Genomic DNA, 144,179 nt, shown 5'->3' with positions numbered 1-144,179 from the left:
CTTGCATTGGTGTGAGAAAATCAAGACAATACACAGGTGCTCAACAAGACGATATACATGCACTCGCAGGCCAACGTGCACTCGCAGGCCAACGTGCACTCGCTGGTGCTGGATGAAAACCTGAACCAACCGCAGGGAAAAAACACAGAGAAAAGATGAGCGGCCCGCGCGCCACTGAAGACGAACGGCCAACTGGGCGCCACTGTGTGTCTGTGTGGCTGATCGTTTGTCACTGAGGTGTGTTTGCAAGTTTAGTTTGTATTCGGGTTTGCACGTAGGTGCCTGCCGCAAAGTGTTTTATACTACTGCAGACAATATTGTGCGGTTGCAAGGGTGTCAGTGAGTGTCAGGTTGCTGGGACGATATTGTGTGGTTGCAGGGGCCTTGAGTATGAAGGTTTGTTTTGAGACGGCATTGCGTGGTTGCAAGGGTCTCAGTCTGGTTTGCTGAGATGATATTGCATGGTTGCAAGGGTCTCAGTCTGGTTTGCTGAGACGATATTGCGTGGTTGCAAAAGGTCTCGATGAGTGTGGCGCTGCTGAGACGGTATTGCATTTGCAAGGGTCTGAACTACGGTGTGAGGCTGCTGAGACGGTATTGCGTGGTTGCAAGGGTCTCGATGAGTGTGGGGCTGCTGAGACGGTATTGCGTTTGCAAGGGTCTCAACAATGGTGTGAGGCTGCTGAGACGGTATTGCGTGGTTGTAAGAGTCTTGATGAGTGTGGGGCTGCTGAGACGGTATTGCATTTGCAAGGGTCTGAACTATGGTGTGAGGCTGCTGAGACGGTATTGCGTGGTTGCAAGGGTCTCGATGAGTGTGGGGCTGCTGAGACGGTATTGCGTTCGCAAGGGTCTCAACAATGGTGTGAGGCTGCTGAGACGGTATTGTGTGGTTGCAAGGGTCTTGATGAGTGTAGGGCTGCTGAGATGGTATTGCGTTTGCATGGGTCTCAACAATGGTGTGAGGCTACTGAGATGGTATTGCGTGGTTGCAAGAGTCTTGATGAGTGTAGGGCTGCTGAGACAGTATTGCGTTCGCAAGGGTCTCAACATGTCAGAGCCTGTACTCACCGAGACCGAGATGCTGAGGGCGGCTCACCTTTGCGACCCTGTGCAGACCACTCCCTGGAGTTGGGACAGAGGAGGGACGGCACAAGGAGGCACCGGTGCCGGGAGCTGGCAGGCAGACTTGGTGCAGCTGACAGAAGCAGGGCAGGTGCAGAAGACTGGAGACAAGCGTTGGTCAGGCAGGAACTGGTAGGTAAGTCTGGTAGGGTCCACAGGAGATGAAGGCAAATCCGAGTCACAGGCCGAGGGTCAAGGGCAGGAGAGTTCAGAGGGAGTCCATGAGAGCAAGCCAAGGTCAAGGGGCAGGAGACAACAGCAATCCAGGTAACATTAGCCAAAGGGTCAGAGATTCCAGGTGAGAGGAGAGTCGTCAGGAATTCCGGGTCAAAACAGGCAGGCACGGCAACAGGTAAACACATAGGAGCTGAAGACAAACCAGCAACCTGTTCAGGGAAGGCTGCTGGTTTAAATAGGAGTGTCCGGCCTCTGATTGGCCCCAGGGTTGCCGCATACCTGCACGTGCGCGCTTCCACGCACACGGCGCGCTGCCGTACCGCGCATGCGCGGGAGCTCAATGGAGCCGGGAATGGAGCCCTGACACAACAATGGTGTGAGGCTGCTGAGACGATTTTGCATGGTTGCAATGGTCTCAACAGGTGTCAGGTTGCTGGGCCGAGATTGTGTGGTGACAATTTTCTTTTTTTTTTGCACTTTTTATATTTCTTTTTGCTTTTTTTTTTGCGTTTTGTAAGGGTCATGTGTTGCAAGGGTCTTAACAAGGGTGTCAGGCTGCTGAGACAATTTTGTGTGCTTGCAAGAGTCTCCATGAGTGTGGGGCTGCTGAGACGGTATTGCGTTTGCAAGGGTCTTAACAAGGGTGTCAGGCTGCTGAGACAATTGTGTGCTTGCAAGAGTCTCCATGAGTGTGGGGCTGCTGAGACGGTATTGCGTTTGCAAGGGTCTTAACAAGGGTGTCAGGCTGCTGAGACAATTTTGTGTGCTTGCAAGAGTCTCCATGAGTGTGGGGCTGCTAAAACGGTATTGCGTTTGCAAGGGTCTCAACAAGGGTGTCAGGCTGCGGAGACGAATTTTGCGTCATTGCAACGGTCTCAACAGGTGTCAGGTTGTGGGGCTGAGATTGTGTGGTGGCAATTTTTTTTTTTTTTTGCACTTTTATATTTCTTTTTGCGTTTTTTTTTTTTCTTTGCTATATATTTTTTTATTTATTTATTTATTTATTTATTTGTAAGGGTCATGTGTTGCAAGGGTCTTAACAAGGGTGTCAGGCTGCTGAGACGATTTTGTGTGGTTGCAAGAGTCTCGATGAGTGTGGGGCTGCTGAGACGGTATTGCGTTTGCAAGGGTCTCAACAAGGGTGTCAGGCTGTGGAGACAAATTTTGCGTAGTTGCAACGGTCTCAACAGGTGTCAGGTTGCTGGGCTGAGATTACGTGGCGGCAATTGTTTTTTTTTTTTGTTTGTTTTTTTTATATATTTTTTTTCCTTTTTGCGTTTTTTTTTTTATTTTTGCATTTTGTAAGGGTCATGTGTTGCAAGGGTCTCAGCAAGGGTATCAGACTGCTGAGATGATTTGCATGGTTGTAAGGTCTCAATCAATAAGAATTGGGTTACTGAGAAAGGATAGAAACACCTGGTTTGTTTGTACCTTAAGCAAGCAGTATAAGGTAGAAGGACAACACCTGTTTGAATCGTAGGTACCGCAGGGGCCACTAATGAACGATATGGGAGAGAACGAATGGTAGCAAATTGATAAGACATAAAGCATGTGTAAATCTTACTTGCGACAGTGGGCCATGGGAGTGAGTTTGCGGCGGACTGTGGCTGGAGTGAAACATGTTGGGAACGTGTAGCGTGCTGCCGTGCATGGGGCAAAACAACGAGGTTTGGTGTAGAAAATAGAACACGAGAAGTACGTATCAATGCTTTGTAAGCTCCACTGCGGGAACCAAACATATGGTACAGGTGACACCATGAGTGGCCACGAATTTGACATGACAAACAAGCTAACGAATCCTACCTGGGACAGTAAAGTGCGACTGGGTTTGCTTTGGACTGGAGTGGATGTGCAACACATCCCAAGAGTGTGGTGTGGCGCCATGCATGACGCACAGGCAATAACTTTGGTAAATAAATGAGAGAGAAGAGCCGTGTACAAGCAATTCGTAAGTTCCGCTGTGGGAACTAAAACACACGACATGGGGGAAACAATGAATGACAACGGTAGAAAGTATGCAATGTATGTGATACAAAATGGTTGTAAAATGCATGAAATGAATCCGATACGAATTGATAGTAAGGAGTATTGAACGAATCCGATACAAATTGGTTGTAGAGTGTATGCTACCCCTTGCTTTGAAACCGAACACCTACCAACCACCCATCCCCCCAGGCTAATCAAGTGCAGACAAGGCACCATGTGAGTCCAATTACCACCTCAATCTGCCAAAGAACCCATACAAACACATGTCAATCTCCAAATGGATTTACAAATGAATCGTATGTTTGGCAGAAGGAAGTTACAAATGTACTACGCCTGAGCCAAATGATGTTGAAACATGAGCAAAAGTAACTCAGAGGCAGTTTTTTTCCAAAAGGGATGCAGGATAGGAAGCATAACGAATTGCAAGACTGCACAAGATACGAAAAGGTTTGAATCCTACCTGCGACAGTAAGCGGGAACCGCCGGCGAAGACCATGAAGGGTGAAGCCGCAAAGCGCTTGCGATGTCGAATGCTGAATGCGCAGACTCACGGACATGAGGTGAGCTGGAAAGAGTCGGCCCAGTGACGTGTAGTACCGCACACTGAACCGACAAAGAGCATGTGTGAGTGGGCTGCTTAAATACCCTCCGGGCTCCTCCCATAAACTCAGGCCACCATACTGGCCTTCTTATATATATACATCCCAGCTTTGTGCAGCTACATCTCACTACAGGCCATTCCTTGTGTACCTATTCCAATACATCAAATACAGTATGGCATCAGTGCTGGTCGTGGACATGGTGCATCCTCATCAGCACGGGTGCAGTAGTATTGGTGGTTGTTCCACCACCACGCCTCCAAAATAGTTGTGATTCTGCCACACCTCTCTCCTCCACCCCCTCCTCTTCTTCTTCTTCCTCCATGGCCTCTTCCTCTGGTGATTTGTCCTCGGAAACAGCTGTGCTCTGTAGGTGTTCAAGGGGCTACGCAATCAGGCAAAGAGATGCCATGCGGTGCTTGAGCTGGTGTGCTTGGGGGACAGGAGCCACACTGGGGCAAAGGTTCTGTCAGCTCTACAGGGGCAGGCTCAGAGGTGGTTGACGCCACACCAGCTTCAGCCAGGAATGGTGGTTTGCGACAATGGCACCAACCTCCACTCCGCCTTCCGACAGGGACACCTGACCTATGTACCCTGTTTGGCTCACGTCCTTAACTTGGTGGTTCAGCAGTTCTTGGGCAGGTACCCGGGCTTACAGGATCTCCTGAGGCAGGCCAGGAAAGTCTGTGCATTTCAGCCGGTCATATAATGCCAGTGCTCGGCTGGCTGATCTCCAAAAGGAATTTAACCTGCCCAAAAACGGCCTAATCTGTGACATGCCCACCAGATGGAACTCAACAGTTGGCCATGCTGCAGCGGCTGCACACACACAGAGGGCCATCAATGAGTACCTGTGCGACTATGGCACCAGGACAGGGTCAGGGGAGCTTGTTTTTTTTTTCGCCATGCCAGTGGGTCATGATCAGGGATGCATGCACTGTCCTGTCACCATTTGAAGGGGCCACGAGGATGGTGAGCAGTGACAGTGCATGCATTAGTGACACTGTCCCTCTTGTCCACCTGTTGGAGCATGCGCTGCGTGGAATAATGGACAGGGCACTTTAGGCAGAACAGAGGGAAGAAGAGGAGGACTTCCTTACCTCTCAAGGCCCCCTTTATCCATACAGTGTTCCTGCGGGCCCGCCGATCACACAGGAAGAGGACGAGGAGGATTGTGTCAGCATGAAGGTGGAGCCTAGCACTCAGCATCAGCAGCAGTCTTCAAGGGATCATTTACAGTCCCCAGAAACCAATGGACTTGTACGTGACTGGGAGGAGGTGGCTGCATCCTTAGTGACCCAGAGGACTCCGGACCGAATGCCTACGCTGCATGCCCTCCCTGATCCTGCAAAGCCTGCGAAAGGATTCTCAGATTCGTGGTATCAAGGAGAAGGATCATCACTGGCTGGCAACCCTCCTTGATCCACGTTACAAGGGTAAGGTTGCGGACCTTATCCAGTCGTCACAGAGGGAGCAGAGGATGAAACATCTTCGGGAGGCCTTGAAGAGGTTTGTGCAACGCGTTTCCATAGCCCTGGAGGTTACAAATTCCTGGTCCTGGACAACGTGTTGCTGAGGCTTCGGTCAGTCACAGAAGGAGCGGTGGAGAAGGTGGCCGTCTGACCCATGCGTTCAGACAGTTTTTTAGTCCGCAGCCCCAAGTTAACCATCGCCAGCAACCATCGCCAGCGTCTAATTTACATGGTGCAGGAATACCTAGGGGCAAGATCAGACTTGGACACCTTTCCCACCGAAAATCCTCTGGGTTACTGGGTCTTGAGGATGGGTCACTGACCAGAGCTTGCACAGTATGCAATTGAGCTACTGGCCTGTCCTGCATCCAGCGTTCTTTCGGAATGCACATTCAGTACTCCCGGAGGCTTTGTAATCGATCACAGCAGGCGCCTGTCGATCGGCTGACCTTCACAAAAATTAATCAGTCTTGGATCACCAAGCACCTGATGCTGATGTAACCGAATAATTTTTTATGAATGCGAGATCCCTTCAAGACTGCCTATGCTGATGCTGAGTGACTATCATGTTATGCTGAGTGACTATCCTCTTTCTCCTCAATGTTCATGTTGATAGCTTGTAAGAACATTTTTAGTTCTGGTCACCGCCACCAGTGACTAAGGCCCAATTTTTCTGCCCCTGTTTAACAAGGGCATGTAATAACAATTTTTGCTGTAATACTTTGCAGCAGGGCTCATTCCTGTTTTCCAACTAGAGTATCTGTGAGGGGTTGCAGTGTTGTTGCACCTGCACAAGTGCCTAAGGCTCAGTTTTTCTGCCCCAGTTTAACAGGGTGTGACATTGGGGGTTGTTAGCTCTTGTGGTAGATGCATTTTCTTGTGGTGAGTCCACACCAAACAGGCATATATCATTAATGGCGTGGTAGCCCACGTTTATTGAATGAGAAAAACAATAAAAGTCCACTCAGGAATCCCACGCAGGGGTTTAAATGACATTAAGCCCTGGTTCACACTGGGTACGATTTGGAACGATTTGAGATGCGATTTGACATGTCAAATCGCATCTCAAATCGGCGGCAATTGTTGGCAATGGCACTGTCCTAATCAGTGCGACGCCGTATCTGCGATTTCAAAAAGTAGTTCCTGTACTACTTTTTGCGATTTCGGGCCGCGATTTACATTAAATTGCGGCCGAAATCGCGGCAAACCGCGGTAAAATCGCGCATTTTACCGCGATTTTGAATTCGCAGCAGTGTGAACCTAGTCTCAAAGATAAATGAAAATACCAGCCCACTGGCTACTCTTCAACAGCACTGCTGCTATAGTTACTGGTATCCTAAACCACCAGATCTTCCACTCTCAGTTTTGGACGCACACAGCTTTGGGCTTCTTAAAAAGGCACACAGCTTGAAGTCCCTTAATGCACACAGCTTTGAACTTCTTGATGCACACAGCATCTATCTACACACAGAGACACTCAGTAGCAGCTACTGCTCCAAGTCCACCTTCCTCTCCCTTCTGCTCTGACCAGTCCCTCATTATATGAGCTGTGTGCACCTGGGCACACACCCTGCAGGCTGTCTATAAGATCTGGAGAAAACTGCCAGAGCAGTTTTCTCTGTTTCAAATCTATACTCTGCAGCTCTGCAATCTGGCTATATGCAGACCCTGGCCCAGATTCACAAAGACTTATCTCTCCAGATACGCCGTCGTAAGTCCGAATGGCCGCCGTCGTATCTATGCACCTGATTCATAGAATCAGTTACTCATAGATTTGGCCAAGATACGAGCGGCGTAAGTCTCCTACGCCGTCGTATCTTGGGGTGCATATTTACGCTGGCCGCTAGGTGGCGCTTTCGTTGATTTCCACGTTGAATATGTAAATGAGCAAGATACGCCGATTCACAAACGTACGTACGCCAGTCGCAATTAGTTACGCCGTTTACGTAAGACATACGCCGGCGTAAAGATAAAGCAGGTCTCTAGGTGGCGCAGCCCATGCAAAGTATGGGCGTCGGAACAAGCGTATCTTTTTACGTCGTTTGCGTAAGTCGTACGCGAATAGGGCTGTGCGTAAGTTACATTCACGTCGTAGGCAGTGTTCGGCATATCTTAGCCATTCTATCCGACGCATGCGCACTGGGATACGTCCACGGACGGCGCATGTGCCGTTCGTTCCAAACGTCATTTACGTGGGGTCATGCTTTATTTACATAAAACACGCCCACCTCTTCAAAATTTGAATTAGGCGTGCTTACGCCGGCACATTTACGCTACGCCGCCGTAACTTAGGAGGCAAGTGCTTTGTGAATACAGCACTTGCCTCTCTAAGTTGCGGCGGCGTAGCGTAAATACGATACGCTACGCCCGCCCACACTTACGCCGCCCTACATGAATCTATGCCCCTGTGTCTATTTCAACAACATTTCCATAGGGACAGAGCCTCGCTCTGCCACAAGGGGTATGTAATTACAATTTTTGATGCAATACTTTGCAGCAGGGCTCATTCCTGCGCTCCAACTAGAGTATCTGTGAGGGGTTGCAGTATTGTGGCACCAGCATCAGTGCCTAAGGCCTAATTTTTCTGCCCCTGTTCAACAGGGGCATGTGATTACAATTTTTAATCTAATATTTCACAGCAGGGCCCGTTCCTGCGCCCACCAAGAGCAAATGTGAGGGCTTACAGTGTTGTGACAACACCAACATCTAAGGCCCAAATTTCTTCAGCGTATATAGGGCAGGCCCCTACTTTCAAACATCCGACTTACAAACAACATCCGACTTACAAACAGGGGGGAAACAGGAAGTCGGAGGAAATCTACCCCTAGGAAGGGAAATTCTCCCCTGTAAGAGTTAATATGGGAAAAACGTGTCTCATCTCCACTGATGCTTTATCACCAATCCTTGTTTCCCTAAAAACCCCAAATTTTCAAAATCCAATTGTCATTGGGACAGAAAGTGACGTGAAATCCTCTGAACAGGTGCACAGACAGCAAAACAAATGTTACAAGGGTGATAACCCTTCCCTATGTTTTCCAAAAAGCTTAACATTTTTTTTTTTGCTGGAGCTACACTTAAAAAATGTACCTGTTCCGAATTACAAACAGATTCTACTTAAAGGGGTTTTCCACCCATTTTGTAAGTTTATTAAAAGTCAGCAGCTACAGCAGCTGCAGTAAACCGACACTTACCTGCTCCACGGCTCCAGCGACGCGCCGGACGGGGCTCCGCTCCTCGCCCCCCCTCGCCGGCCGGCGTCTTCATGCTCAGTGTGGGCACCCGGCCGTGACAGCTTTCGGCTTCACGGCCGGGCACCCACTGCGCATGCGCGAGCGGCACTGCGCATGCTGCGCGAGCGGCGCGGCCCGGCGAGGCGCCGTCTGATTGGACAGGCGATCGCCGAGGATCTGTCACGTGTCCTGGGTGATCGCCTACAGCAGCCCCTTCCTGTAGGTGATTAAGCTTAATCGCCTAGGCGATTAGGCTTAATCGTCTACCCGGAAGGAGGAAGTGGGACAGGAAGTCCCACTCCTCCTGAAGCCCCCACTCCCCCCCAAAAAAAATTACATGCCAAATGTGGCATGTAAGGGGGAGAGGAGTGGGTTAAGAGGAAGTTCCAAATTTGGGTGGAACTCCTCTTTAAGAACAAACCTACAGTCCCTGTCTTGTTTGCATGGCCTGTATACTGCTGTTCAGAGTATATAGGGCCTTTCCTTTTCTTAATTTGGGTGCGGGGTTCCCCTTAATATCCATACAAGACCCAAAGGGGCTGGTAATGGGCTTGGGGGGGGGGGTAACCATGCCGTTTTTCTCAATGATTTTCTTCTACAAAAAGTTTTATTGTCATATAAACCAACAGTACAGGTTTAAGATAGGGCATAGCATACATTATACAAAGCAAATCCGGGCCTGCAAGCCCTAACCGTTCCTACTCCTCCCTCTTGCTTTCGTCCGGTTTAACCCTATCCAAATAAAAAATTTCTAAGGGGAGAAGGGAAAATATTTCTACATATTCCCCTTTCCAGATCTTTTCACGCACCTCCTGTTTAAGATGTGCGCCGAGCGGTCCTTTAAGGCAGACGTACACCTCACACTTCGCCAAATCTAATCTCACCTTATCCGCCGTCTTGTCCATATCCTTCTCTGTCACCGAAATTGGTCCAAGCTCGGCATCCTCCGTTCGCGTGGCAGCCGCCGACCCAACCTGCACAACCAGTGGGGGGTGGCCCCTGCGCAGCCACCCCCTACCTCCCGGCGTCACCTGAGCCACATCCCTCGCTGGGCCTTCTAACCTGCCCAGCAATTCCCGTACACAGTCTCTAACACCTCACTCCCGCTCACCCCTGGAGTTCATATACCCCCTGACCCCTACAGAACAGAGGGAGAAAGTAAAGAGATAAGGCTGCAGGGCTGCACCAGGCTGCACAGGGCCGCGAGCCCCCCAGCCGCAGATCCGGATTCCCTGGACGCAGCATGGCTCTCCTCCTCCAGCTCTCCATCCTTCTTACTGCTCACTTCTTTATCAAACCGCCGCTCTGCTTCTCTCCTCCACCACAACAGGTGATCCCTGCTGTGTGAGCCGGCCATGGCTCCGAGGTGTCCCCTGAGCCATGCTGGAGCTTCCCCTCTCGCTGCTGTCATCTCAGCTCACCGCCGCTCCATCCTCTCTCCCAGAACCCAGCTGGGACCCAGAGGTACTCACTGCCGACTTCATGGCACCACGGGCAGACGTGCCCAACCTCCCCTGATGCAAGTCACATCCACGTGGATTAAAGTTCAAGTGGATGTGTGTAGTTCCCCTTAAAATCTATGCATTGGGGGGACCTCATGCTTTTTTCTGAATTTTCTATTGCCGGCATTCTTTTGTTTACATTTCAGGTCTCAGCGGGAAAGCCCAGTGACAGCTGATGAGTCATTCGTTGTTAAGGACGTGGCAGCTGGCTTCCCGACCCGCTCCATAACAACCAAATAATTTTTCAACCGATCTGAACTTGAATTGTTCTGAAAATTAGGAATTCGTTCAAAAACAAATATATGAAACTAAATTAAAGGAATTTCAACAAAATTTGTTACTATTTCATAAAAAAAATTTGTCGGAATTTATATTGAGACCAAAACGAATTGCACATGTCTAACTAATCTGTGATGGACAACATCCGTGATGGTCCAGCTCCCCTCTCCGATTCCAATCCTGCCTTCCTCTCCATCATATAGTCTATTTTATTGCTTATCTTCTTCACTCTCTTCTATTGCTCCCCCAATGCAGCTCAGTGGTTGATTAAGGTGCTCTAAGTCAGCTGTAATGCCGCGTACACACGGTCGTTTTTCAGCATGAAAAAAAAAACAACGTTTTTAAAAATGTCATTTAAAATGATCGTGTGTGGGCTTCACATGGTTTTTAGGCTTCTGAAAAACGACAAAAAAAAAAATTCGAACATGCTGCATTTTTTAACGTAGTTTTTTAAAATGTCGTTTTTCGGGTTGTAAAAAATGATCGTGTGTGGGCTAAAACTACGTTTTAAGCCCGCGCATGCCCAAAAGTGAGTTATGAGACGGGAGCGCTCGTTCTGGTAAAACTACCATTCATAATGGAGTAAGCACATTCATCACGCTGTAACAGACAAAAAAGCGCAAATCGTCTTTTACTAACAAGGAATCAGCTAAAAGCAGCCCAAAGGCGAATAGAACTTCCCCTTCAGAGTGCCGTTGTACGTGTTGTTCGTCACCGCGCTTTGTTCATCATTTTTCAAAAACAAAGGTGTGTGGGCAACATCGTTTTTAATGATGAAGTTGGAAATGCTGGAAAACTTTGTTTTTTTTTCATGCCGAAAAATTACCGTGTGTACGCGGCATTAGTGAACCCCAAATATGGTTTGGGGTGCAATGCAACTCTTATTAGTGTATAGTAAGAAGGCTTGCCTATGGATGCCTTGTATGTTAACCCAATGCACTGAGTTTGCCTATTATTTCCATGGGCCAGATCCACAGACAGAGTACGCCGGCGTATCTACTGATACGCCGGCGTACTTTCAAATTACCTGCGTCGTATCTTTAGTTTGAATCCTCAAACCAAGATACGACGGCATCTGGGTTCGATCCGACAGGCGTACGGCTTCGTACGCCTTCGGATCGTAGATGCAATACTTCGGCGCCCGCTGGGTGGAGTTCTCGTCGTTTTCCGCGTCAGGTATGCAAATTAGCTATTTCCGTCGATCCACGAACGTACGCACGGCCGTCGCATTTTCTAACGTCGTCTGTAGTCGGCTTTTTCCGGCGTATAGGTAGACTGGTATTTTGCGGCGTATAGGTAGACTTGCCATGTTAAGTATGGCCGTCGTTCCCGCTTTTAATTTGAATTTTTTTTATTCTTTTTTTTTTGGCGTAAGTCGTCCGTGAATCGGGATGGACGTAACTCACGTCTAAGTTAAAAAAATGACCTCCTAGCGACGTCATTTAGCACAATGCACGGCGGGAAATTTTGGAACGACGCATGCGCAGTTCATTCTGCGCGGGGACGCGCTTCATTTAAATGAAACCCGCCCAATTTGAAATTCGCCGCCAGAAATACACTACGCCGCCGTAACTTACGGTGCAAAGTCGTTGAGGATTCGAAATTACGCCAGGTAAGGTACGGCGGCGTAGTGTATCTCTGATACACTGCGCCGATCTATTTGTATGTGGATCTGGCCCCATATCTTTAAAGTTATCCTGTTCTTCTGTGTATTGTTTATGAACACATTTTTAATAAAAAAAAATGATTGCAACTAATAAGTGCCCCCACTGCTTGTCTGTTATGCCTATTGAATAGAAGATTTTCTTTTTCTAACTTTAGTTAATTCTGTAAGTCCCCAAGCTTGGAGCTGTTTGACAGACGTCATCTTTTAATCTGAAGTTTTATTCCAGTTTTGCTTCTCATGACCAGGTAGTTTTTTCATTTCTTTCTATGACGTTGGCTCAGGCTGTGGTGCTGTATGAATCATATATGACAAGCGTCTAGCTGGGATACTGGATTGCGTATATTTTCTGACTAAGGTTATAGGCACTTCAGATTCTTTCTTTTGAGAGGATAAATCACCAATGCCGATTTCGATTTCATTGATGTTCTGTTCCTTCAGAACTGGTGGGGCTCAGGTTGTTGTTCAGATGGTGCTGACTGTGTCAGTTTATCAAGTTTTTAACACAAAGGTGTCTATTTAATTTCTTCCATACCAGGTACTTTCACCCTCTTTCTGCCCAGGCCAATTTTCATCTTTCAGCGCTGTCACACTTTGAATGACAATTGCGTGGTTATATAACACTGTACCCACATTAAATTGTTACCATTAGGTTCACGCGAATTGAACTTTCTTTTGTTGTTATTTATGCACCACTGCCAATACCTAAAATTCGAAAAATATAAACTTTTCTTGTTTTTTGTTATAAACATTTTGCAAATAAATAATCTTTCTTCATAAATTTAGGCCAAAATTTAATCTACTACATTTCTTTGGTAAAACTATTTAGTAAGAGGCACCATGAGTTTTTTTAATGTAATTTTGTTTTTCCAAAGTTTTCTTTTTTTTTCTTAGATGCTGTCACCAGTGCAGTACAGCATCATAATATAACTGGTGTGGCAGTGGATATTTTTTTTAATATATATATATATATATATATATATATATATATATATATATATATATACACTGTATTTATTGGCGTATAACACTCACTTGTTTACCCTCAAAATAGAATGTAAACTGTGCCTGCGTGTTATACGCAGGGGGCTGTGGAAAGTTTTTTTCCTGAAACTTCCCTTTTGAAGTTAGGGTGCGTGTTATACGCCGATAAATACGGTATACATATATATTTTTTTAGGACATTTTTCCTTTTTATTTGTATTTTTTTACTTTTTTTAGATACTGTGACCAGAACAAGACAGTGCTACCATAGTACGATTGTAATACTCTGGGAAGGTGACCAGGATTTTTTTTTTTTTTTTTTACACATTATGATCTGTTATAAACCATCAATTTCTGAATGAAATTGAACCTTATAATTTGTACTGTTGTGATTAACTGTGATTGGCCACAGCGATTCACATGGTTCAAATGGGTTGTGATTGGCCCTGTCTGTGCCTTGTGATCACACTGAGCGACACAATAGAACACAATGAATGGCATGAATAGAAGCCATCCATTGTGTACAATTGTCGTGTGATCTGCTGTAATTAGTACCGGTGGCACCGGTACAGTTATCTGTCTTTGGTTGTGTCCAGTGGACACAGCAGATGACAGTTCGCGCCACACACAAGGTGAGTTCTGGGGAGGACATCATTTGTCTATAGGCCAGGCAGGAACAGATTAAAAAAAAAAAAAACTATTCTGCTGATTGTTACCTTATTGGTGTTTGGATACATAATTCCGTAACCCTTTTTGAGACTCACTGTAGCTAACAAATATACCTTCCTTTGCACAGGGTACCAATTTCCATACTTGTTTAAGGAAATTGACTGGAATAATGGCAATGCTGGGACAGTTAAAGGACAAAAATTTAAAAACCTATTGCAGGACAATTTTATGGTGCAGTTTATTGAGGCCCCAACTAGGAATGATGCTCTGTTGGACCTGGTAATCTCAAACCATGCAGAGCTTATTACTAATAATCAGATAAAGGAACACCTGGGCAGCAGTGATCATAACATGATTTCATTTGATGTGAACTGTAAGCAAGAAATACATACAGGAAAAATAAAAACACTTACCGTATTTATCGTGGTATAACACGCTCCCGCTTATACCGCGCACCCCTAAAGTTGCCCTCAAACCTGTGGAAAAAAAGTTTTTTTTGTACTTACAGTTTTGGTGTCTTGCGCGGCGTCCATTGGCGGCCTCATTGGGTCCGGCGTCCTTCTGCGGCTTCGGGTGTCCTCTTTGTCGGGTCCGGTGTCCTTCTGCGGCTTCGGGTGTCCTCTCCGCTGAGTTTGAATACTGCGCCGACATATACAGAGCGCAGTACACTCGTCTATTGTCGGCAATGCTCGGCAACTTTCGCGCTGATGTCCTGTACGTCCAGGACGTGAGCGTGGAAGGAGCCGAGACTGCCCGACTATACCCGAGTGTACTGCGCTCGGTATATGTCGGCGCAGTATTCAAAACTCGGCGCGGGTATTGGCGTATACCGCGCACCCACGATTTTGCCCTGATTTTCAGGGCAAAAAAGTGCGCGGTATACACCGATAAATCCGGTAATTTCAAGAGAGCAAATTTTCCAAGGATGAGGGCTGCTCTCCAGGACTTGGACTGGGAGGGAATATTGGCACCGATGAACACAGAACAGAAATGGGAATTCTTCAAAAAGACTGTGTGGAACCTCACTGCAAAGTATGTTCCCATGGGCAATAAGTTAAAAAAGGCTAAAAATAAAACCTATGTGGCTCACGGTCAAAGTTAAAAAAGCTATAAACAAAAAGAAAATAGCCTTTAAAAAATATAAAAATGAAGGAACACTAGTGTCGTTTAAATGTTACAAAGAATATAACAGGATATGTAAAAAGGAAATCAAGGATGCAAAAATTCAAAACGAACGACAGATTGCAAAAGATAGTAGGACAAACCCCAAAAAATTATTTAAATATATTAATAGTAAAAAGGTCAGGTCTGAGCATTTAGGCCCCTTACAAGATAATCTAGAGTGGGTGACTGGGGACAAAGAGAAGGCTTATTTATTAAATGCTTTATTCAGCTCTGTGTATACAATGGAGCATGGGGGAGCTCATGTCCATAATGGGGGTGGGAGTGACACAGCCCCAAATGATACACAATGGCTCAAAAGTGATACGGTCCAGAAATATTTAGACAGAATAAAGGTGGATAAAGCACCTGTACCTGATGGCATCCACCCACGGATCCTAAAAGAATTGAGCTCTGTAATTTCAAAGCCACTGTATCTAATATTTAGGGACTCATTAATGACAGGAATAGTACCACTGGATTGGCGCAGGGCCAATGTGGTGCCTATATTTAAAAAGGGATCAAAGTCTTTACCAAGTAACTATATACCTGTTAGTCTAACTTCTATAGTTGGGAAGATACTGGAACGTTTAATAAAAGACCACATAGATGAGTTCTTGCTGGAAACAAACTATTTAAGCAGCAGACCGCATGGATTCATGAAAGACAGAAGTTGTCAGACAAACCTGATTTCCTTTTATGAAGAGGTAAGTAAAACCCTGGACAGAGGCGTGGCAGTGGACGTGGTATATTTGGATTTTGAAAAAGCGTTTGATCCAGTTCCGCACACACGGCTTATATGTAAGGTAAAGTCTACAGGATTGGATATATCAGTTTGTAAATGGATAGAAAACTGGCTGAAAGACAGAATTCAGAGAGTCGTGGTTAATGATTCTTACTCTGAATGGTCCAATGTTATCAGTGGTGTACCCCAAGGTTCAGTGCTGGGACCCTTACTTTTTAATATCTTTATAAATGATAATGGGTCTGAGATCAAAAGTAACATTTCTGTCTTTGCAGATGACACCAAGCTATGCAGTGGAATAACGTCTTTACAGGATATCGCCAATTTACAAGCCAACCTCAATGCTCTGTCCAATTGGGCGACTATGTGGCAGGTGAGGTTTAATGTTGATAAATGTAAAGTTATGCACTTAGGGACTAAGAATATGCATGCATCATACATGCTAGGGGGAGTACAACTGGGGGGATCTGTAGTGGAGAAGGATCTGGGGGTTTTAGTTGATCATAAGCTCAATAATGGCATGCAATGCCAAGCTGCGGTTTCCAAAGCGAGCAAAGTCCTTTCTTGTATTAAGAGAGGTATGGACTTCAGAGAAAGAGATATCATTTTGCCCCTGATCAAATCATTAGTAAGACCTCATCTGAAATATGCAGTTCAGTTTTGGGCTCCAGTTCTCAAAAAGGATATCGGAGAACTGGAGAAAGTGCAGAGAAGGGCAACCAAACTGATAAGAGGCATGGAGGAGCTCATATACAATAGGAGAGGTAACTGTCAGCGCAGTTACAAAGTACATGTATGGGTAGGAGTATGGTGATTAGTCCATTGTAAATAGTAGTAACAGGCAGTTCAATGGTTAAAAATGCAGGTGATGTGGCTGGTCAATGGCGGCTGCTGTCCTCAGAGAGCTGACTCTGTGGTAAACAAAAAAGGGGTAGAGAAAAGAAAGCGCCACCTAAGTGCAGTATTAAAGAGGTTCTTTTAATGACACATTGTACAAAACACACTTACAAGAAGGTAAGGAAAGAAGGCTCATCTGTAACATCCTGTAGTCCTCGTCCCGGATCCATGGGCTGCTTTAGAAGTGAAGAAAGCAGAATGTGTGGAGTCTTCAGGCCTGTCCTGTGGCCTTCAGGATGAAGTCTGTTCCAGCCTCACAGGTCACGTGACAGGTCACGTGATTACTTCCAAGGAACACTTCCGGGAGGAGGGTCAGACAGGGAGAACAAAGGCTGATTGGGCTACGCGCTCGGAGCCACTGCTCCTTCTATTGGCCTGAGCGCGTTCTCCCTGTCTGACCCTCCTCCCGGAAGTGTTCCTTGGAAGTAATCATGTGACCTGTCACGTGACCTGTGAGGCTGGAACAGACTTCATCCTGAAGGCCACAGGACAGGCCTGAAGACTCCACACATTCTGCTTTCTTCACTTCTAAAGCAGCCCATGGATCCAGGACGAGGACTACAGGATGTTACAGATGAGCCTTCTTTCCTTACCTTCTTGTAAGTGTGTTTTGTACAATGAGTCATTAAAAGAACCTCTTTCATACTGCACTTAGGTGGCGCTTCCTTTCTCTACCCCTTTTTTATGGAGGAGCTCAGCTATGAGGAAAGATTAGAAGAACTGAATTTATTCACTCTTGAGAAGAGGAGATATGATCAACATGTACAAATATATAAGAGGTCCATACAGTGAACTTGGTGTTGAGTTATTCACTTTACGGTCAACACTGAGGACAAGGGGGCACTCTTTACGTCTAGAGGAAAAGAGATTTCACCTCCAAATATGGAAAGGTTTTTTCACAGTAAGAGCTGTGAAAATGTGAAACAGACTCCCTCCAGACGTGGTTCTGGCCAGCTCAGTAGATTGCTTTAAGAAAGGCCTGGATACTTTCCTAAATGTACATAAAATAACTGAGTACTAACATTTATAGGTAAAGTTGATCCAGGGTAAATCCGATTGCCTCTTGCCGGGGGATCAGGAAGGATTTTTTTTCCCCTACTGTAGCAAATTGGATCATGCTCTGCTAGGGTTTTTGCCTTCCTCTGGATTAACTGTGGGTATGGAGTTGGGTGTATGGGATTGTACTGTGTTTTTTATTTTGTTTGTTTATTTTTTTTGTGGTCGAACTGGATGGACTTGTGTCTTTTTTCAACCTGACTAACTATGTAACTATGTAACATGTACAGATGATTTTCTTCCAAAGATTTTGATGAGTATCCAGTCAGTTCCTTTCTAATTCATATTTCATAGCTCATATTTTTTCGTTGCCTTCCAGGTAAGTGATGTTGGAGACAACAGGTTCTAATAATTACCTCACCCCACTATGTTGTTGGCAAATCTGCATCAAAAAGTAAGCTCAAATAAGGTGTTGTTCATTCACTCTGCAACACTGTTTTGTTCTGGATTGTTTGCTACAATAGTCTGGAACATAATTCTAAGCTTCCTCCAAATAGCTTTTATTTTATCACATGTGTACTTTGTGCCATTATCTGAATGAAGCATTTTAGGAAAAGTTTGACTAATTTGTTGCTTTGTTGTTCAAGTTTATCTGGAACTTCATCTTTGTTGTGAAATAGGTAGAGCACAGTATACCTTCAATACCTTTAATTATCAATGAATGTAAGAAAATATTTTGAGGGATTAGCCTAGCATTATGGTGTATGTGACTCCCTAGAATCACAACACATTGAACAGGCACAGAAAAAATAAATAACAATTTTGGTTAAATACCAGGGCTATTTTTTCAGCCGAACGTGACAGAACTCTGTAGCGCCATCTCTGGCACTGGCCCTGTGCTCACTGCTTGTTGCTTTAACTTAACAGCACTGCGCCCGAACCCACCCACTTGTGACATTAGCATATCAATATTCGCTATTGTTTTTTATTTTAACCTCCCAGCCAATCGACACAGAAGGCGGATCTTAAGACTGGATTAGCTGGGAGGAGAAGCCAGGGAAGCTGCAAACTGGATGGGGTAAGTGCAGACCTGGCGGGGAGAGGGGGGGGGGGGGAATTAGCCACAACTGAAGTGTACAATCTGAGTGGCTATGTCCCATGGGAAACACATCACAAATGCACAGGGCCCCCGGTACAGTGGAAAGAAATGAAAACAGAAGGAAAAAAAGCATCTGGAATGCATCCGAAAACACAACAAAAATGCACCGGAACGTGTCGAAATGCATTTAAAACACGCATGCAGAAACGCATTCGGAATGGATCTGGAGTGCGCTTTTGTGTTGTGAACCAGCCCTTAAGGCTGACTTGACACCTATGTATGTTTTATTGCTTTTTACGTTTTGCAGAAACACACTACAATCCATTTAACATGATTTCCTATGTTCACATCTATGCTTTTTTCAACTGCTGCATTTTTGGAAAGGGTCAGGGACTTTTTGAAAAGCAAAATGGTGCATTTTTGGTTCAATAAACTTCAATGGAGAGGCTGCAGAAAAGCACGTTGTGTGTTTTTGCTGCAATTTGCGTTTTTTAATCCACCCAACAACAAATTGGCCAAAAAAAAGCATAACAAATTGCAAAACGGCAAAAGTATCTAGAAATGTATGCAAACATGTGCCAGAAACTCGTGTGCAAAAATGCACCACAGAAACGGATCAAAAGCAAACTGCATAGGTGTGAACGCGACATTAGATCTGGCTATATTAATATTTTGGTAACAATCCTCTTCAAGGACCAGAAATAATTGCTGCATCTTCAGTTCAGCACCTCTTGATACCATCAAAACTATGTGAAATGCTGAGGCATTCATTAGAGTAGATGATTTAAATTAATCAAACTGGACATACTCTGCAGCGGATTGGACACTGCACGAAACCAAAGACCAGATTAAATTTGTTAGGTACTTTTTTTTTTCTTAGCAAATTCTTTATTTATGGTATTTAGCACCCAAAGGGCAACAGAAATGCAATGACACAGATCAGAAGTAAATATACAAAAGCCACTAACAGTGAGAGACACCTCCAAATATCCAAACAGTGCCAACAAATAAATAAAAAATAAACAAATCTGAGTAGCCATTTAATTTGTATATGATAGCTTGAGCCTTTCTGTCTATGTCTATCAACTGTTCAACTGAGAGTCATCAGCTGTTGGTGGTCATATCCAAAAGGGTGATTAGGACACTGGATTTTCTATTTTATCCTACAAGGTGGGCAGATTTAAAAGGATAATAAACTGGGCAATTGGTAAGGGAAGAAAGAAGAGAAAGAGTAGAAAAAAAGGGGGGGATGGGGGAAATTTTAGATCACCGAAAGGACAGGGCAGAGCAAAAAGTTAGGTACTTTTCACTTTTAATCTTGTTTATTTAACTGTTGCTTATTGTCAGTGGCGGACATAAAAAAACAAAACAAAACGCAATTGAAATCCATGCGGAGAGCCCTAATCTGCATGCAGGGCCCAGGATGCATATATTTCAACGTTTTTTTTTTAAGCACATGATTAGAGCCTGATGCTTTAATTGGCTTAAAAAAAGGGTGGGCTTGGGGCGCAATACACTGCACCCCAAGCCCTCCCACTAGTGTGATGTGTGCGGCGGTGATTGGAGCAAAGAGGAGAAGCGGAAGAAGGAGGCGGTGGAGCAGTCTCCACTGTTCTACCAAAACATTGACGTACAGAGGCAGAGGTGAAGCAGGGAAGAAAGTTGGCAATTTCTGTCAGGAGTGTGGCATGGCCTGGCTCTGTCCACCTGGCTACTCTCATACTGCTTGTGCCGAGCAGGAGGGGAAGTGATCATGGATGGAGTAAGTGCGGACCCGGTGGCGGGGCAGGCGGGGGATTTGTTTGCTGCCTCCCTCAAAAAATGGAGCACTAGCTGCCACTCCTTGTATATTTTGTAATATATTTTCTGTAATTATTGTCAGGCCCCATACACACGATAGAATCCATCCGCAGATAAATCCCAGCAAATGGGTTTCTGCGGATAGATCCTATGGTGTGTACACGCCAGCGGATCTGTTTCCGCGGAGAAATCTCCTCTGGGATGGATTCCAGCAGATCGGATATTTGCTGACATGCACAACAAATCCATCTGCTGGAATCCATGCCAACAGATGGATCCGCTCGTCTGTACAGACTCACCGGATCCATCCGTCCAAAGGGATTCCCCGCACGCGTCGTAATGATTTGACGCATGCGTGGAATTCCTTATATGACAGCGTCGCGCCCGTCGCAGCGTCATAATCGCGGCGACGGCGCGACACGTCATCGCCAGAGGATTTCCGCGCGGATTTCAATGCGATGGTGTGTACACTCCATCGCATAGAAATCTGCGGAAATCTTTGAGAGGATTTATCCGTGGAAACGGTCCGCTGGACCGTATCCGCGGATAAATTCTCTCGTGTGTATGGGGCCTTAAGGTGCATCTCTGAATGTTCTAATCAGAATTTAAAAAACTTAAATTAAACTTAGCATATACAATTAATAAACAAGCCATATTGCAGTTTAACCACTTAAAGCAGAGGTTCACCGGTAAAATCCTGTTTTTACCCTTAGATGTATGCTCATTTAGTCTAGAGGAATCGGCTAGTTGTTTTCAAATCCGAGCATTACTTACCGTTGTAGAGGGCGATCTTCTCCGCCACTTCCGGGTATGGGTCTTCGGGACTGGGCGTTCCTTCTTGATTGACAGTCTTCCGAAAGGCTTCCGACGGTCGCATCCATCGCGTCACGATTTTCCGAAAGAAGCCGAACGTCGGTGCGCAGGCGCAGTATAGAGCCACACCGACGTTCGGCTTCTTTCGGCTACTCGTGACGCGATGGATGCGACCGTCGGAAGCCTGTCGGAAGACTGTCAATCAAGAAGGAATGCCCAGTCCCGAAGACCCATACCCGGAAGTGGCGGAGAAGATCGCCCTCTACAACGGTAAGTAATGCTCGGATTTTAAAACAACTAGCCGATTCCCCTAGACTAAATGAGCATCAATCTACGGGTAAAAGAGCAAAAAACATCATTTATCGGTGAACTCCCGCTTTAAGTGATAATCAGATGTGATAAATATATCACTATAGTAGTATTCATTTTTCTACCACCCAGTATATTAGCGCAGTTGCTCTCCCATTTTTTCCCGCTTTAAGACCCGGACCATTATGCAGGTAAAGGACCTGGCCAGTTTTTGCGATTCGGCACTGCGTCGCTTTAACTGACAATTGCGCGGTCGTGCGATGTGGCTCCCAAACAAAATTGGTGTCTTTTTTTCCCCACAAATAGAGCTTTATTTTGGTAGTGTTTGATCACCTCTGCGGTTTTTATTTTTTGCGCTATAAACAAAAATAGAGCTACAAATTTGAAAAAAAATCGATATTTTTAACTTTTTGCTATAATAAATAGCCCCAAAAAATATATATAAAAAAAATTTCTCAGTTTAGTCCGATACGTATTTTTCTACATATTTTTGGTAAATAAAACGCAATAAGCGTTTAACGATTGGTTTGCGCAAAATGTATAGCGTTTACAAAATAGGGGATACTTTTATGGCATTTTTATTAATATATATTTTTTTACTACTAATGGCGGCGATCATCGATTTTTTCCGTGATTGCGGCATTATGGCGGACACATCGGACAATTTTGACACATTTTTGGGACCATTGTCATTTTCACAGCAAAAAATGCTATAAAAATGCATTGTTTACTGTGAAAATGACAATTGCAGTTTAGGAGTTAACCACTAGGGGGCGCTGTAGGGGTTATGTGTGACCTCATATGTGTTTCTAACTGTAGGGGGCGGGGCTGGACGTGTGACATCACTGATCGCCTTTCCCTATATCAGGGAACAGACGATCAGTGACAGCGCCACTGTGAAGAACGGGGAAGGTGTGTTTACACACACCTCTCCCCCCGTTCTTCAGCTCCTGTGACCGATCGCGGGACACTGGTGGCGATCGGGTCTGCAGGTCCCACGGCCACGGAGCTTCAGACCGGGTCGTGCTCCCGCGACCCATGGCTGGGCACTTAAAGGGGACGTACAGGTACGTGCCTGAGCCCAGCCGTGCCATTCTGCCGACGTAAATGTGCAGGAGGCGGTCCTTAAGTGGTTAATGTTGTTAAAAATGTCCTTTCCTTAATAATAATACCTTAATTTCCTTAATCTGCAGAGCTGTAATTTTCTGTATAATTCAATGCAATATGGCAACCTGGAAGCCTTCTGTACACAGTGTACAGAACTTCCCCAGAAATGCGATTTGTAGACATGTTTACTGCTGAAAAAGTGTTTTCTCTTTGTTTATGATCGGCATCTGTTACTTTGGATGCATTCGTATTCGTTTCGATCCATCAATTTAGATGCGGCATTCGTTACTTCGAATTCAGACGGACATTGGTTGTATTTCTAACCATCGTTAGTTCGGATTTTTTCATTTTATTCCAGAGTCAGCGTGCGGCACTGATATTAATTTAGTAGGCCTCAGACAGCAACTAGCACATTTATTTAAAGAACCAAAATGCATTCATTATTTCTTTATATTCAGTGATAATGAATAGTCAGAAAAAACAAAAATATGAAAAAACAAAATTATCCGAATGTAATCGCTTAGTTAAAGCGGAGTTCCGGCCACAATTTCACTTTTTATATATAAATACCCCTGTAATACACAAGCTTAATGTATTCTAGTAAAGTTAGTCTGTAAACTAAGGTCCGTTTTGTTAGGTTGTTACAGCATTTAGACACTTTATATAATATAAATTGACTGGGGCCATCTTGAAGTGTGGGCATCATGAAGCCAGACTGTATGACTTCCTGGATTTCAGCCTTGCAGACCTCGCACATGCTCAGTGCTGCACAAGCAGTGTCAGATCAGGTTTCAGCACCTGTGCTGTCCAAGTCACATGATTCTTTGAGACTGGGTAGTGCACAGACTCCTGGTAAGTTAAACGCACTACATTCCCAGGAGTCTGTGCGGTGTAGGTTAGGAAGCATTAAGCACCTAGGTGCAGGAAGTGGGAAGATTAACTATTCTGCCTAGCAACAACACTTTGAAGGCATCTAAAAAAAATAAATAAATTTGTAAAGGACTAATGACATTTTTTTAAAACTACTGATGTAATGTTATATTTATGGGTGGAACTCCACTTTAAACTCGTTGGTTGAATCGTTTTTCATTCTTTCGGATTTTCTTTCTTTCTGACAATTAATTTTCGAACGCATTTGTCAAAGAGTCTTTCGTTCAATCGGGAGTTTCTGAATGAACTAATACATAACAAAACGAATTGCGCATGTCTAGCAATTTGCTTGTGAGATTGGCTCGCTGATTTCCCAGAAGTGTGCACTAAGATACAAGTAAAACTTTTAGACATCCTCTCCAAAATAAATTTCATTTTTGGTGAGATGCTCCCAAATAGTTGCATCTAAAGAGATGCAGACCCTGCGAATTTTCTAATTAAAACATTGGAAGTGCATTAGCTGATGAATAATGAAAAAGACACTCCCATTCAGATTTACTGTGCACATTGATGTAATCAAACAGACCAGTTTTTTCTTTAGAGCAGAATCAGGTAGGAATCTGCAACAAAATTTGTTAAAAGTTTGTTAAAACCCTTGCAATGTACATTAATCACTCAGAGGGAGTTAAGCTGGCCATACATGGTTCGAAAATCTTAAAAAAAAAAAAATGGTCAGGTTTCTAAAGATCTGCGCATGCGATAACGCCATCATTGTATCAATAGATGTCACCCAATTATCAAAATATTATTGGTTGATAACAACATAAACATTAGATTTTTTGTTGATTGATTACATGATCCAGGGTTGCATTTTAACAAAAATCTTACATGTTGGTTTAATTTTTGACATAAAAATTTGCATTTCAAGAATTGAAAAAGCCCACTAACATTTCCAAAGATGAACGATCAAGCGTATCAAAACACTTTACTCTTTAAAGTGATAATAAAGCCTTACATATACCCACTTGTGGCTTCACAGCTGGTTCCCTGCTGCGCTTTGTGAATAGCCCAGTGACGGGGAAAGGGGGGCAGAGCTTCCGGCAGTGAACTCACCCAGAAGTGGCAGCGGGTACCTGTCAAAACCAGGTACCTGTCCCCCCTCCCCTACCGGAAAGGTGCCAAATGTGGCAGGGGGAGGCAGACAAGCAGAGCTTCCCCTTTTAGGTGGAGCTCCGTTTTAAAGGCTCTATTGATATGTGGAACTTGTGTGGTATGATTTGTTTTTTTGAGAATTTCCAAAAAGTAAAGAAATCTTTATCTTAGACCAAAGATTATATTTATTATTGGAGCATAGCACTAATACTGTTTATCGCAATACACCAGGTGCTGTATCTAATATGATAATATTAGTTGCCCATATCAACAAATCAGCTGCTTACTTAAAGAGATTGTAAAGGTACAATTTTGTTTCCCTAAATAGCTTATTTTATCTTCACTTACCTCATCCTTCAATTTTGCTTTTAAATGTCCTTATTTCTTCTGAGAAATCCTCACTTCCTGGTCTTCTGTCTGTAACTCCACACAGTAATGCAAGGCTTTCTCCCTGGTGTGGAGTGTCGTGCTCGCCCCCTCCCTTGGACTACATGAGAGTCAGTACGCCCACTAACACACAGCTCCTTTCTCTATCTGCAACGTAGAGAGCGTCCTGACTCTCCTGTAGTCCAAGGGAGGGGGCGAGCATGACACTCCACACCAGGGAGAAAGCCTTGCATTACTGTGTGGAGTTACCGACAGAAGAACAGGAAGTGAGGATTTCTCAGAAGAAATAAGGACATTTAAAAGCAAAATCGAAGGATAAGGTAAGTGAAGGAAGACTGCACTAAGGTAAAGAAAGGTATTTAGGAAAAAAAATTGTACCTTTACAACCCCTTTAAGTTTTGTGAACAATGTTGCTTGTGCCAATAGTTCAACTGCTTTTTTTCTCTGCTAGTTATATATGAAGTCAGTGGGCAACAAATGACCATAACAAATGTTGGAAGTTATTGATCATGAATTTATGTTATCACAAAAACATTAATATATATACTGTGGTGGTGGGACTCTGTGCGATCTTAAAGTTTGCTGGTTTACGCCATATTTTGGAGAGAAAAACGCACTAATTGCACAGCTGTGTGTTCAGCTATTTACTTTTGACCTGACTATGGCTCAGAGCCTCACCCCGCAGGGCTGTGGAGTCGGTAGATAAATGTTCCGACTCCGACTCCTCAGTTTTATGTACTTCCGACTCTGTCTCCGACTCCTCTGTATTAATATGCGAATGTATTTTATACATTCCTTGAGGGAAAGAAACGCAACCTACCACAGGACTACTGGCTGGGAATCCAACAGTCTACTGTATTGCACAGTTTAAGCAAAAGACAAACACAATGAAAACAAAGTTTTATTATTATTTTTTTATTAAAGCGGGGGTTCACCCGTACATAACACTTTTTACCCTTAGATGGATGCTCGTTTTGTCTAGGGGAATCGGCTAGTTGTTTTAAAATATGAGCTGTACTTACCGTTTACGAGATGCATCTTCTCCGCCGCTTCCGGGTATGGGCTGCGGGACTGGGCGTTCCTATTTTGATTGACAGTCTTCTGAGAGGCTTCCGACGGTCGCATCCATAGCGTCACGATTTTCCGAAAGAAGCCGAACGTCGGTGCGCAGGCGCAGTATAGAGCCGCACCGACGTTCGGCTTCTTTCGGCTACTAGTGACGTGATGGATGTGACCGTCGGAAGCCTCTCGGAAGACTGTCAATCAAGAAGGAACGCCCGCTCCCGAAGACCCATACCCGGAAGTGACGGAGAAGATGCATCTCGAAAACGGTAAGTACAGCTCATATTTTAAAACAACTAGCCGATTCCCCTAGACAAAACGAGCATCCATCTAAGGGGAAAAATTGTTTTATGGGTGAACTCCCGCTTTAATCAATCAAGTGGCTGGATAGTAGCAGCAGGCATAAACATCAGGAACAGGATCTTTACCAGTTCAAAAATACAAACCACATTATTTGGTTGTTTTAGAACAAAAACAAAACATAGGGCAGTGGGAGGATCCAGGAAGGGGCATTTATTCTAAAACATGATTTTCCTAGGAGAATCCCATAGTCATGTTTAAAGTTTAAGCTAACGATCGGAGTTTACAAGTTTTTATAGCCTTAGCTAAATGACAGCAGTTTTTCCAATGGTTTACAGCTTCAGTCTTGAACTATTGGCCCTCCATTCCCTTCACTTATACAAGTGTCTCACTCTCTAGTCCTGCAAAAAACATATTTATTTAATCCCTTATCAGTGGGAGGCTAGGTTACACATGGACGCTGCGTTCCCTGTAAAAGCAGAACACAACACTATGGAAAGTATAAGTATTGCAGCTCCTAATTGTGCGTTGCGTGCCATATAGTGAAGCAAATGAAAAGCATGCTTCTTCACGGTCACTTAACCTGTTCGTTTTGCGGTTACGTGAGGCACTGCATGCATTGGTCTTTATTCTTACAGTAGAGAAGTCATTAATTATAACTTTTTGTGAATTGGGACATTTAAACTTGCTTTTTTTTTTTTTATTCCAATCTAAATTTAGTAGGAATCGGAGTCGGAGTCGGTGCATTGTTTGCCGACTCCGACTCCAGGTAACCAAAATTTCCCCCGACTCCGACTCCTCGACTCCGACTCCACAGCCCTGTGCAGGAGGCAGATGTCTTTGGTGATTAAGCAGCAAGGCGCTGGCCAGGAGTAAGCGAGGAGCGAGCTTATCTCTAGGAAACTCTGTTTGCTCTGAGGAACAGAACTTAGGCCTAGGCTACAGGCCTGAAACAGCCAGATGGCAAGAATAAAAGCCAGGAGGCTAAAGTGTTGAATATGCAAGATACAGTAATGGTGGAACCCCCTGCGAGGGCTACTGATGTATTTGTGAACTTTTTGTGCTTTTAACTAAAAGTGGGCTACTAGACCCTTAAAAACTCAGTTCTGGACTGGCGTACTCACTAAAAACGCACCTGGAGTCTGATCACCCCAATCTTACAATACATATATACATAAAGTAGAAATTACAATTTCTTCTCTATGGCCCTTTTCACATTGGTGTGGGGGGCGGCAGTAAAATGCAGCTACTTTTAGGGACGCTTTACTGTCAATTTCGCAGAGCTTTTACCCCCAGCTAGCAGCCGAGAAAGGGTTAAAAACCACCACAAAGCGCCTCTGCAGTGACACTTTGCCGGCGGTATAGCCGCGGTGCCCCATTAATTTCAATGGGCAGCAGCAGTGGCGGAGCGGTATACACACTGCTCCTTCACCGCTCCAAAGGTGCTAATAGCAGGACTTTTTTTTACCGTCCTGCTAGTGCACGCGCCAGTGTGAAAGCCCTCTGGCTTTCACACTGGAGAGACAGCAGTGGCTGTTTCAGGTCACTTTGAAAGCGCTATTTTTAGCGTATAGCGCCTGCAAAGCGACCCAGTGTGAAAGGGGTCATAATGCCACAATATTTTGTAAAGGACATAATTCTTCAGCATATGAGAGGCTCTATTTTCAAGCTGGGTGGTTGAAAATAGAGGGTGTGGCGCATGCACGGAGTCTAGCGGTGCGGTAATGCACTGCTAGAGCTCCGTATCATTCAGAAGGAGAGACGGTATTTAACCGAAACCCGCAAGAATTTTGACATATCCTCGGGGTGGAACTAGTACCCGGGATCTAGCTGACCAATTTGTGGGCAAAATTATGGCACAGGGAGGCGGCCGTGCCAAGATAAAGAATTTCCTCATGAAGGCTTCAAAGGGGAAAGCTTTGACTAAAATGGCACCGCCCCCCTCTTCATTCACAGCCTTTATGCGCTCCCACAGGCAAAGCCTGACACAACCTGTGTCCCCAGCTGATTCTGACAGTGATTTATTCATCTCACAAGACTCTCCTCAAGTAGCCCCAGACATTTTAAAACAATTTGAACATATGCTCCATAAAGCACTAAAACAAACATCTGATCAAATCACTTCAAACCTCACAAGAGAGATAAGAGATCTTGGAAAACGCACTGCAGCTTTAGAGGTTAAAGCAGATGATTTAGAAAATATTCCTCTGAAACAAACTATGGAAATAGAAAACCTCAAAGAGGAAAAACCTATTGCTCCATACTAAAATTGAGGACCATGAGAACAGAGACAGGAGGTCCAACTTACGTATTTGGCCTTGTACTCACGACCGGATCTGTGCGCTGAAAACTGTCTGCCGGACAGTTTCCGGCGTACAAGGCTGATTTTTGTTTGGTTCCGCTGGCTTGTACACACCAGCGGACCAAATTACCGTCGTACCGGAACGCGTGCACGTAAACTACGTACGACGTCACTATAAAGGGGAAGACCAAACTTAATGGCGCCGCCCTCTGTTCCTCTTTTGCTAGTTACGGGTTTGCTCGTGTTAGTGAAGGTTTGGTAAGAGCTGATTCGCGCTTCTCGGTCTCCAGGCTTTGACAGCGTGTATTCACGGGTTCAGTGCGTGTGCTTGCGGTAACGTAGTTGTCATTCGGCTATAGGCTAGCAGGTTGTTTCTGCTTTAGCAGTTGCATCCTGTGCGCTCGTATCTGTTTGTCACGCGTTTGTCGCAGGTAGTGCTGGATTTGCGAGTGCTTTCTGTTTGAGTGTGTTCTTGACTGACCAGCCGGCCGGTTTGAAGCCATGATGGAGCAGCAGCGTCAATTTTCGCGAGTTGGTGCTGTTTATGGGATGGCTGCTGGATATGTTCATTTTTCCAGTACTTTGGCCAGAAACAGGGGGCGGAGGCGTTTCTGGACCAAGAATTGGTTGCGCCAGCGTGACCAGTTCTCACATATGCCTCTGCTTAGGGAACTCCAGGAGAATAATCCTAATGACTTTAGGAATTTTCTCCGCATGACGGACCCCGTATTCAACAGTCTGCTGGATCTTCTGTCCCCCTATATCACGAGGCAGGACACTGTGATGCGCCAAGCCATCACGGCCGAGCAGAGGCTTATTGCCACGTTGCGGTACCTGGCGACTGGGAGGAGCCTGCAGGACCTCAAGTTCTCGACAGGCATCTCTCCGCAGGCGCTTGGGGTCATCATACCGGACACGTGTGCTGCCATCATCAAAGTTCTGCATGAGGAGTATATTAAGGTAAGTTTCCTCATTTTAACCTCACAATGTGTCTTTAATAATGTGGGCAACTAACTTTTTATTTTATTTCCCAGATATGCTGTGTGTTTAACTAACGTTCCCTTTTCTCCCTATGCATGTTGATATAAGCTTTACATGTTTTATTCTTGACCTACCTGCATATTTGTCCCTTACCCAATATTAACCTGTCCAGCATGCTATCCTAGGGACAAACCCACCTTGCCATTTTTTCAAACACGACTTTTTGGTTTTTGTGTCCCCCCCCCCCCCTTCAAACTTTTTTAGTCCCCATCAGAGGGCTGTGGAGTCTCTTAATTAAGTGGCCCTATATATTTCATTCCCCAAATTCTCCATGCACATTTTTCAAATGCAATTTTAATACTGTGAATTTTCACAAGGATGCTTGTAGGATGTTTTTGTGCCAAAGTACTAAATCTCTTTTTTTGTTTGTCCCCACAGCTACCCTCCACACCACAGGAATGGCAGTCTGTGGCTTCCCAATTTGCCCAGCGGTGGGATTTTCCAAACTGCGGTGGAGCAATAGATGGGAAACACGTCCGCATTGTGCCCCCACCCCACTCGGGGTCCTACTATTATAATTACAAGGGTTATCATAGTATTGTGTTGATGGCGGTGGTGTCGGCACAGTATGAGTTTCTATATGTGGACGTGGGGAAGAATGGCCGGATGTCTGATGGGGGAGTGTTCGCACGGACTGATTTCTATGATCGTCTCCAAGCTGGTGGTCTGGCATTGCCACCAGATGAAGATAATGTGGAAGGACTTCCGTTTGTGTTCCTAGCGGACGAGGCTTTCGGGCTTGGTCCTCACCTCATGTGGCCTTTTCCCCAGAGGACCCTCACCTCAGAGAGGAGTGTGTTTAATTTTCGGTTGGCCAGGGCTCGGAGGGTAGTCGAGAATGCCTTTGGGATACTCACCAACCGGTTCCGCCTGTTCAGGACATCGATACATCTGGCGGAATATAAATTGGACACCGTTGTATTTGCCTGCTGCATTTTGCACAACTTTTTACGCAGGCACTCCCAGACGTACCTACCCGACATCGGTTCTGAGGCAAGACTACCCTCAGATCCCCTTCCCGGGCTGGACACTGGTCGCGCTGGCTTGGCCCCCCAATCAGCTCGTGAGGTACGCGACAAATATGTTGAGTACTTCATGGGTCGGGGGGCCATTGCTATGCCAGATCATATTTCTTTCTAATTCGGCCCCCAAAGAAAGGAATATTCTCACAAATAATAAATAATTAGACCATTGGACTTTATACAGTTGTTTGTCATTAATGCTTTTTCTCTTTTTATCTGTCTTCCTGGTTCTCTAACTAACTTCTTCAATTTTACTGCATAATTGATTTCTCCACTTTTAGTAAATAACCACATTTTGCACAGTATTCACTCATCTACAAACAGGGTATTGAGTCTAGAAATAAGAAGCAACTCCATTAGAAAATTTTGAGGTCAAGTTTTTTAATTTTTGCTTGTTCATGACCACAAAAATGTTTTTATTTTTTTTTCATTACTCCCTGCTTTTGTACTTAGGAGTCTACAATATTTTTAGGATTTTTTTTTTTTTTTTATTCAGGTAATTCAACAAAAAATATTATGAAGATTATACATTTTTTAACAAGTTCACAGTTTTGTTTATCAAATATAGTTAGATTTATTGTTTACATATATATATATATATATATATATATATATAGAATATTTTTGGTGGGGTGTTTACCGCCTTTGTATTTTTTCTTCTCGGCATATTTTTTATGCCCAAAAACCTATATGTTTTTTATTATATATTTTTTTTTTTTCAATTTTTTTGTGTGTTTTTAAATACGAATATTTGTTGTGGAGATTTAGGAGTCAAATCTCGACTTCACTAAATTCAGTGATTAGAGAGATTTATAATTCTATATATATATCATTTTTATTTTTTTGGTTGTTTATTCTTTATGGTCTAAACTTTATAGTATCCAAAAATGTACAACATGGACAAAAACTAAAAAAAAATATATTATAAAAATATAAAAATTCACAACAGCAGTCAGTCATGGTGTGCTTTCACACTGGAACACGCCAAAATTTGAAGATACACACATTCAGTGCAAACTCGCCAAATGTCATTGGTTCAACAGACAAATGGCCACATGTGCTATCTGACATCATGGGTGATTAATGTCTGTGTTTTGTGGGAGCAAACCCTTCCTCTCAACTACTTGAGGATGGAGGAGGGGGTTGGACCCACAAAGCACAGACACTAGATATTCTGTGATGGCAGATAGCACATGTTGGCACACTGTGTGTGTATCTTCAAATTTTGGCGTATTCATTATTAAAACAGTAAAAATGTTTGTGGGGGCGGGGGATGGGCGGGGGGTGTTTCAGTCTTTGACACGGCCCATCATGTCAATAATATTTTTAAAATTAGATTCGATGACCATCATTCTTAGCCGCATATTGTCCATTTCCGTGCTGCATTCCAAAAGGACATTTGTTACATTCTGTTCCATGACAACCATCCTTTCACGCATATTGTGCATTTCAGTGCTGCACTCCATTACCTGCTGAATAATTATAGCAGCACTTGCACGTGAAAATATTGACACACCATCCTCCTCCCCTAAAAAAAAAAAAATTGTAATTTCAAAAATTATTTTTTGATGAGGCCTATCTACATATGTTTTTTTTTATCAAGCTAGGGTGACACTGACCTGATGGGCTTCTCCTTTCCACCTCTTCGACATCTTCTATCACTCCTCCTTCTTCCACCACCTCCCCATCATCTTCTATCACTCCTCCTTCTTCCACCACTTCCCCATCATCTTCGACTCCTCCTTCATCCATCAATCCACCTTCTTTCAATTCGCCAAATTGTTCTTCCGCCACTTGCCCTTCATCTGCTATAAATTCTAAGTCCAAAATTACTTCTTCCTCCTCTCTTCCTTCCTCCTTTCTTCCTTCCTCCTCTCCTTCCACATCCTCTTCTCCTTCCACATCCTCTTCTCCTTCCACATCCTCTTCTCCTTCCACATCCTCTTCTCCTTCCACATCCTCTTCTCCTTCCACATCCTTTTCTCCTTCCACATCCTTTTCTCCTTTCACATGTTGAGATGGAAGATTTTGGCCTTGTCTGGCCCTCTCTGCCTCCTCCAAATGCTGGCGACTTCTTTCCCCTTAAATAACAACAAAAAAAATGTATACTCATCAGCACACAGATATTGGAGAGCATAAATCGCACACATTGCTTAGAAGAGGCTTTCATTTAGTTACTTTTATCTTTCACCAAACCTACATTTTGGAATTACTTCTATGGCAAGCTCTGATCCTGCCCCTTTTTAGCAAAGTGACACACATGGATGTCCCCCCTAAACTGTATTTCTGGGAGACCCTACCAAAACCCATTTTTGATTTGTGGAGACACAGGTGCTCTGCATTGCAGATGTGAAAACATCTGCTTTATTACCACTGTTTTTAGAATGAATCCTGTTTGCCTTTCCCATTCTCCTAATTCTATTTTGTAGAACTAGCTTTTACACAATGTTTACAAACAAAGTTTTTGGCCAGTGAGCCATGTCCAGGTGTGTTGTTCCTGGAATAACCGAGCCTTTCTGAGAAACTATGTGATGTTACGTGGTTTACTAAGAACACTATTTGTAAATATGTAGTTATTTATGTCATAAAAAATAAATGACAACATGTCTTTTAAATTACAAGCAGGCCAAGGAGGCAGATGGTGAAATATACATGGCAACACATTCTTGCAGACTATCAACCCCCCCCCCCCCCCAACCCCAAAATATATTTACTTACTTTTACGCAGAATTTTAAGGATCTTCTTCATCTGATGTGGCTCCCTCAATTTTAAGTCTGACCAGCGTTTCCTCAGCTGTTCCTTGGACCTGGTGATCCCAAACATCCTCTGCATTCTCCTCGCCACCTTGTCCATAATATGTGCCTTTCGGCGGTTAGGGGTCTTGTATGGCCCTAATTCACCATCATAGTCCTTCCTCCGCATGATGGAAACTAACTCCACCATTTCCTGGAACCGCATATTAGTGGCTTTGTATCTTCTTTGCCTTGATCGGGACGTCCCTGCCTCTGTCCCTTCACTTGTGGCATGAGAGCATCGTGCCCGCTCGTGTGACATCGCCATCTTTCCTTTCCCACAGAGATTATGGGCGGGGAAAAGATGAATTGTTACGCCATGGGCGGAGAAGAGGGCGGCGTTTAATACATACGCGGAGTGTAGAGAATGCAAACAACGTGTTTACGTAGGTTACGCGGAGAATCTTCGAGCGCATCCAGAACATACACAGTTAACGCCATATTTCCTAAACACATTGATTAGGGGCCTAGCAAAGGTGACGAGGGCGGGGTTTAATAAATACGCGGAGTGTTTAAAAGGTGCACGCCGTGATTACGCATCTTACGCGGTAATTAGGCGAGCGTGAGAAACGAGGAGCGAGAGACAGGAAGGTAAGGAAATTAAAAATGGGATCAGCAGAGGCCTAGAAAATGTAGACACATGGGATGGGGGTTTGGGCTGTTGGGTGCACCCTTTTTAAGCTCTTCTGTCTATGGGGTACCACAATGTTATTTTGGTATCCAAATGCTTTTGGACACCTCACAAAATAGAGATGTGAACAATGCTGTACCTCATTGACAAGTTTTTGAATGGTGTATTCAGATCAGGCAAAGTATTGTTCAAGTGTTGGTTGTACAGAGGTCATTAGGAAGTGTCTTTTATGTCATCCATTGTCAGGGGCATGAGATTTACACATGAAAGAGTGCGTAGATGAATACTGTCATTTGTAATCATTGTTTATTTTTCTATATTAAAAATAGTTACTGCAATGTTAACAATGGCTCTGCATCTAGCAAATCAATGTTTGGTACAACCAATGCGGCCGAGCTGCCAATCATTGTTTAAACAAGAGAGACTGTGTTTGTAATTAGATATAGGTAATAAATTTGAAGACACATATTATATCAAGGTCAACGCTGATCCTTTTGAATATTTATTTTTCTTTGGTTTATGTTTTGCGAATCTAGACTCAAAAAGAAATATCATATTTCATAACGGGAAATGGACCAACTACAAACCAAGGAAGCTATAGAGGCCTTACTCCAAAAATATCAGGACACGCCCATCCTGTGGAATTCCAAACACGCGTTATATTGTAATAAAGATGTACGAGCGGCAGCACTAGAAGAGCTAGCAAACTATATGCAAACATGGGTGCCAGGATGCACTGCCAACATGGTGAAGGATAAACTTGCCAACCTGAGAAGCACATACAGAAGAGCATATAAAGCTAATAAAAGCAAAAAATCGGGAGCAGCAGCAACACAAGCAAAGGAACCCAAACTGTGGTATTACAAACAGATGGCTTTTTTGCGGGACGAAATGGAAGGCAGGAAAACGATGTCGAGTCTTTCTTCCAACCTTTCCTCCATGCTACCTTCCAGCGGACATTCCCCAGATGACCACAGCCCTGCAGAGTCGGAGGAAGAGGGCCTGGCTGACAGAGATGCAGATCTGCCACCCTTCGATGAGGAGGTATAGTAGTTTCCTCTATATTTCTGGCGTAAATAATTATTGGTGGATTAATGAGTTGATATTGTAAAAGAAAAGCCAAGCTGGGAAAAAGCACAAAAAAAGGTGTACAGACAAATAGGTGTCAGGGATGACAACTGCAGGGGTCAGAAGTAGAGTGTATTCAAGTAATAATGAACAGAAAATACTAAACGAAAAACATGAAAATGAGTGTGGTTTTATTTAGCGAAATTGTAAAAAATGTCCTTTTTTTTCCACACAGGAAGAAGAGATCAGCCAGGAGGTGGCAGATCCTCACGTGTCTGTCAGCCAGGAGGAGGCCGGGGTCAGTGGCAGCCAGGAGGAGGCCGGGGTCAGTGGCAGCCAGGAGGAGGCCGGGGTCAGTGGCAGCCAGGAGGAGGCTGGGCCCAGTGGCCTGCAGCAGGTCCCCCCGGCCAGGAGAACCACCACCAGCCAGTCTTCTCCCCCCCAGGTGAGGCCATCAGGCCGAAGGAGGCAGTTGAGGCCTGTGGAGGAGGCAAGCCTCCGCATGATACAGGAGGCAAGCGCCATCATGAGGGCCCCCCTCAACCCCACAGAGGCCTTCAGTGCCTCATTGGCCCACGATTTGAATGAAGGGGAGGAGGACCAGAGAAGACTGGCAAAGGCCCTGATGAACCAGGTCCTTTGGTGGATGCAGAAGGGCCTGCTGACCCCAGACACTGGGCTATGTGACCCGGCCCGGCTTGCGGAACACCATCCTCCTGCTGCCACATCGACCCCACCTGCAAGAGACATTTCAGTATGGGACAAATCTATTGAAATTGCATCAGCAAGAGAACGGGGTTATTCTAGCAAGAGAAGAATTAATAAAACGAGGCAAGAAACTGTGGTTTAGTGCGCCTTTTTAAGACATTGTTCTCTTGCTAGAATAAAAGGTTTCTAATGACGAATGTGCCATATCCCAAACAAACGCGAGTTTTACCTGAACGAGCGCTCCCGTCTCCTCATTTGGACTGAGCATGCGCGGGGTTTTTGTACGCTGCTTTTGTGTACAGACGACCGAACATGTCTGACGGACACGATTCCAGCAGACTGTTTTAAAGCAAGACCAGGAAACAGTTGTTTGTTGGAAAACGGTCTGGCCGACGAATGTTTGCTGGAATCCTGTCCGTTACTGCCTACACACGACCGAACATGTCCGCTGAAACTGGTCCGCGGACCAGTTTCAGCAGACATGTTTGGTCGTGAGTATGGGGCCTTAGAGGTATTCCTGAAACAATCATTGACCTGCAATCCACCATAACTGCTCTGTTTCACTAATTGCAACCAGCCATTTCCATTGAAAGATTGGAATTCGACAGAATCCATCGAGCCCTTGCTGCAAAAAAAACCTGATGGTCCTCCACGCAATATCATAGTGAAATTACACTACTATCGTACAAATAAGCAGCTTCTGTCATCAGCCAGGGACAAAAAGCAGCTGAATTTCCAAGGAAATGACTACCAATTGTTTGCTAATTTGTCCCAAATAACAATTGCTAAAATAAGAGCATTAAAACTCCTTCTTCTAGAATCACAACGCCATGACATCACCTACCAATGGGGGTTCCCATTTTCCCTACGTTTTGCTTACAAAGGGAAAAGATATACTTGCAGAGCTTTTGATGAACTTCAACAAACACTCATAGACTTAAATTTAATGGAACCAAATCCACAAAATACGCCATCGCGCAGTAGATGAACACCTCTCTCATCCAAAGTAAATCATTCTCAATCCAACCTGAGAAATGGAAACCATCCATCCCACAAGAGAGATCGCTACGCATGACCTCCTCAGGAAAGAGGATTCAATGGATTGAAAGAAATTCTAAAACTGAACATTTGGCTCATTCCTTACCCTGCTATTAGTCTTTTTAAAGACTTGTTGGGCAATACACTGCACCCACTAGTGCTCTGATACATAATAATAAGTTCTGTTATATAAACAGTTTCCTTTTTCTTTCCAGAATTGCATGCTCAATATTTGCTTAATTTTTCTTTATTTCAGCTAAAATTCCAGGATTGTTTACTATTTCTACAGTGAGTATTCTAGTGCTAATTATTATAACCTTCCTTGACCTACATAAGGGGCATATGTACAAGGCCTCTTGGCATTCATAAGAATTGTTAAGGACATAGGTCCTACTTGTTCTATTTGTTCTAATTGTTAAAACTCGGCTGACCCTAGACCGTCAATAAGAAGTTTTATATAGCAACAGACAGTATTATACTTTTTTAGCATTACCTCTCCCTGTTAGAACTTTAGTTATACCCTCAATATTAACATTGGGGGTTTTCCCGACCCTGCTCTACCCTTATGCCTTCTTACCACTCCTTTAGTTTATGTTGCCTCCCCACCAGGGTATCTTGGGGCAATCAGATGCTAGCTCTTTATCTCATTATTTCCCGTACCGTCCCTCCCCTAATATAGTTAACTCTAACACTTATAGTTCTTGTTATATATTGCAAAGTTTACAGTATTACACATCAATGTGATGTTTTTTTCAGATGGCTCTCCCCCCTTGAACGGGAGATCCATGTGTCCTGCTCTGCCTCCCTCATTTGGCCACAAATAATATGTGGAAGTCTGACGGAAGCACCTTTTCCCCAGTGGGTGATCTTTGCTCCCTCTCGCGGGAAACACTTAAATGTGTCTTTATGTTGATCTATACATTATTTTCTCTAACCATTAGTATTCTGTTCCTTTTTCTTACTCTAGTACTCATCTCCATTCCTCTCTCTTCTTCTCTCTCTGAGACCACTTGGATCGTATCGATTGACCTGAATAACTTGGTAATGGGTAAGTCCCCTTTGTCTATTCAGCTACCATGGCACCATTAAACATTCTGGGCCAAATCATCAAAAGAGATACGACAGGGTTGAACTGCTGTTACTCCGTCGTATCCCTGGTCCTAACTATGGAACTGATCCACAGAATCAGTTTTCCATAGTTAGGACGTAGATCCGACATGTGTAATTGAATTACACTGTCGGATCTTAGGATGCAGTACCGCATCCGCCGCTGGGGGCATTTTGCGTCGAAATGCCGCCTCGGGTATGAAAATTAGGACTTACGGAGATCCACGAAGCTTTTCAGCTTCGTTTTTTCTCCGTAAGTTTTATTTTGCAAACGCAAAATTAGGGCTGCTTTTACAAGGTGTAAACTGTTTACACCTTGTAAAAACAGACCTTTCTTGCTCACGACGCGATTTTTTTAAAATTTTTTTTTTTTTTTGGGCGCCGTATCTTTTTTTTTACCCGACGCAACTTTATTGTCCCGTCGCAATCCACAAAGCCTGACGTAACGTAATTTCGCGCTATGCACGTCGGGAAAATGACGTCACGAGCATGCGCAGTACGGCCGGCGCGGGAGAAGAGGAACGCCTTGCGCCAGCCGGATTTAAGTTACACCGCTCAAAATTTCTAGGTAAGTGCTTTGTGGATCGGGCACTTAGTTAGAGATTTTGCGGCGGTGTAACTTATATGGAAAAAGTTACGTTGCGCCAGGTTTTTGAGGATTAGGCCTTCTGTCCCTGACTAAACATTCCCCAGAAATGTACCTAGGCCTTCCGTGCAATTCATGCCAGAAAGTTTGCCTGCAAGAGACCCACTTCACGAGTACTTCCACGCCCAAATTTATGTCCCATTTTTATCCGCAAACCTACACGGCTTCGGCTACCTCCAAGCATCGGGGGACACTCATAGCCTTTCATCGTTCTACCCCATTTACTCTCCAATCCCAAATAAAAGATCCTGAAGGACGCTACTTGATTCTCACAGGCCATATTATGGACATTGCAATAACTGTAGTTTCATACTATGCACCAAATAAGCAACCAAATTCATTTGTCACATTTACTACAAGTCGTGAATGACCATAAAACAGGTACAGTTATACTGTGTGGAGATTCTAACCAGGTCCTCCTCCTCCCATTTCTGGATAAATCCCCGTACACACCATCTCAATATATTTAAATGTATTTTAAATTTATTTTTTACAACTTTTATTCAAATATAATTTGGTAGATTCATGGAGAGAAGGTAATCCCACTAAATGTAGATATACATACTATTCCCACCCTCATAAAACATATTCAAGGATTGATCACATATTCCTAACTATAGGTAAGCTCCCTGAAATTATTACAGCAGATATAATCTTTATCCCATGGTCCGACCATAATACAGTAATCACGTTTATTAAATCAGCATTACCCAAAGGCCACGACCCTACATGGAACCTCCCAGACATCCTACTCAAACACCCATCTTATCGCCAAAACATTGAACAAGCCATTAAAGATGATATCTCACTCAATACTATTCCAGAAATGAATATATTAACTCTTTGGGAAGCCCACAAACCAGTTATACGTAATACAATTAAGAAACAATCAGCCATATTCAAACACGAACGGAAAACCCTTGCGCGTTAACTGGAAATGGAGTTTAATACTGCCTTTATATCCCATCAGGACAACCCATCACCATTAACAAAACCCTGTTTAGACAAAACTTGTGTTGCATATGACTTATTTCTAACTGAAGCAGTGGAAAAATCCTACAAACGATCAAGACATAACTATTTAATGAAATCCAATAAATTGGGTACCTACCTTGCATGTACGCTTAATTCCTTGAACAAACCCTTTAAACCAATCCAATTAAAACTGGCAAAAGGTGTTTACACGAGCAACCCTACCAAAATAGTTCAGAAATGTCATTCCCATCTGACCTCATTATATACATCATCTAATAATTTCAACCCGAAAACAGCAGATACATTTTTCTCCGATATAAACTTACCAGAACTTTCCCTTGACCAAAAGAATTTATTAGAAGGTAACATTACACCTGATGATGTCTCAGAGGCTATCAAAGACCTAAAATTAAATAAGAGACCAGGCCCAGATGGCTGCTACTCCTTATATTACAGAACTTATACAGACACGTTATCACCAATCTTAGCGGAAGGTTTTAATGTCTAAATCCTTTAGACAAGAAACTTTGACGGCCATCGTTTGCATGATCCCTAAACCTCTCACTGACGATACCTTATGTACGAATTTCCATCCAATCTCACTCCTGAACTTAGATATCAAAATTTTTGCCAAAATATTAGCCAAAAGACTAAATAATGTAATAGATAAGCTTATCAACAAAGACCAGGTAGGTTTCATGCCAATGCGCCAGGCGGGTGACAATGTCCGTAGGGCAGTATTGCTAGCTCAAATAGCTAAAACCCATCAAATACCCTCTTGTTTCCTATCCCTTGATATAAAAAAGGCTTTCGACTCCATATCATGGCCTTACCTTCACTACACATTGCAAAGATGGGGTTTTGGCCCCCACTTCTTAACATGGATCGAAGCGCTTTATAACAAACCTATTGCATACATTAAATATGCAGGCTATAAATCAAATCCATTTAGAATAGAAAGAGGAACTCACCAGGGATGCCCACTCTCCCCCGTCCTATTCGCCCTCCTAGTAGAACCTTTAGCCCAACAAATTCACACAGACCCGACAATCACAGGTATTGAAACTGCTGGATACCATCATAAATTATGTCTATTTGTAGATGACATACTCCTATTTCTGTCATCCCCACAAGTTTCCGGACCTAGCCTCCTGTCCATTCTAGACAAATTTGCGATGATTTCAGGACTTACAATAAATCCCCAAAAATCCAGAACCCTAGATCTATCCCTCTCCGAAATAGAATCAGACTCTTGGCCAAAAATGCACTCCCTTTTATATGGACTGAGAGGTCAATCCCCTATTTAGGGGTTCACCTAACAGCCTCATATTCAGATCTTTTTGTAGCAAACTATCCCCCACTCCTCAACAAATTACAAAACTTTTACAACAATGGACACATCTCCCGATCTCATGGATAGGTAAAATTAATGCAATCAGAATGACAATTCTCTAACTTCTTCAACATCCTTTCACACATTTCCTACCCTTTGTGACACCTATAACTTACCAAATTCTGAACTTTTTAGATACCTCCAAATCAAACATTTTTACACACCTTTGTTAAACACTGATATCTCTCTATCCCAAATTACGATTTTTGAATCAGCATGCGTGAAAGACGCTCATTTAAGAGGTATAATATCTTCTATATATTCCCACATTTCTATTTACCCTGGTTTAGATAAACCACCTTATGCACGTAAATGGGATGAGGACCTGGAAAGAACATTTGATATGGCTGATTGGTCCAAAATCTGGTCTGCAACAAAATCCTCCTCACCAAATATCCTGGTGGTAGAAACTAGGGTTGTCCCGATACCGATACTAGTATCGGTATCGGGACCGATTCCGAGTATTTGCGGGAGTACTCGTACTCCCGCAAATACCCCCGATACCAGAATAGAATACTCCCCCCCCGCCGCCGCCGCCGCCGCCACCGCCGCCGCCGCCAATGCCGTTACGCCGCATCCCCGCTACCGCCGACTGACTGTGTAATACGCGCGCCGTTCCATTACAGCTTTGAATAGCTGTAATGATTGGCGCCGCGTATAGACACTCCCCCTTGCTCGGGTGAACTGTCCAATCCCGAGCGAGGGGGAGTGTCTATATGCAGCGCCAATCGTTACAGCTATTCAAAGCTGTAATGGAACGGCGCGCGTATTACACTGACTGTCGGCGGTAGCGGGGACATGGCTACATGGGGGAGACATGCTGCATGGGGGAGAGACATGGCTACATGGGGGAGACATGCTGCATGGGGGGAGACATGGCTACATGGGGGAGAGACATGGCTACATGGGGGAGACATGGCTACATGGGGGGAGACATGGCTACATGGGGGAGAGACATGGCTACATGGGGGAGACATGCTGCATGGGGGAGACATGCTGCATGGGGGGGAGACATGGCCAATCATTACAGCTATTCAAAGCTGTAATGGAACGGCACGCGTATTACACTGACTGTCGGCGGTAGCGGGGATGCAGGACAGGTAAGCGGGACATGGCTGGCTACATGGGGGGAGACATGGCTGGCTACATGGGGGAGACATGCTGCATGGGGGAGAGACATGGCTACATGGGGGAGACATGCTGCATGGGGGGGAGACATGGCTACATGGGGGAGAGACATGGCTACATGGGGGAGACATGGCTACATGGGGGGAGACATGGCTACATGGGGGAGAGACATGGCTACATGGGGGAGACATGCTGCATGGGGGGGAGACATGGCCAATCATTACAGCTATTCAAAGCTGTAATGGAACGGCGCGCGTATTACACTGACTGTCGACGGTAGCGGGGATGCAGGACAGGTAAGCGGGACATGGCTGGCTACATGGGGGGAGACATGACTGGCTACATGGGGGGAGACATGGCTGGCTACATGGGGGGAGACATGGCTGGCTACATGGGGGAGAAATGCTGCAGGGGGGGAGACATGCTGCATGGGGGGGAGACATGGCTACATGGGGGAGACATGCTGCATGGGGGGGAGACATGGCTACATGGGGGAGACATGCTGCATGGGGGAGAGACATGGCTTCATGGGGGAGACATGCTGCATGGGGGGGAGACATGGCTACATGGGGGAGAGACATGGCTACATGGGGGAGACATGGCTACATGGGGGGAGACATGGCTACATGGGGGAGAGACATGGCTACATGGGGGAGAGACATGGCTACATGGGGGAGACATGCTGCATGGGGGGGAGACATGGCTACATGGGGGAGACATGCTGCATGGGGGGGAGACATGGCTACATGGGGGAGACATGCTGCATGGGGGGAGACATGGCTACATGGGGGAGACATGCTGCATGGGGGAGAGACATGGCTACATGGGGGAGACATGCTGCATGGGGGGGAGACATGGCTACATGGGGGAGACATGCTGCATGGGGGAGAGACATGGCTACATGGGGGAGACATGCTGCATGGGGGAGAGACATGGCTGCATGGGGGGGGGATACATGCTGCATGGGGGGGAGACATGGCTACATGGGGGAGACATGCTGCATGGGGGGGGAGACATGGCTACATGGGGGAGACATGCTGCATGGGGGGGAGACATGCTGCATGGGGGGGAGACATGGCTACATGGGGGGAGACATGGCTGCATGGGGGGAGACATGGCTGCATGGGGGGAGACATGGCTGCATGGGGGGGAGACATGCTGCCTGGATATGGGGGGGACATGGCTGCATATGGGGGGGACATGGCTGCATATGGGGGGGACATGGCTGCATTTGTGGGGAGACATGGCTGCATTTGTGGGCAACATGGCTGCATTTGGGGACACATTTAAAAAAAAGTATCGGTATTCAGTATCGGCGACTACTTGAAAAAAAGTATCGGTACTTGTACTCAGTCCTAAAAAAGTGGTATCGGGACAACCCTAGTAGAAACCAACTACAAAATTTTAACTAGTTGGTACCTTGTTCCCTCCAGGTTGGCCAAATTTACGCCAAACCAAACAGACCAATGCTTCCGGGGCTGTCCTGATCCAGGCACCCACTTACATATTTGGTGGTTCTGCCCGTTAGTACAAATATATTGGGAAAAGGTATTTGAAACCGCTTCCAGAATATTAGGTCTCACTGTGCAACCAGACCCAGCCACAGCCTTGCTCAACCTAAAACCGGATCTCATTACACATAAGCAATTCAAACTTCTCACTCAACTTCTTATGGCAGCTAAGCAAACAATAGCAAGGGCATGGAGGACTCCTAACCTGGAGATATCCGAGAACATACGTAGAGTAAATGACTTCATGTCTCACACCAAAATGCTAGCTATAGAAAGGGATCAAATTCCAGTCTTTGAAAAAATCTGGAACCCTTGGATTAATTATCACCTTCCATCATTCCGCGACAACTCAATTCTTATGCCATGGTAGCTAAAAGATTCATTTGGTAATAAATGACTTGCAAAACCAAATTTCTAGAGCTTGGGTGTTACCCTACTCATTATTGTGAACATTATAGTGTTCTGTTCAAACCCTCAGACTGTAGGCCAACTTACTCGAACCATCTCAGTGGACTTCTACACTTCCTTCTCTATTTTCCTACTATCCTATCCTATCCTTTCTTATTTAGTTTTTTTTGTCTATCCTTTTATTTTTATTTATTTTTATTTTATAACTCATTTTATTTAAACAGCAATAAAGTACTGCTTTACATAATTATACTTCAATATTCCAGGTCCAAGTAAAACAATTTATATGATAAATAGTATTTCCAACTACAGTCATGAATATCTTGATGTAATGATTCATTTACTTTTCTATTTTCTGTTGAGTTTATATAATTTACTTATCGGTACATATATAGTGGACCATGAAGTTTTTTTTTTTTCAAACCTGTTGTAAGTTGGATAACTTATTACAACTTGTATAACACAAGATTTGTACGTGATTATCATATTAATTCAATAAAATACTTTGGCAAGGAAAATGAAGGGTGGTGCTTATAGGTTATAGCTGGTCCTGGCTAGGGAGCACCTGTGCTTTGCAAGTTTGAAGCACTGTTGAATTCCATGTATCTTGACGGCAATGTACCAGTCACATTGAGCTGCAAATAAATTCATCCCTGGGTGGCAGAGTGTACCCACATGAGCAGAAATATTTGAAGCTTTCATCAATAACAGAATATTGCATCACTCAGATAGCAAGCAATTGTGCTGCAAGTTTGAAAATGACTTGCTAAGCTATTGCTAGTCTTGCCAGGCTTCACAAGTTTTTTGCGCAATTGCAGCAAGTCTGCATTGCATGACTCCAGATCAATTTTCTTTTCAAACATTCTGAAAATCTGCTACAAATTCTTGTTCAATTATGTTGTGAAATAGTCATCCCACCAGAGAGCTCACTGTGGCTGAATTTTCATGCTGTAAACTTGCAGAGCTCTTGCTGTGTACTCACCACTGCAACTTTGCTCTTGCCAGAGACTCGCCACGCAAATTTGCTACAAAGTGTCAACTAGAACTTGTGCTTCAAGTGTTGTGCAAGTATACAACTTGCCAGTGAGAATGTGAAGCAAGTTAAAGTGGAGGTTCACCCTAAAACAATTATCTAACATTACATCCAGCATACTAACGACATGTACAGTATGCAGGTATTTTTTTTTCCGCCGTACATACCGTTATATTGTTATTTCCCCCCCCGGCTTCCGGGTTCTGATTCCCGCGGGACTCGGCGTTCCTATTGAGAGGTTAGATGATTGACATCTGGTCAAAAACTTCCCATGGCGCACAAGGCTTGTCACCAGTTTTTCGTAAATAGCCAACCTGCGAGTCGGCTCTATTCGGCTCTATACGGCGCCTGCGCCCGCCGTGTAGAGCTGACTGCGCAGGCGCCATATAGAGCCGACTCGCAGGTCAGCTATTTACGGAAAACTGGTGACGCGCCTTGTGCGCCATGGGAAGTTTTTCACCAGACGTCAATCATCTAACCTCTCAATAGGAACGCCCAGTCTCGTGGGAATCAGAACGCGGAAGCCGGGGGGAAAATAACAATATAACGGTATGTACGGCGGGACAAAAAACATACAGTACTTGCATACTTTACTTGTCGTTAGTATGCTGGATGTAATGTTAGATAATTGTTTTAGGGTGAACCTCCACTTTAACAGGCTTACAATTGAACACTGCCACACATTTGTGGAAAGTTATTTTTGCTATCTGGGTCAACCAGTTAATGAAAACCACTGTCAAGCAATATGTGGAACTGGTATTATTTTATTTTAGTTGACTTCACAGTTTCTAGGATTGTACTGTTTGAACAAGGCCTCTGAGGAGCAGGGGCGTACCTAGAGCATTTGGCATCCGGGGCAGATCCTATATCTGGCACCCCCCCCCCCCCCACCTTAAATTGTAAAAACACCCCACTGTGCCCCCTATATCCTTCAATATCTTTTTGTCAATTCTGTGTACCCCCTCTCCACAACTGCACCTCTGGGCCCCTTCACATTACACAGCCATTTTACCTCTGGACCCCTTTACATTACACAGCACCCTGCACCTATGGACTCCTTCACATTATACAGCCCTTGTACCTCTGGACCAATTTACATTACACAGCACCCTGCACCTCTGGACCCCTTCACACACATTATACAGCCCTTGTACCTCTGGACCCCTTTACATTACACAGCACCCTGCACCTCTGTACCACTTTACATTACACAGCATGCTGCACCTCTGGACCCCTTTACATTACACTGCACCTTGCACCTCTGGACCCCTTTACATTACACTGCACCTTGCACCTCTGGACCCCTTTACATTACACAGCACCCTGCACCTCTGGGCCCCTTTACATTACACAGCCCTTGTACCTCTGGATCCTTTACATTACACAGCACCATGCACCCCTTTACATTACACAGCCCTTGTACCTCTGGACCCCTTTACATTACACAGCACCCTGCACCTCTGGAGCCCTTTACATTACACAGCACCCTGCACCTCTGGACCCCTTTACATTACACTGCACCTTTTGACCCCTTTACATTACACAACACCCTGCACCTCTGGACCCCTTTACATTACACAGCACTTGATAGAAACTTCAAAATGATGGACAGCAGCACTCCAAAAAAACTCTTGAGTTGTCTTTATTTGTAAAATCAATAGAAAATGCACCACAGAAAAGCAGCAAAAAATGGAAAAAGAATAGCCTACACGTTTCACACTGTCTGAGTGCTTATTCATGGCCATGAATAAGCACTGTGGCAGTGTGAAACGCGTAGGTTGTTCTGCTTTTCTGTGGTGCATTTTCTATTGATTTTACAAATAAAGGCAACTCAAGAGTTTTTTTGGAGAGCGGCTGTCCATTCTTTTGAAGTTTCTATCATTTGCCTAGTGCATTGCCAGCACCCTCGGTTTCCTGAGAGGTTCTTGATTGCGTAGCATATCCACCTGGAGCGGTGACTTCCTTTCCCTACATTACACTGCAACCTTTACCTCTGGACCCCTTTACATTATACAGCACCCTGCACCTCTGGACCCCTTTACATTACACTGCACCTTTGGACCCCTTTACATTACACAGCACCCTGCACCTCTGGACCCCTTTACATTACACTGCACCCTTTACATTACACAGCCCTTGTACCTCTGGACCCCTTTACATTACACAGCCATTGTACCTCTGGACCCCTTTACATTACACTGCACCCTGCACCTCTGGACCCCTTTACATTACACAGCCCTTGTACCTCTGGACCCCTTTACATTCCACAGCACCCTGCACCCCTTTACATTACACAGCCCTTGCACCTCTGGATAAAAAAGTGGTGTGTGTTTCCGCACCAATAAATTAAGCAATATTAATGAATAATTACATAAAATAAAAATACTTAATATGCAAAGCTGTTCCTCTGAGAACACATTATATAAATATATACTGTGCAGTGGATAAAAAATGTGAAAGAGGGCACTAGTAAGGTGAATCGCCTATGTGAAACCTCCTAGCAATTGGGACACCTCAGCTAAGGATGATCCCAAATGGAGGGTGATATTGCTAAATTAAACACTCAATAGGATAGGAATAGCAATCAATCTCTGGTAATGATATCTACAGTGAGTATAATAAACCACCAGTAAAAAGTCCTTGAAAAAATGCAAAAGTGATAAAGAATTGTGGAAATGATGTGAGGAATTTGTGTTGCTTGATTGACACAATGAGGTGAGCACAGTTCATAAGAGATTAACTTCACAGAAAACTTCAATAGGTGATAATGCAATCAGTCCTGATGATAAATGCAGCCTCCACCATTAAGTTTCACCCGATGTGCTCTACTGAGGGAATGCGCTTACCAGATATTGTTAACCACTTTAATGAAAAAATAGGTCTGAAGGGCAGAGCAGGTTTTCAGTGCAGACCCCCCTACAGTACAGGCCCCCGCTACAGTACAGGCCCCCTACAGTACAGACCCCTGCTACAGTACAGACCCCCTTACAGTGCAGAACCCCGCTACAGTGCAGACCCCCGCTACAGTGAAGACCCCCCCTACAGTACAGACCCCCCCTTGCTACAATACAGACCCCCCTTCCTACAATACAGACCCCCTTTCTACAATACAGACTCCCCCCTTCCTACAATACAGACCCCCCCCTTCCTACAATACAGACCCTCCCCCTTCCTACAATACAGACCCCCCCTTCAGACCCATAATGTACCAGGCTCAGTCTCAGAACACACACCACAGAGAGCCCGAGGTAGTGGCTTGGCGGGGGGGGGGGGGTGCGAGCTACACCCGAGCAAGTCACACATCTGGGACCGGAGCAACGATCCCCTTCTCTCACGGCTCTGATCAGTCTCGGGCAGCGGCTGTCAGCCGAGTAGAGAAGCCGCCTCCCCCTCCTGGATGCAGAGCACAGTAAACACATAAACACATAAAACACAGTAAAAACATAACACATAAAGGAGGAGGCGGCTTCTCTGCTCGGCTGACAGCCGCTGCCCGAGACTGATCAGAGCCGTGAGAGAAGGGGATCGTTGCACCGGTCCCAGATGTGCCGACTGGCTTGGGTGCAGCTCAAACTCCCCCCTCCCTCCCCCTGCCAAGCCACTACCTGCTCCGCACTTCATGTATTTTCTATCAACATGACCACGCAATGTTAAACCCATGGAGGGGCTGTCTCTACTTTCATTTACGGAGGGGGGGGGGCCAGCTTGACACCCCCTCCCAGTGTGTGGCACCTGGTGCGGCACGCCCCCCCCTTAGTACGCCACTGCTGAGGAGAATCTTTTGTCACATATTTGCAAGGCAACTAAGTTTCTCTCTAAATCAACATTAACCATTTTTAATCCTTATGCTGCTAGCATTAGTAAATAGATAGGAAGGTACATAATATTTCTCTTTCGTTCATTGACGGACACAGCACTTTAAATCTTGACCTTATGGTTATATCGCTACCTTCAGGAGAGGACTAGGCAGAACATGTAAAAACAGCAAAACTGCACAGTACCACCCAGGGGGCGGTCCTACTGGCTATAACCCCTCAAACTGCATCCAGCAGCTCAGTTTTTTTCTGCCTAGTGTAGGAGAAGGACCTGGCTCCCGGTGGAGACCATTGGTCCTGGAGATTTTTTGTCTCTTTCTTTTCTTTTGATTCCTGTGATCTAAAATCAACAGCCGGGCTGGTTGACAGGCTGGATAATATAGATCCTGGTAGTCTACCCAGCCTGGCCATCGAGTGTGAGCGGGTCCTAGCTATGCGCTGGGTCGGCCATGACATGCCCCTTCTGATCCAGGGATGGCTGGCAAGCTATATGCTCCGGGGCACACATATGACCGGGCTACTGCTGTCCGAGTCACATTGTGCCGTGGCCGACAGCCACCCCGTACTGCTCGGGTTATGGGTCTGTCCGTGGAATGCGTCCAGCAGTCCCCACAGGAGGGGTAAGTATGGTCCTACCTGTCTCGGCAAGATGGAGCAGCTGGGCATTCCCTGGGAGGTTCGAATAGGGGATCTCTCACTCTCCCCTTCTTCTCTCCCCATCTTTCCCTCCTCCCCATGCTTGGGTCTGCTGTGTGACTGACCGGGGATCCTCCAAGGGGGGCTCCGAGTCTGGACAGGGGGCTGTGCTGTGGGGTCCACTTGTCTCTTCCCTATATTTGGGCCTTGGGGGTGTTTGAGGTACAATTGTGGGAGACCGCCATGCGGAAGGGGTGCGTGGTCGCGGCCATTTTTCTTTACCTCAGTTCAAAGTTCAGTGGCCATTTTGCCAGAGCCCTCAAGCGTGCTGAGGCGGCTGGCGGCCATTTTCTAGTAGTCTCAGCTTGTTTTTTCCTCTAGCGCTGGGGGATTTCCTTCTGGAATGGCGCAAATCACACAGAGCACCTTGTAAGGGAGAGCGGACGGCAGCACAGCACATTACCTCGGTCTGGGTGGTGAGTCCTACGGGGGCCCCTTAGTCTGTGGCAGCTAGGAGGGTGGACTTTTTAGTGGCGTGCGGGCACAAGGGGGGTAAAAAATGTCCCCTCCCCCCCCACGTCTTCTGGGGAAAGCTCTGATTCAGACTCAGATCTTGCTGTGGCAACCGGCCCCTGTTCAGAGGATGCGGACCAGGACCGTTCGGGCAGTGAGGATGATTTTGTGTCCGGGTCAGCGCAGGAAAGGGCGCTTTAGGAGCGCTTATAACAGCAGTGCGGGATACCCTAAAAATGGAGGATACGGCGGGGGCATCTACAGAGGTCTCGGCTCCTTTTGGGTTTCACAAGCTGGCCCGCATGGCTAAGGTCTTTCCCTACATGACCTATTTTGATAAATGTATCTACAAAGAATGGGAATGCCCGCAGCGGGCCTTTTCGGTCCCAAAACGCATGGCGGTGCGTTACCCCTTTGAGGAGAATTTCCTGAAAAAATGGACATCTCCCCTGATTGTGGACCCACCGGTATCCAGGTTAAATAAGGTAACCACGTTTTCAGTGGAGGGGACCCCTGCTTTTAAGGACCCTGCCGATAGGAGGGCCGAGGCAGTTGCCCGGTCCGTGTTTACGGTGGTGGGGTCAGCATTGCGGCCAGTGTTGGCTACGGCCCTGGTGACCCAGACGCTTACTGAATGGTCAAAATTGTTGCACCGTGAGTTGGAAAAGCAACAGGCCTCCCTGGCAGCCCAGTTGGTGCATGGCCTTAAGTATGTCTGTGATGCGGCCTTAGATATGGCCCCCTTGCTTTCTAGAGCCTCAGTATCTGCTGTGGTGCTACGTCGCCTGATTTTCCAGGGAGAGAGGCTCTTTGGAGCCTCGCTGGATGACATTATTAAAAATATTACTGGGGGTAAGAGTACATTCCTCCCACAATCCAAAAAAGGTAAGGAGCCACGCCATAGGCCAGGGCCCTCCTTTTCCGCTCAGAAGCGTTTTTTTTTCGTCTGCCTGGATCGGCAGGTAAGCGTTCCCAGACTGACAAGGTGTCCGCTGAGGAACAAAAGCTTCCCTGGTTTTGCAAGTCGAAAAAATCTAGGACAACATGAAGGTTTGCCCCCTGCTTTCAGACCAGTAGGTCTGCAAAGTGGTTTCATCAGGATACAAGATAGAGTTTCTTTCTTGTCCACCAAACAGGTTTTTTTCCCTCCAACCTTCATCTTCTTCCGGCTCGTCAGGAAGCCTTGTTTGGGGCAGTGCAGGACCTGCTGCTGCACGGAGTGATAGTGCCGGTGCCGTCGCAGGAACAGTTTCAGGGCTTCTACTCCAATTTGTCTGTAGTCCCAAAGAAGGAAGGGGTCCGTCCGATCCTGGACCTCAAGGCCCTCAACAGCTTTGTGAAGGTGCAAATGTTCAGGATGGAATCAGTTTGCTCAGTGGTCGCTGCACTCCATCCGGGGGATTTTCTGGCGTCCCTGGACATCAAGGATGCATACTTACATGTTCCCATATGCATCAGGCATCAGAGGTTTCTGCGGTTTGCTGTCTGGGACGACCACTACCAATTTTGTAGCTCTACCTAGGGTTTTCACCAATATGCTTGCCCCGATTCTGGCTTTGCTGAGACAGCGAGGAATCACAATCGTGGGCTACCTGGACGACCTCCTTCTGAGAGCAGCTTCCACCTCAGAATTAGAGGAGGATGTGGCGATCGTCAGTCAGACTCTTCGGCAGTTCGTTGGGTTCTGGACTCCTCGGAGGCAAGAGTTTTTCTCCCTTCGGACAAACTACAGACTCTTCAGGCTGCAAAGCTGTTGGCGTCCCGCAAGTGGTCGTCGCTGCGTTTCTGCATGCAAGTCCTGGGTCTCATGGTAGCCACTTTCGAGGCTATACCGTGTACTCAATTCCACACTCGAGTCTTGCAAAAGAAGACCCTGTCCAAATGGGACAAATCTCCATTGTCTCTGGATTGTCAAATTCGGTTGAGCCAGCAAGTCAGGGATTCCCTGATCTGGTGGCGGAGGTCTCCGGCCCTTTGGTCTGGGAAGTCGTTCCTTCCTTTTTCATTGGACGCTAGTCACGACGGACGCAAGCCTGACCGGTTGGGGGGGAGTTTGGGGAATACAGTCAGCACAGGGTCGCTGGACGGCAGAAGGATCCCGCCTGCCGATCAATGTGCTGGAACTTCGGGCGATCAGGCGGTGCCTCTCAGGATCCAATCGGACAATTCCACGGCGGTGGTGTATGTCAACCATCAAGGAGGAACAAGGAGGTCAGCTGCAGCATTGGAGGTCGCTCACATCCTGAGGTGGGCATAGCGGCACGTGCCGGCTCTATCGGCCGTGTACATTCCAGGCGTAGAAAATTGGCAGGCCAATTACCTAAGTCGTCAGATGCTGAACCAAGGGGAATGTTCGCTACATCCGGAGGTTTTTCAACTCTTTTGCCTGAGATGGGGCATGCTTGATGTGGATCTCCTGGCTTCTCAACTCAATCGGAAGGTACCGAGGTTTGTGGCCAGGTCCAAAGATCCCTGGGCGGCATTATGAGCTGATTTATGCCTTTCCCCCGATAAAACTTCTACCTCCTCTGCTTCGAGTAGAGACCGAGGGGATTCCGGTGATTCTGATTGCCCCAGATTGGCCTCGGCGCCCCTGGTATGCCGACATAGTACGAATAGTGGCGGATTTTCCTTGGTGACTGCCAATGCGAGAGGACCTTCTGTCGCAAGGCCCTATACTTCATCCTGTGTTACAGTCGCTGGCTTTAACGGCGTGGCTGTTGAAAGTCAGGTGCTAAGGGACCAAGGTTTGTCGGATTCGATAATCTTCACTATGATGATGAGGGCGCGGAAGTCATCTTCTCGGAAGATTTATTATTGCACATGGAAGGCCTACATCTCTGTGTGTGTCCACGTACGTTTCCGAGTTCCAGGGTTCTGCTGTTTTTGAAACTTTTTTTCAGCGTCCCTTGGCGTCTCATTCATTTGTGAGTACGTTTGTGCAGGGTGCTACGCCCGCAACCTTTGTTTCTTCCTAAGGTTGTTTCAGCGTTTCATCTAAATGAGGACATTGTGCTTCCATCATTTGTGTCCTCAGCCGTCGCATTCCAAAAGAGGTTGCTTTGCATTCCTTGGTCATGGCTAGGGCTCTGCGGGTGTATCTGTCAGTTTCGGAGGTCGGATTCACTGTTTGTGTCAGTAACTGGTCCAAAGAAGGGCCTGGCGGTCTCGTCGGCCACCATTTCTCAGTGGATTAGACAGATCGTGATCCAGGCTTATATGCCTTAAAGGAGCAGGCACCTCCCTTTCCTGTCACGGCACATTCGACCAGGGCAATTGGTGCCTCCTGGGCTTTCCAACATCAAGCGTCCGTTTCTCAGGTGTGTAAGGCAGCGATCTGGCCGTTCATTCACACTTTCACTACATTTTACAAGGTTGATGTGGGTGCATCTGCGGATGCTTCCTTCGGCCGCAAGGTTTTGCAGGCGGCTGTTTAAGGTTGCAACTCCTCCGTTAAGGAGCTCTGGTTGTTGAGTGGAGTTTTTTGCTTGTTGTTCCAACCCCTCGTTTTTTGACACTGCTTGGGGATGTCCCTAAGGTCAAGATTTAAAGTGCTGTGTCCGTCAAGAAATGAAAGAGAAAATAGGATTTTTGTACTCACTGTTAACTCCTTTTCTCTGAAGTTCATTGACGGACATAGCACCCACCCCTCCTTTTCTGTTTGTACTGCTTTTTGATGAACTGAGCTGCTGGATGCAGTGTGAGGGGTTATAGCCAGTAGGACCGCGCCCTGGGTGGCACTGTGCAGTTTTGCTGTTTTTACATGTTCTGCCTAGTCCTCTCCTGAAGGTAGCGATATAACCATAAGTTCAAGATTTAAAGTGCTGTGTCCGTCAATGAACTTCAGAGAAAAGGATTTTACGGTGAGTAAAAATGTTTTATTTTTCATGATTTAAAACTTTTTTTTATGACAATTTGGTTGCTTTCATGATTTCTGGCCGTCCTTTCGTGGGGAGGAGAGGCTTTCTTAGCTAAGCACATCTTCCTGCCTACATGCCAGAGCTAAGGGCATATAGATTCCAGCAAGTAATCTTTATATGAATCATCTGCCCTTATTCAAGATGGCTGCAGCTAGAAATGCTAGGAGAGTGTTTTTTAAAGTTCTGAACAAAATAAAACATGGAGTCATGGATGGATAGATGAGTTTGCTTTGAATATTAAAATGAATTAAATAGAATTTTTCGGTTTACATAGTTACATAGTTAGTCAGGTTGAAAAAAGACACAAGTCCATCCAGTTCAACCACAAAAAACAAAATAAAAAAACACAGTAAAATCCTATACACCCAACTCCATACCCACAGTTGATCCAGAGGAAGGCAAAAAACCCCAGCGGAGCATGATCCAATTTGCTACAGCAGGGGAAAAAATTCCTTCCTGATCCCCCGAGAGGCAATCGGATTTACCCTGGATCAACTATACCTACAAATCTTAGTACTCAGTTATATTCTGTACATTTAGGAAAGAATCCAGACCTTTCTTAAAGCAATCTACTGAGCTGGCCAGAACCACCTCTGGAGGGAGTCTGTTCCACATTTTCACAGCTCTTACTGTAAAAAAACCTTTCCGTATTTGGAGGTGAAATCTCTTTTCCTCTAGACGTAAAGAGTGCCCCCTTGTCCTCAGTGATGACCGTAAAGTGAATAACTCAACACCAAGTTCACTGTATGGACCTCTTATATATTTGTACATGTTGATCATATCCCCCCTTATTCTCCTCTTCTCAAGAGTTAATAAATTTAGTTCCTCTAATCTTTCCTCATAGCTGAGCTCCTCCATGCCTCTTATCAGTTTGGTTGCTCTTCTCTGCACTTTCTCCAGTTCTCCTATATCCTTTTTGAGAACTGGGGCCCAAAACTGAACTGCATATTCCAGATGAGGTCTTACTAATGATTTGTACAGGGGCAAAATTATATCTCTGTCTCTGGAGTCCATACCTCTCTTAATACAAGAAAGGACTTTGCTCGCTTTGGAAACCGCAGCTTGGCATTGCATGCCATTATTGAGCTTATGATCAACTAAAACCCCCAGATCCTTCTCCACTACAGATCCCCCCAGTTGTACTCCCCCTAGTATGTATGATGCATGCATATTCTTAGCCCCCAAGTGCATAACTTTACATTTATCTACATTAAACCTCATCTGCCACTTAGTCGCCCAATCAGACAGAGCATTGAGGTCGGCTTGTAAATTGGAGACATCCTGTAAGGACGTTATTCCACTGCATAGCTTGGTGTCATCTGCAAAGACAGAAATGTTACTTTTGATCTCAGACCCAATATCATTTATAAATATATTGAAAAGTAAGGGTCCCAGCACTGAACCTTGGGGTACACCACTCATAACATTGGACCATTCAGAGTAAGAATCATTAACCACGACTCTCTGAATTCTGTCTTTCAGCCAGTTTTCTATCCATTTACAAACTGATAAATCCAATCCTGTAGACCTTACCTTACACATGAGCCGTGTGTGCGGAACTGTATCGAACGCTTTTGCAAAATCCAAATATATCACGTCCACAGCCACGCCTCTGTCCAGGGTTTTACTTACCTCTTCATAAAAGGAAATCAGGTTTGTCTGACAACTTCTGTCTTTCATGAATCCATGTTGTCTGCTGCTTAAATAGTTTTTTTCCAGCAAGAACTCATCCATGTGGTCTTTTATTAAACGTTCCAGTATCTTCCCAACTATAGAAGTTAAACTAACAGGTCTATAGTTACTTGGTAAAGACTTTGTTCCCTTTTTAAATATGGGCACCACATTGGCCCTGCGCCAATCCAGTGGTACTATTCCTGTCATTAATGAGTCCCTAAATATTAGATACAGTGGCTTTGAAATGACAGAGCTCAACTCACCTAGGATCCGTGGATGGATGCCATCAGGTCCAGGTGCTTTATCCACCTTTATTCTGTCTAAATATTTCTTTTTGTGGTGCTCAGATACGGTTTAGTGCTTTAAGAGATTTGCTTGTGTATTATAACTGTTCATGTCATATGAAAGATCTTACTGTTAAAGCATATAGTTACATAGTTAGTCAGGTTGAAAAAAGACACAAGTCCATCCAGTTCAACCACAAAAAATAAAAAAAACAAAATAAAAAACACAGTAAAATCCTATACACCCAACTCCATACCCACAGTTGATCCAGAGGAAGGCAAAAAACCCCAGCAGAGCATGATCCAATTTGCTACAGCAGGGGAAAAAATTCCTTCCTGATCCCCCGAGAGGCAATCGGATTTACCCTGGATCAACTTTACCTACAAATCTTAGTACTCAGTTATTTTATGTACATTTAGGAAAGAATCCAGGCCTTTCTTAAAGCAATCTACTGAGCTGGCCAGAACCACCTCTGGAGGGAGTCTGTTCCACATTTTCACAGCTCTTACTGTGAAAAAACCTTTCCGTATTTGGAGGCGAAATCTCCTTTCCTCTAGACGTAAAGAGTGCCCCCTTGTCCTCAGTGTTGACCGTAAAGTGAATAACTCAACACCAAGTTCACTGTATGGACCTCTTATATATTTGTACATGTTGATCATATCCCCCCTTATTCTCCTCTTCTCAAGAGTGAATACATTTAGTTCTTCTAATCTTTCCTCATAGCTGAGCTCCTCCATGCCTCTTATCAGTTTGGTTGCCCTTCTCTGCACTTTCTCCAGTTCTCAGATGTCCTTTTTGAGAACTGGTGCCCAAAACTGAACTGCATATTCCAGATGAGGTCTTACTAATGATTTGTACAGGGGCAAAATTATATCTCTGTCTCTGGAGTCCATACCTCTCTTAATACAAGAAAGGACTTTGCTCGCTTTGGAAACCGCAGCTTGGCATTGCATGTTATTATTGAGCTTATGATCTACCAGGGTATGATCTAAGCAGGGTTTTTCAAATACGTTTTTGGTGTCAAGGTGGCACCAGGTAAAATGTTTCTGGTAGGCAACAGGCAGCAATAAAGTGCCCTGATGAGGAAAAAGAAGGGCGCTTCTGGATAGCTGTGCCTGACCAGAGAGAATGTCCCCAAGAGGATAGGTGTAATTTTGGCCAATGAACGTCTGTATAGAGCAGTGTTTCTCAACTCCAGTCCTTAAGGCGCACCAACAGGTCATGTTTTCCGGACTTTCCATTATTTTGCACAGGTGATTTGATCAGTTTCACTGCCTGAGTAATTACCACAGCTGTAACATCTGAGGAAAATAATGAAAACATGACCTGTTGGGGCGACTTGAGGACTGGAGTTGAGAAATACTGGTATAGAGCACTGAGGCAGCACTTCAAGAGGAAAGCAACAACTCTAAAAGAAACACAATAAAAAACAAGGCGCCTCTAAGTGCAGCAGCATTAAGACTGTATTAGCCAAAGGGTTAAAAAACACTTACTAGAGATAGAAGTTAAAAGCTCATCATATGTGTAAAGGAGTCCAGCAGTGGGGGGTAGTCCTGGGATGGTCAGGTCTGAGGCAAGGTGTTATTAATCCTGACTGTCCAGCAGAGAGAAATTGTGTGACAGAAGACCAGTGGAGAGATAGCTGTGTTGTAGTAAACGAGCATAGAACACTGGACTCATGCGGATCGGTATAAAGATGCTCTGAAACACGTTTTGACCAATAGAGGTCACTTCCGGCCTGTGCGTTCGACGCTGGTCCTGACCACATTTCAGTGACGTCATCCACGAGTCCAGCGTTCTTTGCTGGTTTACACCACAGTTATCTCTCCACTGGTCTCCTGTCACGCGGTTTTCCTCTGCTGTACAGCCGGGATTAACAACACCTTGCCGCGGACCTGACCATGCCAGGACTACCCCCCCCCCCACTGCTGAACACCTTTATGATGAGCTTTTAACTTCTACCTCTAGTAAGTGTTTTTTAACCCTTTGGCTAATAGAGTCTTAATGCTGCTGCACTTAGAGGCGCCTTCTTTTTTTATCCAGTAATAACTTAGGGAACTCAGTCAAGTAATTGCCAGACCATTGTTCCTAATTTTTACTGACAGTCTACTGACTGGAATGGTACCAGCTGATTGGAGAAAAGCCAATGCAGCACCAATATTTAAAAAGGGCCCAAAATATATCCCTGGGAATTACAGACCAGTTAGCCTAACATCAATAGTATGTAAGCTTTTGAAGGGGGTGATAAGGGACTATATACAAGATTTTAGTAATGAGAACGGTATCATTAGCCGTAATCAGCATGGATTCATGAAGAATCGTTCTTGCCAAAACCAATCTATTAACCTTCTATAAGGAGGTGAGTTGCCATCTAGATAAAGGAAGGCCCTTAGACGTGGTGTATCTGGATTTTGCAAAAGCATTTGACACACGTCCCCATAAACATTTACTGTACAAAATAAGGTCCTTTGGCATGGACCATAGGGTGAGTACATGGATTGAAAACTGGCTACAAGGGCAAGTTCAGAGAGTGGTGATAAATAAGGAGTACTCAGAATGGTCAGGGGTGGGTAGTGGGGTCTCCCAGGGTTCTGTGCTGGGACCAATCCTGTTTAATTTGTTCATAAACAACCTGGAGGATGGGGTAAACAGTTCAATCTCTGTATTTGACAATACAGCATAAGGGGGCGGGGTAATTATGTAGTCACCACCCAGAGCATGCTGGGACTGTGACGTCATAAGAGGCCAATATAAATCGTTGCGCACCGCACACCCGGCATTACAGCGGGAGGGAGTGTCGAGTCAACATCGAAGAAGAGAAGAAGGAAGAAGACGACGCAGAAGACTGAGCCCCCGCTGGTAAAAGAGCTGAAAGAAGACATCGGTGGTGCCCGGCAGAAGGGAGAAAGAAACGGAGAGCTGGAGAAGAGAGCAGAGAAGTCGGAAGACCCCCCCCGAAGATGGAAGAAGAGAGAAGGCCGGGCCCCCACTGGTAAAAGAGCTGAAAGAAGACAGCGGTGGTGCCTGGCCGAAGGGAGAAGTCGGAACACCCCCAAAGTCGGAAGAAGACCCCCAGAGCTGCCTAATAAACTACTATACTATTCTTGACACTTTTTACCCCCCAGGTGAATGGGTAGGGGTACGATATACCCCATACTCATTCACATAGGGTGGGGGCCAGGATCTGGGGGCCCCCTTATTAAAGGGGGCTCCCAGATTCTGATAAGCCCCCGCCCGCAAACCCTGACAACCAACGGTCAGGGTTGTCGGGAAGAGGCCCTTGTCCCCATCAACATGGGGACAAGGTGCTTTGGTGTGGAGGGACCGCAGGGCGCCCCCCAACCCCAAAGCACCATCCCCCCATGTTGAGGGCATGCCACCTGATACGGTTCAGGAGGGGGGGGGGCGCTCGCTCATCCCCTTTCCTGACCTGCCGGTCTGCGTGCTCGGATAAGGGTCTGGTATGGATTTGGGGGGGACCCCCACGCCGTTTTTTTGGCATAGGGGGTTCCCCTTGAAATCCATACCAGACCTAAGGGCCTCTTATGCTCTTGGAGGGGGAACCCATGTTTTTTATTTAAAATTTGGCGTGGAGTTCCCCCTCCTGGAGGAGACTTCGAGTCGCGTTGTAAGTCGCGCTGAAGTCGCCCTAAGTCGTGTTGTGATTCATACTCAAGTCGTGTTCAAATTGCCTCTTAAAGTCGCGCTGAAAGTCTTGTTGCCCCTGTGTGAATGGGCTCTAAGGTAAGCGGGGCAACAACTTCTCTGCAGGATGTGGAAACCTTGCAAAAAGATCTGAACAAATTAATGGGGTGGGCAACTAAATGGCAAATGAGGTTCAATGTAGAAAAATGTAAAATAATTTGGGTGGCAATAACAAAAATGCAATTTATACACTGCGGGGGGGGGGGGGGGGAGAACCTCTAGGATGGAAAAGGACCTGGTGGTCCTATTAGATGATAGGCTCAGCAATGGCATACAATGCCAAGCTGCTGCTAACAAAGCAAACAGAATATTGGCATGCATTAAAAAGGGGATTAACTCCAGAGATAAAACATTTATTTCACTCTACAAGACTCTGGTCCAGCCGCACCTAGAGTATGCTGTCCAGTTCTAGGCACTAGTCCTCAGGAAGGATGTACTGGAAATGGAGAGAGTACAAAGATAGGCAACAAAGTTAATAAAGGGTCTGGAGGATATAAGTTATGAGGAAAGGTTGTGAGCACTGAACTTATTCTCTCTGAAGAAGAGACGCTTGAGAGGGGATATGATTTAAATTTGCAAATACCGTACTGGTGACCCCACAATAGGGATAAAACTTTTTCACGGAAGGAAATTTAATAAAAAGACACGTGGCCACTCATTAAAATTAGAGGGAAAGAGGTTTAACCTTAAACTACGTAGAGGGTTCTTTACTGTAAGAGCGGCAAGCATGTGGAAATCCCTTCCACAGGCAGTGGTCTCAGCAGGGGGCATCGATGGTTTCAAGAAACTATTATATAAGCACCTGAATGACCACAACATACAGGGATATACAAGACATATAATACTGACATATAATCACACACATAGGTTGGACTTGATGGACTTGTGTCTTTTTTCAACCTTACCTACTATGTAAAGTGCCCCGACTATGTGATAAGTCATTTTTTTTGGGGTAGTTTGGGCACGTTATTACTGTCTGTTGCCTACCAGAAATGTTTTACCTGGTGCCACCTTGACCCCAAAAATTATTTAAATACCCTGCTTTGACAGGAAGATCTTTCATATGACATGAACATTCCATACCTGATAATTCTGAATAAGGTAACATAAGATAGTAAACAAATGATAAGAAAGCAAGATATTATCCAGCACTGGTAAGGCATAGGTTATATGAGAGAGCAGGTCTGAGGTCTGTGTTGTGTCTGAGGTGTGGCTTTTCGTCTACAAAGTAAGCGTGTATGACAGCATGATTATGCATGCATATGACTTCTGGGTGTGTGTACGACACGGAATGCCCAACAAACTATGTGACACAACATGTGAATGTGTTGTATTATGTGTAAAACTGACACCCATATGTTACCTAATAACCAAATTACCTGTAGAGTTAGAATGTGTTCTATGTGTGTATAAGATCTTGCACATATCTATCTGCTAAAAAATAGGAAATCAGCATACAGTAGCATAACTGTAAGAGCTAATTACTGTATGTGCTAGTTGGTAGTATACATTACTATATCACAGTGGATTCAGGACATTAATGCAGCAATCTCTTTACTTGCTAGCATATATGTAACTGTCACATCCATCAGTCCAATATTTTGTGAAATTAGATGTATTCTCCTTAGCAGCAGTATTTTGTATGAACTCGTTTTTAGTCACAACCAGGGCGGGGTTGGGAGTATTGAGGTGTGTCATACAAAAGCAGATACACCTTTACAAACCAGTACAGGCTTTCAGGAAGCTGTCAGAACAAGACACTTTTGGAAGTGTAGAGGAGAGCAAGCATCCATTTTCTCTGGATTTTGTCTTGTACAGTTCTACAGGTAGTTTCATAAACCTATAAAAAGAAAGAAAGTTCTGCTCATAGACCTATAGGAAAGACTCTGACCATGTTGAGTTCACCATCCCCGATGAAGACGGCTTTAGCGTCGGAAGTCTTTGTGTGGCAAAATGAATCTTCCCTGGCATTGCCCTCAGACATGCATGTGAGAAGTGGGACGAGCAGAGACCAACGGGTCAAAGAACAAGTCTTGATGACCGTCAAGAGGCAAAAGCCAAGATCTTCTCAGTCTTCTACAATGAATCATGGGAATAGAGGTAAGACCACTGCTTCTTTACAGAAAAAAAAAATGTATGTGCAATATATTGAATAATTAAGTATACATAGGAAGGAAACTATGGAAAGGAACTAAGAAAAGATACTAAGGAGACACTAAAGAAGCACACTAAGGAAACATGCCAAGGAAACACACTAAAGAAACACACTAAAGAAACACACTAAGCAAACACACTACGGAAACGATGAAAAATAAGTGTTCTAAATGACTTAGATACTTTTTGAAAAAGAGAATGGCAAGCTACTATAAATCAAGTGAATTAGGCATTATGAATGTTACTGCTTTTACTTTTTAACATTGCAGGTAGAGACAAGAATCACCTACTCTATTATTATTATAGAAACACAAAATCAGCTTTGTGAGAATGTAGAAAAGTGTTCCACTGTCTGATGAATTTGTTGTTAAAACGGCACACTGATTCAGCTAGTACTTGATAAAGAGAACGATTTATTGCACAGTATATTGCACTTCAATTTACAGGGCTTGCTTGTTTGATAGATTTAGGTTCCAGAGTTCTTCGAAAGTTATTTATTTCTACTTGGGCTGATGTAACAGGGAGCACGTTTGATGAAGACAAATCCTTTGGGTTCTGCAGTATGACAGGGAATGTGTTTATTTCTTCTTGATCTAAAAGGATCACACAATGGTTGATTTTACTAAAGCTGGAGAGTAGAAAATCTGGTGCAGCTCTGCGTAGACACCAATGCGCTTCCAGGTTTTTATTTTTTGTGAACGCTTAATTGAACAAGCTGACGTTAGAAGCTGATGGGCTACCATGCACAGCTGCACCAGATTTTGTAAATCAACCCCACGGAGCTTTCCAGTGAAATCCATAGCGCTCATAGGTGTGCGCAACCCATTGCATTAGAGCTGGTTCACACTACCGCGACCTGGGGGGGCGACTTGTGTCACCCGACATGACAAATTACATGGAAGTGAATGAGAGCCGTCTTAATGCACACAACTGAAGTCGCTCCGACTTCAGAAAAGGTTCTTGTACTACTTTAAGGCGACTTGTACCCATTGATTTCAATGGAAGTCGCCTCCAATTATGATCCCCTGTCTTAACTGAAGCAACTTTACAGGAAGAGAAACTAGTTTTCTCAGGAAAACGCCTCCCTCCCACAGAGCTGATTATTTTTTGGCCACTGGTAAAGTCGCCTGTCCTGGAGCCGAAAAGAAAGTCGCGCTTAAGTCGCCTCGCAAAGTCACGTCCAGAGTCGTGTTGCCCCTTTGTGAACCGGCACTTAGGGTGTGCATCCCAAAGCTCAAACACACATGCCTTTTTCTGCAGCCTCAGCTGCACTGAACAGTGAATGAACAGGAAGCCGCTTAGCACAGAGCACTTCCCATTCATTCACAAACCAAAGCATAGTAAACACAGTTTGCTATGCTTCAGCTATGTGTTAAAACAGTGAGTGAGTGTGTTCAATGTTTATTTAGAAAAGGAAGAAACAGGTAAATGACATTTTATTAGCCCCTTCCCACACTCTCCATCTGGAAACACCCCCGCAGCAGCCAAGGGGGGAGGGAAGGGAAGCCAGCAGCACTTCAGCGGTGGGGTGGGGGGCGTAACACAGGGGAAAGCCTTGGCAGGGGGACAGGGGAAGATGACACCGCACAGAGTTATTAGAGTGTGCCCAGGCACACATGGTATACCCCCTGTGCACCCCGATGATAGCACTTAGTTTCTCATGAGTCTGTTTAGGCCCCCTTGGTCTTGATTTCAAAAGTAATCAAATTTCTAAGCAATTGTGAATATACCCTGAAATTCATTAAGATTGGCGCAGACAGTTTTTTCGAAAGTTTCTCACATGCTTTTTAAAATGTTGCAGCATGGATAAAAATCATGTAACTGTCTAGAACCTGCACTTGAATTTAGCGCATGCTGTGCCGCTTTTACAATGCATGGAAGACACTTTTGCAAAATCTCCATCCAAGAAACAAGTTAGTGAGGGGGCAAAAACCATTTGAAGAGCCCATTGGCTTAGGTTAGGCTGCTCACAACAGTCAAGGCTAATCTACAATAGGTACTTCAGCAGGTTACCCGTAAAACAAGTGCATAATAATAATTTTGACTGCTGATGCAGATACTGCTGGCCAGAAATCCTAATCCAGCAAAGCCTAGGAAATCCAGAAAGCTTTACTTTGAGGCTGGGTTCACACTTATGCGATTTTGGATGAGGGTTTCACCACATCTAATTCGCATGACAGGAGATTGTGAAAGGCACGCAATGGAGCCAGTTCACAATTTTCCAGAGTGGCCATGGAGCGCATAGCAGAAGCGTCCTGTGCGTCTTTCAAGTCATAAGTTCGGACCTTGTTCGGACCTGAAACGAAGAATAGGGACGCACCGGACCCCTGCTGTGTCCGGTGGCCGCACATAGTGTGAACTCAGCCTTAGTCCACTCAAGTTTCTCTTTTTTAACTAATGCTCTGATAAAGGGGGTGTTCCTTTGACCATCGAAATGCCTTGGCAGTCTTTTAACACAACATCAATAAATTAATTTGTGCTCTTTTATGTTTCGGTCTGACACTCCTTCAATATATGCATTTTGCTAAATCTATCTTTGTGCACCAAAAGAAAGTTAGTCCTAATTAGCTCCACTTTCATAAGATACAGACAGTGGCCCAGATTCAAGAAGCTATTGCGCCCGCGCAACCATAGGTTGCGCGGCGCAATAGCTGTTTTGCTCCCGCGTAGCGAATGCCCCTGATTCAGGAACATCGCTACGCGGACTGCAGCCTAGGATATGACAGACATAAGCCTCCTTATGCCTTCATATCTCAGGCTGCATTCTTGCGTTGGCCGCTAGGGGGCGCGGCCATTGTGATCGGCGTATAGTATGCAAATTGCATACTACCACCGATTCACAAAAGTTGCGCGGGCCCTGCGCACGCAAGGTACGGAGTTTCCGTACGGCGACTTTAGCGTAAGGCTGCTCCTACTCATAGCCACCCTTCCCGCTCGTGAAATTTGAATTTCACGTCGTTTACGTAAGTGATTCGTGAATGGCGCTGGACGCCATTCACGTTCACTTAGAAGCAAAAGACGTCCTTGCGACGTCATTTGCCGGAATGCACGTCGGGAAAGTTTCCCGACGGAGCATGCGCTGTTTGCTCGGCGCAGGAGCGCGCCTAATTTAAATGATTCCCGCCCCCGGCGGGATCATTTACATTAGGCGCCCTTACGCAGGGCAAATTAGCATAGCGCCCGCGCAATTTACGGAGCTACTGCTCCGTGAATCGCGGGCAAATCGAAATATTTGCGTGGGCGCAGAGCAAAAATCGTTGCCCTTTGCCCACGCAAATATTGCGCGGTTCTACCTGAATCTGGGCCAGTAAGTATTTTAATTTGAATATGGTGAAGGTTCTACAACACAGTGTAGAGGTAAAGCAAATTAGAACTGCCTAAATTTAGCGCACGAGTCGCTGTCAGAACCAAAACTGGTGCAGATTTATTTTTAATAATGAGGTGCAACACATTAATAATGCCAGAAAAGTGGTGCAGCAGCTTAATAGTATTCCACTATAGTGTACGGCTATTGCATGGTATATTTTGTACTCTCTATAGCCCATGCAGTATTTTAGTGCCTTTACAAAAATCAAAACAGCCATAGGACTTTATGTAGTCTGTACTGTTTTTATTATTTGATTACATGTCTGTGTAAGCTCAAAGTCATATAGGTGCTCAATTTTTATTTAAATTATGACATTTTTTTTATTTGCACAAAAGCAGCAGATTTTGTTGGTGGATACTGGATAGTATTTTCAAAATGATGTTGCAAGCTGCTTCTACGCAGTTCCCTCCCACAGTACTGGTGAATGTTGTTTTTTAAATGTACTTCTCTGCATGGTGATTTGTGTCTGGTGCTGGTTGTTGGCACACTTTATTATAGAGGCATTTATGTGACGTATTTCATTGGAAGGCGCTTTTATACTTTTAAAACATAGTGGTGCTTCAAAATGGTTGCGGTGCAATTGTTTCCCATTTTCTCTACTCATTTTTGGGATTCTTTTTTTATCACCATGTGCTGAACGGACAATGGGCCAGATTCACATAGAATTGGGCTACGCTGCGGCGGCGTAACGTATCCCATTTACGTTACACCGCCGCAAGTTTTCAGCGTAAGTGCTTGATTCACAAAGCACTTGCCTGTAAACTTGCGGCGGCGTAGCGTAAATCCGCCCGGCGCAAGCCCGCCTAATTCAAATTGGGCGGGGACCATTTAAATTAGGCGCGTTCCTGCGCCGAACGTACTGCGCATGCTCCGTCCCTAAAATTACCCGACGTGCATTGCGCTAAATGATGTCGCAAGGACGTCATTGGTTTCGACGTTAACGTAAATGGCGTCCAGCGGCATTCACGGACGACTTACGCAAACGACGTGAAATTTCAAATTTTGACGCGGGAACGACGGCCATACTTAACATTGGCTAGACCACCTAGAGGGCAGGTTTCGTTTTACGCCGCGTATCTCTACGGAAACTACGTAAATTTACAGCGACGGGCAAAGCGTACGTTCGTGAATCGGCGTAACTAGTCATTTGCATATTCTACGCCGACTGCAATGGAATCGGCACCTAGCGGCCGGCCTAGAATTGCAGCCTAAGATCCGACTGTGTAAGTCAATTACACCTGTCGGATCTTTGAGAGATCTATGCGTAACCTGATTCTATGAATCAGGCGCATAGTTACGACGGACGGATCTCAGAGATACAACGGCGTATACCTAATTTTGGGGAGACAACATGGACATTAGATTCAATAGATGGCATACACATTTTCTTCTTTTTTGTTTTCATTGTACGATGCATTATTTGATATCTTCTTACCACTGAAATATATGTCTACAGCAGGGGTCTCAAACTGGTGGCCCTCTAGCTGTTGCGAAACTACAAGTCCCATCATTCCTCTGCCTGTGGGAGTCATTCTTGTAACTGTCAGCCTTGCAATGCCTCATGGAACTTGTAATTTCACAACAGCTGGAGGGCCGCCAGTTTGAGACCCCTGGTCTACAGATATACACATTTGGCTGAGTCAAGTAGGCATATTTATGCCTATGGAGAAAGGAGGAGGGGCACAGTAGTTTAGTAATCATCTTTTAATCAGTCAATACTCCTATTTGATATAATGGCAATGAATACATTCCTACTGCTTGTTTATATTAGGGGAAAATAACTGAGAAACCCACTCAACCAATGTTATTCCAGGAAGAAAGGCCAGCCAGGGAATGGCTGTCAAGGTGCACTTACAAAAAACAACAACCATTGCTCAATGCAAATGTTTGTTAATTTGACAAAGGGTGTCTGTAGGGAACTTTTAGACCCCCTTTCACACCGAGGCAGTTTTTGGGCATTTTAGCGCTAAAAAAAGTGTCTGAAAACTGCCTCTCATGCCTCCCCAGTGTGAAAGCCTGAGTGCTTTCACAGTGGGGCAGTGCGCTAGCGGGATGGCAAAAAAAGTTCTGCAAGCAGCATCTTTGGGGCAGTGTAGTCCCTTTGGAATGAATGGGTAGCGGAAGCGCAGCAACACGGGTGCTTTTAACCCCTAGCCTACCAAAAAGTGCTGCTTAACAAGCGGTAAAGCGCAGCTAAAACTAGTGGCTCTTTACCTCTAATGGACCCTTGGCCCTAGTGTGGAATCAGTCTTAGTAAGAGAACTGAGATGAAAATTTTATAGCCATAACCAGGTGTGAGCATTACAACCTCAGAATTGACCCTCATGCCTGAGGTCACTGAATTCTACAGTTTTATCTGCTAGAGTTGCTTCAACTTGTGGTACGAACGGGAGCATTATGGTTAACTGAGCTGGCAAGTATGGAGGAAGGGCTAGGGTTGCCACCTCATACCTTTAAACCCGAACACATATTAATTACACAGCTTCTGAGGCTAATTTAATGCAGATGAAGCACTAATTGAGTATAATTACCACCTTAATCAGCCACAGAACCTGTGTAATTAATATGTGTTTGGGTTTAAAGGGATGAGGTGCCAACCCTAGGAAGGGCAGATGCCCCTACAAGTGACCAATGCAAAGGGATAAAACCAGTGGCATCTTAAGAGCATTATAGGCCCCCGGGCAATACAGTGCACTGGGGCCCTGTCTACACAATCGTGCACGAGAATTTACTGACAAAAATCATAAAAATCGTAAAAATCATAAAATTTACTGTCAGAACCACATTTTTTTTACTGGCACTGCAAAAAAAGTACCTAAAATTACAGTTTTACAAATTTCTTCATTGACATGAAGATTAGGTTACTATAACCCAGCCTGCTCAGAGTTTACTCTTACATCAGAGTGTGCAGGATTCCCCCTTACAGTGAAAGGGAACTCTTATGTAAAGGGGAACGCTACAGATCATGATGTAAGGGGGAACTCTGATGTGGAGGGGGACTCTGGTGACCAGAGACCACCTTATATCAGAGTTCACTGCTTTCTCTTTACATCAGAGTTCCCACTTACATCAGGGTCCTTGCACACTGTAAGGGGGAATCCTGCAGACTCTGATGTAAGTGGGAACACCAGGAACTCTGATGTGTGGGGCACTCTGGTGACCAGAGACCACCTTCCGTAGAGAAAATACATCAGCAACCACCCGCCACTTAGACTGGCCTGGCGGCGCTATCACTGACCTCCTCTCAGGTGCAACATGCATGGCTCAGTCAGATGGCTCCAGCTTGGCTGCTCTGGTTTTATTCTACTGTCTCCTCATGTCTGACTTCTCCCGTGACCCCCATCCTGGCGGCGCTCCCACTCTTGACTTCTCTTCAGACTCTTCCTCAGAGACTGTAGACACGATACAGTTCTACAGTTCTGACCCGCTGCTCTCCACCATTTTTTACTGGGGTCGCTGGGCAGCCGATGGGGGCCCCCCAGGCAAGTGGGGCCCCCGGGGAACTTCCCAGCGTGCCCAATGGAAAGGACAGCCCTGGATAAAACCATGTTAAAGAGTAACTGCAGTCTGCTCATATCATTTGTAATAAAAACATTATTATTAACATTATTAAAAACAACTTTGCCATTCTAAAGCTTCCCTCCAACCCCATTGCATATTATTTTATATATACTGTGATTCTGTACTTGCCAAATATGCTGCAAAAATCTCCCTCCACTAAGTCTGGCTGCAACCATTTTAACTGTGGGCAGCTAAAGCTGATGCCTGTTCACTTCCTGGATTTACACAGACACACAGAGGCACACCTCCAGCTCTGCATCCTTGCAGCTCTCATTGACCCTCATGTCTCACCCCCCCCTCCCTTCCTGGCAAACACTCACGAGAGTGAGCTGTGCATGTCATAAGCCTAGGTTTTTTACCAGACAAGAAACATGAAGTGGGCTGTATAAGGTATTTACTGGTAAAAAAAATGTTTTACTTTCCAACGTTAAAACAACAAGGACAGAAGATTTAAGGTCCACGTTAAGGACAGTTTTAAAGTAAAGCAGCTAACCGTGATGATGTAAACTTGTTAGGAAGCTAGATAGTGCTAAAGAGAGCCCCATTTATCCTTCTACACGGGGCTTATAAAAGTCTGCTTCTTCCAGTAAATACATTGAACCTTGATAAATAAACAAATTTGGCATCTGTAGTATTGGGAGCTTGTAGCGATCCATGATGTTAACTGTATATATATTTTTAATGAAACAGGTAACTTTGTGATATATCCCTGGCATTGATTTTGTTGTGAGAAGATAAGACTACAATGTACTAACAGCAATGGTAGCGGTAACAAATCTACTGAGGAATTCAGCTACTCCCCCCAAAAACAAAATTAAAAGTCAGCAGCTACAAATCATAGCCGGTCTCCTACTGCGCATGTGCAAAGCGTGCTGCGCTTTGTGAATGGGCCGCAGTCTTATGGGACCTGTGAAGTGTCCCAGAAGGCTGCGGGGGAAGGAGGGGGGCCCAACTACCGGCTTAATTTGATGCGGAAGTGGGAGCGAGTACCTGTCAAAACCGGGTACCCGCCCCCCCCCCCCATAGCCCCAAAATTTGCCAAATGTGTCAGTGGAGAGGAAGAAAAAACCTTTTGGGTGGAGCTCCGTCATAAATATACAACAGCAAAAAAATGTATGTAGTATAGACCCATGTACCACCTACATCAGTTAGCATGTGAGTAGAAAACAGGTGCTGGTGAGCTTTTCCCTACTCCATGGCAATCCATGCAAGCCAAGTACTGGCAGACAGAGACTCAATGGGAGTCGGGAGGCCATAGATGGGCCAGCAGTGTAAACATGAGGTGGTTTTCTAGATGCTGAAGGATCAGCCATGGAGTGTGAGACCCAGTGGCGGTTCGTCTATAGAGGGCGCCGGAGCGCCGCCCCCTCTGGCTCTTGCACAGCCACTGAAATACATAGATTCATGCATTGCATGAATCTATGTATTTTTGCCGCTGCCGCCGACTATTCAGATGGCTGGATGGCGAGTGCCGGCCACCTGAATAACGGCAGCTGGTTGGCTGTGTGGAAGTGCCTATCAGGCTGTAGTCAGCTTCCGAATGCTTATGCAAGGAAGGCACCCCCCTGTGCGTTCCTTGGATAAGACTGACAGGCGTCTCAGCCAATCAGGTTCACTGGTTCTGATTGGCTGAAGCGTCACCGAGGGCGGGAGAAGACATCGAGGGACGTGGAAGGAGGATGGCTGACCCCCAGAAAGGTAAGTGCCGGGCGGGGGAGGGGAGAGGCATTTTACAGGGCACAGTGGCGACAATGGGCACAGTGGCATCAATGGGCACAGTGGCAAAAATGGGCACAGTGGCATCAATGGGCACAGTGGCGATAATGGGTACAGTGGCGACAATTAAAGGGCACAGTGGCATCAATTGGCACAGTGGCAACAATTAAAGGGCACAGTGGTGACAATTGATGGGCACAGTGGCTGTGTTTGGCATGGCACAGTGGTGACAATTGATGGCACAGTGGCTGTGTTTGATGGCATGGCACAGTGGCTGCGTTTGATGGCATGGTACAGTGGTGACAATTGATGGCACAGTGGCTGCGTTTGATGGCATGGCACAGTGGTGACAATTGATGGCACAGTGGCTGTGTTTGATGGCATGGCATAGTGACTGCATTTGATGGCATGGCACAGTGGTGACAATTGATGGCACAGTGGCTGCGTTTGATGGCATGGCACAGTGGCTGCGTTTGATGGCATGGCACAGTGGTGACAATTGATGGGCACAGTGGCTGCTTTTGATGGGCACAGTGGCTGCATTTGATGGGCACAGTGAGGCTGCAATTGTTTTTTTGTTTTGTTTTTTTGGTTTGAGCACCAGCCGCCACTGGTGAGACCACACCGTGCAAGCTAAGTCGGAAAACTTCAGTACCTCAGTTGCACTACTACTCACTACAAAGATGTATAAAATGATTCTGCGCTGTAAGCTTTACAAGAACAATTTATTGTGATTGGTCACAATTAAAGCATTGTGCAATTTATTACTACGGGTGTAGCTTATACCCCAGGGAGACATTTGTTCCACCTGGGCAATGATTTATCACCACTGATTACTTGCTAAATTGCCTTAAAATTAGGGTTGCATCGAAAAGCATCTTTTTACCGGTGAGTATGAGTACCTATACTTGCAATACAGTACTCACTGATACCAAATACTGATACCTTTCCGTTGCGATTTGAGCCCAAACAAAATGAATGGGCTCAAATCACACTGCAAAGAATCACATACGATTTGATCAGGAATGCAGGTTTCCCACACCGCTGCTGTGTGAACTTAGGTTGAGATCACTATGATAAGCCTGGGTTTACACAGTCACGGGTGGGAAACCGCATGTAATTCGTACAGGAATCGCTCCATATTACTGTTCAAATCGCATGTGATTCTTTGCAGTGCGATTTGAACCTAATAATTTTGTATGGGCCTTAAATTGCCCTGCAAAGGTATTGGTTTTGGAGCATTTTCATCAGTACAATCGGTGCAACCCTCCTTTAAAATGTTATCTTTTTCAAAGTAAATATAATTCAAAATATATACAGTGTTTACAGTATACCAGATAACAAAGGTCTGTTATGCAATATATTAATAAAAATTGAATAAATTGTAAAACCCCACGGCATTCTCATAATTCCTAAGTTCTGTCTTTTCCTTCTTCCACCTTCACTTTTCCTTCTTTGTTCCATTTTACGAGGCAGTGTAAAGTTTATGATTGTTGTGGCCTGGGGAAAAATTCAAGTTTTTCAAGTTTTTAGCAGTGAATAGCTATTTAAAGAATTATTTAATGAATACCTTCTGTTTGCATTCTTTTTTTTGTTTTGTTATATTCAAGCTGTTATTACAAAAGTGTAAACCCTCACCTTGTAAAACAACCCATTCATTTTTATTAGTTAAGCTCTTTTAGACGTACTACGTATGTCCAAAGAGTGAACCTCTAATTACAAGCTAATGGCTGTAGTAGCTTGTGTGGGTTTTCTTCAGCCAGGTGAAAGTGATGCCATGGCTGTCTTGTCGCCGGACATGTTCATGGAGTTGGTGGCGCGGTTCCATCCCCCTCATGCCAGCAATCCTCCTCCACCCTTGTATTACAGCTTTTAGCTTCAGAGCGATGGGAGGCAGAAGAAAATCCATGCCTCAATCTTACATGTAAATAACAGAATCGGAAATGACAATGATTGTGTCACTTCCAGTTTCAGAATCAACATTTCCTGGCCGTTACAGCCAGGGGACACATCTGAGTCGATTTGTGCTTGGTTAGATGGTGTGAAGGGCAGGGGAGACATCGGTGTCTATTAGACCTCTAATGTCTTCAAAAAGAGTACCTGTCACCTGCCCAGTGATATCACATGGAGTTTTATTAACCCTTTGTGACAGCAATCAAATAAAAAACGAATTATAATATACATTTTAAACCCTTTTTTCTTAATAATTGCTGTAACTCCTGTTGACCTTCGCAAATTAAGCACAGGGTGTGCATGCATATGTAAACCACGGTCACACCACACGTGTGACATATCACTGCGAATGTCGGAGTCGGAACAATATTTCTAGCACTGAAGCTCCTGGTTCATTTTAAACTGATGAGCTGTTTACATCAGCTTTTAAATAATCATCTCCTGGAGATTTTTTGGCACCATTTTTTTTTTTTGCGATTTCACTTGCGCATGCAATTTTAAGACTTGGGTATTTATTTACTCAACGCAATTATATTGAGTGTGTTTGCACTAAATCTTATTTTATAATATTTTTTTAATTTGCAACTTTCATCTTTTTATACTAGAGGGCCTCTGCTTTCAGAAAATATATAATGTTCTGGGGATTTAAGTAATTTTATTGCCAAAAAATTAAATAAATAATAATGATACATTTTTTTTTGCTATAGAACTGAACTGGTTAAAAATCATTATAAATACAGATACCTTTTTTCCACTTTTTTATATTTAATTATATACCCTCTGTTTTTAGATGCACAAGGACCATAGAGAGTTAGAGGAGGAAAAACAGCAGCACACTGGTCTTCCAAGTGAATGGCTGTGCAGGGCAGGAGGGGGCATGCTGCACGCTGAGTTTTCAAGGTCTCAGGTGTGAATGGGGAGCAGGTGTGTTAAAGTAGACCAAGAACCATATCCTGTGGTCTGATGAGACCAAGATAAACTTATTTGGTTCAGATGGTGTAAAACGTGTGTGGTGGCAACCAGGTGAGGAGTACAAAGACAAGTGTGTCTTGCCTACAGTCAAGCATGGTGGGAGTGTCATGGTCTGGGGCTGCATGAGTGCTGCCAGCACTGGGGAGCTACAGTTCATTGAGGGAACCATGAATGATAACATGACATGTACTGTGACCTACTGAATTAGAGCATGATCCCCTCCCTTCAGAGACTGGGCCGCGGGGCAGTATTCCAACATAACGACCCCAAACACACCTCCAAGATGACTTCTGCCTTCCTAAAGAAGCTGAGGGTAAATGTGATGGACTGGCCAAGCATGTCTCCAGACCTAAACCCCATTGAGCATCTGTGGGGCATCCTAAAATGGAAGGTGGAGGAGCGCATGATCTCTAACATCCACCACTCCAGTGGCAACCTGTGAAGCTCTGGTGAACTCCATGCCCATGAGGTTAAGGCAGTGCTGGAAAACAATGGTGGCCACACAAAATATTGACACTTTGGGCCCAATTTGGATGTTTTTACTTAGGGGTGTACTCACTTCTGTTGCCAACGGTTTAGACATTAACGGCTGTATGATGAGTTATTTTGCGGGGACAGCAAATTTACACTGTTATACAAGCTGTACACTCACTACATTGTATTGTAGCAAAGTGTTATTTCTTCAGTGTTGCCACATGAAAAGATATAATAAAATATTTACAAAAATGTGAGGGGTGTACTCACTTTTGTGAGATAATGTATATGATTTATTGATACCAGAGGGTGCTTGATGTAGCAGCTCTGAGCTATGTTTATCAAGCACAGGTACATAGTTATTAGCAATCCTCCACACTGTTTCATTGTATTCTGAAAGTGGGAAGAATACACAGATCAGCACTGCAGGCTTTTGCCTGCAGTGATGATCAGGCGAGAATACTGTATACCGACATGCCCGTTGAACAGAAGTCAATCAGTAGATCGACTTCAGTTCAGCCACAATGGCCACACATGGATCAAAATTTGTCTCGTCCTTGGTGAAGCAGACAAATTTCAATCCACGTATGGCCAGCTTAAACCAGGCAAACATTTTATTTTTTTCTGACATAATTTATGTGACTTTTGGAACACATGTACACAGTGGGAGCCCTGTAAAAAAGGAGGCAATATATAATTTTTTTCTGGAGGCCCATGTGAAATGCCACCACTTTGGTTGAACCCATGTGCTGCAGGTATTTGACCCTTCTGGGTGGGTCAAAAACCTGTACATGTGCCCAGCCCAAAACCCATCCCCTGCCACTCACTGTGGTTCCTATCACTGGATTTTACTTCCTGTAGTGACATAAGAGCTGGCAAGATGGATTACAATGTGTGGCTGCAAAATAGGTATTCTACATACCACACCAGGAAGTGATGAATATCTTGCAGTGGTCATGTAGAAGCACACAGGTCACTTTTGGGTCTCAAGTGAAAAATGTGGTGATACTGCGCTGTCTAGGTAAATGAACAAAATAAATGAAAATGCTAGCAGCTTAAAATGTGAGATACCCACAAAAAACTAGTACAATGGAAAACAAGCTGCGCAACTAATGTGAACACTCTAGTATCTTTGACACATAGTGATATGGTACAAATAAAATGAATTCACATGGAACAAGTGATTTGCCCCATAGGTGAGATAAATTATCCCAATGGTTACAAATAATATATAAACCAAAAGTAAAGGCTGAAAAATAAGTCTGTTTTTCAAACACAAAAAAGTGCATCTGATGATATTTGATAGCAGTAAAATATCGTTCTCCTTCAAGCAGATAGTGACATCAATGCAAGAAAACCTCAGAATAGTGCATGGATAGACAAGACACATCCACCTTTCAATCACACTGCCCCTTACCAGAGGGGAGGATCCCAACCAGAGATCTTCTGACGGCAGATGGCTTACTCCCCAGCCAAGGGCTTGTGTGGCAGGATATCCGAGAGCCGAAATTTCTCCCACAGTGGACCGATGATCAGTGTTGTTTAAAACCAATATGGAGAAGGAAAAGAGCTGACATCGTGTGAACCCATATAGCAATTTATTGTAAAAAATTAAAACCACACTTACAAAAATGTAGATAAAATTTGCTTGTGAATATAATTGCCGGCCGGCTAGCACAGCCCGTTCACTCCGGGACACAGTATGCGGTTATAGACGTCAGCACGCCACTACCCTACGTCGTTTCGTCTTAGAAGACTTCGTCCTGATTACAGTAAACAGAGCCATTTTCACAGCACAACTGCAGTGTTAGGCTGCATTCACAAGGGTGGACCATAGGCAGTGGGCTGTGTCTGCTCTGCATAAAGGGGTGTTTCACCCAAAAGCGAAGCTTCCGCTTTAAGCGCTCCTCACATTTGGCATGTCATTTTTTGGGTGGGAGAGTGGGTGCTTTGTTTTGAGTGTGACTTCCTGCTTCTGCCTACTGGCTGCCTAGGCGGCGACTCATCTCCCCCTAGGTGGCCCCTCCCTCTCGGAAATCTTCTTGGACCTATCACGAGATTGGCTGTCCACTGGGAGAGCACATGTGCAGTGCGCGCCTGGCCTGAAACAAGCTGGACCATGGAACAGGTAGGTGTCTGTTTATTAAAAGTTACCAGCTAAACTTATTGTAGCTGCTGACTTTTAATAAACAAAAAAAGCCTGGAACTCCGCTTTAGGCAGAATGGACACAGAAAAGCCATCTGCCTGGTCTGCACTCTGCAGGGATCAGTGGACAGATTCCCCGCTGAGCAGGCGGAGTCTGCCCCATGTGAGAGGGGTCTTAGCTGGAATGCATCAGCTCACTAATTGCTTTCTCTTGTTGATTGGAATTATTCTTAAATCCGGTTAATTAGGCTATGTTTACACATGTGATTGGGGATCATATAAATCATATAAATAGGCAGCTGAGCTGAATTTTTACTGCCCCACAACTGATCCCCCTTAAGTCGGCTAAAAAATTGAATGAAATTTGGCCAGTTGAGAAGGTGTAGACCCATGTATGGGCAGGGTGATTGTACAGAAGTAGATCTGCTGATCCACTTCTGTACATCCACCAAGTAGGATTTTTGACACTCAATCAGCGGCGCAGACTATAGCCACCAGTGCTGATCAGTGTATTCTAATGGTGGGAAAGTCTAGCTCAGCAGACTTTCAACTTCAACCTCTAAAGTGTGGATGGGGGAAGTAATACAGTACATTTTTTATTCGTTCACCCTGGTAGCTAACAAAAATATTACTCATCTATGGCCAGCCTAAAGCTGCAAAGGCAACAGGTAGGGGTGCCCACATGCCTTGGTCGTGATGCTTTGCATTGTGACGTGGCAAAAATGATCCCCCAGTCACATTTGGTGGGCAGCACATCCCACCAGATGCAACCCTTTACTAAATGGATTTGTGCTGGATTTTTAGGATTGTTGGGACGTTTTTGAGCCAAAAAAAGGACAAGTTTGGAAATTTTCTGATGAACGAGCGAAACATTTTAGGTTAATGAGTTTCCCATCCAAACTTGTTGCACTAGGTATATAAAAAAACGAACGAAAAATTGATTCATCTTTGTCCACTGAACAATTTGTCATTCATTAGTCCCCTGCATTTGAAGACTTATTTTGAGCTTCCATTGCAGTTCACATGTTTGCAAGTGTGCAGATTTATTAATGAACTCACTCACCCCTTTTTTATTCATGACTGCAGTGTGCTTAAAGCGAATCTGAACTTTTCCTAAAGTAGGTAAATAAACAGGAAGCACAATTGGCATTCTCTATTTATCTTTCTTGTTTTTCCCCACTGCCCCATTCTCCAGAATCACATTAAAGTAAATATTTGCTCAGCCTTTGCACACCTAAAGGGGTTGTAAAGATTCATGTTTTTTCATCTTAATGCATCCTATGATTAGCGGCCCCCCAGCCCCCCCCCCCACGTTTTACTTACCTGAGCCCTGGGAGTACCACGTCGTAAAAACGCGCACTTCCTCTGCCTGGTCTTCTCTGCTCTTAATTGGCTAGATTGATAGCAGCGCAGCCATTGGCTTGCGCTGCTGTCAATCAAATCCAGAGACACGGGCGCCAGGGGGCAGGTCCGATTCCTGCAATTGGCGGTCATGGACGCCGAATACAGGACTCGGCAGCGTGCTCGCAAGGTAACCCCCTTGGAAAAGCACTTCCCAGAGGGGGTTATCTGAGGTGGGGAGGAGCCGAGACAGCCGTCGTGGGACCCCAGAAAACACTGTTCGGGGCCACTATGTTTGTTATTTAAAAAAATTAAAATTTGATCCTTTACAACCACTTTAAGTAGTTACACATTCTGAACACAAGCCCACAATTACCCCTGCAGCTACTGTATAGGCATTGTGGACAAATATATCTTTAATGTTCACAACAGCGGCACTGAAATCATATTTATTTTCCCCTTTATTTTCTTTTACAAAAGTTTATTGATAGAAAAAGAAACAATCACAGCAGATCAGTGCAACAGTGTGATGGGTACATCAAACATATAATCAAAAGGAGAATCCCAATAACGGGATACTATATACGTGCTACAACAGTCATTGGTACAATAAGAGGATAAAAGGTATAAACGTTCAGAGACTAACTGCACAATTATCAGGTGAATTGCAAAAAAAAACAAGGTAAAAAGTAAAGTTATTTAGTTTAATTGTGCTTTATATCTCTGTTCTGAGTGTCCTGTAACTCCATAACCAACAGCACTGGAACGACTTTAAGTCAGGAGTCTCAGAGAGAAGTACCCAAGAAAGTGAAATGAACAGGTAGACTATAGAGGGTAGAAGAGGAGATCTGCCAAAGAGAGAAGAAACAGACAAGAAAGAAAAGAAGGGGGTGAAGAGTTCATAAGAGAGAAAAATGGGGGGGGGGTGCATCCAGAGGTCCCTAAATTGAAAGAAGTTGAGTATTAAATCTGGAAGGTTGGTGACTTGTTATCCAAGGTTGCCAGACCCTGAGAAATTTGCTATAGGTGTCAGAGGTGAGGGGCGTTAGCTTTTCGTTTTATCATAATATCATTCATGCGATTTTTTTTTTTTAACTGCCTCAAAGCTGAGCACAGGGGTTTTCCACGCCCTCACAATGGTCAATTTAGTAGCATTAAAAAGGTGCTGGGCTAATTGGCGTTCCGGACGTAGAAGTACAAGGATGGGTTTACATAAAAGAGCTTCATACGGGTCCTTCTTAAGGTTGGAATAAAGCATATTACCTAGAAGGGAATAGACCCGGACCCATAGTCTGCACACCTTAGGACATGTCCACCAAATGTGAGCCATAGTGCCTTCCAGGGAACAACTCCGGAAACAATTAGGGGAATAGGAAGGAATAAAACGAGCTATCTTGGCTGGCGTGTAATACTACCTATAGAATATCTTGTATGCATTCTCCAGGGTGAGGACTTTCCTGGAACTCTTCATAAGGTACACCGTTATGATCTGTCATTCCTTTGGATCCAGTTTTTTTACCTAAGTCTTCCTCCCATTGGAGATGATATGCTCTCACTGGGGGCTTCCTTGAGGAAATGATAAAATAATAAATTAAGGATATCAAACCCGGAGAGTGAGGTTGAGCCTTACAAATTTTTTCAAAGGGGGTCAAAGCGTATGGGGTGGGCTGGGCCCTCATGAGTTGTTGGAGGAAGTGTCTGATTTGCAGATAACTATAATGCTCCCGAAGGGGAATATCATGAGAAGATCTAAGGGCTTCGAATGTAATTATTCTCATGGGGGTGAGCAGAGAATGGACATCCATAAATCCCATTGTCCGACCACCAAGAGAAATTATTGTTTAGGATTTTCGCATCCCCTTTATTTTCTATTGAGAATAGTATCTTGGTAGCCTGCCACTCCTTATATTGTAAACAAACACCAGGTGCTTATAAGCTGTTGGAAAGTGACCAAAACCCTACTTTAGAGTCTTTGATGTGCTCTTTGAGGATAATTAAGAATTAATTAATTCACAGTACATGCAGTTAAAGAAATCAGGGATGGTTTGTTTTAAAGCTCATTTACTGCTTGTAAGAATATCGGAATACTTTCATATCTATCTATATTTAATACTACTTGTCACCTGAATAAACCACATCAGTGAGTTGTACCCAGGACTTTGAAAAAGACTGTGCCTCATACTGTTAACCTTAGGTGAAGGTGTGCTTTAATTCCCTCCTACCACCTGTGTGTAGTCCACACAGTACCAATTTTACCTGCAGCCCTGATCCAGTGATGGTCACTGTGTGGCCATGTCTGGGGCTCCATAGCTTTCGCAAAAAAAAACTTCCAGCAGGCTCCACCTAATACTGCGCATGGGCGTGGCAACACCATGTTTTCTTATGAAATGATCATACTAATGGCTGCATCCAGCGGTTTTGTGGAATATGTATTCTTCGTTGGTACTCATCCTACATATCCCACCGCACCTTCAGTGTCACTTTCATTTCCACCTCCTCTCCTCTTCCTTTCTCCGTCGGGGTTCCCCAAGGTTATTTTCTTGAACCTCTCCTATTCTCGACCTCCTCCCTGGGTCAGCTGGTAGCCTCCCATGGCTTTCAATATAATTCCTTTGCTAACGACACCCAAATCTATCTCTCTACTCCTCAGCTCACAACACCAGTTTCATCACGCATTACTAATTTACTGACCAACATACCAGCCTGGATGTCACACTACTTACTCAAACTTAGTCTATCCAAAACTAAGCTCATAATATTTCCTTCCCCATGTGCCCCTTCTCCTGATTTCTCCATCAAGATCATTGGCACAACCATAAACCCGTCCCCCAATGTCAGGATTCTAGGTGTAATCCTGGACTCCAAACTTTCCTTTTGGCCCCACATCCAGTCACTGTCAAAAGCTTGCAACCTCAACTCGCAACATCTCCAAAAATATGCCTCTTCTTATCCAATGACACCACAAAGCTTCTAATTCACTCTCTGGTCATCTCTCGCCTCGACTACTCCTTGGATTACCTTTACATAGGCTACCCCACCTTCAGTCCATCTTAAATTCTGTTTCCAGACTCGTCCACCTTACCAACCATTCAGTGTCTGCTACCCCTCTCTGCCAATCTCTTCATTGGCTGCCACTTACCAAACAAATTGAATTAAGGCCTTGTACACACGATCAGTCCAAACTGATGAAAACGGCTCCCTTGTCACCTCCTCCCATGCTAGCCTCCAGGACTTTTTCTGAGCCTCTCCAATCCTATGGAACTCTCTACCCCGATCTGTCCAGCTATCTCCTACTCTGTACACTTTTAGGTGTTCCCTGAAAACCCTTCTTTTCAGAGAAGCGTATCCCACCTCCACCTAACAACTGTACTTCCACTGTCTCCATCAGCGCATCCCCCCACAGTTATTACCTTTTGTATCGCTTGAACCTCCCTTTTAAATTGTAAGCTCTAATGAGTACGGCCCTCTGATTCCTCCTGTATTGAATTGTATTGTAACTGTACAGTCTGCCCTAATGTTGTAAAATGGTGTACAAACTGTTAGCACTATATAAATCCTGTAAAATAATAGTAAGGCCTTCCTATAGACAAGAATGGGGCAACGACACGCATGCTCATGAAAAATAAAAGCCAGCTAGAGATTTTCTTTGTGAATGCCATACAGGGCCTGGCAGGACTACACAGCAAACATTGCTGGATCAGGTCTGAAGGTTACTGGGTGGACTGCACTCAGAGAGAAGGAGAGAACAAACCATAATTACTTATACGTTTTTTTACATTCAAATAGTTTTCCTAATGTTTTTCGCTGCTGTAATTATTTATTGGAGTGTGTGCTACTACAGAACTAATTATTTTTACACTTCTTTTCGATAGCTTCCGCATATGAAACCCTGGAAGATTCTTACAATATGAATCGTAACAGTTCAGGTGCAGGCAATCAGTATTCTAAGTACCAGAGTGGAAGCAGCTGGGGGTACCAGGTACGTTTGGTGTATATATCATAGAACTGTGCTATTCTAAGACCCCTCTACACACTATTTGATTTTCTGCAGAATTTTGTCTTCAGATTTACCAAAACCATATAATATGAGGTCAAACCTTGAGGGCCAGATTCTTAGAGCAGATACGACGGCGTATCTCCAGATACGCCGTCGTATCTCTGCGTCCGGCGGGTCGTATCTATGCGCCTGATTCTTAGAATCAGTTACGCATAGATATCTATTAGATCTGACAGGCAAAAGTCTCTTACTCCGTCGGATCGTAACTCAATATTTACGCTGGCCGCTAGGGGCGTGTACGCTGATTTACGCGTCAAAATATGTAAATCAGCTAGATACGCGAATTCACGAACGTACGCCCGGCAGACGCAGTACAGTTACGCCGTTTACGTTAGGCTTTTCCCGACGTATAGTTACCCCTGCTATATGGTGGCGTAAGTGCGGCGTACCAATGTTAAGTATGGCCGCCGTTACCGTCGAAATTTGAAAAAGTTACGTCATTTGCGTAAGTCATCCGTGAATGGGGCTGGACGTCATTTACGTTCACGTCGAAACCAATGACGTCCTTGCGGCGTACTTTGGAGCAATGCACACTGGGAAATTCCACGGACAGAGCATGCGCCGTTTGGGAGAAAAAGTCAAAAATCGTTGGGTCAAGCCTGATTTACATAACACACGCCCACCTCTTCACAATTTGAATTAGGCGGGCTTACGCTGGCCTATTTACGCTACGCCGCCGCAACTTTTCTTTGATAATACGGCACTTGCCTGTAAAAGTTGCGGAGGCGTAACGTAAATAGGATACGTTACGCCCGCACAAAGTTATGCCATTCTGCGTGAATCTAGCCCTGAGAGTTTAAATTTGTATATTACCAGTCAAAAGTTTTAGAACACTGCCATTTTTCCAAATTCCACATTTTTTATGAAATTTTAAACAGTTCAAGTCCAGTAAATAACCTGAAATGGTTCAAAGACAAGCTGTGAACTGCCAGAAGTGAAAACAAAAGTTTAGGAAAAATAATGTACATTTCAGAGATAATGGGTTGTTCTGCAGCAATGTAAGTAATTAATAAAGTTTATGCTAACAATTCGTACAGGTGCCCCAATGTTGATTACTTACAAGCTCTCTGTCTGTAAAAAAGCAGTGTTGAAGCAGACTGTGTTACAACACCCTCTTAGACACAGACAATATTGTACTGCAGGAAATATTAGATTGCTGTCAAAATGGGGAGAAAAGGGCAATTAACAAAGGAAAACAGACAATTATAACCCTTTAGAGAACTTCCAAAGAAAGCCAGGGTTCCATCAAAAGGCACCTGACAGAAGTTGGTCTGGCAGACTCAAAACTACAAAAGAATCAGAAGACAGGTTTCTGAGGGTCAACAGTTTGTGTGACATATGGCTCACAGGACAACAGGTTCAAGCACAGCTTAACACTGATTGAAGTCAGCAAGTTTTAGTTTTAACTGTGAAGAGAAGACTTCCAGCTGCAGGTTTAACAGGTTGTTTAGCTGTAGGAAAGCCATTGCTAAAATGGCAAAATAAGAAAAAGAGGCTTGCTTTGGCCATGAAGTATCGCCAGTGGACTACTAAGGATTGCAAGAAAGACTTATGGATCGATTAATCAAAATTTGAGATGTTTGGGTTATCACCCAGAGTTTTTGTATGCTGTTGAGTAGGTGAAAGGATGGTTCCTTGGTGTATGACACCAACTGTCAACCATGGGGGAGGAAGCATGATGGCCTGGAGCTGTTTTGCTGGATCCAGAGCCGGAGTGAGTGGCACCCTAAATCAAAACTACTACCACAGCGTTTTGCAGTGATATACAATATCCTCTGGAATATACCAGTTGGTCAGGGGTTCATCCTACAGCAAGATAATGACCCAAAACATACCTCCAGACTGTGTTTGAGTTACCTTAGAAGAAAAGAACACGACAGTAGGCTTCAAATCATGGAATGGCCAGCACAGTCTCTGGACATAAACCCCATCAAGCTGGCTTGGGATAAACTGGACAGAACGGTGAAGCAAAGCCAGCTACAAGTGCAACACATTTATAGGGAAACTTTGCAAAAGTGTTGGGAAGAACTTTCTAAACAATATTTGATTTCTGTTGTAGAAAGAATGCCATGCACGTGTTCGGCTGTTATATCTGCAAAAGGTGGCTACTTTGATGAGTCAAAAATGTAGATTACATTTTGTTAAAGAAAATTATTAAATTATTTATTGATTATCTGTTCTATGCTTTATTTTCAGAGTACATTGGGGCATTAAACTCCGTAAATGTTAATAAAAAAATGGGGGTGTTCTAAAACTTTTGACTGGTGGTGTAGTGATTATGTTTAAATATGTAGCATTTTTGTGGTCTTCTCATCTCACTGCTGAAAAATGTAACCAACTCTCAGTAATAATTAATAGAGATCATGTGATTTAGACTGTTTATGCTTGGCTGTTCAGGAACAATAGACTTCATTATTCAAGGCAAGAAAGAAATATTTTTTTCTATGTAAAATAAAAATGGGGTCAGTCCACTACAGCTGGCCATGCACTGATTGAAATTCAGCCAGTCCAATCGGGACTGGCTGAATTTTGGTCAATGTGCGAGTTCCCCTACTTGTCAGAAGTCGATTGTTTAATAAACTTCTGTTGAAGGGAAATGTTAGAACAATTTCCATTGATCAGTGGCTGCAGCAATGTACTCTGACAGGGTTGGGTGCCATTGTCAGAATACATGGTCCAAGCTGGGGGGGGAATTCCTCTATCCACCTCATTTATGTAGCTGGAGAACCTCCACATAGGTTGGAATTGATGGACTTGTGTCTTTTTTTCCAACCTGACCTACTATGTAACTATGTAACCTGTTATTAACCATGTCTGGCCAACTTTAGTTTAACGCATGGGGTATTTTTATTACCGTACATTATATACAATTAGAAAGTAGGTTTGTACTCTAAAGCCCTGTACACACACTCGGTTTTCACGGCGGTAAAAAGTCCACTGTGAAAACAGAGGGGAAAGCCGAGAACCTGGCAGGAAAACTGCCATGGAGCTTTGGCCGGAAATTCCAGTCGTGTGTATGCTCCATGGGCACTGCCTCGCAGTGTTTCCCATAGAGTATTAGTAAATCTGGCGGCAAAAAAGCTGCCGGAAATCCAGACGGGAAAATAGAGAGCAGGTTCTCTATTCTCCCGTCGGGATTCCCATCTGTTTTCCTGATGGGAAAACTGCGAGGAAGCATACACACCTCCGGTTTTCCTGGCCAAAAGCTCTCTTGGCAGTTTTCCTGGCAGGAAAACCAGTCGTGTGTACGAGGCTTAATAAGGATAGTACCATTCTTGCCCATTTTTTTCCAGATACATTTTGTATTGAAATCAACCAAACACCTCACTGTGTCAGCACATGTGTATGCATGAAGTAATATGTGTTCATATATGTTGACTTATGTTATTACGCTGCAATGTAAATTGCATTAAACATACAATAATATGTTTGGACATGCATTTTGATGGATTTCTATTTTATTACAATGCTAAACACATCTAGCAAAAGACAGGTGTGATAGAGGTCATACATACAGTATGTGTTGTACGCTAAGCTGTATTTGATCTTATTCCATGAACATTATAGAGCCTTAAAATACACATAAATAGGCCTCATGCCATTGAGTTTTGTTTGTGGTATTTGTTTTATTGATTTGGCTGAAATGTCTTGGTTCTTCATTTTAAGATCACTCTATGGGCTAAATATTACCTGCCTGCCTTTTTTATTTATTGCTTTATTTTGCTTATGAGCAAGACATAACCTGACATAAAGGCCAGAATTGTTACTGCCTGGAGCATATAATTATCAAGCTGCAAGGTTAGGGGTCATACTAAGGCTCTTTGTATGATGTAGTCTGCTACTATACAGCTTCTTCTAAAGTATCTAGTTTGACATATATATGTAGACTATGGTTGACACTTTTTCATCAAGCCAAACCCGAACACATAGTAATTTTTTTTTTGTTTTAGTATACACTGTAGGATTGCAACAGACCTGGGACACCTTTGGGCACTCCAAAGAGAATAGTAATGTGGTGCACATAGTGCCCCCTCACCCTCCTGTCAAGCCCTGTTCCGAGCCACATTCCTGTCTGGATAATGTGTCCGGGTTTCAGGTGGACTAAAACCCAGACACATGATTCAAAACCTGAACTGTCTGGGTGAATCCCGGACAGGTAGCAATGCTAATGTAGACGGGCTTAGAAGTGAAAGTCATTTTTGCTCATATTAAAACAGTGACTGTAGAAATGACAATTTGGACATGTCCATGGTAGCACAATTTTAATACATAGGACCCTGGAATCAAGGTTGTCCAGAGCATAACCATTCTTATCCTGCAACTACACAGGTTTCCAAACATGTTTTTGTGCATCTGTGCATGATCATGTGCAGGTACTGGCCTCTGTGCATGTTATCTAACAAAAGTTAGCTTAAAGTGTTAGTAAAGGAAAAAATTTTTTCATTTAAACACAAACATGTTATACTTAACTCCACTATGCAGTTAGTTTTGCACAGAGTGGCCTCGATCCACGTCTTCTGGGGTCCCTCGGCGGCTGTCTCTGGTCCTCCCTGCAAGTACAGACCACAGTCATGCGAGAGCTCGCATGGTGGTGAGTAATTGCGGGCGCGCTCCGTGATACAGCGAGAGGCCATAGCCGCTCACTGTATCACTCGGCCCCGCCCCTTGGTGCGCCGCGTCACTGGATATGATTGACAGCAGCGCCAGCCAATGGCTGCGCTGCTCTCAATCCATCCGCTTTAGCCAACCAGCGGCCAGGCTGAGCGGCGAAGAGGATCTCGGGACCGCGCGCGGGACTTTTGACAGGTCAGGTAAGTAAAACGGGGGCTCGGGGAGGGGAGGCGGTATACACTGAAGTTTTTTAACCTTAATGCATAGATTGCATTAAGGTGAAAAAAACATTTTCCTTTAAATCTGGGTGAGTGTAGATAAAACTGTGCATAGCAGGATGTCCCATCTTGAATGCAGGCTAGCGATGCTGAGGTGCTGTGTTGTAGAGACAACAGTTTGGATAACAAAAGAAGGATTACAGGAGCATTTATGAGTACATTTTTTTTCATCGTCAGTTACCTAAAAAGTCTATACTTTTTTTTACAAAGGTTTTATTGTACATCCTTGCGGAGCACAAATTCTTCCCTGCAGGCACAACTTACATAAACGCATTAAGTTAATCTGTTACATTCCAGTAGGTGTATAAAAGTATGAAAATGGATATGAAGAGAATTCAAATGATGGGTGTGCCTTAGATATGAGCAAGGAAGACCAAATAAAAAGCTATGCGTGAATTATTATAATTTTTTTTTAAAAAACCTCCAGGGACAATGTTTACCAACAATGTAGTGTTGTGTTGGTGGTAGAAATCCTCAGTCCTCTGTCCACAGGCACCCCTGCAGCAGTGGTCTTTTGGTGCTGTGCGGGTTACTATCAGCAACTGCCACAGGCCTTCATCAAAAGTGCCGACTAGGCCTGCCCTTTCTGCCCCATGCTACATGATACCACCCATACTGTAATTTTGCACAATACAAAGCATACTGTGATTGGAGGAGGCAGATAATTCATTCATCTGCTCGCCTTACAATTACAGAACGCTTTGTATTGTGGGAACGTACAATATGGGGTTTTATAAATGCAGCATGGGGGGCAGAAAGGATGAGCACAGTCAGCACTTTTCGCTGCTGTCAGTACTTTTTGTGCCTGTCACAGGTGTAGCTGCTTTTATTAACCCCTGCAGCACCAGAAGATTATTGCTTCTGAGGTATCCAGGGGAAGAGGACTTAAGAATTTCTACTGGATTAGTGAGGTGCATTATATTAAATGTTGGGTTATGGGTTTAATACCTCTTTAAGCATTTTGCATTTGTTATATAAACCATCTTTAAACAGAACCTCTTCAACTTAATTTGTAATTAGAACCCATGTTTTTCTGACTTAATGGGGTTCATTTACTAAAAAAAGTAGTGTAGTGCCCCCCCTTAAAATTAGTGGGGTGTTACGCTAAAGTTAGTGGGGAATGGGAGATTTCAGTTGCTCCCATTCACTAATTGTTAGTCCTCTCGGGTCAGTCTGTGTGTCCTATATTGGCGCTATAGGGGTTCTGACAGAACCATCCTTCCCCAGCAGCCAATCAGAAGAGTTTACCTCTTTGGGCATGCTGGCAGGGGGTATATCTGGGGCACCGGACATTTTGCTGAGTTAGTCTGCAGGGCCCGAGTTCCAGGTGCGGCATCCACCTTCAGGTTGCGCGCATCCGCGCGCCCCATCCTCATGGCCTGCCGGGTTGAGGCTGTGCACCATGCAGAGCCTTCTTTTGATGAAGAAAGGGACCCCAGCGGCTTGCTGGGTTCCAGATTCTAAGCTGGAGGCTGAACGGTGGGGGATTGGCTCGTGAGAACCTGAGTGCAGAGGTTGTCTGCGAGGCCTGGACGAACCACCGGGGATCCGATCACCACGCTACATGACAGGTACCTTATTTTTGCTGTCAGTAGGTGATCCTTACTGGGACTTACTGGGAGGATTCGCTATCCTTATACTCTGATTATACTAAGAAAATGTACTACGCCTGTGGCAGAGGCATTGTTTCCTCCCAGTGATCTGATTATTGCGAGTGACCCTTTGGCTGCCAGGTCCGAGTTAACTGCCTGTCCAAAGGGCACTTACCCACCCTGGCAAGGGTGGAGACGTTTGAATTATCTGTGCCGAGAGCAGGCTTGCTCTCTATGCTTCTGATGTCCAAGGCCTGATGCTACAAGTTCTTCCTATTCATCAACCTATTTCTCTACTGTGTGTACTGTTGATGTTGGCCTTGTTGGCCTGGGAATAAAGCATTGGAAACTCACGGTACCGGCTGGACACTTGTTCTTTCATCCACACTCACAAGTATCACCCCTAGACAGAAGAACTTGGTAACTTAATACGCCGATCCTAAATCAACCAGCAGCTCTTTCGGGGGTGGCGCTACAGTAGAAAACAATCATTTTGAAAAGTGTTCACCTAGCCTAATTCAGTCATTGAATCCATTAAAACAAATTTTTTGAATTGCCTTTGAACATGATTGGATATTTAAAGAAACAATTCTTCCTAAGTAAATAAACCCCATAGATTTTATTTATGGAACACAATTGTGTTGTTTAATAATTATTATTCATTTATTCTTTGCAAAAGTGTGATTTAGTCCTTGCCATATAACTTTTGGCATGAAAAAAAATATTTATTAAAGCTGTTCTGATAATGTTTGCTCAAGGAGTGATTAAAGAGGAGGTCCAGCCCAAAATAATAATAGAAGTCTACAAATACTGCAGCTGCTGACATGTAATATTAGGGCACTTACCTGTCCAGGGAGCCCATGATGTCGGCATTTGCAATAGCGTTTATTAGCGTTTCAGTAATAGCATTTTTTAGCTTTTTTTTTTTTTCAATGGATCAAAAACGCAAAAAAACGCTGGCAAGCTGCATTTTTGAGAGTTTTTGAGCGTTTATTAGCGTTTTTGGCGTTTTGGGTGTTTTACCATTTTTCCCGCCTTAACATGTATGTCAACCAGCTCCATTAAAAGCTGGTCTGGTTCACATGTTATGCAAATTGGATGCGGATCAAAACCCATCCGATTTACATATATGTGAACCAAGCCTTGATTTTTCTTTAGGCTGAAAGCAGTATTAAACCCAAAAAACAAACAGTTATTATTTTGCAACTTACTGATTCTTAGGCTCCATGCACACTGGATGCTAAAAAAAAAGCTATAAAAAACGCCAGTAGCTTTGCAGGGAGCCTTTCAATTTTTTTTTGCGTTTTTGCGTTTTTCAGTGTTAGCGTTTTTTAGCTTTTTTTTTTTTATGGATCACAAAACACTAAAAAATGCTGGCGAGTTGCGTTTTTTAGTGTTTTTGATCATTTATTGGCGTTTTTCTGCGTTTTACGTTTTTTGCGTTTTTTTCCACCGAAAAACGGCACTTTAAACGCAAATTTCTTGCGTTCAGAAAAAAGCCCATAATCTCCACTGCTCATTAACTCTAAAAAACGTCCATGTGTGCAGTTTATGGGCTTTTAAAAAATAAAATAAAATGCCAATAAACTGCAGTTTATGAGCTTCAGTGGGCATGGAGCCTTAGATGTGATGCTGCATTTGTTTGTTTTCTTTTTTAGGATTTATTTTTTCTATTTTCATGTAACACTCCGCCCCCCCCCCCCCCCACAGACTGACAATGCTGCTGTCTGGTGTGCCCCTTGTGCTCATTCCTCAAGAGTGGTGGTTCACTATAATTTTTGCTGTCCATTTTGTTGTTTTGTCCATTTGTCTGCAATGTTAAACGTACTTTTCAAAATTTTCCATGCAAGCACTGCCTTCTCACTGTGTGCACACTCGCTGCGGTACATTTTATATAAATGAGTCCAAGCTTGAACAATAATAAAAAAGGCAGAAAAGCTGACGGTTAGGAAAGAAAATGTGCCCACATATATTCATTTTTTAAAACAGGTTTGAAAATGAATATATCAAGTGGATTGTGACTTTTGTTGCTATAGGTAAAACATTCCCTTTGCAGTTTTAATACAGGAGTTTAATATTTCTCTCTGCCTGCCTGATCAAATACCTTTTCCAGGTGCAGGTTTAAAAGTGAAAAAAGTAGTGCTTTGAAGTGCTGTAGTATATACTTTTTTTGCATTTTGTTTTCATAGTTTCTCCGTAGCACATTTTAATACTTATGACTTGGCAACACAAGTGCAGCAAACCCTCCGAAAGAACACAACAAAGAGTATTTATATGCATCATATATTGTGATGATAATGGCAGTAACCTAGGGGCGTTAGGTATGAGATATGATAATACACCCTGTTGCTTTTGTAGCTGCTCCTGCTTTTTGCCTGTTTTCACTGCTGTTTCCCCAGTAACAGACAGAGAGGAAGAATGTGTCCCTCCTGTGCCTTGAGCTATTGGAACCACACCCACATTACTATTAATCATAAAATTAGAAGGGATTAACCCTACATTTCAAGAGTGATCTTTGTGTCCTCACAAAGGGATCAGTCCTAAGTTTTTTTTTTACCAAAGTGAGAAATAAAATAAAGGTAATTTTTTTGCACATTGGGGAGCTAAAAGTAAATAGGCTTTGTTTATAAGTAAACTTTTTGTAAACCAACCCCAAAATGAAAAATGCTTTTTTTTTAAATACATTTGGCTTTTACAATTGCAGCAGCAAAGCACAAATAGCTGGATTCAGGTAGGGCGGCTCACTTTTGAGGCGGCGTAGCTTATCGCATATACGCTACGCCGCCGTAAGTAAGTGAGGCAAGTGCTGTATTCACAAAGCACTTGCCTCCTAAGTTACGGCGGCGTAGCGTCAATGGGCCGGCGTAAGCGCACCTAATTCAAATGAGGATGAGGGGGCGTGTTTTATGTAAATTACTCATGACCCGACGTGATTGACGTTTTTTACAAACGGCGCATGCGCCGTCCGTGGACATATCCCAGTGTGCATTGCTCCAAAGTACGCCGCAAGGACGTATTGGTTTCGACGTGAACGTAATTTACGTCCAGCCCCATTCACGGACGACTTACGCAAACGACGTAAATTTTTCAAATTTCGACGTGGGAACGACGGCCATACTTAACATTGACTAGGCCAGCTATTTGTTCGACTAACTTTACGCCGGAATTCGCCTTACGTAAACGGCGTATCTTTACTGTGACGGGCAAGCGTACGTTCGTGAATCGGCGTATCTCTCTGATTTACGCATTCTAGGCGTAAATCAGCGTTCACGCCCCTAGCGGCCGGCGGAACTAGACAGCTAAGATACGACGGCGCAGGCCGGCGTATCTTAGCTAGGTTTAAGTGTATCTCAGTTTGAGAATACACTTAAACATACGACGGCTTAGATTCCGAGTTACGACGGCGTATCTCTTTGTGAATCCAGCTAAAAGTGTAGAATGTAGATGGTAATGAAGGTCATTTTGAATGCAGGGTTAGGCTGGGTTCACACTACGATTTTCCCGTCCGTCAGCCGCATACGATTTCAGTATTGAAAACGTACGGGCCCGGACGGGAAAACGTATAGATAGACAATGCATTGCAAATCGTATGCACTCAGATGCATCCGGGTGCGTACGATTTGCTGGCAAAACATTTTTTAAACGTACGCAAAACCGTGTTCAACCACGGTTTTGCGGCCGTTTTTAAAACAGTATGGCAAACGCATACGTTTTTCTTTAACATTAATGTCAATGGAAAACGCACATATGTGCGGTTCCATACGTTTACGTCCGTTTCAGCCGCATACGGTTTTTCATATAAATCGTATGCGGCTGACGGACGGGAAAATCGTAGTGTGAACCCAGCCTTACACCTCTCACATTACATTTCACTTTGCTATTATGGATCTTACTACTCTAGTAGTGCAGATTCAGACTCCTTTTCCAAGTGTCAATTTCCAGTGCAGATTTTAATCTGATTTCCACTACAGTACATCTGGTCTGATTAAAGCAGTGCATTTGTACAAATCAGTCATTCATAATGGACAAATCCACTGTATGGGGAATTGTTTCCAGTGGGTTTTAAATAAACCTATAAAAGAGATCAGTTTGACAGAAATGGTATATATTAGTGTAGCGCCCTGCTCCCAATGACTGGGGCGCTATTCTAAATTTAGAGGGTGTGTGAGTCAATAGTTGGGCTCAGACTTTACAAATTCCATTTAAATTAGCCTTTGTTCTGGCTATGGTTGTGCTTGATAGAAGTTTTTCCCCTGTTGCCTGTAGGTGGCGTTACCACCTCAGGCCCATGTTGGAACTCAGACGAACAATGGTGTGTTAAGTGACCCTTCTCGGTAGCAGCTCAGTGGGCTGCATCTATATCAAGTAGGCCCAGCTATGCTGGCTGGGGTCTATGATTATAAAATGGATCCCAAGCTGTCCATCCATGTGGGGAAAGCTGCTTAAAGCGGAGTTCCGGCCACAATTTCACTTTTTATATATAAATACCCCTGTAATACACAAGCTTAATGTATTCTAGTAAAGTTAGTCTGTAAACTAAGGTCCGTTTTGTTAGGTTGTTACAGCATTTAGACACTTTATAAAATAGAAATTGACTGGGGCCATCTTAAGTGTGGGCATCATGAAGCCAGACTGTATGACTTCCTGGATTTCAGCCTTGCAGATGCACAAGCAGTGTCAGATCAGGTTTCAGCACCTGTGCTGTCCAAGTCACATGATTCTTTGAGACTCCCAGGAGTCTGTGCGGTGCATTAAGCACCTAGGTGCAGGAAGTGGGAAGATTAACTATTCTGCCTAGCAACAACACTTTGAAGGCATCTAAAAAAAAATGTTTTTTTCGTAAAGGACTAATGACATTTTTTTAAAACTACTGATGTAATGTTATATTTATGGGTGGAACTCCACTTTAACGAAGGAAACCGGGGGAGGGCCTGCCCTGGAGGAGACCAAGCAAGGCAAGCTAATGTCTCGGGATAGGCCTGGTAACCTCGTTATAAAAGGGATCCACTACTCAATTTGTCCTATAGTCCGCTGGATCGGCTTAAAGGCTCTTTTGCTGTAAGGCAGGAAGTTTGGGGCTTAAATCCTGTGGCAGAGGATCCCTTACTATCCATCTTTCGTTCTTAGACGGTCTGTGGCAGAGACTGTTCTCATACTGGTTCGTGCATCATCCCGGCTGCTAGGCCATGTGAGAGGGGTCTATCCGGGTGAGCAATACCCACTCAGGAAAGAGTGGTGAATACTGGAACTTAAATACTATTTGTGCATTCTGTACCGCGTACCTGAACCCTCCCCTTCTTTTCATTCTACCCTCTACTTTCTTCACAAGTTTTATGCAGCAAAAATAAAACCTAACAGTTAAAGGTTTTACATCTTGTGTGGACATTGCAATTTCTACAGACTTTCTTCCCCTGACAACGAACTTAGAGGTAACGTGCAAAACCTAAATCTAACCAGCAGCTCCTACGGGGGTAGAGCTACATTAGTCTATGCCAAAACTTATTTTTTCCGTTTTGAATAGGGTATGGGCCGGTTCACATTTGCGCGGTGTGTTTTTTGGGTGTGTTGCATTTAGGTGCGTTTTACTTGTATTGTAGATGAGAACCCTATAGAATGTGAACTTTGACAAAAGCAGCATGCAGGACTTTTTTTTTTAATGCATTGTACCTAAACACACACATACACAGGCGTGAACAGGGCAGTTGTCATTGGCACCAATGTTGCCATTGGAGAACTTCTCCTTGCCTCTTGCTCACATGATAACTCTACCATGTAGAATTTCCCCTTCTGCTTCTGTTATGCCTTATATACACGGTCGGACTTTTGACCGTGCAAAAGTCAGCCGTGTATCCGTCGGAAAGAAAGAACAGATTCTCTATCTAAGGTCCATCGGACTTCCGAGGAAAAAAAGTCCGGTGGAGGCTACACATGGCGGGACTTTCCGAGAAAAAAAGCCCGTTTGACATTTTTTTTCTCAGAAAGTCCGGCCGTGTGTACAAGACATTACTGTAACAAAGATTACCAGGAAAAATAGAGGGCGGAATCTGCCCAGCAGGAACTTAGACAGCTATAAACACTTGACAGGGGGTCTAACCCTTCACTACTCCATCCAAAACCAAAAAAGGTTTTGCCTTTTTATATTGCATTTTTAGGACTGAACATGCAAGCATTTAACACGTGATCTTAATCATGTGATAAAGAACCCATCATTCTGGCTCCAGTATAGAAACAGTGATTTCTGACTCCCATGTGTAAACAGTGACCGGCATTGTCAGTGACAGCGGTGAGGCAATGAGTGTGTGCGCTCCCGAAACAAACAGGGGTATACAGTATGTGTGGTAGCATGGTGTTAAAGCCCATTGCCTTGCTGCCACACATAAGTTTAAGTCTTGCAGCAACAAGTTAAAGATGGCTTACTGCTTACAGCAGACATGTCCAAAGTTCGGCCTGCGTTCTGTTATGTCAGGGCCATAAAAGATATATGCTGTATTTATCAGCGCTGCTTCTGAGGGAACAGGGAGAGGGCGGGACGAGCATATCAGATTACATACAGGAGAATCTTCTGTTTACTCAACGGCGTCTGTAATAAGAAGTCTCCTGGGCTGCCATTGGATGACTGTTCTGTCTATCATAGGAGGCTGGACTTTGTATTAACCACTTCATTACTGGGCACTTAAACCCGCTTCCTGCCCAGACCAATTTTCAGCTTTCAGCGCTGACGCATTTCGAATGACAATTGCGCGGTCATACAACACTGTACCCAAAATATATTTTTATAATTTTTTCCCCACAATTAGAGCTTTCTTTTGGAGGTATTTGATCACCTCTGCGGTTTTTATTTTTTGCGCTATAAACAAAAAAGACATACAATTTTGAAAAAAACACAATTTTTTTACTTTTTGTTATAATAATATCCAATAAAAAAAAAAAAAAAAAAAAACTCAGTTTAGGCTCATACATATTCTTCTACATATTTTTGGTAAAAAAAAAAAAAAATCGCAATAAGCATATATTGATTGGTTTGTGCAAAAGTTATAGAGCCTACAAAATAGGGGATAGATTTATGATTTATTTTTTATTTTTTACTAGTAATGGCGGCGATCTGCGATTTTTGTCAGGCCTGCGATATTGCGGCGGACACATCGGACACTTTTGACACTATTTTGGAACCATTCACATTTACACAGCGAACAGTGCTATAGAAATGCTCTGATTACTGTATAAATGTGACTGGCAGGGAAGGGGTTAACACTAGGGGGCGAGGAAGGGGTTAAATGTATTCCCTGGGAGTGATTTTTACTGTGGGGGGAGGGGACTGACTGGGGGAGGTGACCGATCTGTGTCTGTACAAGGGACACAGCATCAGTCTCCTCTCTCCCTGAGAGAACTGGGATACATGTACTTTAACTACATCCACACGTAATTCCCGCCCACATATGTAAACGGCGTTCAAACCACACATGTGAGGTATCGTCGCGTGCGTTAGAGCGACGATAACTCTAAACTGGTAACCTGTGAAAAAAAATTAAGCGATGCCTTTGGAGATTTTTAAGTACTGAAGTTTGGCGCCATTCCATGAGTGTGCGCAATTTTAAAGCGTGACATGTTAGGTATCTATTTACTCGGCGTAACTTCATCTTTCACATTATACAAAAAGATTGGGCTAACTTTACTGTTTTGTTATTTTTTAATTCATGAAACCGTTTCTTTCCCAAAAAAAGGTGTTTGAAAAATTATTGTGCAAATACCGTGCGAGATAAAAAGTTGCAATGACCGCCATTTTATTCCCCACTGTGTCTGCGAAAAAAAAAACACACATATATATATATATATATATATATATATATATATATATATAGTGTTTGGGGGTTCTGAGTAACTTTCTAGCAAAAAACATTTTGATTTTTGCATGTAGGAGAGGAGTGCCAAAATAGGCCCGGTATGGAAGTGGTTAACAATGTTGCGCACAGTGGCCACAGGAACGTTAAGATCTCTGGAGATGGACTTGTCCATGCTTTTCCACAATTTTTGTTCTCAAATCCTCAGACAATTCTTTGCTACTTTTTCACTTCTCCGTGCTCAGTGTGGCACACAGAGACCTACAACAGAAAGGTTGAGTAAATATTTCACAATTTTAACTGGTTGCCAGTGTGATTTTTATATTGTCAGCACCTGTTAATTGATATAGGTGAGTGTAATTACAAATTAATTACAGGAGCATCATAAACCTAAAATGCAATCATTTTTTTAAAATTTTGAGAAAGTGGCAATCATTTTGTCTAGTCCATTTTTAGAGTTTTACGTGGAATGTGTCAGTTAAACTTCTTGTTTCTCCACGTTTTTGTATCATACCATTACAAACAAAGGAAATAAACATGAGAATGCCTAAACATTTGTATTTGCAACAATTTTCTGCACACTGGGTAAACAGTATCAACGTTGTATACAATTTGTATATGTAATTTGATTTGGGAATAACTGATTTCATAACATTGGAAAAATGTTGGGAAATGACTCCTATAGCGAGACATCTCAGAGTATGCAGATCATTAATTTTGTGTTTCATCGTTCTTGTTCTCACCACATAAAGAGACCCTGTATTCTTACAGATATAATAAGCAGTGTAATTACTAGGCATACAGATGACTATTTTATCTTTTAACCACAATTTTCCTGCATTGCTTTGGGGAAAATAGTTAAATAGTTAGTCTGGTTGAAACATGACTCCATCCAGTTCAACCAAGAAATTACTGGTACCAAATATTTCCCTGCTAAGAATAATATTACATCAAATTTATGAAAGCAGTGTGACCCTTTTCTTGCTATTGTGATAAATTCAGGTAGTTCTTTTGTTTAACACTTTTACATTCGGGACTCTATGGCTGTGACAAATCCATTAGGAAATACCACCATATCAGTGATAAGAAACATGCCTTCTTCCATGCTAGAAAAGGTTGTGCTGCATGTATAATTTTTGTGTCTGAGACCAATTTCTGAGTGAAGCAACCCTACAGGAGATGCGGGAGATATACACCTTACCAATGGTTGCATATATACCGTATTTGCCGGTGTATAAGACGACCGGGCGTATAAGACGACCCCCTAATTTTACAGTTTTTTTAGGATTTTTTGCCTGTACTCACCGTATAAGACGGCCCCCCTTCCGAGGCTTCCGACGCTTCATATTTCTTCCTTCTGGAGCCATATTCTTCTCTCTTCTTGCTGGAGCTGGAGCCAATCACGGCAAGCGATGTATTATATTAATTAATACAAAGCCTGCTTGGATTGGCAGAGGCTGTAACATCATCAGCCCACACCTCTCAGACTCTCAAAGCCAATCTGAGCAGGCTACTGTATGTAGCCTGCTCGGATTGGCAGAGGTTGTTACTCAAATCCAAGCAGGCTCTGTATTCATTTGAATACATCACTCACCGGGATTGGCTAAGTGGTATATACTGTATGTAGCCGAAGCTACATACAGTAATACCGCACATCCAGCAGGTATCCGAGCAGCTGACCCGGCGTATAAGACGACCCCTGCTTTTTGGACATTTTTTTTAAGTGTAAAAGGTAGTCTTATACGCCAGCAAATACAGTATATCAGAAGTTGTGCCATTTGTTACATGGACGGGGAACAGATTTATAATGAATGTCTATGACACTGTTAATGAATTTCAAAGATAATAGTATACTTAATTCACTCAAATAAATCAATTTTAGTAGAAGATTGTTTTTTAACCTACTTAATATTGAACTAATCTTTCATTGGCTATTTGGATGCAACAGTATGGGGTTAAATCTGGAGAGTGCAAAATCTGGTGCTGCTGGGCATTGCAGCCAATCAGCTTTTAACTTCAACTTGTTCAATTAAGCTTTGGCAAAAAAAAGCTGGAAGCTGATTGGTTTCTATGAAGAGCTGATTACACTCTCAGTTTTTACACTCTCCAGTTTTAGTAAATCAACCCCTGTATATCTATAAAACAATTTTTAATATAGTTCTACTTGTATCTATATGCTGATAATAGTGGCAGAAACAATAGCATATTTTGTGTTTAGGAGTGTAGATTAATTTTTGAAGGTCTTTTTTTATAATGTGAGTGTCTCTGGAGCCAGATTCTTAGGTAAAGAACAGGAACATTTAATTATGATTCCATTGTGCATATTATGTAGAATTTAGTTTTTAGTCAGAAAGAAATCCCAATAATGGACTATCTCGGTATCCAAAGGACATAGGACTAAACATACAAATAAATAAATATTACATTTTTATTACAAAATCGTTAGTAAAAAAACATCAATATGACATTGTACAAGAATGAGGCCCCTGTCAAACCACACTAAATTGCCCAAATGATGTGTAGCATCCAGTAACAGAAAAATCCCAAAGATCAATTTTTCTCTTCCGTCCTTGTCCACAAAAAGAGCTTCTGGATAGAGAGGATGGTAAAGTAAAATGCGGTAAATCCTTTTCATGTTTCGCAACTTCTGTTGCTTCATCAGCAGGAATGAGCCTTAAATCATCTACAACAAAATACACATGAAAATTACCAATGAATACAATATTACATAAATTGTACAATACAAGGTCACAATTATCATACATAGTACAGGCATGGTGTCCGTTTACCCAGACTAATCGCGCGTACACACGATCGGTCCATCCGATGAGAACCGATCGTGTCAGAACGCAGTGACGTAAAACACAACGACGTGCTGAAAAAAACGAAGTTCAATGCTTCCAAGCATGCGTCAACTTGATTCTGAGCATGCGTGGATTTTTAACCGATGGTCGTGCCTACTAACGATCGGTTTTTTTCTATCGGTTAGGTATCCATTGGTTAATTTAAAACAAGATTGCTTTTTTTTAAGCTATGGATAAATAACCGATGGGGCCCACACACGATCGGTTTGTGTCAGGCAAGGGAGTAGGCGCAGCAACAAGAATATATTAACCAATAAACTTTGCATTCTTCTAAAGGAAGCATGACTTAGGCACCACTAATGACATTCTTCTGTGTTCTTATTAAACTCATAAAGCCAACAAATTCTATTGTTTAACAGTGGATATAGTTTCAAGTAATTGGCTGCTTGTTATTTCTATCTGAGGACAAATTGGTTAGATAAAAAGTGTTTTAAGAGCATTTTGTAACAGCTATAGGTAATTTTGAAACGCTGATATATTTTTCTAATTATCTTTTTTCTAATTACATGCTGGTTATTTTTCTTCCAATTGCATGCACATTATTTTTCTTTTAATAGTTTAATACAGTTTTTACAATATCACTTGATAACTAACAGTATATGAATCCCAACAGCTGACCTCTGGTGGTTCAGCTGAGTTTTGCATTACACAGATTGAAAATGGCATGAGTCTCTCAAAGTCGACCAATAGAAAAATAAATAAAGTGTGGTCTTTTTCATTCCAACAGTCATATTCTGTGCATTTAGTAACACACCTAGCCTTTTTTAAAACAATTTACTTTTTCTCAGGTTTTTTCTTGCTGTAAAGAAGCCTTTCAATATACAGAGATTAGTCCACTTTTCCTCCAAATGAAAAGTGCCCATTAGTTATTTCAAATGGACTTAACATTACATTTGTATTGCATTTTTTATTATGTGTGCATTACAACTTTGCTGCCATTCTCTTTTAGGCCCCATACACACGATAGAATCCATCCGCAGATAAATCCCAGCAAATGGGTTTCTGCGGATAGATCCTATGGTGTGTACACGCCAGCGGATCTCTTTCCGCGGAGAAATCTCCTCTGGAATGGATTCCAGCAGATCGAATATTTGTTGTGCTGCACAACGAATCCATCTGCTGGAATCCATTCCAACGGATGGATCCGCTCGTCTGTACAGACTTACCGGATCCATCCGTCCAAAGGGATTCCCCGCACGCGTCGTAATGATTTGACGCATGCGTGGAATTCCTTATATGACAGCGTCGCGCCCGTCGCCGCGTCATAATCGCGGCGACGGCGCGACACGTCATCGCCAGAGGATTTCCGCGCGGATTTCAATGGGATGGTGTGTACACTCCATCCCATCGAAATCAGCGGATATCTTTGAGAGGATTTATCCGTGGAAACGGTCCGCTGGACCGTATTCGCGGATAAATTCTCCCGTGTGTATGGGGCCTTAGAGGTAATAATTTCTGCTGATAATGCAGATTTACTATGCTCTACAAAAAAACAGTCTCTAATGCACAACACTGGATTCAGGTGTGTTAAGCACAATTTAAAACATGGCAGTGTGTACTATGTCTATCTTCATAACTGAAATTAATTATTTTTAAAATGATGAAACTTCTTTATGGATGTAGGTTTTTAGGTATTAATGTGGTTTATTGGCACTATAAGGCAAGTGCATAAAGACTCATGCATTGAAATATTGGCAAGGTTTTTGTGGAATGTGATCTTTTCGGAATGCGTAATATACAAACTAGAACTGAACCTCTGTATGTGGGAAGAATTGGCAAGGTTTGTATCTTTTGCACAGAACGGACAGTCTGAATTTCCAGTTTTGGTGGATTCTGGCAAATTAAACAGATGCCATGACAGAGGCAAGGCTGCAATTTCAAGATGATAAAGTTAGCAAGTAATACAGGAGACCAGTAAGTGTATACCCATAGCAGAAATACCATTTTGAAAAGAGTTTACTTTTAGCCATAATGTTGGAAGATGAATTCCTCTCTGTGTTGAAGTTTTACAGCTTTAGTTACATTATATGATCATTGTCATAAATAATATATATGACTAATAAGTAAAGCCGAAGAGACAAAGTTTCACATAAAACCTATTTTATTAAGATGATCCACCTGTTTTATTAGCATGTGTCACATTGGCCCAACGCCTTGTTCTTTATTCCAAGAGCTTTATGTACAGCCAATATTAGGTGTCAGCAATATTATAATACACACCAAACCTATTTATAAATGACTCTTTCAGATGATTCAGACATTTGACAGTGAAGCTTGTATCAGCAATGCTCTCATAAGATTTTTTTTTTTTTTAATAATATAATAAAGTTCCCACTATGTGTTGTGTCTGTCTATTTTCATTAGAAACACAGTAGAGCCTTCATAAAACAAAAGGCATCTGCATGTCTCAATTTCATCACTGATAGTGGGTGGACCCAGGAAAATCATTTTTTTCTGCCCCTGGGCTCACTGTGCATCCATAACTGCCAGTTTACAGCACAGATACAGCCAAATTATAACATTGTTCTATATACTCTTTTTTAAACTTGTTGTCTGACAGCCATATGATGCATGCAAAAAATAGCTTCTATGGGGTAGGGCTTAGGGAACAATGGGAAAGTTTAATTTGAAAGGTTATGGTGAGGTCTGATAAAAGAAACCAAAAATCCCCAACCCTTCCCCTTGCCTTACCCAGTATAATTTTCTTGTTCAGTATCAACCTTTTTCTAAATATGTCTTCAGACCATTCCTCCAGTGTTAAAATGTTCTAATAAAGGCCCCTCTATAAATCCTAAAATGTTGTATTTATATATATTTGATTTAACTTATATTTTCTTATACTGTACATTTTAAAAATGGATGCTTTCTCAGTGGAGCAGTATGGTGGCTTACACTTTAACTGACAACCAAGTATCGTTATTTACATGCAATTTCAAAGTAGTCTTAGTATGTGCAGGGAGACTGGGAGATTTTGTAGTGAAAGGAACAGGGGTACCCATTTACTCACCATGCTCAGATGCAGGTGCTGCACCTTTAACTAGATTTCCCACAATTCCCTGGACTCCAGAACAAACCTAAGAATAATTCTTTAACTTAACTCCCTCAGCAGCTCTTATGAGGCAGAGGTAGCTGGGCATGAGATCGGCAGCCAGGTGAGAGGCCCTCTGCTGTCAGAACCAGCATGCTGGGCAGGAGTCTAATAGCATGCAGCATGGAGCATGTGGCTCCCCAATTTCTACCAGTGTACTACACTTGCATGGAGTGGCCCTTGTTCTTTAATGCCCCCAGCTTTACCTGAGCTACCCAAGACACCACAGAGAGGAATGAATGTTGTTTATAAGGATAATCACAAGTAGCTGTGATCTGAACTGTTTTGCTTCAAAATAGTTTCAGTAAAAAATAAAAAATTATACTCCCATAAGTAGATTCAGCATCCACTCCCCATTGGCTCTAAGACCAAAAACTAATCGCTCAGCTCTCGGTCTTCAGGCTGCAGAGAGCTGGTGGTGACTTCCGGGTACAGGTCGCGGGGAGGTGCACGCGTTCAAAGCATGCGTGCTTCTTCATCAGGCTCTATCATTAAACATTCACTGGGGAGCTTGGTGTTCTATATCAGAGGCAACTATAGAAGAAAAAGACTCGGTCGGAGCGCTGTCAGGCAGAGCGGGGAGGGGGGAGAGCACACAGGAGACACGTACTGATGACTCCGGTGTCAGTGCTCAGCAGCCCTGATACATCGGACTCATCGCAGAGAGAGGAGGGTAGAAACTGGCAGGATCAGACAGGTTTTGTGGTATTACAGGGGGCTAAATGACACAGCACAATGGTAACTCCACTTTCATGTGGGAAAAATATTAAAGCACATATATTTGCAACACTAATCATATTGTAATTGAATGTTATTAAAAATTACTTTTTCCTTTTTAAACTGCAGCCACTGTAATTTTCTGAGAATGCATTGCAATATGGCTACATGGAGTTGTTCTGTAAACAGGTTGTGTACTGACCACCCCCCAGAAACATAATTTCCTGCTTTGTATGATTGGCTAACCAATTTTCCTAGAAGTCTGCCTAAGATACAAGTCAGATTTCAGGTATCCCCTGCAACAAAAATGTCATTCTTGAAAAGATACTTTCAATAGGAGCATGTTTAAATGGATGCAGGCCCAGCAGATTTCCTCATTAGTGCCCTGCAGCTGCATATCTGACAGTTAATTATGAACCCACACCCACTAGACCCACTCAGTAAAGAGGCACAGACAAACGCACATGGATTACCTCAGAATAACAAAAGGTAGGAATCTGCAATAAAGGTTGTAATCCTTGCAATGTACATATAACCCTGAGGGGAATGTTTTTTTCTCAATAAAAGTGGAGTTGCGCTTTAACCACTTAAGGAACGAGCCTGTTTTTCAGACTCTGTGTTTATAAGTTAAAAACAATTTTTGTTTGCTAGAAAATTACCCTCAAACAGTATACATTTCAAAAGAACCCTCAAACATTATACATTTTTTTCTAACACCCTAGAGAATAAAATGGCGACCATTGCAATACTTTTTGTCACACCGTATTTGCGCAGCGGTCTTACAAGCACATTTTTTTTGGAAAAAAAATTACTTTTTTGAATTAAAAAATAAGACAACAGTAAAGTTAGCCCAATCTTTTTATGTTGAGAAAGATAATGTTACGCCGAGTAAATTGATACCCAACATGTCACACTTCAAAATTGCGTCCGCTCATGGAATGGCGTCAAACTTTTACCTTTTAAAAATCTCCATAGGCGACGTTTAAAAAATTCTAGGTTGCATGTCTTGAGTTACTGAGGAGGTCTAGGGATAGAATTATTGCTCTCGCTCTGGTGATCATGGCAATACCTCACATGTGTGGTTTGAACACCATTTTCATATGCGTTTGCTTCTGCGCGTGAACTCGTCAGGGTGAGGCACTTTAAAAAAAACCTCTAAATTCTTATTTATTTTACTTCTAAAAAATATATGTATATATTGGGTCACTTTTATTCCTATTACAAGGAGTGTAAACATCCCTTGTAATAGAAAAAAGCATGACAGGTCCTCATTTTTTTACCCTGAAAATAGAGGGTAAACTGTGCCTGCGTGTTATACGCAGGGGGCTGTGGAAAGGTTTTTTTCCTGAAACTTCCCTCTTAAAGTTAGGGTCCGTTTTATACCCCTGTGCATGTTATACGCCGATAAATACGGTAAATGCAATAAAAATAATAATAATAATAAGAAGAAGAAAGATTTTAAAAAATGACAACAAAAAAAATTCCCTTTTAAGACGTATGGGCGGAGGTGACGATTTGATGTTGCTTCCGCCCTGCAGTGATATGGAGATGGTGATATGGAGATGGCCATCTTCCCCTCGTCTCCATGCAAAGCAAGTGAAAGGACCATAACAACGGTATTTCTCTTCAAACAGATCATGTATAATGACGATGGGAGGTCCAGAAGTGGTTAAGGGAACATGATCTGTTTTTTTTTTCTTTTTTGGGGGGTTAACAAACACTTTAATCTTTGTCTGATTATTTGGCCAAATTACCTATTCTGTAAAACGATTTAATCACTTAAATGTAAAATTGGGTCTGAGTAGTATAACATCTTGTGGGGTTTTAGACAGATATGTCTATATTTATCAAATCTAAGAGCCCGGCAAGAGCTCAGCAATTCAGTTCAGTGTGTTTCAGGCTGCAATTCAGAACCAGAGCATTTAAAATATATTAATAGTAAAAAGGTTAGGTCTGAGCATGTAAAAAGGAGTGGTTTTCCACAGTGGGGCTTTGGACAGCAATATAAATGTAATCGAAGAATTGTTTATCGAATATTTATTAGAGGATTGTCGAATGTCACAATTAAGTTACAATAGATAAAACATGCAAAGCGGTCTGGCCAGATAAAATCCTGCATATTCCAATATTACCATACATGCACAATGTAAAACAAGATTGCATAGCAAATATATGTAGGTGTAAATTTCTGATGCGTTTCGACCATAGAGTGGTCCTCTTCAGGGGGATCGTTGACTCTATAAGAGGTTTGAGCATGTAGGCACTCTAAAAAATAATCTAGAGTGGGTGACTGTGGACAAAGAGAAGGCAAATTTATTGAATACCGTCTTCAGCTCTGTATATACAGTACAAAGGAGGATGGGGGAGCTCATGTCCATAATGCGGATGGTATTAACACAGCCCCAAATGATCCACAATGGCTCAAAAGTGATATGGTCCTGAAATATTTAGACAGAATAAATGTGGATAAAGCACTTGGACTGGATGGCATCCACCCACGGATCCTAAATTGAACTCTGTCATTTCAAAGCCATTTTCAAATTTTTAGGGACTCTTTAATGACTGGCATAGTACCATTGGATTGGCGCAGGGCCAATGTGGTGCCTGTATTTAAAAAGGGACCAAAGCCTTTACCAAGTAACTATAGACCTGTTAGTTTAACTTGTATAGTTGGGAAGATACTGGAGTGTTTAACCTCCCTGGCGGTATGATTCTTTCAGAAAAAACATGCTAAAAGCGGTACCATTATTTGCAAGGAAATTTGGCGTTTTATATTGTAGGTCTGTAATTTTTAGAAATAACTCACTTAAATCTGACCAAACAAGATTCTAATAGGCATCCCGTGTATTACATTTTTTTAAAACAAAATTATAAATTATAATATAATAAATAATTATAAATAATTATAACAAATAATAATATAATTATAATAAAAATTATTCAATAATGTAATCAAATCAAAATCACTGAAATTTGCTCAGTTGCAGAATTGTCGCTGTCATTACTTTTATTTTTTTATGACGAATTTCCCCACAAATCGCTATCGCACAATTCTGCAAGTGATTATAATTTATTATCGCTGTTTTTTAGCTGATCTAAAACTATTTTTGACATAAAGGGACACTTTTGGTTGCTATGGACAATCTACAGTTTGCAGGGAGAAAAAAAGGTTTTTATTATATAAAATGACATGCATGACACAGGACAGACCACTAGGGACAAGGGGGGTGTGTTTTTTTTACATACAGTACTGTAATCTATAAGATTACAGTATACTGTATGTATAGTGTTTGTTTACGTTTTTGAATTTGGCGCCGTTCTCCGTCCCCGTGCGTCGTAACGTCGCAGGGAACGGAGATCGGCGTCACACGGAGGCACTATGTGAATCGAGCGAGGTCCCGCTCGCTCACACAGCGCGGTGGCATCGCTGGATCCAGGGACAAGGTAAGTAAAAAGTGCCTGTGGATCTAGCGAGGCAAGCCCGAGACTGACACGGGGTTACCGATAGTAGCAAGAAAATCTAACCCCGTGTCAGTCTCGGGAAGACCGCCAGGGAGGTTAATAAAAGATCATATAAATGAGTTCTTGCTGGAACAAAAATATTTTAGGTAACAGACAGCATGGATTCATGAAAGACAGAAGTTGTCAGACAAATCTGATTTCTTTTTATGTGGAGGTAAGTAAAACCTTGGATAGAGGGGTGTTGGTGGACGTGATATACTTGGATTTTGGAAAAGCGTTTGACACAGTTCCCCACACATGTCTAATGTCTAAGGTTGAAAGGGTTGTAAAGGTAAAAAAAAAAATTCCCTAAATAGCTTCCTTTACCTTAGTGCAGTCTTCCTTCACTTACCTCATCCTTCCATTTTGCTTTTAAATGTCCTTATTTCTTCTGAGAAATCCTCACTTCCTGTTCTTCTGTCTGTAACTACACACAGTAATGCGAGGCTTTCTCCCTGGTGTGGAGAAAGCCTCTTGAGGGGGGAGGGGGCGAGCAGTTTGCCTTCCTATGGATCAACTGTGGATATAGAATTGTGTGTGTGTATATACACAGAGTTGTGCTCAAAAATTTGCATACCCTGGCAGAAATTGTGACATTTTGGCATTAATATTGAAAATGATTGTTCATGCCGATTTTTGGATACTTTTTAAATCATGACAGAAATCACCCACGTGTCTTTTTTTTCAACCTGACTAACTATGCAACATTGTAGTGCTGGAGCCACTGCCTGTCAGTGACAAGATCTGAAAAGATCAGCTCCTCGGCTTGCTAACCTGCTATTGAGCACACTGGAAATACAATGCTCTGGCAACTGCAACTTCCTATTTCCATTTGCTAACACTCAAGAATGTACAGTATGTTTATATGGGACAAAACTAAAACAGCTTTGCTCTGCCTAAAGCCTCATACACACAATCGGACTTCCATCCGAAAAATCCGTGGATTTTTGTCCGAAGGGCATTTGCTGTGAACTTGTTCTGCATAAAGATGGCAGAACTTTTTCAGCATACACGAAACTACTTGTTTTTTTCTTCTCTTTAGCGCCACCCTTTCGGCAAATTCTGCTAATGTTGTCTGATGGTTAGCATTGGTTCAGAGCATGCGTGTTTGTACTTTGTATTTTAGTCCGACGGACTTGTGTACACACGATCGGAAATTCCAACGGAACACATTTGTTGTCGGACAATTGGAGAGCATGGCTTTCCAACATTTGTTGTCGGAAATTCCGACAACTATTGTCCGTTGGAGCATACAGATGGTCGGATTATCCGACAAAACAATCACACAATTGTTGTCGGAATATCCCATTGTGTGCACAGGCCTTTACACAGCAGCAACAGGAGTGATCTGTTGCCATTGATAACAGCAAGCAGTAGCTCACTATTATTAGTCATTGGTTGCAGCAGAGGTGCATAGTGATGGGCTCGGATCATGTCCCCCTGTCCTGTTCTAGATCCCTTTATAAATACAAATAAAAATAAAATCAGTCAAATGCAATAAATGACACATAATCACATTGATAAAATATCCCACTTGCTGTTTTTGTCAGCACAAACAGACTTGATCTTATCTGTATGTTATAATAACATTTTACATCCAATTTTTTATTTATTTTTTCACATTGCAATATTTCAATCAATAAATTTAAACTTTCATAGCCAAGCATGTAAAGAGTTGATAGAGAAAGCTTCTAAAACGGCATTCTAGAAGAGCACCTGTTTATCCAAGATGAGATTATAATGCTTTTATTTTAATACCCAAATACTATATAAATATTGGTAAACTGTCAATGAAATAAATAACTGAGCAAGTAACTATCAACTAAATAATAATAGCAAATTTGCAGAAACATATCTATTGTTCAATCTTCCAGACATTCCAGGGGCTGAACTTGATGGGCCAGATTCACAGAAGAAGTACGCTGGCGTATCTACTGATATACCGGCGTACTTTCAAATTTGCCGCGTCGTATCTTTAGTTTGAATCCTCAAACCAAGATACGACGGCTTCTGGCTTCGATCCGACAGGCGTACGGCTTCGTACGCCTTCGGATCGTAGGTGCAATACTTCGGCGCCCGCTGGGTGGAGTTCGCGTCATTTTCCGCGTCGGGTATGCTAATTAGCTTTTTCCGGCGATCCACAAAGGTACGCGTGGCCGTCGCATTCTCTTACGTCGTCGCTAGTCGGCTTTTCCCGGCGTATAGTTACAGCTGCTATTTCGTGGCGTATAGATAGACTTGCCATGTTAAAGTATGGCCGTCGTTCCCGCGTCGAATTTTGAATTTTTTTTTTTTTTGCGTAAGTCGTCCGTGAATAGGAAAGGACGTAACTCACGTCTACGTTCAAAAAATGACGTCGGTGCGATGTCATTTCGCGCAAAGCACGGCGAGAAATTTCAAAACGGAGCATGCGCATTTCAATTGGTGCGGGGACGCGCTTCATTTAAATGAATCACGCCCCCTACCCGCCCAATTTGAAATACGCGACGAGAAATACACTACGCCGCCGTAACTTACGGCGCGAAATCTTCCTGGATTCGAAATTCCACCAGGTAAGATACGGCGGCATAGCGTATCTCTGATACGCTGCGCCTGGGCAATTGTCTGTGAATCTGGCCCGATGTGGCTACACTTTTTAAGTTGATCACTACTCCTGTGCTAGGAGTGGACCTTTGGTAGTTGCTAAAAAAACATGACATTCCTCAGGGTTTTACATTTTACAGACTTCTGTACTTAGAATGGGCTCCCTACACTTATTAAATTATGCTGGGAAAGTTTCAGCTAGGAATACATGATTTCTTTTTTCTGCTGTGCACACTTTGATTTCTCATCTTATTATTAAAAAGGCACCAGTCATGGTTCCGATTTTTTTTTTTTTTTTTTTTTAAATTCAACCAACTGCATTATAGCCAGCAGTATTATACAATATACCAATCAGATTTCATAGTGCTTTTTGTTAGTTTAGTTTAGAAATGAATTGTAATTGGCTACCGCTTACTTATCAATGCAATGTGCACTTTCTTAATAAATCCTCTAGTGTGTATGGATATAAAAACTATGTCAAAGTCTTATAAACTATGTCTTGTATATTAATGCACATGAACAGGGGAATGTATTAATGTCAAAACTAAACATTAGAAAAAATTCATCTTAATGAAATTAATTAAAGCGGTTCCTCCATAATAGCAACTGTTTTTTTATATATTTGTAGTATGTAATGAACATGTTAAGAGACACAAATTTGTACATTTAATATGATGTAATGAATTTTATTAATATATTAAAATCATTACCTTTTTTTTTTAATACATTTTATATAATGTTTTCTTTCATTGACAGCCTCCGTCTCAGTATAATGGCACTTTAAAGAAGGAAACCAAGCGCTTTAGCTCACAAAGTCAATTTGACAACTGGGGTCGACAGCAATTCATGTCCGTAGGAGCCCCTACCAGTCCAGGAAGTGACTATGGCTATATGCAAACCCTTAAAAGCAGTCGAAGTGAGCCAGACCTCACAGGTCCCAGTATAAGACCCACCCAGCGCCGCCAGACCATCTATAATGCTCAGTACCAGAATCCACAGCAACAACAACAACAACAACAACGCCGTTCTGGAAGAGGAGGTACCAATAACTCAAGTTTCTATAGTCAGCAAAGCTCACAGTGGAAGACAGCAAACATGCCAGCACGCACACCATCTTCCATCTCGACTGGACAACGTCAGCCACTTTACTCCACTATGCAGAGATATGAATCCGGGTGTGCTCAGAAGCAGGAAACCTATGCACCTCCACAAATGCCATCCAGGTGAGTTAGTAATTATCGAATACTGTAATGCATACATATGGAGTTAATATGTAAAAAGTGATATAGGTATCAGTGAAGGACTAGGCAAAGAGACAGGGGTATATTTACCCCCCAGGCCTTAGTCAATAATATACAGTATGTGAGCTGGTGGCCATGAGTGAAGAAACGGCCCCATTCAGTCCTCATTTAGAGTGGGACCTGTGGTCAGCTACAGCCATCTTACTGATTTTTTGATTTTCTCTGTTTCAATGTTTTTATTAATGTTTTCACATTAGGTATATAAAAAAAAAAAACAGCAAGATATTCAAATATTATATCATTTGCACAGTACAGGATGCTCGTTTGTCGATAAAAAGACAATGTGTACTTTTTATTAGTACATAGATGGTACCCATTGAGCTCCTTAATAAACAAATAAGATTGAAAGCGAGGAGAATAAAACAGAGAAAAGAGAGGGGGGTAGGAAGACCCCAAGCTCTGGTCCGCACCACCCGAAGGCCCCTCAGACCAGAACCGTGTGGGGGTCTCCAGTCAAATAGCTGATCCACGGACCCCAGGCTTTTTCGAAAACCTTTTTGTCATTCAAGACTGCCGAGAGCCTTTCATTGACCATGAGCCAGGAAAACTTACACTTAAGTTGGTCAAATTGAATGTTTTTTTTTTTTTTCTAAAGCACCCACAGAGTAGAAAAGTCCTTCCCTTACCAGTAGCAGCACTATAGAAACCCTTGCTCTCTGTGTGGAAGCAGTGGTCACATTACAGAGCCCCTTGCTGAGACAGACTTATGGATTGCAATCAGCAAAGCTCATGCTCCCCACTAATTGGTGAGTTCTGGCTCTGGTTCGTGTTGGGCAGCTGCAAAAAAAATTACTGCTTCCACACAGGGAGAAATGGTCTCACGCTTTAGCATGATAGCAGGACCCAGGATTAACTACTCAGGGCCAGATTCACAGAAGAAATACGCCGGAGTATCTACTGATACTCCGGCGTATTTTCAAATTTGCCGCGTCGTATCTTTAGTTTGAATCCTCAAACCAAGATACGACGGCTTTTGGCTTCGATCCGACAGGCGTACGGCTTCGTTCGCCTTCGGATCGTAGGTGTAATACTTCGGTGCCCGCTGGGTGGAGTTTGCGTCGTTTTCCACGTCGGGTATGCTAATTAGATTTTTCCGGCGATTCACGAAGGTACGCGCGGCCGTCGCATTCTCTTACGTCGTCGCTAGTCGGCTTTTCCCGGCGTATAGTTAAAGCTGCTATTTCGTGGCGTATAGATAGACGTCCCATGTTAAAGTATGGCCGTCGTTCCCGCGTCAAATTTTAATATTTTTTTTTGCGTAAGTCGCCCGTGAATAGGAAAGGACGTAACTCACGTCTACGTTCAAAAAATGACGTCGGTGCGACGTCATTTCGCGCAAAGCACGGCGGGAAGTTTCAAAACGGAGCATGCGCAGTACGTTCAGCGCGGGAACGCGCCTAATTTAAATGATCCACGCCCCATTTGAATTAGGCGGGCTTGCGCCAGAGGGATTAACGCTACGCCGCCACAACTTTTGTGAATCAAGCATTTGCCCGTAAAACTTGCATCGGTGTAACGTAAATGCTATACGTTACGCCGCCGCAAATGTCTGTGAATCTGGCCCTCAGTTTTCAATGCATCTGGATTGTATTTAGCTAATTTTAACTGAAAGTTCAACTGGTCATTGCCTTTCTTCATGGCTTTAAGATCTGTCCAAATGCAGAGAAGCTGGAAGAATGCAAAAATGTGAAATGTGTTGTGCTATTTATAAAAAAAGAAGTAGAATGAGAAGGATATTTGTGATGATGGCATGGTATTTTATTTTGTAATTTTATTAGGTGTGTCCATGTCATTTTCACAGAGCAGCAATCATTACTTATTACAATTCATCCCTTACAATCACCCTTTTTTGGCATATATATATATATAAAGGGTGTTACAATATGTTTTTTTAGGACAACACCTTTAATCATGGCCATTAATCACTGTGATACTGGGCCAAACTTTGAGTGGTGCGCTTTATTTTAATCCTACTATTAGGGATGAGCTTCTAGTTCGAGTCAAACTCATGTTCGACTCGAACAATGCCTGTTTGCCTGTTCGGCAAACAGCGAACAATTTGGGGTGTTCGCGGCAAATTCGAAAAGCCAGGGAACACCCTTTAAAAGTCTATGTGAGAATCTAAAGTCCTAATTTTAAAGGCTAATATGCAAGTTATTGTCATAAAAAGTGTTTGGGGACCTGGGTCCTGCCCCAGGGGACATGTATCAATGCAAAAAAAAGTTTTAAAAACTTCCGTTTTTTTCGGGAGCAGTGATTTTAATAATGCTTAAAGTGAAACAATAATAGTGAAATATTCCTTAAAGGGTCACTAAAGGAAAAAAAATGTTTAAGCTAAATGGCTTCCTTTACCTTACTGCAGTCCTGATTTCATGTCCTCATTGTTCGTTTTTGCTCTGATGTTGCTGTAATTCTTCCCTGTTCTGGACACTTCCTGGTTGTCTGTTTCCTGATGACCACAGTACTGGGAGATTCTAGTTTCATTTTCCAAACCATCACTGCTCTATGGCTCTGTATAGCACAGAGACAGGATAACATGCAAAAACGAAACTAGATTGATTGATTTTTATCTATTTTTAATCAATTTTAAAAGGAATCAGTTAACTATTATGTCTCTATACCCTGTAAACAGTCATTTCAGCAAAAAAAATTCCTTTAAGTGTCATTTGTAAAGGGAAAAAAAGTCATTAGTACAGTGGCTCCAATCAGAGCTGTCAGTTTTTGGTTGCACAAAAAAAAAACTGTTAGTGTGTACCAGGCTTAAATATGTATCTTTGGAGATGAAGGGTGAGTTGGTTTAGGTTCAGTCAGGGAAGGGGGCTTATAGGATGAATGCACTTTGTTTTAAAGTGCAAATGTCCTTTTTAATACTACTTTTTTTTCTCTACTGATCTATTATTTTATGCATATATAAATTAGGATGGATTCCCGTGATGAATTTGATGGAACATCTATGACCATAGAAAAGGCAGTGGAACTTCTATCCTATGACAAATACCAGACTTCTGGAGCAAACTATATACAACATACATGCTATCAAGATGAGAATGCTAAGAATGTGGTATGTACATAAATTAGAGGAGACAACAGATACAACCTTTTTAAATAAAAATTCCAATTCTTTAGCACAAATTGTTCACTGCACCTATAGGGATAAATCAGTATTCACCTTGCCCTGGTATTGGTTTAACAGAGCTAAATCCTAACTGGTTGCTGAACAGTTACTGCATTAAGGAATTAGTACTTAAATATTTAACTGCTTGCCGACCAGCCGCCGCAGTTATACGGCGGCAGGTCGGCTCTGCTGGGCGAGATCACGTAGATCTACTTCATCTCACCGTTCAGCCAATAGGGGCACGCACGCGTGCCCCCCACTCGCCCCTGACGCACGTGCCCGGCGGGCGCGATCACTGCCGGGCACCCGCGATCGCTTGTTACAGAGCGAGAACCGGGAGCTCTGGTGTGTAAACACACAGCTCCCGGTCCTGTCAGGGGGAGAAATGCCTGATTGTCTGTCCATACAATGTATGAACAGCGATCAGTCATTTCCCCAAGTCAGTCCACCCCCTGTCAGTTAGAACACACCCAGGGAACATACTTAACCCCTTCCTCGCCCCCTAGTGTTAACCCCTTCCCTGCCAGTGGCATTTTTATAGTAATCAATGCATTTTTATAGCACTGATCGCTATAAAAATGCCAATGGTCCCAAAATGTGTCAAAAGTGTCCGCCATAATATCGCAGTACCAATAAAAATCGCTGATCGCCGCCATTACTAGTAAAAAAAAAATATTAATAAAAATGCCATAAAACTATCCCCTATTTTGTAAACGCTATAACTTTTGCGCAGACCAATCAATAAACGCTTATTGCGATTTTTTTTTTACGAAAAATATGTAGAAGAATACGTATCGGCCTAAACTGAGGAAAAAATCGTTTTTTTATATATTGTTTGGGGATATTTATTATAGCAAATAATATATATTTTTTTCAAAAAAACGCAGAGGTGATCAAATACCACCAAAAGAAAGTTCTATTTGTGGGAAAAAAAGGACTCCAATTTTGTTTGGGAGCCACGTTCTTCGACGATGCGCAATTGTCAGTTAAAGCGACGCAGTGCCGAATCGCAAAAAGTGGCCTGGTCTTTGACCAGCAATATGGTCCGGTGCTTAAGTAGTTAAAATAGCAAACTGTTCACTTAGCAAAGTAAATACCTTATTTACGGAATATGTGGAAATGTCCCCCATTGCTATACTGTTATCAGCTGTTTTTCCCTGGCTGTAACAGCCTTTGGTCACAAACTACATGATGATAGCTTGTCTAGTGCTTTGGCTTAGCTTGATATACATGGGCCCAGGTTCGTCATATGATCCAGGGTCCCTAGGTTTCAATCCTACACCCATATTCTATTCTTAGCTTTAAGAATCGTGTATATTTATGTTGTCTTCATCCCCAAAAGTATAACCAAATACATTTACATATCTTTATTATACCTAAATCAAATCTAGGATCAAAAGCCTATTGACCACTAACCACACCAGAACCCCCCCGGGAGGAGGACCAACTACCTACTGGATAAAAAACAAAAAACAAAAATAAACACCAATATTAGGTTAAAAACAAGAAAATAGGGGATGACTTCAAGCTATTACCCACCAGGCCAAAGGGCCAGTCCAATTCCCAAAGGGGGAGGAGACCACAACCAGCCGATCATGCAAGTGGACACAAACTACATGATAATAGCTAGTATAGTGCGCTTGATACACATGGGCCCATGTTTGAGATATGATCCAGAGTTTCCTAAGCTTTAATCGTATACGTATAGCCTATTCTTAGCTTTAGTCATGGAGAGTTACAACTTTGTCAGGTTTTAATTGCTCCCTGAGGGATTTCATTGATAGGATTTCCAAGTACAGTATAGTTCAAAATAAATACTTTATTTAAACATGCATGAAACCAACTATATAGTATTTCAACTTCATACTGTATACAAATACACTTTTTTTCCATTTTCTCTATGCCAGGCTTTAAATGCTGTCTGTGTCCATATGGTTCTCTTTTCTTGCTGTTCTGTTTGATAGCCATATAAGGATAAAGACAGAAATAATACATTGTTAGAGATTCTAACCTTTACACTACCTAAACCTAAAAAAAACATTGAATCTCCTCAACTCTTTCAAACCTAGTATTTATTTTCTCCTCCAGTAGAGATTTAGCCACACACTTGCTCAGAGTCATGACAGTGGAGGTGGTGATTGGATATAGTCCCCCAGGAACAGGGCCAGGTTGCAACTTATGCTACCCCTGCTCATTTGTTACTGCCTAAGGATTTTGTATTGGGTATTAAGTAGTGCAGAGGGGGGAAATAGAGTATCTACTGTAAGTTGTCATCTTTTGCTTGGCATGAGGTATGTGAACCTAAGATAATTAAACACATTTCACTTAGTGTTACCAAACCCAGGACCCTGCATTCACTATATCTGGTACACAGAGCATGGAAATGCAATAGTTTTAGTAAAAATAAACTAATAAATACCTTTTCCCCTCAGCAGTATTTAGCAGTCTTGTGATTTCTAACAGTTTCTGGTAAAGCTTGTAGGAGGAGTTTTTATACTACACTGAGCTGACCTATGAGGCTGCAGGGCTCCTGTCCCTCTGTCTGGACATGACTAGACAGTGCTGATTGGCCCTGTGCTGATCACATACACTCTCCCAAGAAACTAGAAAACCTCTCTAGCAAAGCAATACACATCAGACTGAGCATGTGCAGCCTGACTCCAAAGGCTTTGTCTTATCCGGACTTGTCTAGGGGGACAGTGCAGGAAGGGGAGGATCTGTGCATACAAGATCAAACAGCCTTTTTACACAATGTAGAGGATTAACCCCATAGAGTTCACAGTGAGTATACAAGCATGCTTTAATGCATATACACACTGATTTTACTATTGTGGGTTTAGTAACACTTTACATTTATTTTCTATTTTTATAAATTTATAATAAAAGCATAATGGTTTTCTTCTGGCATCTCTAAATTATAAAGTTTTTTGTATCTGTAAGAAAGACAACCATGGGGATGACTGTGCTCAAGAACCTTTATATTTCAAAAATCACGCCTTAATGTTTTTCATGGTATCTGTCCAGGTATACCAGCACAATGGAATCCCGAAGCTAATCGCTTTGTTAGACAACCCCAATCAAAATGTACAGCAAGCAGCAGCTGGTGCACTAAGGAATCTTGTCTTCAAGAATAACCCAAATAAACTTGAAACAAGTCAGAAAGGAGGTGTCCGTGCAGCTGTCAACCTTTTGAGGAAGACTTCCAATGAAGAAACTCAGAAACAACTAACAGGCAAGTGTTTAAACTCTGGCTTCAATTTTCACATTTGGGTGAATTGATGTGAAATTCACTTCAACCTTTAATCATGTAAAATGTCCTATTTTTTTTAATGAGTAGTGTCTTCTCCCTCTAAATAAATAAATAATTACACCAAATGTACAGTATGCAATCTGTAGTTTTTACTGTTGGGTCTGCCTAGACTGGGGCAGTGTTTGAGGCCTCTGAAGCCCTCGTTGCTCCTTTGCAGTCAAGTGTATGCACCTGAAGGCGCAATAGAGAATAGTAGCTGTGGCTAGTACATGGTTCCAGCTAGCGGTGGAGACTGTCAATAATGTCAATGACATCCCCCTGCAGATAAACTGAATTTCTGTAAACTGACTTATAGAAGTACAAGAGGCCTGAAACCATGTCCAAGCCACAGGCAGGCAAAATAGCTTATGAACTTATAAGGTTAATTAGTATGTTTAGGAATTTTCTGTGTATGTGGTTGCAGGGGTGAAATCAGGGTACACTTATCATTATATTCCGTGCATAAGCAAATCAGTGTGTGGTTGTGTATTTATACAGGGTCACATCTCAGGAACATTGGGCCAGATCCACATAGAAATAGATCGGCGCAGCGTATGTGAGATACGCTACGGCGCTGTAACTTACTTTTGGCTGCTTTGAATCCTCAAAGAATTTGCGGCGTAAGTTACGGCGGCGTAGTGTATCTCTGGCGGCGGAATTCAAATCGGCGATTAGGGGGCGGGTTTCATTTAAATGAAGCGCGTCCCTGGGCCGAATGAACTGCGCATGTGCCGTCCCGAAATTTCCCGGCGTGCATTGCGCTAAATGACGTCGCTAGGACGTCATTTTTTTTAACTTAGACGGGACTTACATACATTCCGATTCACGGACGACTTCCGCAAAAAAAAAAAAAATCAAATTTCGACGCAGGAACGACGGCCATACTTAACATGGCAAGTCTAACTATACGCCGCAAAATACCAGCTTTAACTATACGCCAGAAAAAGCCAACTAGAGACAACGTAAAGGCATGCGCCGGCCGCTCGTACGTACGTACGTACGTACGTACGTACGTACGTGGATTGTCGGAAATAGCTAATTTGCATACCCGACGCGGAAAACGACTTGAACGCCACCCAGCAGACGCCGAAGTATTGCATCTTAGATCCGAAGGCGTACAAAGCCGTACGTCTGTCGGATCTAACCCAGATGCCGTTCAAACTAAAGATACGACGCGGGTAATTTGAAAGTACGCCAGCGTATCAGTAGATACGCCGGCGTACTCGCTCTGAGGATCTGGCCCATTGTCTGTGCTAATTTTCATGTAGATTATAGAGCCCATGTTTCTATAGTCAGTAAATGTTGGTCTTTGGAGACATTATCAAAATAATTGTATACTCTTATAACATTTTGGAGAGCACAGTGACTAGATGGTTAGCAGTGTTACTTTACAGTCCTGAGGAACAATCATGTGTGCTCTGGTGTCTCTTCAACTCAAGTAGATCATGCTGTGTGCCTAAAACTGTCGTAGTGACTCAATATATTATGTTTCCTTGGAAGTTAGAATGTCTTCTATGAAGTGTTATGGAGCATACACACGGTCGGTTTTCCTGACCAAAGCTGTCATGGCAGTTTTCCTGTTGGGAAAACCGTCCATGTGAACACGGGGAAAAGCAACCGAGCAGGTTCTCGGTTTTCCCCTCGACTTTTGACCGCCAGGAAAACCGATCATGTGTACGAGGCATTAAAGGTTAATATATAGGGGCTTAGTTTTCCTAGGTGTTATGTGTGTTTGAAACACAGGTCAGCAAATTGCTATTGAATCCAATGGAACAGCACACCTGACAATTCACAGGCTGAGTTTGACCTGCTTTGCGTTGCCCTGAATTCTAAGGTACATTTAAACTGCAGGCAAAACAAGACAAATACAGCCTTTTCTTGTTAAATAGTGCAAATTTTATTCAAACACATGCAGCTATATTTGACTTAAAATGGCTGCATTTGAGAAAAATAACTATTAGCATGAGCCCTTACAACTACAGTGCCTTGCAAAAGTATTCACCCCCCTTGGAATTTTTCATGTTTTGTTGCCTCCCAACCTGGAATTAACATGGATTTTTTGAGGATTTGCATCATTTTACATGCCCAAAACTTGGAAGATGTTTTTTTATTATTATTGTGAAGCAAACAACAAATAGGACAAAATAACAGAAAAATTCAATGTGCATAACTATTCACCCCCTAAAGTCAATACTTTGTAGAGCCACCTTTTGAGGCTATCACGGCTCCAAGTTGCTTTGGATAAGTCTCTATGAGCTTGCCACATCTTATCACTGGGATTTTTGCCCATTCCTCCTTGCAAAACTGCTCCAGCTCCTTCAAGTTGGATGGTTTGCGCTTGTGAACAGCAATCTTTAAGTCTGACCGCAGATTTTCTATTGGATTAAGGTCTAGGCTTTGACTAGGTCGTTCCAACACATTTATATTTTTCCCCTTAAATCACTCAAGTATTGCTTTAGCAGTGTGTTTGGGGTCATTGTCCTGCTGGAAGGTGAACCTCCGTCCTAGCCTAAAATCACAGAGTGGTACAGGTTTTGCTCGAGAATATCCCTGTATTTAGCACCATCCATCTTTCCCTCAACTCTGACTAGTTTCTCAGTCCAGACTACTGAAAAACATCCCCACAGCATGATGCTGCCACCACCGTGTTTCATGGTGGGGATGGTGTTCTTTGGGTGATGTGATGTGTTGGGTTTGCGCCAGACCTAGTGTTTTCTTTGAAGGCCAAATAGTTACATTTTAGTCTCATCAGACCAGAGCACCTTCCTCCATACATTTTGGGAGTCTCCCACATACCTTTTTGCAAACTCAAAACGTGCCATTTTGTTTTTTGCTGAAAGTAATGGCCACTCTGCCATAAAGCCCAACTCTATGGAGCATACGGCTTATTGTCATCCTATGTACAGATATTCCAGTCTCTGCTGTGGAACTCTGCAGCTCCTCCAGGGTTACCTAGGAGGTACCTCTGTGCTGCCTCTCTGATTAATGCCCTCCTTGCCCGGTCTGTGAATTTTGGTGTGCGGCCGTCTCTTGGCAGGTTTGCTGTTGTGCCATGTTCTTTCCATTTGGTTATGATAGATTTGATGGTGCTCCTAGGGATCATCAAAGAGTTGTATATTTTTTTATAACCTAACCCTGATTTGTACTTCTCAACAACATTGTCCCTTACTTGTTTGGAGAGTTCCTTGGTCTTCATGGCAGTGTTTGGTTAGTGGTGCCTCTTGCTTAGGTGTTGCAGCCTCTGGGGCCTTTCAAAAAAGTGTGTATATGTAATAACAGATCATGTGACACTTGATTGCACACAGGTGGACATCATTTCACTAATTATGTGACTTCTGAAGGTAATTGGTTGCACCAGAGCTTTTTATGGGCTTCATAACAAAGGGAGTGAATACATACGCACATGCCAATTATCCGTTTTTTTATTTCTGAAGATTTGTTTTATATATATATTTTTTTCTAATTTTACTTCACCAACTTAGACTATTGTGTTCTGATCCATCACATATAATTCAGATTAAAAAAAATTGAACTAAAGGCTTTAATGTAACAAAATAGGTAAAAGGCCAAGGGGTGAATATTTTTGCAATGCACTGTATATATATTTTTTTACAAGTGCGGCAGTACCCCTGTATGGGCTGCTGAGTGTAGTAGTCCATCTGTCACCCTGCTCAGCCAGGCACACACTTTTCAAGCATCCATAGACATGATAGCAGTCCTTGCACTTGTTTTTTTGGATTTTATTAAAGGGAATTTAACTTGGATGGGGATGGGAAACTTATGAGATGCTCAGATAATTGACAGTCAAAATTGGGACCAACTATATACACCTCGGTATATACAATATCCTCTTCTCCTCCTGCACTTCCTTGCTTGCAAACTATTAGTCTTCACTCCTCCAGCACATGACTTGTTTGCACTTCCCGGACCAGCTAGCACTGTAAGCCTGAAACGAGTTTAGCCAGGCCTAAAGCATATGCCCTTTGCTTGCAGGGAACGTGGGCCCCTATGGTGTAGCAAAAAAAAGAAAGTCCCAGTGCTGGCTGTCACTGTGGCTACTGCTCCCAGTACCACCTCTTCAGGTACTGCCAGCCCTCCTGGCTGCAGCTGCCTCTTTCCACTGTCGTGCCACCACAATCCTCCACAATCCTCCAGACTGGCTCTGTACTCATCCCAGACTGCTGCCTCTCAGGCGTGCCTCCCAGTCCTCTCGATTGTGTGAACACTCACCAGCCCATTTGGCTGCCTCTGTGGAACTCCTGGAGACTTGTCCAGCAGTGTTCTCCTGCTGACCTTTCTTGCTCCTCCTGTGCCTCCTGGTCAGGACACCCCTGTGGGTTGGAAGAGGGTCTCATCTGCACCTGAGCCCAGGCCCAAGGTCACTCCCCAGACTGAGGAGCCCCCTCAAAGGCCCCGACAGCCTAACACTCCACCTCCATCTTCCACTCGATCAACTCCTCTCCTGCTTGGCTGACCTTGGGTATTTAAGGAGGCCTGACCCCCGCTAATCCAGATTGGTGATTGGTCAGGACTCCTCAGAGCACCCCAGGCAGCTCCACCTCTCTCTCCAGAAAACGCCAGAACATTCTGGAAAGAAGTGGGAGGTCCTGGTTATGCTACCTGTGAGTCACCCAGCACTACTCTGAGCCATTCCCAGCCCAGATCCAAACACACCCAGGCTTGGCTACAAGCCAAGCCTGGAAATGTACCTACTCTGACAAACATGTACTATTCTTCTAGCACACTAGAGGGTGCTACACAAGTGACCAAAATTATAAAAAATACTTGGAGAGCCCATTAACTTGCCTAATTTTGTTATAGCAGCTAAACGTAATTGCTGCTCTCTGAAATATTTTTATACATGTTAAGAATGCTGCATGAGGATTTAGAATGAAGAATATGTAAATTAAAAACAGCCTAAATTTATATCACTCATAAGTGACCTACAGCTGATTTACACCAATTTTTCTTTTTGTACTATACAGGTCTTTTGTGGAATTTATCTTCTACAGACCAACTTAAAGAGGAACTTGTTAGGGAAGCTCTCCCTGTCCTGAATGAATGTGTAGTGATTCCATTCTCTGGCTGGACAGAGAATTCAGTGCCTGGTCAGAAAAGTAACATGCATCCTGAAATATTTTTCAATGCCACTGGGTGTTTAAGGTAAGATGTCAAACACAATCATTGGGCTCTTCGTTGCTTATTCGCTCCTGTAGGGTGAACAATGCCATCAAACTTTTCCTTTTGTTGTTTGTGCTATAATAACTTTTGATTATCTTCAGGAATCTTAGTTCAGCAGAGGTTGGACGTCAAACCATGCGTAACACCCCAGGGTTGGTGGAGTCTCTGATGTATTACATCCAGAAACAAGTTGCAAATAACAACCCAGACGATAAGGTAGGGTTTGAACAAGCCCTGTTAAGTTAATGCTAGAGAATATAAATGTGATGTTGTCTTTGCAAATACCTCAACTTTGTGCTAATATGTTGCTTTTCTAGTCAGTGGAGAACTGTGCCTGTATTCTGCACAATCTCTCTTACCATTTGGATTCGGAGGTGCCCAATAAGTATTCCCAGCTGAATGAGCAAATGTTGCGCAACCAACAAACAGACAAAACATCCACTGGCTGTTTCAGCAATAAGAGTGAGAAGATACAGGTAAAATATTCATATTTACAGTATTCATATACTTCAAAAGCAGAGATATACTCTACTAATTTCCTACTGAAACAACAACTTCAAACTGTCATCCTTGGTAGCAGTGCCGATCCTGACCTCCCTGGGGCCCTAAGCAAAATGAAATGTCACATTAAAGTTGAGAAGCGGGGGCAGGCTGCCGAAAATGACATGTCACATTAAAGTTGAGAAGTGGGGGGGCGCTTCCGACAGTGACATGTCACATTAAAGATTAAAGTTGAAAAGTGGGTGGAAGAGGGTGTTCTGCTGTTGGAAATGACATCTTACATTAAAGTGAGAAGCGGGGGGTGCTGACTTCTTTCCTCTTCTCCCATGCAGCCAGCGAGTTGAGAAGCGGAGTGAGGGGTCGAAAATGACTTCTCACCAGGCGAGGGCCTCTAGCAATTTGGGGGGCCCTCTGCAGCTTTGAGGGGCCCTAAGCGGCTTGCATAGTGAGCCTATAGGGCGGATCGGCCCTGCTTGGTAGTGACATTAAATGGGGAAATTACTGTTTGGCCTTGGTCTGTTATGCCTAGTCTTGCAACAAACTGTTTATGATGTTTTATCGGTTATGGTGGTACCATAACATAATCAGTTGTCATAAGAGTCTAATCTTTTATTTTATTAATTCATGTAGCACCCCAAATTCTAAACTGTTTTACAAATGACATAGCTCATTTACATTAGTCCCATTCTCTGAAGCTGATTAAGCCTCATGCAACATGGAGTTTAGAAGCTTGTACACACCATTACTGAAACATTTAGAAATGTATGGGCACTTGCTCAGTACAGTACTTTGTAGTACAGAACAAGAATCATTTACCTTTTGACTTGTAAATTGATATTTTACAGTATATAACACTTTTTTGGATATAGACATGTTATGGGATTGACAGTAGTCGAAGCGCAAGGTATAAAAAGGATGCAGTTTGCAGTAATTGTATTAGGTAAAAGAGAGCACAGAACATGCGTTGCTCATTTGTCTTCTGAGCTTAACATGATTCTGATTGTATAGCTCTCCTGTTGTTACATTCTGAACCTTAGCACTCCCCCTAGCTGTAGCCTTATAATATTGTTGTGCGGTCGATTTTTACCTGCTATTATAGTTTCCCTTTTTAAATAAATGACTTCTGACATTTAGTATAATTAAAAATGATTCCTAGCCTTTGTCATGTAAATAACTACCAGCATACATTCCTGGAAGAAAATATGAACATGAGGGAATTTCTAACTGGCCCATTCAATGCATGGGGTGACAGTGCTGTTCAAACATATTTGAAAAGAGGTATAGACAATGTCTCATATGTTAGTTTTACCTTCGATTTTTGTATTTTTTGAGTATAACTTTGAGGAGAGGCTTCCCTCTCTCATTGGTTTATGGTGGGTCGGTGCAGCTGTTTCATCCTCTAGTTGTAATTCTGCCCGCCTCTGAGACGATTCTGCTACACTTCCCTCCTCAGTTTCTTTGGAAGGCTTCAAAATTACTTATTTATGCAGTTCATGCCTTTTCAGCTGTTCAGGAGAAGGATTATAGTCTAGTATAGACTTCTTCAGCTTCAAGTCACATATAGGGAGCTATAAATTGTTTACTGTTTTGGAAGAGTTCAGAACAATTCACATAGTGCTGATCTTCAGAGGTATCTGAATTTGTACTCGCAGGACTCAAGAGGATAGTTTGATAATATCAAAATACATATAGATGCATTTGTTCTTTGAAAACCTAAACGTTTTGTGTTTGGCCTAGTCCTAAAGAAGATGTTTTACCAGCAACAAAAATGGGACCCGTACTACTATAAATGGATGGTAGATGGATATAATCAAAATTTTTATGCATGTTACATCTTTGACAAAAGGAGATTTTTTGGTCAATATGTGAATACAAATTATTGATTTTTTCCTGTGAGCATTCCACTTTCATATTTATTTACTTTTTAAGCATCATGTTGTATGGGATGTGCTCCAAGGAAAAGATAAATCTATATGAACTTCAATTTGGGACTTTTTGTATTTTGACCCATATTCCACTATTTTTCTTTTGCTTAAGGCTTGACTACTCTCAGAATCAGTTCTGCAGGAACTACATGAACTACATGAACCTGCCATACATGTGTTCACTATGCAGCAGGGTAGCTGCTCAACATAGGACCCCTACTCCAGTGATTTCCAGCTTCCACAGGTGTCTTTCAGGGCATACAGTACATACTTATATTGGTGCAAGCTGGACCAATGTAACTATGCAAATTATGCATGCCTAAACTTCAACTCTAAATGATGTTTAAAAAATATTAGATATTCCTAGAACCTTTGCATAATACTTCTACAGGAGGAGAAATTCAATTTAGTATATAATTACAATTACATTGTCTTTTTCCATAGAATAATAACTTTGACCTGCCACTTCCAGAAGAGGATGTTAATCCTAAAGGATCTGCTCTGCTGTCTCACTCCAGCGCTATAAAGACATACCTGTCTCTTCTGGGGCAGAGTAAGAAGGACTCCATACTGGAAGCAAGTGCTGGAGCTCTTCAGAACCTCACTGCAAGCAAGGGGCCGGTGAGTAACTGAAATACAAAGGAAGTTAAAGCAGTATAAAACCCTAAAACAAACATTTATTATATTGCAGCTTACCAATTCTTAGATGTGATGGCTGTATTGTTTTTCTTTATTAGGCTTTCTTTCTTTTATTCTCACCTGGTGATTTTGTCTGTAAGGCAGTTTTTTTCAAAATAACAAGCATATAGCAGTTAGAAATTTGAGACAAACCATTTACAGCTGACAGGGGTGCTTACAATGATCAACTTTTATTCATTTTTAAAAAGCCTTTATCCCAAAAGGAACAAAAAATGTATATGCGTATAAAGTGTTAGCTAGAGTTTAGCTTCAATTTGTTAGTGTATCTAAATCTGTACATTTAATACTCCCCTCAGCAGCAGCCGGTCCATAAGGGGTGAAGGGGCACCGCCACCCTAATCCCCTATGCGCCGCCCCCTAATCTCCATGCAGGTTTCTGGACTCATAGGTTTCTATGAGTGTTTTTAAAAAAAAACATGATTAGAGCCTGAGGCTTCAAAAAAGTTGGGCTCCTGGCACAAAGCCCTGCGCCCTGAACTCACCCATTTGTCTTCCGGCTTCTCCTCCCAGCCAATCAGGACAGGAAGCAGATCTTAAGACCTGATTAGCCATGAAGAAAAAGCCAGAGAAGCCACAACCTGGATGAGGTAAGTGCGGACCTGGCGGGGGAGGGGTGTTTGCCACCACCCCAAAAAATGGAGCACCAGCCGACACTGACTCCCCTCCACCCAATACTTTATCCAGAGTGTAGACACCCTAATACAAGAATTGTGTTATTAGCCAGATCATCAGGTGAAAACACAGAGAACAGAGAATACAGCCGAATATGAATCCATTTTAGATTTTGGGTTTAATACCGATTCAAGTACTGTGTGAGTAGTTGAAATTGTATGCCCAAAGCTAGCTCCTAAATATAGTGCCAGTGAAATCGCATAATTTCTAAGTCGCATGTTAGTGCGACTTAAGTTACGACTTGGAAGGCATCTGTGCAACTTCCTGCACAGCTGTCTATGCAAGTCACACCTGAACTTGCAAAAAGTAGAGCAAGAACTACTTTCAAAATCGGTGCAACAGAGTCTTTGAGAGATTTGACTGCTTCCATTGTGGACAATAGGGTGCGACTTGTCTAGTGAATTGAAACTCAAATCATATGACAAGTCACATCGGTGTGACCGGGGGCCAACCATGTTTAGCTTCTTCTTGGCCCTGCATTTCCTCCCCACTTACACGTACACTAACTGATCTTTCAGTGCTCCCTGGCTTTTGAGGATGTGTCTGATTCAATCTAATTGAAATTGCTGCAGGACAATAATTCATCAGAATAAAGCAAAGAGGGGAGGGGAGGTAACAAACCTCTGAAATTTTAAGGTGTTGAGTATAGAAAATGTAATGGACAATTACAAATAGATAAAATTTGTTTTTTATTACAATGATAAAAAACAAGAGAAAGATCTCCCATCCATATCAAAAATCAATTGTTCTATAGAAAGGCATATATACAGACACTACCACTCAACATGTTTTGCTTTACAGAGCTTCTTCAGGAGATCCAGGTGTGTTGTATTAAATGCTATAGACAACAAAAACATAAGAATGCATACTCATGTTGATTGATTTAACAACAAACATATTTATCAAATTATTGGCATATATTAAGTATGCAGATAGTGAGTCAATATTGTTAAAGGACATTGAATATGTATAGATGTAGAGAAAGATGAACCTTACCCAGACTGCTTAAACCAGTATAGAACTTGAGATTTAGATAAGAGTTCATGTCCCATATATGCACAAGACGACCCATTTCACATTGTCCTCCAGTGATCGCAGGAGGAAAATTAACTAATAAATGAAGTTCCTAAAAAGTAAGCAAAAAAAGGGGAATAGTAGATGTAAAGAACATCAATTAATATTGAGATAGAAAACACCAGGCCAAAAATGATTCATTGAAAAATTATGGCGGTAAGTTACGTTACCTTGATAGAACTTGAAAGGATTGAATCAATACATCTATTGATTCAATCCTTTCAGTGCTTTTAAAGCACCTAAAAAATACCACAAAACCGGAAATTTTAACCCCTTTTTTGGGGTTAAGAATGTCCCGCTAGCGGCTGAAAAGCGTCGCAAAAGCGCTGCTTCAACAGTGCGAAAGCGCCGCTAAAACTATATATCCAATGATTCGGACATCTCCTGGCAGATATTGTTAGAAAACCTTTATTATACACTAACATATAAGATACCAAAAACAAAACACACATTTAAAAGACATGCCAAATGCCCTTGTTCTATGATATATATATAACACACAATATGACCTCAATTGGTCTGAAGGACATATGCCTCATTTACATCCTGGATATATATAGAGTGAGACCACTTAAAAGCAGAAGTTTTTTTTATCTGTATGCATTAAGATAAAAAAAAACTCTGGGCCATATTCTCAAAGAATTTACGCCAACGTATCAGCAGATACGCCGACGTAAGTCCGATTCTAAGGCCGTCCTATGTTTAAGTGTATTCTCAAACTGAGATACACTTAAACATGCCTAAGATACGACGGCCTGCGCCGTCGTATCTTAGGCTGCAATATCTACGCTGACCGCTAGGTGGCGTTTCCTTTGCGGTCAGCGTAGAATATGCAAATGACTAGTCACGCCGATTCTCTAACGTACGCTTGCCCGTCGTAGTGATTTTACGTCGTTTCCATAAGCGATACGCGGCGTAAAGATAAACATGCCCCCTAGGTGGCGTACTCAATGTTAAGTATGGCCGTCGTTCCCGCGTCGAAATTTGAAAATTTAACGTCGTTTGCGTAAGTCGTCTGTGAATGGCGATGGACGCCATTTACGTTACCGTCAAAACAAATGACGTCCGTGAGACGTCATTTAGCGCAATGCACGTCGGGTAATTTACCCGACGGAGCATGCGCATTAAGATCGGCGCGGGAGCGCGCCTAATTTAAATGATCCACGCCCCCTACCAGGATCATTTGAATTAGGAGTGCTTGCGCGGGTGGACTTTACGCTACGCCGCCGCAAGTTTACAGGTAAGTGGTTTGGGAATCAGGCACTTGCCAGTTAAACTTGCGACGGAGTAACGTAAAGGACATACGTTACGCCGCCGGAGATCTCTAAGAATATGGCCCTCTGTGCGTAGCAGCCTCCCCAGCACCCCTAATTACTTACCTGAGATCCATCTCTCTCTAGAGATGTCTATGTGTGTCTTAGCCATCGGGGACTTTCCTTCTGATTGGCTGAGACTCAGCAGCTGCGCCATTGGCTTCTGCAGCTGTCAATCAAAGTCAGTTAGCCAATCAGAGGTGGGGCTGAGTCGGGGCTCTGTGTCTGAATGGACACAGGGAGCTGTGACTTGGCTCGGCTGCCCTTATAGCAAGCTGCTTGCTGTGGGGGCACGCCACAGGAGGGAGGGGCTAGGAGCAGCAAAGAGTGACCCAAGAAAAGGAGGACCAAGGCTGCTCTGTGCAAAACCAACTGCACAGAAAAGGTAAGTTTAATATGGTTTATTTATTTTTAAAACTAGACTTTACAATCACCTTGAGGTAATTTATTTTGTGTGTTATCATATCTAATATAGAACAAGGGCATTTGGCATGTTTTTTAAATGTGTGTTTTGTTTGGTATCTTTTTTTTGTGTATAATAAAGATTTTGTAACAATATCTGCCAGAAGATGTCTGTTTCATTTGGATATACAGGGGCGTATCATGAAATCAGTGTTCGAGATAAAAAATAGGCCATAGGCATTGTTTAAAAAATGAAATGCAGCGTGCGTAGCATGCCATGGCGAAATGTGGGCGTGGTACTAATCGCACTAAATATTGGGCATGGCTTAAATGGGGTGTGGTTTAATAGTCTGAGATGACTTGCATAGTGCAGAATGTGGTACTGTTAAATAGGTAATGTACAGTGCAGTGGGTATTATGTGCAGGAGAGGAGTGGATGGTGTCATTGGTTCTTTATTTAAAAAAAAAAAAGTTTTAATTTTAAAGTATTTTTTTTTTTTCATTTTTCAAAATGCTTTTTGGGGGCCAGTAGATGTTGTCCGTAGGGCAGTGGATGGTGTCAGTAGAGCAATGGACAGTGTCAGCATTTTTTTATTTGTATTTTTTATAATTTTTTACAATTTATTTTTGTATTATCTTGTTCACAATGATTTGGGTGTAGGGCAGTGGATGGTGTCAGTAGAGCAGTGGATGTGTCAGTAGTTTTTTTGTTTTGTTTTTCACTATTTTACAGTTTACAGTTTATTGCCATTGTTTTTTCTCAGCCATGTTGGGGGCTTTTGGTGAGATATCAGGGGTCTAAACAGACCCCTGACATCTCCCCTTTGAGACAAAGAAAGTAACTCAGGACACAGATTCCCCAGTCCCTTTCTCAGCAGCCTGAGCTGCACTGAAGATGAATGAACAGTAGACAGAGGTTCCTGTTCAATCATAAACTGAAGTAGAGTGAACACAGTTATCAAAGGACACAGGAGCGATCAGTAGCGATCGCTCACTCTGTCCAATTGAGAAAAAAAAGGGGTTGGTAAATGACATGTTCACTGGCCCCTTCCTCTGCTCTCCATCCTGACACATCCCCCACAGCAGCCGGCAGGAGAGGAGGGAAGCTAGCTGTGGGGGGACTGGGGGTCTGTAGGAGGTGGACACGGGGAACAGATGGTGATATTCGATGCAGTGGGGTAGTCCGTTTAATTTTCCTGTATAGCTTTTCAGCTGGCTGACAGCTGCGGGAGGTAGAGGAGTAGAAGCGGCTGTCAGCTGCTTCATTAAAAGCTAGACAGGGAGTTTAGGGTTGCAACTGTCCCTCTGCTGCACCGACAATCCCCATTGTCATCCATGCAGTGTGAGTCACAGAGGCCTCCCCTTTGCTTTGTGGAAATCTCTCCTTCCTGTAGTGGGTGTAGAATTGAATAATTTAAACCTAAAAGCAGTATAGGACCCGGAGGATGCTTATTTGCATTTTGGTTAATCTTCTAATAAACCTTTCTTAATTTTATTTTTATTTCCAGATGTCTAATGGGATGAGTCAGATTATTGGTGTGAAAGAAAATGGACTTTCGCAAATTACACGATTGCTTCAATCCGGAAATTCGGATGTAGTAAAAACAGGAGCATCTCTGCTAAGCAATATGTCTCGCCATCCATCTCTTCACAGAAGCATGGGTAAGTGACACATAAACTTGTTTTCACAAATTCTCTAACGTTCATTCTTTTATAATGCTCATTCATTTTGCCACTTTACCGCTTACATCAGGTACTCAGGTGCTTCCAGATGTTTCTCGCCTCCTGTCCCAAACCTCTACAAGTGCAACAAACTCAGAAGATATCATGTCATCAGCCTGTTATACCATGAGAAATCTTGTTATGTCACAGCCTCAATTGGCAAAGCAGAACCTTTCTACCAACCTAGTGGGAAATTTGGTCAACATGTGTAAGAGTGGGTAAGGAATATACATCTAAAGTATTTGGTGGCTTCTTAGATTTCCTTAGCCTTTCTTTTACCTCAATTCCATATTTTGGCATGCCAGATGTTGGACTGTTTCTATCTATCTATCTATCTATCTATCTATCTATCTATCTATCTATCTATCTATCTATCTATCTATCTATCTATCTATCTATCTATCTATCTACACTGTTTATATAATCCGCACAGCTGTGAAACAATTGATTAATATCTGTAGACTGTAAATGGCTGTAAGGCTATCCATAAAGTTACCAGTAGGCCATCTGCAGTCACAGATGAATGAATATAAATACCAAAAAAAACAGAGCCACTCACAGGACTTGCCTTGTCTTATGTAGGTCTCAATAAATTACAACTTGAGTCCCCAATTGCCTGTTTGCTACATGGCCTGTTCTGTTGGCATGATTTTTTTCTCTTTTAGCCTGTCCATAACGGTTACTAGTAAACTAGCTAACCTCCCAGGATGCTCAGTGTTTTGAAGAGTAAACAAATTATAAAGAATTAACCCCACTGGTTTCTGAGCTATATCCTATTGAGAAAAAAGGTCGAGGAGAAACATTTTGACACTGTGGTGCAGTCATAGGCGTGCGCACAGGGTGTGCCAGGTGTGCATGGGCACACCCTAATCACACTGTGCTGCACAGATTCCCCCTGCTGCTTGGCTGCAGAAGAAAGGACTGGGAAATCTGTCTTCAGTGAGATATTAGGGGGCTGTTTAGACCTCTGATATCTCACCAAAGCCCCCCAATGTAGCTCCTAAGAAATTGTATATTAAAAAAAAAAATTATAATAATAAAAATATATTATTGAACAAAACATTTTAAAAAAATAGAAAAAAAAAGTTATGATAAAAAAATAATAAAAATAAACTACTGACATAAATCTCTTCCCTACTGACACAGTCCACTACTCTACTGAGCTATATATACTGTATATATACACACACGCACACGTATGTTTGAGCTTTGCCATAGTCTGCGCACACCTATGGGTGCAGTCCAAGAAAGGATTTTGAGACAGATTTATAGAGTGTGTTGTCCCAACTGTAAATATTATTTACACATTTTGGTTGAGAAGAGAGTCTATTGGTGGTTGGCCTGTGTTCACTTTGAATACCCAGTCATGTGCAAGAGAAATAACATAACCTTAAAGTGTTACTAAACCCACAACAGTAAAATCAGTCTGTATATTCAGTAAAGCATACTTGTTATACTCACTGTGGAACCTAAGACCCCTTTCACACTGAGGCGGTTTTAAGGTGCTTTAGCGCAAGAAATAACCTCTAAATAACGCCTAAAAAACACCTCCCATTCATTTCAGTGTGTTTTTCACACTGGGGCGGTGCGATTGCGGGACGTTAGGAAAAGTCCTGCAAGCAGCAGGGGCGGTTTGAGAGGGTTGTATACAGTGCTCCCAAAACGCCCTACCCATTGAAATGAATAGGCAGCGCTTTCAAAGCTCCTAAAAAGCGATTCGGACGCGCCAAAGCGCAGGCATTTTTAACCCCTTCTTTGGGGTTAAAAATGCCTCGCTAGTGACCGAAAAGTGGCCACTTAAACAGTACTAAAGCGCTGCTAAAACAAGCGGCGATTTAGCGCTAAATCGGCTTTGGCTCAGTGTAAAAGGGGACTATGGAATTAATCCTCTGAATTGTGTAAAAACGCCATTTGAACCTGTCTTCTTTGATCCTCACCTTATTTAACTGCCCCCAATAAATCTCCTGATAGTACAGAGCCTTGGGGGCACTCTGTACATGCTCAATTTTGGTGTGTATTGCTAGAGAGTTTTTATTTTTTGTGAGGCTGCATGAGATCAGCACAGGGTCAATCAGCACTGTCCAGACAGAGGGTCAAGGGTCATGCAGCCTCATAGGACAGTCAGAAGAGAATGAGAACTCCTCCTACAAGTCATAAGACTTCTATAACTGCTGATAAAAGGTATTTATCAGTTTATATTTACAAAAATAATTGCATTTTTATGTTCTGTGTACTGTGGGTGACCAGTTATAGTGAATGCAGGGTCCTGGGTTCAGTAATACTTTAAGAAATGAAAATGAGATGCCTATGTATGTGAGTCATAGATGGTAAATGTTTTTACAGAAAATTATGTGGAGCTAAAGTATATGCTTGTCTTCAAACAACTCACATAATGCAGGACCCATTACTTCAGTTTCTGTAATTGAAATGATTGGTAATCAATTATAAAAAAATGAAAACATGCTAAAAAATGTCTTTCTGTATAATTACCTCAAGTGACTTCAAATGCTCAGTACCAAACCTTTGAACAGTTTTTGCAAGTAAGGCCCCGTACACACGACCGAGTTTCTCGGCAGAATTCAGCCAGAAACGCGATCGGAGCCGTATTCTGCCGAGAAACCCGGTGGTGTGTACACTTTTTGCCGAGGAAACCGGCAACATGTTCTCTATTTCCTCGTTAGTCAATGAGGAAACTTGGCTCGCCGAGATCCTCGGCGGCTTCACAAGGAACTCGACGAGCAAAACGATGTGTTTTGCCCATCGAGTTTCTCGGACGTGTGTACGGGGCCCGATGCTTGAACTGGTCCCATCTCCTATGGTTAAGTCATGTATGGCAAGGTTTTTTTTTAGTTTGGACCATATGTCCTGAACAGTCCATAAGTATTCCAAAGGTACAAAGATTGTTTCATAACCAGATCACTTTTTAATTGGAGACTATAATACATATGGATCTATGTTAATTTCATTTTTTTAGGTTTTTATGATTTTAAACTATTTTATATTTTATAAATATTTAATACAGAGTTTGTCAATGCTATTGTGATTACTGAGCATTATGGGTTATCTAAAAGAGAGTTGTTTGCTTTCAGACCCTATATCGTCAACTGCATTTCTGTTTTATAGCAAAGAGAAAGGGTGAGAGGGGGCATAAGTCATGCCTGTGGCTTATTTAGTTATGTGTTATATGAACTTTAGCTATTGAGCTCAGTAGACAAATGTGTTTTTAGGCAAAACAATTCATTTTAGCCTGGTACACATAAGAAAAAAGGCTTATTACATTTCTGCGTGTTTTACAGAGCTTCACCCAAAGCTGCGGAAGCCGCTCGTCTTTTCCTGACAGATATGTGGTCCCAAAGAGAGCTGCAAGGAATACTTAAACAGGTGAAAAAATGATTACAGTCCCATGTGTAATTTCCTGTTCTTCGGTTAGCAAAAAAATAACACAAACAGCAGGCTATCCAGAAGTAGATACATGTTTTATTTGCATGCTTTAATATCCAAATGTTTCAATTATTTTATTGTTTTTAAGGTATTATTTACCCAAAGATATATACTGTTTGGCTTACTTTAGAAGATAATGAGCAGTTTGCAACAATTCAGCAATTATCTCTAGTCTTGCTTGGTAAATGGCTTAAAGTGTTTGTGAACCCATTTGTATAAGTCTATGCCAGACCCTCTATTAGAGCCTGGCATAGCACACTATGTATGTGATTTTAAAAAAACGAGCAGTATAAATACCGGTTTTCAGCTGTCTTCAGGCCGGTCACATGATTTGACGTCAGCCGGGTCACGTGGCCGCTCGGCTCCTCCCGCAAAAGTTCTGTCTTGTAGCTCTAAAGTCACGTGACCGGCCTGAAGACAGCTCAGAATTGGTATTTACACTGCTATTTTTTTAAAATGATTTACACAGTGTGATATGCCAGCCTCTAATAGAGGGGGCTGGCAGCCACAATTGTTTTTTTTTTTTCAATAATAGCGCGGGGCGGGGCTGAGCAGTGACAGACAGATAGAGAGAGATGACAGGCAGGAAGGAGGGGTGAGAGGGGTAAGAAAAGAGCTGAGAGCAGGGCAGTGTATGACGGAGGGGCGCACACTGACCACGGTGGTCATGGCTCAGCAGCCACGATTTTCGTGGTCAGTATAGAGAGGGCATACAGGAAGTGGCCGGTTCAGGGAGGTTTTTTACAGAGGTGAAGATTACACAACACAAGCGCTGTGCTGTTTTAATCTGCTTTAAAGGACCAGGATATGATTTTTTTGGGGGAGTTAACAAACACTTTAAACCTTTTTAGAATCAGGACCCACTTTACCACTGGCTTATTAACGAACTCTCTGCTTCTGCTAGATTTTACACCTCCATGTTACCATAAACTAACAAACTTTTTTTCCCACCACAGCAAGGACTGGATAAGAGTTTCATGGGATCACTAGCAAGTTCTGCTCTTCGAAACACAGTTTCACGGGTTTTTTAATTCACATTTAAAGGACATCCTATCTGTGAGGTAAAGGAACATATTTCTAGAATTGCCATACCCTGTAAGGATAGTTTGTTGAGTAACATCCTCCATCAATCTCTTAACTTTTATATTACAGTGTCTGTTCATATCTGAGTATTGTCCAATAAAGTCATTGTGACAAAGCACAATAGTGTGTTTAAGGAAGCCTGTACCAAGAGGTTGCCATTGCTGACCTCTCCTTCTTAAAATATTAGTTGCCTACCTGTCCTGATGATCCAAAATATTTGCACCAAGTCACTGACTTGGTGTAACAAGTATACATATAAGCAGTTACCAGAGGTAGCAAGGCAAGCAGCGTTTTCAGGAAGGCTCTTTGGCCAAGATTCACAAAGCACTTACGCCGACGTATAACACGTTACGCCGACGTAAGTGAAAATGTGCGCCGGCGTATGTGTGCGCCAGACCCACAAACTAATATGCGCCTAAAAACAGGCTACACCCCGCCAACGTAGCTTGCACACGCCGGCGTAGGGTGGGCGCACATTTAGCTGGGCACATGGTGCCGCTCCCATTGATTAGCCATTCAAACATGCAAATGAGAGAAATACGGCGATTCTTGAATGTGCGTGTGCCCGGCGCATACTACGCGAGATGCGCGTAAGTTGTACGTCCAGCGTAAAGTTATTCCCCATAAAGGAGGTGCAACCCGGCAACAGACATGCACAGGTCTGCACCAGGGAACAAGCCGGCGTATTGTGCATTGGACGTGTGTCTGGCTGGGCGTACGTTATGTTCACGGCGTACGCAGTGACCCGGCGTAGCTTAGGCAGTTGTGCCGGCGTGGTTGTGAGGATTGCGTCCACGTCATGGTGCATGCGCAGTTCGTGATACGTACCTGTCTGGCGCTCGGCCCATCATTTGCATGGGGTCACGCCTCAATTGCATGGGTTCACGCCCACTTCCACCTACGCCGACGTGTGCCTTCGAAACCCACGCCAAGCTGGCGCAGCGTTGGGAGCACTGGCTTGCTGAATACAATGCTTGCCTCTCTGCGCTGCGTTGGCGTAGCGTACAGTGTTTGCTCTACGGCGGTGTAATGTGCGCCTTACTCTCTGTGAATCTGGGCCATAATTTCTGCCAGTACAGGTTTTATTAAATTGACCAGGAGAGAGTTTTATTAGCAAACGGCTGCAGAGATTAGTGTTTTTTGCACCTATGCTAAAATCTAAGCTAAAGGACAACTATTAGGTAAGTGTTTCAATTACTAAATATCTAGGTAATGTGCCTATGCAACAGTGAATATATGCAACTGTACATAAAAAATTTCCATTCTTCACGCTTTACCTTTTTTTAAATATGTATCTGTAAAAACCTGTACACACGATCGGATATCTGATGGAATCTATTTCGATGGATTTTTTTCGTCAGATATCCGATGAAGCTGACTTTCATCAGTCTGGCCTACACACCATCGGTCAAAAATCCGACCGTGTCTAAGCGCGGTGACGTAAAACACTACGACGTGCTGAGAAAAATTAAGTTCAATGCTTCCGAGCATGCGTCGACTTGATTCTGAGCATGCGTGGATTTTTATGATGGACTTCCACACAGACTTTTTTCTATAGTCCATAGGAAAATTTTAAAACATGTTCTATTTTTTTTCATTGATGGAAAACAAACCGATGGGGCCCACACACGATCGGTTTGTCCGATGAAAACGGTCCATCGGTCTTAAGAGTCAGTGACTGCAACAGTAATAGAATGTGCTGACAATGGATTAATCATTTTTTTTTTAAAAAGAAAAGAAAACCTGGCTAGCACTGTGTGACTGCTCACACTCACCTGTGGGTGCAGCTATTTGTGCCCTGCCTCTGTCACTCTTTTTGCCCATTTCTGCTTCTGCTTCATTGTAAGAAATATTCTTCCAAGCAACACAAGCTTTCCACTGGCTATGTATGCCTCTGCTATAAAAGGGTATAAAAATGTAACCACTTGCCGCCCGCCAATGACAAATTGACGTCGGCAAAGTGGTTTCAATATCCTGAGTGGACATCATATGACGTCCTCAGGATATTGAGCCGCTGCGCGCCCCCAGGGGCGCGCATCGCGGCGATCATTGTTGCAGGGTGTCAGTCTGACACCCCGCAACACCGATCTAGGTCTTTTTCCTGGCAGTTTTCCTATGGGAAAAACTGCCAGGAAAAAGACAGCCGGGAATCACGGCAGGAAAAAAGAGAACATGATTTTTGGTGGTTTTCCTGTTGGGAAAACTGCCATGGAGCATACACATGGCCAGTTTTCCTGGCCAAAAGCTGTCATGACAGTTTTCCTGGCAGGAAAACTGGACGTGTGTATGAGGCATAAGTCCAATCAGCTGGAGCAGAACATCATGTACAGTAATGTGCAAAAGTCTATATAGGTAGGTGTGAAAAAATTCTGTAAATTAAGAATGTTTTCAGAAATAGATGTGGTAATAGTTTATTTTTATCATTTAACAAAATGGGAAGTAAATGGAAAGAAGAGAAATCCAAATCAATATTTGGTGTGACCACCCCTTGCCTTCAAATCTGCATTAATTTTGTTTGCGAAGGGCTGGAGAGTGGTACAATAATGAGTATCTGTAGGTAGCAGTGAAACAAGGTGGAGGATCCTTGCAAGTTTTGGGCTGCATTTCTGCAAATGGAGTTGGATATTTGGTCAGAATCAATGGTGTCCTCAATGTTGAGTAATGCAGTGGGATAGTTTCCATCATGCCATATCATCACACTTTTATCATTTACACTTTTAAAAAAAAACAGGCTTAACAGAATGTGTAGTGTCTATTGCCCCCCAACCCTTTTCCTGGCCTGACAGACTGTATGCTCAGATAGGAGTGTGGTATGGATTTTGAGGGGCACAATGCCTTTTTTCTAGTTTATCTTATGGTATTCCCCTGTAAAATTCACACCAGTCCTGAAGGGCAACTCCCCCCCCCATATAATAGCGTGGGGTCCCCCTTGACATCCATACCAGATACTAGAATAACCTTAGGGTGTAGAGAGAACCCCACACCTATTCTTTTTTTTAACCCCCTAGTAACAGGCCATATTCGGCACCTGAATTTCAGTAATATTTACTGGACCCTGCTCAAAGCAAACCCAGGTACCTTGGACTCTCCCATCAGTGTATTACTCCTAATCAGCCTATAGCTAGAGATAAAAAGGTAGACCCTAAGGCCCGGATTCACAGACAGCGGCGCACATTTATGCCGCCGTAGCGTATCTCCTTTACGCTACGCCGACGCAGGGCAAAAAGGCAAGCATGGAATTCACAAAGCACTTCCTCCCAAAACTGCGCTGGGTTTCCTAGGCGTAAGCCGGCATAGGTGGAAGTCGGCGTGAGCCATGCAAATGAGGTGTGACCCCATGCAAATGATGGGCCAAGCGCCAGACAGATCCGTATAACGAACGGCGCATGCGCCGTCCCGTGGGCGCATCTCAGTGCGCATGCTCACAATCACGTCGGAACAACTGCCTAAGATACGCCGGATCACTGCCTACGGCGTGAACGTAACCTATGCCGAATCATTAACGTCCAACGTAAACTATGGAAAATACGCGGGCTTGTGTTCCCTGGTGCAGCCCTTTGCATGGATGCTGCTGAGTTACACCTCCTTTATGGGGCATATTTGCACTTACGTGGCGTATCTCGAGATACGTCGGCGCAAGTGCTTTGTGAATCCGGGCCTAAGTGTTCCTTGAATCTCCCTCTCTGCCATTTTCTGACAGCTTTGACACTTTTTTATCCACACATTTCTTCTGTTCACTCAGTGAGTCACTGCAAATTGCCCCTATAATAGCATTACTGTATTATAGTAAAAATAAAAACACTAAATACCTGAAGTTCTGGCTTTGTAGCTATCCACACGTTTTACATAAAATGCATAGGGAGAAGGGAAGAGAGGGTGGTAGTGGAACGACCTAATACACACCAGTGGCTAGCAAAAACAATGAAAGTAGATTGAGATTTCATCCTGTAAAAAAAAGAACATCACTTCCCTCTGATGATGTGGGCACCTCCTTGATGGCACCTCCTTAGAGGAGAATTAAGAGAGGAGGTTTCTGTAATATGGTGGGTTTTTGATGCAGCCACAAGGAATAAGATTTTGCAGGTAAACATGCTTGCACAATTTTCCCTAACTATATTACAGTGATTGCATGAAAATTGTAATAAACATTTAGTTCTGCTTTAAGCATATACAAGGTGCCTGAGAGTCTGCACAGGGTAGTGTGTGAGTTTTAAAAATATCTGAGAAATGGAACTTTAGTCATACACTTAAGTCCTGTTAGATCACCTCATACTGGCCCCTTTTGCACATATAAAAACATAAAAAATAACTGCCTATACTGTTTAAAATCCAGTTATACACTGTCTCTCCCTGCTTTTTACAGTACATGTTCAGTTGCTCTCCATTTTTTTTTTGAATCAAAAGATGTTTATTGGTATAGACAATGTAAATCACAAGCTACACAATACACTGTTATACATATTTCTGGATACCAGTATAAACATTTTGACATTGCCAACAAAAAGGAAAAAGACATTTCCCAGTAAAAATGATGCATGGAGAATTTCACCCGGCAGACAACCTGCCATTCGTGCAAAACAAAAATTGTATGTAAACATTCTGTACTGATTTTTGCACAACAACATACATAAAAGTACGAAACATATATAAACAATGCCCTTCTGGGGCGAGAACTACGCACGGCCTGGGTGATACAAATACAAAATTGTCTGTCTCCCTTTTTTTTTTTTCTCTCACTTCTTCTCAAGATCAATTAACACTACCACCTAAAACGTATATAATAAGGCCTGGCTGCAAAAGGTAAGGGCCAAAGAAGGGAGGATGGCGGGAGAAGGGGTAACAAATGAGGGAAGGGGGGGGGACAGAAATCCAGATCTCAGTTGTCCCTAAACAATCATAGATTTCCATAGTTTCAATGCGTTAAGGCATTATCCCATCAACAATCTATCCATGATAAGTTGTGGGGGCCCTAGTCCCGGAACATTGAGCCAGGGTTGCCACATAGAATAAAATTTTCGTGACGCATTTCTGTGTTGGTAGGTAATTTTTTCCCTGATCAGCAATCTGTTAACATCATCCGTCCATTGCTTGTTTGTCGGTACCCTAGGAGATATCCAGAGCCTCGCAATCGCCGTTCTAGCTATGTATAGCAGGCGGAGTATTGCAGTATGGCCATTGGGCGAGAGCGATGGAATCTCCAGAGCACCGAGTAGACATACTGTACAATCGGATCTTGCAGGATCGGCACTTGGTATGTCTGGGAAATGGTGGTTACAACATAGTTCCAATAACGGAACAATTTCGGGCATTTCCACAGCATATGTAGTAAATCCCCTTCTTGTGCACTACATTTTGGGCATAGTGGAGAGTCCCGACACCCCCATCTATGCAAGCGTACTGGGGTTCTGTACACCCTGTGGAGCATAAACAAATGAGAAAGTCTGCGAGACGCCGACACAGATACCAGCGGAGCTGAAATGAGACACAGCTCCCAAGTTTCACCGTCTATTGGACCTAAATCCCTCTCCCAGCCCCTCCTACACGGTAGAGAGAAGGCATCATGTGTGCAGCCAAGCAGTATCTTATATACATTAGAAATCATACCCTTCCTGTCCTTGTTCATAAATACCTCTGCCATTAATGGATGAGTTGAAAGTCTATGTTGTGAAAGCCTAGTTTCAGCTTGTATCGCATGCCTCAGTTGTAGGTAACGATAGAGTTGGGACCTATTTAGTGCAAATTCCTCCCTGAGATCTGTAAATGATTTAAAAATTGCTCCTCTATACAGCTGTGGAATGTATCGTATGCCTGCCAGCTCCCAAGACCGAAAGTCTTTAAGTTTAAAGAGTTCAGTAAAGTATTTGTTGTTCCATATTGGTGTGAATGAGCATATGCCTGTTATGTGCAGCAACGTTCTGGTGTACTTCCATATCGAATTCAACAGTTTAACAGTAGGCAGTGAGCTCGAAATGTGCGTGAGTCCCGCCTCTAGATGGGAAAGCGCAGACAACTCCGAGCCACAAGGTGTCACTAACAAGCGAATAGGATCTTCTGTGTCCTCCCAACCTCAGCCCCCAAGGTGCTGAAGCTGCGAGGCCACGAAGTAGTATCTAGCGTGTGGAACCGCCATGCCACCCTGATCCTTGGCTAACTGTAAAGAGGAGAGACTGATACGAGCCACTTTATTGCCCCATATTAGAGTCCTGAATTGGGCATCTATTTGAGTGAACCACATATGGGAAATCCAAATCGGGGCATTGTGAAGTATGTAGAGCAGCTGTGGGGCCCAAATCATCTTGACCAAGTTAGTCCTTCCTGTGACCGAGAGGGGTAACTTAATTGCTCTCCATTTTTGGCATTGTGCCGAAAAGCAGAGCCACTAGAGGTCAATCTGCTGACAATCTAAAGCAGGGTACACGCTACAGTTTTTTTGCACAAAAAAAACTGACATATCTGGTCGGAGTCACCGTACTAACCATGCAAGGTTAGTCCAGCAATATCCCTTCACTGAGCTGTTATGTTCTGACAGACGCCCCCACCAGAACACCTCGATCAGCACACTCTGCCATTGGCTGAGAACACTAATTGGAAGTTGGCCGGCTACTGGTTTTCCAGCATGCATGTCCAGAAGAAGCCGACAAAAGTTCCGGCTTCTGTTAGACGGACGGACACACACACACACAGGCCTGAATGTCAGTGTTTTTTTTAACTGCCCGTTGTTTCCCGACTTTTGGCCCCTGCTACTCAGGGTCTCTGGGCTTCAGTAAAATGGCAGCCTCTGACAAGAAGAAATGTCATCAAAATGAATGTGAGTTCAGTTGAAGATCAGCACCACATCCCCTTAAATTTAGTATACAAACAAGAAAGAAGGGCTGGGACTTTACAGGTGCTGAAACCCCCTCCCAGAATAATTCACTATACAATAACATCATTTTAAAATCTACTTTTTATTATATGCCATAAAAAATCTCCATAATGGACACCTCTTAAAAACCAAAAAAAATCATCACAACTCATCAGTGTATCACAAAACATCCCACAGACATAGTAATTCCTCCCTGGGAAAAAGATGTAAATAACACTCAATACAGATACCACTATGTACAAAGCAAAGTGATAATGCACATAAGGGATAAAAACACACAATCCGACACATTTCCCCTTGTTGTCTTCTTCAGGGAATTAGACAGGATGATACAATTTAATTGGAATGAATATGCAATAGTTCTAGGAGAATCTTTGAAGACGTTTCATGTTTTCACCAGAGCTGTCAGACACCAGATGGGCGTTCCACGTGAACCTGCCGGATGGAAAAGCAGGCCAGAGAGGAGGAGATATCCTTCCCCCACGCACAGAGACGAGGGACCATGGATTTGATCCAAGATTGGGAGATAGCAACCCAGGCTATTGGGTCCAAAAGCATAGATGGGAGGTGCTAAAAAGAGATATACACAGGTCCTAGTGGCAAAGATAACATACCGAGTGTCTTATTCTTATGTTGTCAGGCAAAAGTAAGCTCTGCTGTTGTCACATGTGTCACAGGATCTCTTAGCTACTGCTCTCCAAAGTACCTTCCAAAAATGACCCACATGATCTCAGTGTGTGGGGGGAGCTCCTCCTCTCTGGCCTGCTTATCCATCCGGCAGTTACCTGTGGAGTGCCCATCTGGTGTCTGACAGCTCTGGTGGAAACATGAAAAGCCTTCAAAGGCCCTCCTAGAACTAGTACATATTCTTTCCAACTCAATTGTTTCAAACCTCCTCCTAGAAATAGTCCCAACTCTGGCATAAAGAAACAAGAGCAATGCTGGAGGCAATTTACAGCACACACTAATTTTGGTAGCGTAATTATTTGTAATTATTTCTATTTGGAATCCTATGTGGAATGTACGTTACTCACTAAAAAACATTACTTTTTTATCAAGTAGTTATGGGTGAAGTTCCAAGTTATGCGATGTACTTTGGGTATAGTGACCAATCAGATTCCTTGTTTCTTTTTTCTAGAGAATAAAAGTTGAGATCGAATTGGTAATTTTGAGCTCGCCGTCCACTTTTGTTCCCATAATTCATTTTCTCCAATTTTTACAAATAGACTGAAAGAGTTGTTAACAATAGACAGTTTTGAGCGGTTTACAATTGTATTTATGACACTAGATGGTTAATTTATTTCCTTTCCTCTTTTTCAGCAGATTGCCATTCGTTTCAACTGTTGCACAGAACTGAGACTTGTACTGAGTAATCTGCAGAAGTACTGGGGTGATGAAAAGACAAGCCTCCTCCTTAAGAAACGTCCAAAAAATTGCCTTTGGATAACATATATTTTTTTAATGCCACACTTTACTTTGGGACGTGATCTGCAAACTGGGACTTTTTTTTACAGACATTAAAACAAATTGAAAAGGTCAAAGATTGTCAGGGGCTCCCATAGTATGTTACAGCCAACGCTTTTTAAATATTATTCAGCAATAGGCTGCATTTACATGGGTTTTAAAATATATGTACATATTTTAGCTTTTTTTTTTTTTGTCATATTTGTATAGTTGCAATATGGGATGGGTCTGATGAAATCATGACTTGTGCCACTACCAAAACAATATACCAACACAGGGTCTTTTATGAATGCTAATGTCTTCTGACGTAAAATCTTGTTTTGCTCTGTAATCAAGCAAACTCCCAAGTAGCAGTGTGGTCCTTGGCTTTTAAAAGAGAGCCACACCTGCATTTACTTCTCTTCAAACTCCAATCTTACCTTTTACCTTCAACGTCACATTATCTTTTAGTTAATGAGGTGGAGGGACATTGTAACTGTCAGATGAACTGTACAGAATTGCTTATTGGTGAACTACATGTAGGCACATTGTTCAGGCTAAACAGGATTCATCAAGGGATGCACTTAGTCCAAACTCCATTGGAAACATATTTAGGTGTTGATGCAGATTATGAGGGTTTCTTGTGTAAATTGAAAGTTTATCACATACGCTACACACGGTCGGAATTTCTGATGGAAAAAGTCAGACAGAATTTTTTCAGCGGATATTCCGACCGTGTGTATGCCCCATTGGACTTTTTCCGTCGGAAATTCCGACGAACTTAGAAAGAGAACATGTCCGTTTGTATGTAATTCCGACGGAGGAAAAAACACGTATGTTCGGAAACAATTTGACGCATGCTCGGAAGCATTGAACTTCATTATTCTAGGCTCGTCATAGTGTTTTACATCACCGCGTTTTTGATGGTCGGAATTTGGTGTGTCCGTGTGTGCGCAAGACAGCTTGAGTGCAATTCCGTCGGAAAAACCCGTTGGAGTTTATTCCGATGGGAAATCCGATCGTGTGTACGGGGCATAATGGTTATGCTAGCAAAACAAATATTCCTCAGTGCAGTTCCTTTTCAGCTTTATTAAAATATTCTTATGTTATGATAGTTACCAGCAAAAAGTTGTCAGTATCATAACTGCTATTGACAAATGTTCTTTTTTTAACTGCTTTAAAGTAGGCAACATGATTAAGTGTTGGAATACCTACACTGAATCACAGATCCTCAGAATTTCTTACTCGTACCACTTGTCTTATATAAACCCATACCATCTGTAACCATTCCTAATGACTTTGCACATTGCTGAAACTAGCCTTAATTATTTGAGATCAGTTGTAATAAAAAAAAAAAAAAAAAAAGAAAGCACTTATTTTTTATTCCATCCACTTATGGCAAATGTGAAAGTATTACATTTGTGTGTTTTTTTTTCAATGTTTTAAATTAGTTCTTCGAACTCCTCGCCTAACCGGTAGCTAACAAATTAATAAAAATGTGTTGGTCTAGTTATCTATTTTTGTAAAAATATTTGTAGTACTAAAAGTATTTGTGAAAATTGAGTTACTAAGTGAAATGTCACGTGATTTATTATTTTATAACA

General features: G+C 43.1%; 1 protein-coding gene across 2 annotated transcripts; it reads left to right on the top strand.

Annotated features, from left to right (window-relative positions):
- The first annotated feature begins 61,453 nt into the window (after positions 1 to 61,453).
- Positions 61,454 to 143,181, top strand: PKP1 (plakophilin 1). 2 transcript variants are annotated; one of them, XM_040337733.1, is made up of 14 exons: positions 61,454 to 61,836; positions 81,293 to 81,399; positions 109,306 to 109,772; positions 112,770 to 112,911; positions 115,990 to 116,197; positions 121,240 to 121,417; positions 121,537 to 121,651; positions 121,753 to 121,911; positions 124,306 to 124,482; positions 129,530 to 129,683; positions 129,775 to 129,961; positions 133,040 to 133,124; positions 134,141 to 134,245; positions 142,456 to 143,181. In XM_040337733.1, exons 1-13 carry the CDS (start codon positions 61,629 to 61,631, stop codon positions 134,213 to 134,215), a joined length of 2,262 nt encoding a protein of 753 aa, XP_040193667.1. In that variant the 5' UTR covers positions 61,454 to 61,628; the 3' UTR covers positions 134,216 to 134,245; positions 142,456 to 143,181. The 2 variants fall into 2 exon arrangements, with proteins under 2 accessions (XP_040193667.1, XP_040193666.1); XM_040337732.1 differs by having other exon boundaries at positions 142,453 to 143,181.
- Positions 143,182 to 144,179: the final 998 nt, after the last annotated feature.

Source organism: Rana temporaria, chromosome 2, assembly GCF_905171775.1.
Source record: "Rana temporaria chromosome 2, aRanTem1.1, whole genome shotgun sequence".
Taxonomy (NCBI): domain Eukaryota; kingdom Metazoa; phylum Chordata; class Amphibia; order Anura; family Ranidae; genus Rana; species Rana temporaria.
Note: the sequence above shows the minus strand (reverse complement) of the source record. Positions and strands in the feature narration are given on the sequence as shown.

What these genes read in the sequence shown, in the direction of transcription:
- PKP1 (XM_040337733.1), top strand. Translation starts at nt 61,629, where the DNA reads ATGTTGAGTTCACCATCCCCGATGAAGACGGCTTTAGCGTCGGAAGTC. An exon ending in CCTCCACAAATGCCATCCAG is followed by an intron (nt 109,773 to 112,769) that starts GTGAGTTAGTAA and finishes TATATAAATTAG; the next exon opens with GATGGATTCCCGTGATGAAT. An exon ending in ATGAGAATGCTAAGAATGTG is followed by an intron (nt 112,912 to 115,989) that starts GTATGTACATAA and finishes GTATCTGTCCAG; the next exon opens with GTATACCAGCACAATGGAAT.